Source organism: Lacerta agilis, chromosome 16 (genome assembly GCF_009819535.1).
Source record: "Lacerta agilis isolate rLacAgi1 chromosome 16, rLacAgi1.pri, whole genome shotgun sequence".
Classification (NCBI taxonomy): domain Eukaryota; kingdom Metazoa; phylum Chordata; class Lepidosauria; order Squamata; family Lacertidae; genus Lacerta; species Lacerta agilis.
The window spans coordinates 30112062-30254651 of NC_046327.1; the positions used below are offsets into that span (position 1 = coordinate 30112062).

At 45.0% G+C, this 142590-nt stretch overlaps 5 protein-coding genes across 14 annotated transcripts in view; 3 read left to right on the plus strand and 2 right to left on the minus strand.

Annotated features, from left to right (window-relative positions):
* Window positions 1–5855: 5855 nt before the first annotated feature.
* On the minus strand, window positions 5856–29831 carry ILF3 (interleukin enhancer binding factor 3). Of its 6 annotated transcripts, none has more exons than XM_033173086.1 (20): window positions 29694–29831; window positions 26673–26755; window positions 26366–26592; window positions 21581–21761; window positions 19576–19723; window positions 18075–18166; window positions 17607–17702; window positions 15149–15260; window positions 14612–14709; window positions 14194–14305; window positions 13984–14112; window positions 13558–13757; window positions 12444–12602; window positions 11734–11871; window positions 11453–11626; window positions 11067–11220; window positions 10557–10610; window positions 7617–7958; window positions 6937–7065; window positions 5856–6496 (listed from the first exon to the last, which is right to left on the minus strand). In XM_033173086.1, the coding sequence occupies exons 2-20, from the start codon at window positions 26673–26675 to the stop codon at window positions 6366–6368; spliced, it is 2679 nt and encodes an 892-aa protein (XP_033028977.1). In that variant the 5' UTR covers window positions 26676–26755; window positions 29694–29831; the 3' UTR covers window positions 5856–6365. The 6 variants fall into 6 exon arrangements, with proteins under 6 accessions (XP_033028977.1, XP_033028976.1, XP_033028975.1 ...); XM_033173085.1 differs by having other exon boundaries at window positions 14002–14112; window positions 21581–21782; XM_033173084.1 differs by having other exon boundaries at window positions 21581–21782.
* A 7113-nt stretch (window positions 29832–36944) lies between these two features.
* SLC44A2 (solute carrier family 44 member 2) lies at window positions 36945–90627 on the minus strand. Of its 4 annotated transcripts, none has more exons than XM_033172690.1 (22): window positions 90539–90627; window positions 70135–70183; window positions 67139–67212; window positions 65707–65791; window positions 64441–64525; window positions 60797–60922; window positions 60588–60654; window positions 58633–58756; window positions 56463–56546; window positions 55575–55687; window positions 54142–54273; window positions 53650–53749; window positions 52833–52925; window positions 52581–52665; window positions 50339–50601; window positions 49264–49358; window positions 48134–48237; window positions 45950–46023; window positions 43942–44012; window positions 43486–43574; window positions 42965–43049; window positions 36945–37251 (listed from the first exon to the last, which is right to left on the minus strand). In XM_033172690.1, the coding sequence occupies exons 1-22, from the start codon at window positions 90588–90590 to the stop codon at window positions 37145–37147; spliced, it is 2157 nt and encodes a 718-aa protein (XP_033028581.1). In that variant the 5' UTR covers window positions 90591–90627; the 3' UTR covers window positions 36945–37144. The 4 variants fall into 4 exon arrangements, with proteins under 4 accessions (XP_033028581.1, XP_033028582.1, XP_033028579.1 ...); XM_033172691.1 differs by lacking the exon at window positions 90539–90627 and adding an exon at window positions 76112–76233; XM_033172688.1 differs by lacking the exon at window positions 36945–37251 and adding an exon at window positions 38958–40861.
* A 14627-nt stretch (window positions 90628–105254) lies between these two features.
* Window positions 105255–121753, plus strand: AP1M2 (adaptor related protein complex 1 subunit mu 2). The gene is made up of 12 exons (XM_033173639.1): window positions 105255–105387; window positions 107738–107894; window positions 108613–108680; window positions 109831–109961; window positions 110747–110894; window positions 112477–112603; window positions 113601–113743; window positions 114616–114687; window positions 116254–116412; window positions 117725–117850; window positions 120286–120361; window positions 120979–121753. The coding sequence occupies exons 1-12, from the start codon at window positions 105346–105348 to the stop codon at window positions 120999–121001; spliced, it is 1272 nt and encodes a 423-aa protein (XP_033029530.1). The 5' UTR covers window positions 105255–105345; the 3' UTR covers window positions 121002–121753.
* Window positions 121754–126205: 4452 nt separating this feature from the next.
* On the plus strand, window positions 126206–128955 carry CDKN2D (cyclin dependent kinase inhibitor 2D). 2 transcript variants are annotated; one of them, XM_033173580.1, is made up of 3 exons: window positions 126206–126347; window positions 126948–127096; window positions 127756–128955. In XM_033173580.1, the coding sequence occupies exons 1-3, from the start codon at window positions 126221–126223 to the stop codon at window positions 128113–128115; spliced, it is 636 nt and encodes a 211-aa protein (XP_033029471.1). In that variant the 5' UTR covers window positions 126206–126220; the 3' UTR covers window positions 128116–128955. The 2 variants fall into 2 exon arrangements, with proteins under 2 accessions (XP_033029471.1, XP_033029472.1); XM_033173581.1 differs by lacking the exon at window positions 126206–126347 and adding an exon at window positions 126374–126685.
* A 3852-nt stretch (window positions 128956–132807) lies between these two features.
* Window positions 132808–142590, plus strand: part of KRI1 (KRI1 homolog) — a 25766-nt gene continuing 15983 nt past the window's right edge. The window contains exons 1-8 of the mRNA XM_033173459.1: window positions 132808–132952; window positions 133557–133630; window positions 135247–135352; window positions 135525–135627; window positions 138391–138442; window positions 138617–138651; window positions 139989–140085; window positions 141491–141568. Coding sequence (XP_033029350.1) covers window positions 132868–132952; window positions 133557–133630; window positions 135247–135352; window positions 135525–135627; window positions 138391–138442; window positions 138617–138651; window positions 139989–140085; window positions 141491–141568 — 630 coding nt within the window. The 5' untranslated portion in view covers window positions 132808–132867. The remainder of the gene's footprint in view (window positions 132953–133556; window positions 133631–135246; window positions 135353–135524; window positions 135628–138390; window positions 138443–138616; window positions 138652–139988; window positions 140086–141490; window positions 141569–142590) is intronic.

Here is a 142590-nt window from a genome sequence, read left to right on the forward strand (position 1 = left end):
TTATTATTTTCTTACCTGCACTGATGATAGTCATTGTTTGAATGGGGGGATTTTATCCATTTCCGCAGTCACACAATCAATCAATCAGTAGCTGAACTGGGATCCACACAGCCACAAAAAATTAACTGAAAATAGTAGTAGTAGTAGTAGTAGTAGTAGTAATAATAGTAATAATAATTTATATCCCACCCATCTGGCTGAGTTTCCCCAGCCACTCTGGGCGGCTTCCAACGGAATGTTAAAATAAAATAATCTATTAAACATTAAAATCCTCCCTAAACAGGGCTGCTTTCAGATGTCTCCTAAAAGTCTGGTAGTTGGTTTTCTCTTTGACATCTGGTGGGAGGGTGTTCGACAGGGCGGGTGCCACCACCGAGAAGGCCCTCTGCCTGGTTCCCTGTAGCTTTGCTTTTTGCAGTGAGGGAACCGCCAGAAGGCCCTCGGCACTGGACCTCAGTGTCTGGGCTGAACGATGGGGGTTTAGACGCTCCTTCAGGCATACTAGACAGAGGCCGTTTAGGGCTTTAAAGGTCAGGACCAACATTTTTAATTGTGCTCGGAAACGTACTGGGAGCCAATGTAGGTCTTTCAAGACTGGTGTTATGTGGTCTCGGCGGCCATTCCCAGTCACCAGTCTAGCTGCCGCATTCTGGATTAGTTGTAGTTTCCGGGTCACCTTCAAAGGTAGCCCCATGTAGAGCGCATGGCAGTAGTCCAGGCGAGAGATAACTAGAGCATGTACCACTCTGGGGAGACAGTCTGTGGGCAGGTAGGGTCTCAGCCTGCACACCAGATGGAGCTGGTAGACAGCTGCCCTGGACACAGAATTGACCTGCGCCTCCATGGACAACTGTGAGTCCAAAATGACTCCCAGGCTGCGCACCTGGTCCTTCAGGGACACAGTTACCCCATTCAGGACTAGGGAGTCCTCCACACCTCTACACCAACGTTCATTGGTGCAGAGGGGGCAAAGGCTAAAAAATGTAGGCATCCAAGACAAACTGAAGTGAGTTGATGGAGGGCATTTTCCTAAAGGGGAGAAAAGGCGATAAGAGCTCTCCAGCTTCTGATGCCATAGCAACACCTAGTGGCAAAATCAGGCATTTTGAGTACCTTGACATTTTTGCCTTTTCTGTTACTGGAAAAAGGGAAGGGGTAACGCTGACTAGAGCTGGTGCAAAGGCAAGCTAAGAGATTTAGTTAAAGTTAAACCAAAAAAACTGCTTTTTTGGCAGTATGCCATTCAAAATGGCTGAAAATATAGTAAATATAGTTTTGGTTTTTAAAAATACATTGCACACAGCTCAACAGCCATTTGACTTCCGGGGCGCGTTCGAAAACGAAAGCATTTACTTCTGCGTTTTCGGCGTTCGAAAACCGAAACGTTCTGCTTCCAATACGCTCGAAAACCGAGGTACCACTGTAACTGACAACCTTTAGAAGACATCTGAAGGCAGCCCAGTATAGGGAAGTTTTTTTTTTTTTTAAAAATGTAACATTTTATTAATTTTTAAAAATAACAACAATAAACAGATTTTTAAACATAATTTTGCTTGACTTCCCTCAAGCAAAGGGAAGAACTGTTTATTCAAAAATTCCCTGACCCTATCTGTCTGCAACTGCACAATAGGAGCAGCAAAGAGTTTTTCAGCTTGGGCAACCCATTCTCTAAATATGGAGAAACACTCTGATTTATGCTTTAATAAAAATAACCAACTAAAACATGATCTATCATCTACTACCAGAAAAGCATATATGGTGCCCCCCTTCGGTCTTTTGTGGAAAGGGGTCTATTATGTCATGCAGGCTTTACCAATTCATGGTGGAATGCTGACTCACACTGACCAGCCCTACTGAAGAGGCTCCTCATGAAGACGGAGGGATATCGCCTGGCTATTGTTTTATTGTTTTAATATGCTGTAAACCGCTTTGAGATGTTTATTAAAAATATAAAGCGGTATAGAAATTTGATAGACAGAGAGAGAGAGAGACAGACAGACAGACAGACACACACACACACACACACAGAGAGAGAGAGAGAGTTTGTTTTCAAAGAGCTTCTCCCAACACAGAGCACAGCATTATTTATACATGAATCACCATAAAGACGTTAACACAACCATCCCCTGTTCTTTGAAGGATGAGATAAGGTTGAAAAGGTGAATCCTAAACCAGGGGATAGCAGTCAGAAAAAGTAACTAAAGTATCATTATACAAGTCCTAAATTTTGTCATGCTCCAGCAAAGTGGGATTCACTGAACCCCTTCACAGAAGAAAAACTGGGAATGCCCAGAACCTCCCCCCAACCCTAAAACACCTACACCCCACAAAACAAATGAAAAAACATTAGAAAGCAGGCAGCATGTATCAGCCAACCCTCCCCTTAGCCAAAAGAGCCTAGTTCATCATTAAAAATTGGTAGGGGCAGGGGGGTCCTGGTGACCTTGTAGCGCCCATGGAGCTATGTTGGGAATCCCAAGAACAGACTTGATTTTTTTTTTACTGAATGCCCTTTTCACTTGTCTTATAATTTTGGCCGGAGACTTAAATGCCTGTGTTCCCTAATTCATATGATCTATGTCTTTTGTTTTATTAAACTGATTTATTTATATATCCATATCTTGGTTTTTTGTTTTTGTTTTGTTTGTTTCTATATTGTAAGTTGCTTTGCGAGCCGCTAAGTGGAAGAAAAGTGGTGTCTAAAATAATGCCATGACTACGATGAGACAATCTGAAGCGTTTTACTAGCTCTTAATATACAGTGGTACCTTGGTTTTCAAACTTAATCTGTTCCAGAAGCCCGTTCCAAAACCAAAGCGTTCTAAAACCAAGGCGTGCTTTCCCATAGAAAGTAATAGAGAATGGATTAATCTGTTCCAGACTTTAAAAAACCCCTAAACAGCAATTTAACATGAATTTTACTATCTAACGAGACCTTTGATCCACAAAATGAAAGCAATAGACCAGGCTGCAATCTACTTGTTGTTGTTCAGTCGTGTCCAACTCTTCGTGACCCCCATGGACCAGAGCATGCCAGGCACCCCTATCCTCCACTGGCTCCCACAGTTTGGCCAAACTCATGCTAGTTGCTTCGAGAACACTATCCAACCATCTCATCCTCTGTCCTTCCGTTCTCCTTGTGCCCTCCATCTTTCCCAACATAAGGGTCTTTTCCAGGGAGTCTTCTCTTCTCATGAGGTAGCCAAAGTACTGGAGCCTCAACTTCAGGATCTGTCCTTCCAGTGAGCACTCAGGGCTGATTTCTTTAAGGATGGATAAGTTTGATCTTTTTGCAGTCCATGGGACTCTCAAGAGTCTCCTCCAGCACCATAATTCAAAAGCATCAATGCTTCGGCGATCAGTCTTCTTTATGGTCCAACTCTCACCTCCATACATTACTACTGGGAAAACCAGTAAGAGTGGTGCAATCTACTACCCAGTATAAAAAACTGGCAGTGATCTACCCATTACCATTGGAGGGATTAGTGTGCAGGGTGAGAAGGGGGGAGTTCAAGTGGAGGGGAAGAGAAGCAAAAGTTCTCCGAGGAGCCGGTCGGCTTCTCTCCGCCCCACCCCAGGCCAGCTTTACTGGACCCCCACCCCACCAGCACCCCTTCCTCACCTTCTTCAGGGCTGGCACAAGCAGCCCCCGCCACTTGGGATGCGTTCTCTCCTCGCTGAAGAACTCTTACTGCAGTGTTGGTGCCAGCATCCTGTCCGCACTGTCCCGTGCCCTGCGAGGGGATGGAGCGGCAGTCCCTTCTAGGGTGGCAGAGGGACCAAGTGGCGCAGGGCGGCAGTGACATTGCTTGCCTGCTCAGCACGAACGCCCCCAACTTAGTGCTGGCCACAGCAGCAAAATCCACAAGCTGAGAAGGGGGTCTTTGATGCGGCACTGCGCAACTCCCCCCCCCCATTGCAGCTGCAGGAGGTACGCGCTCTAGGGAGCGTTTCCTGCAGCGGCTGGCAGTGAGTTAAGGAAAGTTGTGCCGAATAGCCAAATGATGTCATTGCCGCCCTGCCATGTCCCTCTGCCGCCACTGTTGCTACAGCATCAACGACCCTCTTCTCGGCTTCTGGATTTTGCTGCCGCAGCTGGCGCCAAGTGAGAAGCGGCCGTGCTGAGCAGGCAAGTGATGTCGCTGCTGCGCTGCGTGTTCCCTCTGCTGCCGCATCAGCCACCCACTCCTCCAGTACCGGGTGTCACCAGTAGCTGGCGCTGAGTAAGGGGAGCCCAGGTCCGGAGGCAAGTGATCAGGGAATAGAAGTGTGGCACTCAAAATGGAAGTGTACCAGCCACCCCTGGAGTATGTTCGGGTTCCAAAACCAAGGTACCACTGTACTGTTGAAATTACCCAGCTTCCAACTGGGTTTAACCTTGAAGGAAATGTAAATGAAATCTAGTAATTGCACAGGGTCCCTTTCCAATGACAATTGTATGATTCTATGAATCTGTACCTCAGTATCATCAAAAGAGCTCTGATAGGGAGGGTGTGTGTTAGGAAATGGTACAAATACTATTTTTGGCTTGTATTTACAGCTATTTGTTAGTAAGCTTATTTTCAATTTACCAGAATGCCATATATATATATATATATATATAGAGAGAGAGAGAGAGAGAGAGAGAGAGAGCGCGCAACATCTTCAACAAGACTTACAACACAATTCTGTGAATTTTCCTGGAAGCAAGTCCCACTGAGTTCAGTAGGGCTCACTACTCCCACATAAGAGCACACAGCTTTGCAGCTTTATACTGTCCATATTCTGTCGGCATTATATTTAGGCACAACCGTGTCCAATTGTACAAATTAAAAGGGACTATTCTTCTGAAAATCTGCTGCGGGAAAAACGAAGATACTCACAACACCTTGAAAGATTAAACCATTTCATTACGGCATAAACTTTCGTGGGCTAGAGTACGCTTCATCAGTATCACATGCAAATTGTACCTTGTTGCTTCAGCTTTGATGTGCCCTTTCTTTTTAGTCTTGCTACTAGGCAGTTTTAAACATATTTCAACTTGGCTTTGAGGCCTGCTTCTACGTATCAACATACACAAGTTTTTCTGTGACCATTTAGCTTTGATTGATTCATTTGTCCCAGCAGGAAGCTGCAATATTGCCATACAGGTGAAACTCAAAAAATTAGAATATCGTGGAAAAGTTCATTTCTTTCAGTAATTCAACTTAAAAGGTGAAACTAATATATGAGATAGACTCATGACATGCAAAGCGAGATATGTCAATCCTTTATAATTGTGATGATTATGGCATACAGCTGATGAGAACCCCAAATTAACAATTTCAACTTTGGGGTTTTCATCACCTGTATGCCATAATCAAAATTATAACAAAGGCTTGACATCTCGCTTTGCATGTCATGAGTCTATCTCATATATTAAAGTCCAGCAACTTATGAAAAAAATTGCTTACATAAATGGACTTTTCCACGATATTCTAATTTTTCAAGTTTCACCTGTATTCTTTAGAAACAGCCATATATCCGGCACAGGGCAGAATCCTGTTACTATAGCTTTTAGGGGCAGATATTACAGATATGGAATAAACAGTTAATGAGTGAAGATTCAAAATACAATTGGACAAAATCACTAGTGTTTCTTGTTCCTTACCCCATTACTGTTTCATTGTTACCCAAGCTGCCTCTCATTCTTCATCACTTCATTAGAATCTGTAATTCACATGTTTTCTTGTGAAAGACTTTAAAAGGCCATTAGAGATGTTAATACAACTGCCATAAATTATTAGGATATAACAACCTAACGGCTTGCTTTGAAAGTTGAGAGGCAGTTGGTAGCAATCAGGTTATGGGATTCAGGCAGAATAAGAATCTAAACAGACACATGAAGAGTTTGTGTTTATTTGTCTACATTCAGCATAATCCAGATGTGCTGTCTGAATGACCCAGACATACAAAACCCACTCTTTCCCACAAGTTTTAAAATAAAATCCTCACTTATAAAACTGAAAAACACTAAAGCATTAAAATACAGAAAGCTTGTTTAAACTCACTTCACAAAAGCATTAGCAGAAGATATCCCTTATCTATTTAAAGCCATACTGTGTTAACACATGAATGTCATTTAAACAGAAAAAGGATACTGAACTCAAATTCTATTTAGACAGAAAATTGAAATGGCAAACAAACCATTAAATACACCATTAAATGTCCAAAATACAGCTAAGTATGGAATTACAAAGTACTCAACCATTAGTGACTGATATCACAAAGAGCACTGCAACATGGAAACAGGGTTTACATGTTTACTGTGATGCAATAAAACTCAATATTCAAAGGGTATGCAAGTTTAGAAGGTAACAAAGCTTCACACCCGAGAACAGACTGGTTTATCTATACTGATAGTTCATGCTGTGGTCATTTCTGCCATAACCAGCTTGGGAGACTTGGTAGGAATTGGGAGGTCCACTGTAATTCTGGTTTGAACCTGGAGAGTTGTAGTTTGGCTGAGAATATCCTCCTAGAGTGAAAAGGGAGAGGGGTCACTTTAATATGCCATTATAAATCACTACTTTGCTTATATAGTCTAAACTATCACATACACAAATAGCAGGCAACACACCAGAACAGAATGAACATTGCCTCCCCAAAGTTCAGTAACTGAAGAGCACTTGGGGTACAATAATCTTTCCCTGCTGCACCCTGCACTGCTAATCTTTCTCTAAACTAAAGCCTAGTCAAGTGAGTGACACTCTTCCGCCTTTGTTCACTGCATGTTCCAGAGGACATACATACCGACATACATACATACATACATACATGGGAGCAATGGCAGTGATCACATATAGTGGCTGGCTGATTAGCAAAGTCAATATTTGTGGAATACAAAACAAAAAAACTTATTCCACTCAACATGCAAACACTTCAGGGTTGCTGTTATTCTATACGGACATTGCTTACCTTGGTAAGATGACCCTCCTCCCCCAGCTCCGCCCCCATAGCCACCATGGGAACCAGCATTGTAGGCGGCTCCTCCTGAGCCATAATTGTTCGCGCCACTACCGCCACGTCCACCACCACCGCCGTAACCTGGAATTAAGAACGTATATTGAGGAAAGTCTCATATCAGGCTACTTTGGAAACATTCAAAATCAAATGTAAATATATGAAAGCTGACTTCAGATAATATCACAAAGCAGTTTTCTATTACACAGGGAGATTATCAGCTCTTATCATAAATGTCTCCCTTAGTTTCTTGCAACACAGCAGCAGTGAAGAGGCTATACCGAAACTAGCTGCAGGATGAGTTTCCCAACACCCCTGCTCAAAATCATTAGATGTCTTCATTTATCACTGCAGCTCAACTCCACTGCCTTTTAAAAGATTCTCATCTGATCTGCATATCAACCCATTTTATTGGAATATCTGCTATCCACAAGCATCTTTAAAATACATCTACTTTACTTAAGCATACTAAGTAACACAGAATCACACCAGTGCTTAAACTATCTTGTTTCCTTTATATTTCCTATCCTTGCACTCTGGAATTACATGATAATAGTACGAGACACATGCTTATGCTAAAAGTGTATTAAGGGCTTCACAACCCCCACCACCCACCAGCAACACATTGAATTTACTTTCATAATTGTAGTCTGATCCTCCTCCACCACCGCCAGGAGAGTTGTAGGAATTCGAGTATGAAGCGTAGTTGCCTTGGTTATATCCCTTCTGCTTGCCTTGCGGTGGCCCATAGTTGCTATACTGGTTCTGGTTATAAGATTGCTGTTGTTGGCCTTGATGGGCTTGATAGCCAGAACCATAGGCGGGCTTTTGCTGTCCTCCATGCTGCTGCTTCTTCCCGGCGTGTTTAGGAGGGGCAGGAGAGCTGTAGTCGCCACCTTGGTAGTAGGAACCATACCCTGCAGATCCACCACCCCCTCCTGCATTGCCGGAATGGCCACCATTACTGTAGAACTGACCTAAGGACAGGACAGAAAGCAGTCACTACACTTGTTCCAAGTTATTTGAAACTGCTACATGCTCAGGAAGATATGGGCCTAAAATGTGACTGTGTAGCATGGTGTCAAGCTTCCCCTGCATTCTAGCAGAAATCCCAGAGCAAACTGAAACGTTACGCCATATGTCTTCCCTTCCTTAAAGGGATACAGTGGCACCTCTACTTACGAGCACCTCGGGTTACATATCCTTTGGGGTACGCACGTGGCAAACCCAGAAGTATTTTCCGGGTTTTGCCGCACGCGCATGCACAGAACAGGCACCTCCGGTTGCGAAAATCTCGGGATCTGACCGGAGCTCCGGAACTGATCCTGTCCGCAACCAGAGGTACCACTGTACTTAGGTTTGACTGGAGCATTATACCTCTCTCTGGAAGGGCTATGCACTCCCCAAAATATTTGACATGATAGTAACCCTTTTTTGTAGCAGTGACAATTCAAAATTTGGAATTCTATAGACTTGAATATAGGCTTATTACATCAGCCATCACAGGCAGATGCATTTAGCTGGAAGTGAACATCCAACAAAGCCGTCTGGTATGATATCAGTTCCCCATGTACCAGACTGCAAAATATCCCCTGGTGTGTAAAAGGAAGTGATGATCACAGCTGGAAACAATAGCAGAAGACACAGAGTTACTCAGGTACATCTAAAAACAGCTTGCCCAGAAAGTATATTCATTTTGTATATAACTACACAAGTCTGTAAAGATCCTGTTTTGAAATACAATTTGAGCACACAAGATTTGATTTAAATTATGCTTTAGCAAGGAAGGCACCAGCTTTCAGACCCATAACAGATGTTATGAGCCTATGGTTAAAACTGCACAAGAATGGCTATTGTCTAGTAAGGTGACATATGCAGCCAATCTGCACAGCATGGTATACTGGAAGGAACACCACTAGTTTTAAATAAAAATTATTTCTTGAAATACGTCTTGGCTTCTCAAACAATCTTCACACTAACACCCACAACACAGTGGGTGTTAAATTGAGTTTTCACTCAGTTCAGAACTAGGCAAAACACAGTTTCTCTTTTAAAAAAGGACATTTAACAACAAAATTCATTGGGAAGAACAATTCCCTCACCACAGCCACTTGTAGTTACCATGTTAACTATTTTGTAAACTGCTTATTTAGTAGTGATTTTATTTAGTATTCATTAACAAATATGTGTCTGCATGGGGGTATTGCCTTTGTTTGTTACAATGTTATGCAATTTTGTGTTTTTATATTGTAAACCACCCCGTGATCCTTGGATGAAAGGTGGTATAGAAATTTTAAAAAGTTACTCCTAGGACAGGGATCAAGGTACACACATTTAAATCAACTACTGAAGCAAAGAAGACCAAACAGTATGTTTATTAAAAACCTCAACAACTAGTTTATTCCCTGTGCCTTTTCAGTGTTTAGTAGCTTTCATTTTCTGGACATTACACACACCTGCTTTTGGGGACATGCACTGCAAAAAAGATAAGTAGCCATACCCTACAAGAATTTGAACCAACTTGCAAAGTGCTTTAGGCCTTTTATCTTTAGTTGCAAAAAATGCCCACTGCAACTAATGAAACCATTCAATTTAGAGGAATCGCAACCCAACCATTGTAGCTGAGGCTGTAGGTCCTGGATGTTATACCAATACAAGAAGCACAAAGGATGCAGATATTAAAATTAGCACATACTATTTCACATACAAGTCAATATCATGCATGCTTAAAACACTAAGTTGTTGTAGATTCTGAATTGTTCAAATGTCTCTCCCCTTATTATTAGAGGCATCTACCCACTTCGGAGAACCAAAAAGGTTAAGTTTTGTACAAAATCTGTTGTAAATTAAAACAAGTAGTTAACACATTATTATGTTCCTTAAAAATAAAGCGATGCTTTCCATAAAAAGCAAACGGGGGCCTTTTGCTTGTAAGCAGAACAGAGTTGGCTCTTTTTGTGCACAATGCACAAACACATTCCTTGAAAGTTAGCTCCCCCATATTGTACATCAATATGACCAAAGGCAAGTCACAATAAAAACTGCCACTGTTTGTAGGCTAACAGTTTCAGACAAGCTGCGGTGAAAAGCCACTGTTGAGAAACCCAGTGAAGCACAGGGACACAGCACGAACACTTTGGGTTTTGGAGTTCGAGAAAATTGGAGTAAAAAGCTGTTTTATGTGCAATACTTTTAGATGATCTAGGAAGACCCAAAATCATGATAGCCGTAGCAGTCTGTGAAAAAGTCACCTACAAAAGGGGGAGACAGAGCAGAGGAAAAAAAATTAGAATTTTTGGAAGATGGCAAAATGTGCCACATTTTTAAAATTTATTTTTATTTCTCTGCTCCCGTCATCCCCCCGCTCCCGAAACAAACCAAGCTGTGTATTTTAAAATTTTATTTTTTAGGGAAAATGCTTTTCAGAATGGTGATTTGCTTCACTGGCAAAAAGCAGAGAAATGTTTAGTTCATTTTAAAAGCAAGTGAGATTTTCCTCATTTCGCTACGTAAAATAGAACTGAGCTTCACTACCCCCAGGGTGTTGTGTTTCATTTTTTTCCATGAACACTTACTATAGCCTGCTGTTGCAGAATTGCCACCATAGCCATAGCTTCCATATCCAGCTCCTGGAACAAAATGAAGGATATATTAGTCACCTGACAATATTTCAAAAAAGGAGCGACTTAAGTAGACCATTTGGTATGTTTGTACCATGGATTTACAGATGCTCAGATTCAAACACATATATAAAAAGTGGACTCCACAGAACCACTGAGTTCAGCAACCATTAAGGCTTTCACCTGTATTTATCTTCCAGCCTTAGTCTCAACCCCCCTCCCAACAGACACTATAAGCAATGTTGTAATGCCGAGGTGGTGAGCCTGTGCCCCTCTAAATGTTGTTGATCTCTCAATGGGCATCTGCTCCAACCAACATGACCAATGATGGGAACCAGAATCTAACCAAACCTGTTGGGGTACAGGACTCCCACCCTTGCTATGAAGTGGATAAAGCAGCATGTGCAAGATGATTAATGCTAGCTTTCACACTTCAAAGTATGGAACAGAAAGGAAGTAACTCACCAGCATTCATATATCCTCCATGATTAGCACCACCAAATCCACCTCTTCCTCTACCGCGGCCTCGGATATTTCCTCCTCTACCACGACCCCGCATGTTTGGAGGGGGTGGCACTTCAGTATGCATAGGGCCTCCCATACCATAGCCTGGATTATGCTGTTGAAATTAGTAAAAGTCCAACAAACAGAAAGTCAACTAACTTATTTTTGATTCTTGCTATGTTAAGTATTTTGTATAATTCATTGCTAAGCAGCTCCTAGAACTGTAGCCATAAGCTATGCTTTTCAAATCAACCACCAAATAGTCTGTTAAGAGTACAGTCTCTCTAGGGGATTGAGTTAGTATTATTAATCTACCTGAAAGCACAAGTTATAGGGTTAAAATTTACCTTTACGGGAAATTTGGGTCCACCTCTCGCTGGCATAGGGGCCCTTTTCTTCTTTTGCTCCATTGGAAGGGGGGCATCTGGAAAAAGCTTTTCTAACGCAGCCAGTGCAGCATAAGCTTTCGCCACTTTTTTGTTTGAACCAGCTCCTTGGAATTTCTGACCATCAACCTCAACCTTTGAAGTAAGGAAAAGTGTCAGGGAGAGAACTGCACGTCCCCATGTTGTAACTGCATTAACTAATAGTAATTCTGAATGCAGCTTTGTATATCAGATCATCTCACCTCCATCACAAACCGCTTATCATGACTGCCGCCAGTTTCTGAAATCAGCTCATATTTTAAGCCACGTCGTTTCTCATTTAGCTCCATAACTGGGTTTTTCCCATGCTTTGTCAGTATTGGTCCCTGCTGCTTCACATTCTATGAAATTAAAATACCACTGCATTGGTGCCATTTCCACTTTTTAAAAATGTAGATCAATAATTGGGGGGACGGGTTTGTGTGTGCTAAACCAGTACAGAAAAGCCAAAAGCCAAAAAATTATCTAGGTTAGCATCCCACCTTCCTAGTTAGCACAGTAGGGCAAAGCAAGATGCTGAGCACAGAGAAGCAAACCATGTGGTCTTCGCCCACTAGAACAAGGCACTGGCTTTGTGAATGTGTAGTAGTAGAGGAAAAAGTAGGCTTTCAAAAGAGACACCTGGGTGCTGGTGAGAAGTGTACCAGAAACTATAATATAATGACTTTGTCTTCATCGACTGCAGACAATTGATTATTAGAGTACACTTAGAACTATAATGTCAGATTTAGTTAAGATATATGTGAGAGATAATGTATCATTTGATTCACCTCCATGACCATTTTTGTGGTTATTGATTGCACAAGGGTTTCTAAAACGAATTAGGCACTTGGCATTGATCTGGAGTGACAGGGATTCTAGCCTGAAGAGCAATGACCAGAGCCTAAAAGAGGCACAAGTAATGTACACCTACCTCTGTTTGCTCTGAAGGAGAAGCAGCACTGGGTGTACAAATAGTCTCCACTACAGGCGGAGCAGTAATAGCTACTGGTTTCTGATCCGTTTCCTCTGCTGATTCATCACCCCTCTCTCTTCCTTCTACACCCGTAGGCAATCCCATATCTTGTAACACCTAAGAAAAAAATTTATCCTGATCAATTTAGACGCTTCTGTACAACTTCAGACTACTGTTAACATCCATTAAGCCGGGGGGGGGGCAGTTCCCAAGAGACTGCGATCTACTTACAGAGTTAAAGACTGGCAGTGATCTACCCACTTTTTCGGGGTTCAGGTCAAAGTTGGTGGACTTTTTTAGGGAGGGGGAAAGCCCCGTTTTTGGGGGGTGCAGGACAAAAAATTGAGCTTTTTTAAGGGGAGCCAAAGTTGTTGAGCTTCTTTGGGGGGAGCCAGTGATCTACCACAGACGTCCAGTGATCTACTGGTACATCAGGATCTGCCTGTTGGACATGCCTGCATTAAGCCATTCAGCAACCACACCTAACTAGAGTTTCACTAACTATAGCTTGAGCTTCCAAACACAGGACGTAACATGATTTAGAGCTTGCTTATCCAGGCCCATGCAGAGCTTGTCTGATGCCTGGGTTGGAAGTCTTGTTAAAACAAATTTATAAATTAAAAAAAGAAAAGGGAAAAGGGAGCTGGTTTCTAGAGAGGCCCCCCAGACAGCTTTGCCCTCTGAGGCATGGTGCAAGTATACCTGGCTGCCAGCTCCCTTTGCATGGGCGCCTGTGCTTATCCCTCCCAGCTTCTAGGTAAAGCACCCACATAGTAAACTGATACTATGGCAAATCATAAAGTACAAACTACATTGAATACATGTCTGTGCCAAATCATAGTTCTCCAATTGTTGGTCAACTGCAAACTATGTGTATGTCAATACAAACAGAAGACTAAATCATAGTTTAAGCTTCCTTAACCATGGTTTGTAATGAATGACACTGGTGTATTCTAAGAAAGGCACAAGATCCCCTTCCAGACAAAAGAAATACAAGTTACGTTTAAAGTGAAACTGTGTATGTACTGATTTACAAGTAATAGTTAAGCACATATTCATAACCACTTCCTACCTTTACAGCTACATGCAGCTTGGCTGTTTTTTTGGAAGGTCCTGAAGCTTCATATGTGATGCCATCTACTTCCACAGACATAGTAAATATAGGAGCATGAACTGGACCTGTCTGAGACACTAGTTTATACTGAAGTCCAGGTTTCAGTTGGTTGAGTTTCATCAGTGCATTCATAGCTTGCGGCGGTTCTGATTTCTCCTCTGAACAAAAGAAGGTTTTTGTCAAATATTAATGTATTGACTGAAGACCCCACATTAATGTCTTTTGTGCTCTACGAAATGCACAGTGTTAAGCTATCAAGCAAAACAGCCAAAGCAGAAGAACTCAACATTTGTTTCTACTTCCTACCATTCACTGACATTTAGACATCAACATGAATCCGAAACGTCTGGATTAGCAAGCACTTTGAAAACTATGTATACCTACCTCTTGCCAACTCAATACCTTTTTTCTGAATCTTCTTTTTCTTTTTGCTTGGAGATTTCTCCTCTCCATCTTCTTCCATAGGACGTTTCAACGGAGCAATGGCATATGTGGTGCTAGGGGGAATCTGGACTGTAGACAGATTTTAGATTGTCAATAAAAACACCAACATATTTTCTGTCAGAAATAAAATTCCAAACTGCTAAAACCTACCAGTGTAATCAACTGGGTTTTCATTTTTTGGTTTCTTGGGCATCTTTGATGGCAACGGATCCATCCCCAAAACTTTATGAAGTTGGCCAAAAGCAGCAAGCCTTAACGCATGCTAGAGAGATAGAATGTGTATTACTGAGGTGTCCAAACTGCTCCTAGCTTTTCCCACATTCATAACAAAACCCATTCCCAGTATTTCAAGCCAGAAACTTCTGAAGACCAAAGTCAGCAAGCACTCTGGAACTTACTGTTAAGTTTTAAAAACCTGACATCTTATTTTTGGCAAATCAGCAAAAACCTCCTGCATTACTTAATGGGACCCTTTTTTCTGTTTCAGATTAAAGCCAGCCTCATTGGGAAAACTAGCTATCATTAAGAACTCATTGCGGTTTTGTAACATCTGTAATCAAAACTATACCTGAGCACTCTGTGTGATATCTTCCCTTTGTTGTCTGTCTAGATGCCCAATAGCATCAGTGGCTTCTTTTTCACAAGGATCATAAATACCAGAACCATCTGAAGGCAGGAAACAAGGAAGATATGCAGAGAATTATCCTAGGGTCTCTACGTAGACTCCAATATTCCCTCAGCATCACCTAAGACTCAGAAATGTAAGTAGCTCAATTGAAGTTCTTGATCCAATGGGCAGTAATTTGATCTAGTGTGCAATACAGATCATTAAGCCCAGCACTGTGTGGCAAGATTGCCAAAGTCTTCAAGCACTCCAAAAGCAACCTGCACATTCTGTCACATCCCCATTAAGGGAGTTGGAATAATGGGTCCATAATTTTAAGAGCATTTGTTCAAGGTAATGTCATGCCCTATACATCAAGCCTTAAGTGAAAGAAACAGATAAAATATGGTCATGCCTAACATGGTGGAAACACAAAACCTTGACTAGATCCAATTTCAGTCACTTCTATTGAAATTTCTCAAGAGTCGAGAACTATCTAACCTGGCATGACTATTCCTGATGCAAGGCATTCAAGAACTCTTCTCAGGGCCTCACCAGCTCCCATTGGTCGATTGGCTGTTCCAATTGATTTCTCACACAGCAGTTCTAGAGGCTGAAAAGACATTTCAAAAATTTGTAAGGAAAATAGTAAACAGTTATCAGTACCCATAGTACAGATGCTGGCCTACCTTAACCATTAATCTATTAAATAACTCAGTTAAAGAGACACATGCATGACTAGAAAATTTGGTGTTGGATCTAGGAGACCTTGGTACAAGCTTGCCCATCACTGACTCAATGGGAAAGTTGACATGCGGATGTTAGTGCCCTTTCTGTAAAATGGGAATCAGTGAATGGAATAAAGTTTTTATACTTATTAAGTGTAACATAAATAGTAGAAATAACAAGCTCTCTATAGCTTTAACATATAGAATGCTCATAGCTCACATATTAATTGCTTCTGCTTCAAAGTGGCTTCTCTGTTGTAGCTTGGGGGGGGGAGACTGTAGTTTCCTAACCTCACCAGCAATGTGAATTGAAGCATGCACCTCATAATATTTTAAGTGTTTGAAGTCAATGGTAATTGTTCAAAAAAAGGGGTTTGCAGTGTTTATCTTGGTGAAAACAAGAATGATCTTCACGTTAAATGATACAGACACTTGAAATGTACTTGCCCTGCGTTCATATTCCACTCAAGCTGAATCCGATGAAGCTTGGCCAAGTTTGGTTGTAGGGAGTTGCTGTAAGGCATAGGCATAGGCAAACTCGGGTCCTCCAGATGTTTGGGACTACCATTCCTATCATCCCTGACCGCTGGTCCTGTTAGCTAGGGATGGGAATGGTAGTCCCAAACATCTGGAGGACCAGAGTTTCCCTATGCCTGCTGGAAGGTGTGTGGTCATCTAACCTGGACTAGAATCACTTTTAGCTGTTGCCTGGGCATAAGTTTAACTGAAGGTCTGAAATGTGTGTGAGGGGCTGTCTAATAATGCCTGTTAAGTATTAGAATGGTAATCTGCACTGAAGACTGAATAACCTCACCACATTCTCAAATATTCACTGGCTGCATAGACACATAAGCTAGACTTTGTGTGTGCATGTAGTCTGATCACTCCTCCTCTGGTACAAATGGGATAAACAAACCAGGAGGCCTTGGCTTCCTTTTGCATTTTAACAAGCCACAATAAGCAAGCCAACAAAACATGGTTTAAGATGGGCAGTGACTATGTTTTGTTGTCACAATCAAACTAACAACTTCCTGGTAGACATATCCTGCTCACACCAGGAGAGGACTAAAGTAGAAGCAAGCAGGCAGCATGCACCAGCTCACTGCTCGTTTACAGTTTACCATAATAAACTAGAAACTCTGGCTTATGACAATGTTTGTGCAAACACAACCATTATATCTGAAAACCATGGAAACTTCCTACAATGGCATATATTCATTGCACATTCAAATTATTTATATGCCACTAAATGGGTATTATTCCCAAGCAGTGATTTCAAAATTATTCCCTTCCCCAGGCCACCTGAAATTTGCTAAGGCTCTTGGTGGACTACTCAATGATTTTTCTGCCTCTTGTAGCAACTGTGTTAAAATACTGTAAGATTTCTAATTGTCTTTTCATTACAGTGGTACCTCGACTTACGAAGTTGATCCGTTCCAAAGGCGCGCTCCTAAGTCGAAATGGCCGCCATCTCGGAACAGAAAAAAACTTCACAAGTCGAAAAAACCGCATTGAAAACCTCGTAAGTTGAGGTATTGTGCCGCTGCTTTCACTTTGGAAGTCGAAAATTTCGGAAGCAGCGGCCATTTTGCGCTTCCGGAGGTCATTCAGAAGTCGAAAAATGCGGAAGTCGAGTCGCTCGTAAGTCGAGGTACCACTGTATTTAATTCCTTAAATATTTTATTGTATTATAATTTGAATTCCATAGAACTCAATTGCATTACAAAATACAACATAATAAGCAATAAAATACAAATATTCAATATATTGCTTAATGGGATGGATATGCTGCTTAATGGGATGGATATGCTGGCGCTTGTTTTCAACCACAATCCAGAGATCTGCCCTGGACCATCCAAATGTAGCTTGCAGACTACCACTCCTATTCTAAAAGCACAGGACAAGTCAATTTTGAGCCTCAACGACCTGATGAACCTATGCCATGAGGATACTCTAGCTATAAACCAAAGCAAATTTTTGGCAAGTATTTTAGAACTGTCAGGCTTCCACAATCCCTAAAAGCCCACCTTACACTAGAACCTTTGGTCACATAAAATCAGTCTTATTTAATAACGTAGGCAGTCTTACAAAGATTACGCTTTTCTTAAATATTATCCAAATTTTTCACATTTTCATAGTAAAATGAGAACTGCCTCTCCATAGGATATAAAAAACACCTGCTTTTTCTCACATACATTTGCATATTAAAAAAGAATAACTTGAAAGATTACCCATCCTCTAAGTGGAGCCCAAGTAGGCACACGGGTACACAGATCTCTCAGCACTCTGATGACTATGACACATGATTTCAAGCCATTTGCCCTGGCCTAGAATAAAGTAATAAGCAACACAGGTTCAGTAATATACTGCATACCAGGACCAAATTGAGACAAAATATAAATTTCTTGTAGTGCTACTTTGTCAAGGGTAAACTATGTATACATCTCCATAGCTTTATTTCTTTAGTTTAATTACTGTGTATGAAAACTTACTCTTAACACAAAGCAGCAGCAATGAAATCTACTCCATTCCTTCTCTGAAAAACTAAATTCATTCAAGTGCTTCTTTAGCAACTGTGCATTTAACAGATGCTAAGTTCTGCACATCTACAGCCCAGATTTAAAACATTTTAATGAAGTTAGACAATTACAACTTACAAGTTTTCTACTTAAAGACAAATATAAGAACAAAATGCAAACCTGGAACCACTTGGCGTGTCGGAGTGACGCCAAGGCAGCAAGGCATTTCTGCCTGTCCAGAACGTCCGGTGAGTCGTTGACTGATAGCGTTTCTATTCGTGGGTGGAATAAGAAGACAAGGTACAGTTTGACCAAGGGGGTTCTGTCGGGTGGAGAGGGGATGAGGCAGTTTCCTAAAGGGCAGCTGAGGCTCCCAGAACTCTGATCTACAGCCCTGTACCTGAAAGTATAGCCTCAATACACTTTACTTTGTCACCCTTATGAACTAACAACTACATAAGGAGAACAATGTGAGGCACTAACTCACTCTTACAAAAGGAAAGGAAACCCTACAGGGAAGGACAGAAATCCTAAACTATTTTAACCAGGTTACAAAAAGGTATAGAACTATGCTAACCAACAGAAGGGAAAGTTAAAATTATATCCCCACTCAATATCCATATAAGTACATAACTAAAAGCTTTTCTAGATGGGAACCCCCTCCGCCCACAAGGCTCGACTGCCCTGGCCCCAGCCCATGACAGAGTGCGTCCTGTTGGTCAAAGGTCCAGCGTCCCTAAAATCGACAAACTAGAAGGCTTGGTAGATGTGGTCAGATATCAGAACCATAAAACAATCAGTAGCGAATAAAATTACTATCCAGTCTGTGCTGCAGCAAAACTGAAGATAGGAAGAAGCCAGGGTTTTAGATAAGGCTAGTTCAGTCATTTGAAATGTGAGACCCTTTAAGCATTGTGTTCACCTGGCTACTGAAAAAACCACTCTAGATTTATTCAAATGTGAAGATTGCTTTTAATATTAAGGGTGAATTCACACATCCAATCTCATCTCTGTACGATCAAGTGATGTGCATGTATGAAGACAGCTATCATATTTGATATCACCTCAAATACTTTGTGTGGACTGCCTCCTTTAAACTCAGCTGCAAATAATCAAGCTGAGTTATTATATACATGCTTGTCACTAAGACCCATAGATGTATAAATAAGATGAAGGATGGAGTAACTTTATCCAAAACTCTGCATTATATTCTTGAATTCAGCTGAACAGGCTGAAACCCCAAAACGATCAAAAATACAAAAAGCAACTATCATTTTTGCTGCAACACAAACTGCTTTTATGTAACATATCCAATTTCATGAACATGCAGAAGTCATTTAAACTAAGACTTCATCTTAAGAGGTTTTAGTTTACATTTATAATGTCTGTATCCATCATTAAGGTCTGATGAAAAAAGTTATACCAGTGAGTTAATGTACCTGTACAAGGCCATACAAAAAGGCCCAAACATTTTTAAAAGTGATTTAATTTGGAAGGTGCTACTCAGATTCTAGAAGCCTATAATCCAGTTGTTCATAACCATGACACTGTGTAGCATTGTGACACAAAGTTGATTTGCATGAAATTGCTCTGCCTAATCAAAAACAGAACACCACAGTGAACAATGAAGTCAGTCTGGAAACTTATTCTGCGGCTGCTAGCAGTTTTCAGTCCTCCATACCTCCAGCTAACATTTTTTCCATTTCTTCTCTGACAACAGGAGATGTCAAGTGGATGGTAAGTGTCAGTGGAGGTTCTTTTGTATTCTTAATGATAATTGCAGCATCACTGATAGATTGGATAATTTCATATTTATCTTCAGTAATAGTCTGAAACACAAAGAAATGCGTTAGAGTTTTATCAGAGTCTCTACCTTTCTGCAGTGCCAACATCCAAGTTAGAGCTTTGGGGCAACTATGTTTGATTTTGGCGTAGTTGGTATAGCCAAGAGCAACATATGGAAATTCACTTCACGGGCCCAAATGCTCCATGGGCAAGCTGCCCAAGATATGGAATCCACCACATATCCCTGCCCTTCACATATATCTCCCCACCCGCAACTTGCACAATGACTGGAAAGGTTCTTCAGGCAGAAAACCCCTTTCAACACTGGGACATTTCCTCTTATAAAGGTTCAACTAAAGCTTCCCATTTTGTCTGAGCAATGCGTTTATCTAACCCATTCAAATATCACACTAGTTTCAAAAAAGGAAATATTGATAATGAAATCATACTATGGTATCTAAATAGTTTCTCAAATAAGCCAGTGGTAGCAAATGAAGATGAGGAATGTTCTCCAGCTTAATTTGTAACGTTCTGGAAGTTCTGAAGGGACAGACCCACAGGGCTAGTTACAAGAGGTGCCAGCAACTGCATACAGAAAACTGGCAAGTGGTAGGCAAAGAACTTGGTAGAGCTAATTACAGTGGGCCCACCACTTATGCAAAGGTTCAGTTCCGGAGCACCGTGCACAAAGTGCAAAGTATGGAACACCTGGAACAGGGCTACCTGCAAGGTGGATGGCTGCTTACTGGACTCTGGGAAGGCCACAGGGCCACTGTGGGAGGTCCCAGCCCCCTCCTGCAACCTTCCCAGAGTCCAGTAAGCAAGGCACTGGGCTTTGGGAAGGAAGCACAAGGGCCTGGCAGCTTCCCAGAGTCCTGACAGCTCCTTCCCAAAGCTGAGAGGGCTTTGCGAAGGAGGCACAAGGGAGAGCCATGGGAGCTCCTTGCCAAACCTTGCTCAACTTTGGGAAGGAGAAGCAAGGGCTCGGGCAGCTCCTTCCCAAAGCAGAGCTGCAAGAGAAACCCACTACAGAAATAAATAAATGGAGAGTGGGGAACGGTGGGTTTTCCCTGCTCTCCATTTATTTATTTATTCCCCCACTCCTGCATAAGTTTGCGTTTCCAAGTGATTGCAGTCTCAATGTACTACATAAAATATTCACTCCGGAATTATCCCACATCAGCAATGCTTTGATTACAAGGGAACTTAAAATGCTACAAGTATATGATACCAAAATGCATGATTTTAGATGTTATAATTATCTATTCAATTTCTATACAGTACTGCCCTTCATGAAAGGAGCACAGGGCAGTTTACAATATAAAACCACAAAAATACATTACATAGTAACAAACAAAAACTATAACACCCCCAACAGTTTTAAAAGCCACACATTGTTTAATTCAGTGTTTTTCAACCTTTTTTGGGCAAGGGCACACTTGTTTTATGAAAAAAATCACGAGGCACACCACCATTAGAAAATGTTAAAAAATTTAACTCTGTGCCTATATTGACTATATATAAAGTAATTCTCTTGAATAGGAATCAAATAAACACAATTTTCCCACGGCACACCAGGCAACATCTCGCGGCACACTAGTGTGCCGCGGAACAGTGGTTGAAAAACACTGGTTTAATTAGCCAAAGGCCTTGGAGAAGAGGAATGTTTTTGCCCGGCGCCTAAAAGTATGTAAATAGGTGCTGGTTACTCAGATTGAGTTACTTTATCCAAAACTGCATTACATTAGAGTATTCAAGTTGGCAGAACAGCAAAAATTATGTGCACTTTGGCATGAAACCCATAGCCCAACACTGTATTTGTTGCACGAACAAGTAAAAAATAAACAAGATAAGCAGTAGCAATTATAAACTTTTAAAAAATGCATATTTTTCATACTCACAGCAAGTTGGGTTCCAAGATTATCTGCCACTTTTTCCAAAAGACCAGTAGTAGGCTTCTCCTTGCACAACAGAACCAACTCAAGATCCAAGTCTCCCTTAAGCAAGAGCCCCTTCGCTACAAGACCAACACGCATCACTCCACGAAGTGTCCGAGTCAAGTGCTCTGTGGTCTTCGGGTCACTAAGAAATGATGAAAAGAAGCTTTACAGAAAATGATGAAATGACAAACTGCTCTTTTATTATGCTAAGTATTTGTTCAAATCAAACTTTACGCACACAATGGAAACACTGGGCTGTTTCAAAATAGCCACCAAACTGTTTGGCACTACATGGAGGGACCCAAATATTTTTAAAAGTTGATTCAAGTAGAACAAACACCATGACCTGGTATTACATCTCTATCAGCCCATTGTTTCTTACAGTTTATCATTGTGTACAGGTCTTTTAATCCCCAAAGCATTCAATCTACCTGCCAGGGCTAAAATACAGTATTAGTAAAATTTTAATTTCAAGGAAAAAATACAAATAGAATATGGCCTCTTCTTCAGCAATTTTTTTTGAAAGGGTACTTCCCTGCCATGGAATACAGAGTCTTAGAAAAGTCAGGAAGCAGTGAGGCATAACAGCCAGTGTGGCGTTGAAGTAAGTGTCAGACTAGGATCTGGGAGACCAGAGTTCAAATCTCCACTCAGCCATAAAGCTACTGCCTCTCAGCCTAACCTACCTTGCAGTGTTGCTATTGAGATTAAATGAGCTCCTTGGGGGAAAGGGTAGGATGTAAACGCAATAAATAACTGCTTCCAGAGCCTCTGAGGCTCAGCATGAAGCCTAGGAGATTCCCCACCATCCCAAACAGGGCAAAGGTGTGGGCGGAGAAGAGATGTGCATTGCTGCTGTCTGAGCCTTTTAAACATTCATTAGAGCAGTGTTTTTCAACCTTTTTTGGGCAAGGGCACACTTGTTTTATGAAAAAAATCACGAGGCACACCACCATTAGAAAATGTTGAAAAATTTAACTCTGTGCCTATATTGACGATATATAAAGTAATTCTCTTGAATAGGAATCAAATAAACACAATTTTCCCCACGGCACACCAGGCAACATCTCGCGGCACACTAGTGTGCCGCGGAACAGTGGTTGAAAAACACTGCATTAGAGTGAAGCATGCTACACCCTTCAGCTTGGTGTGTCGGCAAGTGAAAAGTTGCACTGGGCTCTTGAAACACTCAAAAGTGTTTCTGAAGTTCAGCAAGATGCCATTGGGAAGACTTCATTCCTTTCCTCTCAGGGTTGCAACGGGGCTGGTAGCAATCATAAATTTTAGGTGACTATGAAGGCTTCATGTGCTTATAGGCCCCTGAAAATGGATGATCTGGACTACAGGTAAGAGAAGATGATGGGAACTCAAGTATAGCTAGTGGCAGAATGACTGGTCAAGAAAGGCACTGGAAGATACCTCCTAATCCAGCCCAGAGCTTTTCCCCCCAGGTTGGGGGGTTGAAATAGGTTTTGTATTTTAATTGGAACTGTGATTTTTGGAGATATTATTACCCTCTCTTTGAGGAAATGTTGGATGGCTGCTTCGCAGCGAAGAAATACATCTGGACTGCATAAGCTTTTTAGACTTTAAGTATGCCTAAAAGGAAATGGTCGCAGGAATTTCAAATAAAGGTTTTGGAACTTTTGTACAATTTAACAGTGGAAGTTAATCAGTTAAATCAGCTAACTGGGACGGTGGTACCTCTGGACTTGGCTTTGCAGGAAAGTGGATCATTGACTTTTTGTGAAAGTTATGAGGATATAACTACAGAAGAGGAGAAAATCCAGGATAAAATTCATGGACTCAACCCACGAAAAGAAAAGAGAAATGTGAGAAGGAACAAAACAAAAAGAAGCAAAAATGGGAAAGCTGCAGCAAAGAAGAGAGTGCAACGGGAAGAGCTTGGACAATGTTGAAAAAGTTTCAAGGACATATAAGATAAGAAAGGAGCAGAAGCCAGTTTCCCAGGACTGTGGGGTTTTGGAATTTGAGAGGGTGGGGTGGGTTGAAAAAATGAATGCTTCTATGGATATTCTCTTTGTGTTATGGTGTAGATATATGGTCTGGCAATGGAGAACAGTTAATGGATAGAATTTAATTTTGGGGAGTGTAGGAAGGAAGGGGGGAGAAGAGTTAAAATGAAATTAATTAAATTAGGTTGTTTTATTGAAGTTTTGAATTAGGCAATGGAGGTTCAGAAATATTGTAAAAGCAGAGGATATGTTAAATTCATAAGCAAGATATGTAAGATGAATAATTAAATTGCAAAAGAGTCTAAAAAGGAAAATGTCAGAAGAAAAAAGTAATATGGGGATTAATTGGCAATAACTGTGAATTAGGGTTAACCTGGAAATCAACGGGGGGGGGGGGGATCGGGGAAGTCTGTAAAGATGTTATGTGCAAAGTGGTTAAATTGGGAAAGAAATGTTGGTTGCCCCAGTGGTAGGGGGGCTTGTTTTGTTTGCTCCCCTTGGTGAGAGAAAGGGGAGTATGGAAAATTTAACCATGTATTGTAATTTGGTTTTAATTGGAAAATCTTAATAAATATTATTTAAAAAAATAAAGTGTTTCCCTCCTAGACGATAGCATGGAGAGCGCACCAGTGTCCTGGAGTCTAGACCACTGGGTACCAATGAACTGTGTATCCTTAGTTTAGAGTGAACAGACAGAAGTGCAGCCTGTGTAATGGTTATAAGTGCAGAACTATTAAACAGAGAACATTTAACTGAATATTTTAGTTTGCAATTAATCTAATCCTGTGATGTGTTCCTCAAATGTTTCTTTCACCTTTGCATTAAAATGCAGAGGTCTACATACTGTTACCAAGCAACAATGATAATCTTCCTTTTATTTTCTTCAATGCTCTTAAGTTGAAACTTTTTCCCCAACTGGAAAAAGCAATAATTAAGACACCTTTGGATGCTGTTCCATTCCAGATACATGGAATATCTGTTAAGTACTGTTTGGCTAAAGAGTATTTGGAGGCTGAGAGAGAATGACTTCTGAAAGCTACTTAGTGAGTTCACGGCAAAGGCAAGATTTAACCCAGCAATGTTCTGATCTGTAATTCAGTTTCTTATCCACTATGGTGCAGCAACTTCCAAGAATGCCTTCTCCCAGCCCTACTCATTACCCACCAGGAAATCAGCACTGAGGTTGTGATGTAGGGAGGAAAATGCTATAAACATTCTACAGCTCTATTTTTTCATGGAATTTTCAGTTTAAAAATAAAAATACAATGCCATTTTAAACTAAACCACTCTGCACATGGAATGACTTCTGTGAGAACAATGGAAATTGTACTCCTCCCGCATTCACCTGTCTACCCCAGAGGAACGCCCACATCAAGGCGGAGGGGGTGGGCTGCACAGCACAGCACGAGAAGCTCCATTGTGCCCGAGTAAGTCATCCCACACACAATAATTTAGTTGGATGCAACATTGTTTCAATAGGTTGCATCTAAATAAATACACTAAACACTTAAGTATTTAATTACTAAATACACTAAATGGATATTATTAATTACTATCATTATTATTACTTTGCTTGGTTCAACTAGTATATATTATCCATTTAGTACTTTACTAATTGAAGCAACTAAAACACTGCACATGCGAAATGACATTTTCTGGGGAAACTTACCTGAACCTTTTTTTTGTGTGACTAACCCTAGTATGTCTGTGTGCATATATTATATAAATACATAGCTCTTTAGTGTGCAAAAATTAGCATATCAAGTTTTCAACACCTTTATTTCCTTTTAGAATTTAAACACTATAAGGAGGCATATGTGGTTGTGTTGCCACATCCCTAAACATATTTACAACGCATTAAGCATGATTTTTTTAAAATTTCCTTTCCTTGTCAAAGTATTTCATTTCAAATATTTCTGGCTATTTGAAAATTCTTTGATGGTTATACAACAGATAAAATTAGCATAGCAGACTTCCAGATTCAAAGATGCAAAATGAGATCCCAATCTACATAAGGCATCAGAAATTTTCAGGAAAAAATCCACTTTTCTGATGTTTAAATTTATGCTGTACTAGTATACACCCCAAGAAATGCAAAGGGGTATCATATCCAGACAATGTTTTCTCCTTGACAACACATACCCACCCTATACTGTATTTATAGGGAAATCCAGTGAAAAAACCTGGCACTTTTTAGTTCCAGGAAGACTTCAACACAATTACCCAAGATTCAAGAAAATACCACTCACACTTATGTATGTGGTAATGTAGTTGGGCTGCAATCTTACACTCTTAGCTGGGAGCAATCCCAACTGAACTAAATGACACTTATTTCTGAGTAGATGTGTATAGCACTGCACAGTAAGAGATTGTGTGGTAGTGGCAAATCCTCCAGCAGCAATTAACTGAGTTGATGAAAAGTTCTAAAATGTTTGTGACTGTTCTATCAGCTTAATCAGGGATGGAGAGCCTGTAGTCCTCCAGATAGTGTTGGACCTGAATTTACAACAGTCTCAGGAAGCATGGCCAATAGTTAGGAGTGATAGGAGCTGGAATCCAACAATATATGGATGACTACAAGTTCTCCTCTCTCTATGGTAAATGAAACAACCAAAACTGTGGACAACAGGAACAAAACCATGCTTACTGTTTCAACTACCGTGGCAACTGGAGATTTGCCTTTAGATGTAGAGATGGCTACTTGCAATTGTGCCCTTTGATTTCTACTTAAGTATTTAGCAGTTGACTGATGAGCAGAAATGTTACTTACCTTCCTTCTTTGTTCTCTTCTTCAGCTACAGTCTCCATGGTCTCAGGTTCTGGCTGCTCTCCGCTACCTTTCTCTTGTTCATTAATCCAGTCAGATACAGCCTTGAGAGCACGTTCAGTGTGAGAGACCATGTTCTGTACTGCTGTCAGCTCCTCTTGTGTTGGATAAACTGCCGAGTGTTTTGCCATAACATGGCGGTCATCATTCACAAAAATACGCATTGGCCGCTGAAAATAAAAACACAAATACCTGTAGTAAGCTACCAGTGTATGCTATTGGCTTTCACCTCTGAATGGCAGTCTCTTACCATTTTTGCTTTTGAACTTTGGCTGAATTTTTCAAGAAATATTTGCTTCTTCCAATTTGTACTCCTCCAGTGTATTCAGTACTCTGAGGAAATGAAAAGGATAAACAATATCAGAAATCAATCAATCTTTATTGCGGTCATAGACTAGACAGAAAATTTAACAACAGAAACATACACTTCATCTTCATCCAATAATATCAGAAAACAAACTGGTGGACTTGTCACAACATGGTACAATTATGAATTTATATTATAACATAATATACCCTGCTACATTTTATGTTAATCTATGATTTATGATGTTCACAGAGGTCTCACTCTGATCTCCCCATCAACAAACCATGTTGCAAACCATGTGAGCAACAAGCTCATGCCCCCTGGTTTAGCATTATGTCTGAGCTGGTGATCACCGTTTGTTTCATTCCAATCAAACCACAATGCAAAACCAATATTTGCCCTTGGCTTTCTGATCATAATTTGAGTGAAATGCTAAACCAGAAATTGTGGTTTGTTGTTCCTGATAAGGGAGGGGCAAAGCCAGAGCCATTTCTGTATTCATGATAAACCAGCAACTATGGTGTACAGTGGTACCTTGGGTTACAAACACTTTGGGTTACAGAATCCGCTAATCAGGAAGTTGTACCTCGGGTTAAGAACTTTACCTCAGGATGGGAACAGAAATCGTGTGCCGGCGGTGTGGCGACAGCAGGAGGCCCCATTAGCTAAAGTGGTACTTCAGGTTAAGAACGGCTTCAGGTTAAGAACGGACCTCCGGAACAAATGAAGTTTGTAACCAGAGGTACCATTGTACTGCAGGGACAGGAAATCAGCGGTCCTCCAGATCCTGGACTCCAAGCTCCCTTAGAAAGCATGGCCAATGGCCGAAGAGAACTGTGATCCAGTAGGAACTGGAGTGTCACCCATGGCTTGTTGGGTTGTGAGAATGGGGCAATGTGTTATGTGTTGCCATGGGAACAAATTGCTTTATTGTAGCAAGAACTTTGAGAAGTGCAGGACAGACACATTTGAAATACATAAAAAGACCTAAAAATAGAGCTTGCTGGTCACAGGAATGATTTAAGTTCGTAATTTGTGAAGTTAAGCATACTGGGGCCTGGCAGAAGACGTTCACCTTGTGCTATGCGGTCCTTTGAGCACAGCAGGATAAATAAATATCTTTGGGACCAAAGATAAAAATTTATCTCTGTTTTTTAACAATAACAAACCATTTAGCACAACCCCCACTCCACCTAGACTGTTCTGTTAAAAAATGTTAAACCAAAGTGACCCTACCTGCTAAAGATGGGGAGAGGGCGATCAATAACAATATTTTACACTGCAAAATGAAGTTGATGAGGCAAGAAGCAGTGTCTTGGACAAATGTTCAGATCACAGACAATGATGTTACACTAGACTAATACTACTAGCACAACTTTTCATACAGTAAGAGTATAATTGATGTTGTAAACATTAAATAAAAACTAGTCTCAATCTAACTTAGCTAAAACAGGTGCTTAATTTGTAGTTTAAAAGCTAAGTTTGTGAAGCTGCACAAATTCAGTTGTATCCATCAGTCTCAAATGCTCTGTAAACCTATTTCAGAGCTGGTTTCTTTTAGAAAACGAGCTGCAAAGTTCAGGGAAGAACAACATTTTATTTTCATTGTTGTTGGGGGGAGAGGAAGAAAGCACAGAGACACTGGCCTAGTCTGTACAACACTATTCAGCACATCCTATTGCCTTTAAACCTTCACCCAATTTGTGCACTACATCTAATCCCGGATTCAGCTTGCATTAAATTGTTTCAAATTACGGTTTAGTGGGGCTATGATTTCTTGACCCAACAATCCTGAGTAGCTGGTACACCCACCCCTATTTCTCTTTCCATGGGCTCAGGTGTTAACCCACTACTTTGAAATCGTAATTCCTAGCCAAACTTAATAGTAGCGCTACTTTTGTAAACAGAAAGCCAAGGCTCCTTGGGAAACGCCATCACCTTTTGCTAGTTAACGGACAAAACAAAAGGCTGATAGTTGCCTAGAAGTCGCAGACTCTGAAAAGAGCTGCTTATCACAAACTTAAGCTTTACCATCATTAGATCCCCACTCGATCAAAACGTGGCTCCCCCCCCCCAAAAAAAATCCACGCAGGGTCTCGGCCATTTAAACCTCACATCTGCCAGGAGATGAAAGACCAGCTTCGAACCTACGGCCGTAAAGACACGCGCGCGAGAAACCCGGCGCGGCCCAGGTCCCTTTTTCCCGTAACCCGAAGAAGGGGACCCGGCCCTTGCCGCATTTTTAACCACGTGGAGGGAGCGCGTGCCGACCTGGGCAAGGTTAGCCAGCAGGCGAAAGCTATTACGGTATGTGCCGGGGTGTCGGGGAGAAAATAGATAGGGCGGCGCTTCATTTGGGGAAGGGGGTCGGCACAAAACGCGAGTCCGGCGGAGGGGAGGCAAAGGGCGCCAAGCGAAGGGGGCCGACGGCGGCAGCTGCGAAGGTGCCACCCGGGGCTGAGGCGAAGGTCCCCTTCCCCTCCGCCTTCAAGGGGAACTCGAGGGCGGGATCGGCACTTAATAGGAAGGAGGGAGGCAGAGGCGGCGGCGGCAGCAGCAGCACACGTGAGAGGAGGCATCGGGGGCCGAGAAAGAGCACACCTACGCCCCCGGGGCCACTGGCTCCCCTTCCGTCGAGCCGCCCCGCGCGCCATGCCGCTTCTCTCCCTCCGATTCCCCCCCTCCCTCCCGGCCCAGACGACGCTGCCGCCGCCGCCGCCATTTTGTTCGCTCGACACAATGGAGCGCGCGCGCAAAGACAGAGACACAAACGGGAGAGAGGATCCTCTTCGGAACGCAGGGAAACGTTATTTCCCCTCCCACCTCACCCCACCCCCCGCCGCACGTTCCCTCAGAAACGAGCCAAGCTCCCGCTGCCGCCTCAGGAGAACCCCGTGTTGTGGGAGGCGGGCCTGAGGCTCGGGCTTCTCCCTCATTCCCTCCCCTCGAAGCCCCTTCACTCACCGAGCGGGCTGGGCCCGTCGACAGCCGCGGCCTCTACCAACGGCCGTCCCGCTCCCCTCTCCGCCACAGAAAGCGGGCGGTTGCCGGTATCGGGCTCGCGGCTTCCCGCGCAGAAGGCGGTGGGGGCTACGGCGGCGACGCTGACGGCGGCTTCTCCTCCTCCTCCTCTTCCGTCAGCCTCTAACTGCAGCGCGGTAGCGGCGGCGGCGGTGGCGCGCGGGAGGGGGGAGGGGAGGGGCGGGGCTGCGTGGAGGAGAAAGGCAGGTCGCCGGACCACGTGGTTTGCGCCCCTCTCCTCCAATCGCGGCCGAGCGAGGAGGCGCGCGCCTTGCCTGCGGGGTGGAGGAGCGCGGCGTTCTGTTCCTTACGCCCCGCCTCCTTCCCCGCCGCCATCTTGTCTCCTCACACGCGCGCCGTGCGTAGCTGGCGGCCTGAGATGAGCAGGGCTCTTGACCCCGCGCGTCTCCACACGCGAAACGGGACGGTTGCTTCCAAGTATTCGAGGAAAAGGGGGTTGTGGAGGCGGATGGAGGACGCAACTACCTTTACATATACAGTATATCTTTTTTATTTATTGAACTGGTCGGTCTCTCTATCTTGTACAGGCAGGGCAACCTTACCCAAAGCGTCGTAAAAGCCATCGGCCAGCCCACCTCTTCCACGGAGCGAAGTGTGCCAAATAAAGCTGCGATCCTAAACACCCATAGCTTCGACGTCAGGAAGCTGTTCCATCACACCACTGGGGGTCCATCTACCTCAGTATTGTCTACACTGACTGGCAGCAGCTTCCCAGGATTCCTGGCAGGAGCCTCTCCCAACTGATCTGGGGGTATCGGGGATCGAACCCGGCACCTTCCGCTTGTAAGGCGGTCGCTTTGCCACTGAACTATGGTTGCTCGGAGTGATACAGTGCCTACGGTGTTCATCAAATAAAAATAAAATACACACGTTTAGGCACGCCCTTAATCCTCTTGTAGTCAGACAGCTTGTTAATAATCCGCCTGTAGCATTTATAAATTGCACCCGTTAGACGAAGCAGCCAGGCCAATGATAGCAAACTTCCGCTCAACGGACCTGCTTGCTTTACTTGGAAACAAGTCCTATTGAGATTAGTGGGATTTGCAGTGCGATTCTAACCATATCTACACCCAAGCAAGTCATGTTGAATTTAGTGGGATTTGCTACCAGGTAAATGGGGATAGGATGCCTTTGCCCTGTTATGTCTTGTTTAGCCACTGGTGGTTCTCAGGTCTGATACTACAGGAAATGCTTATGGTGGTTGCCACATGGCTGTAGTAGCCACATTGCAACTTAGAAGGGATCTAGGGGAATGTCCAGACTGAACTGGTGATACTAGGTATTGTTTTACTGCTTGTATTTTCACATACAATGTTGAATTTTAGCGGGATGTAAATTAAAAATGGGAGTAAGCATGGAAATGAGAACATAAAACAAGCTGCACACTACAGAGCTAAAATCCAGTAAAAATCTAGGGAACAAGCCCCACTGAACTCAGTAAGACTTATTTTTGTGTAAATAAATATGCTTAAGATTGGGATGAAGAATGAAATATTAGAATAAGAATTGTGGGGTTGGAAGGAACCCCTAGCTTCATCTAGTCCAACCCCCTGCAAAGCAGGAATCACAGCTAAATCATCCATGACAGATTACCAACCAACTTCTTCAAAACCTCCAAGAAAGGACAATCCACAACCTCCCAAGGGAGTCCATCCCACTGAACAGCTCTGTCAGAAAGTACTTCCTGATGTTTAGTCAGAATCTCCTTCCTTGTAAATTGAATCCATTGGATTGAGTCTTATCCTCCAGGAGAAAACAAGCCTGCTCCATCTTCCATGTGACAGTCCTTTTGATATTTGAATATGACTATCATATAGTCTCTCAGTTACAGGTAGGTAGCAGAGTTGGTCTGCCATAGTCAAAACAAAATAAAAAATAAAAATATTCCTTCCAGTAGCCCCTTAGAGACCAACTAAGTTTGTTCTTGGTATGAGCTTTCGTGTGCATGCACACTTCTTCAGATACACTGAAACAGAAGTCTTCAGACCCTTGTATACCAAGAACAAACTTAGTTGGTCTCTTAAGGTGCTACTGGAATGATTTTTTTATATTTTGTTTTGAATATAGTCTTTCAGTCTCTTTTCCAGGCTAAACAACCACTCCCTCAACCATTCCTCATGAGGCTTGATTTCCATTCCCTTGATCATCTTGTTTACTCTCCTTGGCACACATTCCAGCTTGGCAATATCTTCCTTAAATTGTGGCACCCAGAACTGGACACTATTCCAGGTGGGGTTTGACCAAGGCAGAATAGAGTGATACTATTACATCCCTTGTTCTGGATACTATACTGGTTGATAGCATTAGCTTTTTTTTACTGCTGCATCCCATTGTTGACTCATTAGCTAAATTTTTTTGGTGTCATCTGCAAATTTGATGAGCATCCCTTCAATTCCTTCATTCAAGTCGTTTATAAAGACATTGGACAACAGTGGGCCCAAGACAGAACCATCAGGCACGCCACTTGTCACTCTTTTCCAGGATGATAAGGAACCATTAATGAGCACTTTGGGGGTTTGGTCAGTCAACCAGCTACAAATTCCCAACAGTTACCTAATCCAGCCCACGTTACTAGCTGCTCTGCAAGAATATCATGCAGATCTTTGTCAAAAGCCTTAGTGAAATCAAGGTACACTACATTTACAGCATCCCCCTGATCTACCAAGCTTGTTACTTTATAAAAAGAAGAAATGAGATTCGTCTGGCATGACTTGTTTTTTAGAAACCCATGCTGGGTCTTAGTAATCATAGCATCCTTTTTCTAACTGCTCAGTTTATAGTTAATAGGAACTCCCATAGAACTCACGTCTGCCTTACCCTTTGAGTCATTCAGCCTTTGAGCATTATGTTCCAAGCAATGTTATAAAGTTGTTCAAGTTTCTGCACATCCTGGCTTTGCAGAATGACTGCTCTGAAAATTGGATTTAAGGGGCCAGTTTTTCCAAACTACAGATCACTGGTGCCAGCTTACATGGGAGCAAAAACCAGAATTATTTGTATGGCCCACTTCTCTGTAACTTTATGTGATGGGGTGAAGAGAACCCCTTTTGTGATCTTGCTGCAGTATCCCACAATAATATGGGGGTCCATTATTATTTTACAGTTATCATGTCATTCCTCCCAAAGGATCCAAAAGCAGCCATATAACATCATAGTTAAAACATCATGATTACAACAATTATAAAAAAAAAAGTTGAATTATTTGTGTTTTTGGGGTTGATTCCTCACCCAAGCAAGAAGAAATGTTGGGATTTTAGTTAATTTAATCTGGTTGTGTTGACCTGTTAATTGTTTTAAGAGAGGGATTTCTTGAAGCTCATATTTCAAAAAACAAATCTAGTGAAGAAAATATAGAAGTTAAGCTTATATTTCCAATTTTGTTCTGGTTTCACAAATCATTTTTGAGGGAGAATAATACAGTGCAAAGTAAGAGCTCCTGTTTAATACTCTGAGCCAACGTTTCAAATGCAATATGCAGGGGGCACTTACATCAATTGCATTTTGGTCACTACTTGGGAATGCCAAGTACTGCAGTGCTGATTCCTTTCCAACCAACATTCCCTCTCACAGATATGTAGCACTTAAAAGATTAATCCTTTGTTATCAGATTTTTGCTCAAACAGATCTTGAAAGAAATAATAAATTGGGGAGAAGGGATGCCCACAGAAGATTGAAAAGGCACCCTAATGCTTTATTAGAGAGTTTACTTATTTCCTCTTGAGAGGTTTCTAAATTACTTTTTATTTGCACCTTTCATTTCTTCTCTGAAAATTCGTCTCCAGTCTCTGATGCTTCTTTTGTAACAGTGCTCACCGCCTCCAAAATTATAGGGACCAAATACTTGGCCTGGTCTGTATTGACCATGAGGCAATGGGAGGCAGAGGCAGGCTCGACTAGGCACCTAATTCCAAGTTAGGCATATATTATAACCCTGGCAAGGCGCTTGAGAGCAGAGAAACAGCAAAGGGTACAGGGCTCTTTTCTCACTTGTTTACAAATTCCAAATCCCCTTTAACTGTGGTTTCATATTTCAAGGTTTTGTTCTTGGCTGCAGCTCAGGGTTAGAGATGAAAGAGCTTTCGGATAACTGCTCTCTAAATCCTGCACAGTTGCATGGTCCTGGTAAGTCATAGTTTTGCTTGCCTTGTGTGAAGAGTGGCGGCACTAGAACAAAATGTCAGTGGGGAACATAGATGGGGAAACATGTATTTCTAGGTGGGCGAGTTGTGTTCCACATGTTCAAGCTTTCCGAAAGAAAAATATAGGAATCCAGCAATGGTGGCAAGCTCCTTGTGTGTGAACCAGGCCACACAATGGCCTTGTTGATTTATGGACTAAGAGGCTGACTTTAACCACTGGTTGGGGCCCAAGTTTGCTCGTGCACCCCAGGAAGGTCACTTCAGTGCCATTTGATTCACACCAGGAGGCGCACTCCATTGTCTCTCGAGATAGGTGAATGTCAACAACTATGAGACCATTGAGTGGACTCCTATCACTTCACCCTGTAGATGGTGCTGCCTTAATTCTTCTCACTCATGAAGTATCGCCTGCAAATAAAAGCCTATTACGTCAGAGAGGAGGATTCTAGCTCACCCACTTACTGCTATGACAGTTTGCTACTGGCAGGAGTTATCAGCAAAACAGTAACAGCAGTTAGCTTTATTATTAGTACATAGGGGGATATTCAGAAACACGATCCCTGCCCCCAATCTGCTGATAAATGAGGTGCAAAGCCATCCTACCACCTCATTCCTATTTTGTGCTGTGGCATGCATAGGCGAGATTAGTTTCTCCCAGGTGTTTTCCAACACCTTTCCCCCTCTGGGATTTGGACATTCGTGTTGCCTACCATTCTATCCACTGCTATGTCTAGATTCCCTCATTTCTGATGGAGGCATGCTGTAGTCTTTTTATAACATTCTGCCTTTCCCTACTTCTACTGCCTTCTGGGACTTTTGGTCTATATTGGGTCCCCTTGAAGTTCCTTTAAGGGGAAATGTTGCAGCAACACAAGTAGAGTCTCCTATTCAAGATAACCCCACAATTAATTGGTAGTTCTTGCAGCAATGAGCTCATATATATTCATTTGCTTTGATATAAGCTAATTGGCTAGCTCTGAAGTTATCCTTATGTGTCGGCTTGGGGTGCTGTACTCCGAGCCCAAAAAGGGGAACTATCTGTAAGATTTGGTTGTTTGCCACCTATGCTCTCATCTGGTCAGGTAAAGTGATGGGCAGTAGTGGCCAAAGTGACTTACGCTGCTTTGTGTATAAAGAATGTGTGCATGTTTGCTTGGGTGCAGACAAGCCATCTCCTTGCTGCGGTATCCATCCTGAGTCTAAAGGCTGGGAGACCTGGCAGGCTGATCTGCTCTAAGTCTACACTTTTCTTGAATAAAGCATTAGAACTGATCCCTCTGGTGTTTTTGACATCCTTCTTTGGTATCACTTCACCCAACCACTCCCATGAGCCCTCCTTTGGGGCAGTGGATCAGAACACCCACACACCCTTTTTCTGTTTCTTTTTTGCAGACACTGGCCCCACGATTTCTCCTATGTGCATCTGATACCTGCTAAATGCAGGCTTCTATTCTCATTTTCCTGTCAGCTGACGGGGAAACATTTTGCCAGCACTAGAGCTTGGGACTTCCCAGGCACTTGGGAACCCCACATAAGGGATTTTGACAGGTGGGGTGAGACAACCCCCTTGTCAACTGTGATGTCCTATTGAAAACATGTACTCAACAGGTGGGTTGTTTTCAGTGCCTGAGATCACAGAATTAACCGTTTTGGATGGTATCTTCTTTGAAATGAATGTCTCCTTAAGATATGCCAAGATATATTTATTTACATCTGATATTATCTCCAGTTAAAGTGTTGATTTCCAACCTGATTACAGAATCGGCTTACTCAGGTTCCTAAAAGAAAGAGGGCTGTGCCAAACACATAATTTCCCCTTTCTATTAATCTGATTTTTGGACTAGAGTTCAGTTAAATAAAGAATATAATAGGTTTTCTTTTAATATATATTTGAAGTCCCCCAACAGTTTAAATGTAGAACATCTTCCATGCAGTGGATTAATTTTGGGGTGGGGGAGAAAGACACCATTAATTACTAAAAATACAAATTGCATTAGACTTCATAAGTTTTGTTGGAATTACTGACTGAGTGAAAAGAAAACCACACTAAACAGATGTACAAAACAAAATGTTTAATGTTTCAGTTATAAAATACTTTTGAAAGATACAGGGATGTATAGGAGAGTAGAAAAGGACTATAAAAAGCAAACACAAAATTAACAGCCCAGATTTAAAAACTGATTGATGGTATTATCATTACCTTTGTGGAAAGTTACCAATTCCTGTAGCCACAATTTGGAACTCTTTCCAACTAATCCTCCTACTTCCTTGCATTTTAGTGATACATTTTTGCATATATTTAGCTTCTGCCTCATATTTAGTTATTCCATAGTTCATACTTACTTTGTTTACTCCCCCCCCCAACAAACACACAGCTCTTTTCTTGCAAGTAATATTTTGAAGACCTTTCCCTATTTTGCAAGTCAAAGCTGTTACAACCATTTTGCCCCATCCTCATTCAAGAAACAACAGCGCTATTACTCAAGCTTTCTTTCACCGGCAACCCCAACAACAGTTGCCTATAAGCTTTTCTTCACAGCATTTGTATGAAAGGTTGCTAGTCATTTGGAGGTTATAAATTATCCACGAAGTCAACGTGCCATGCTTAAAGGCAGCTCGCTCCTTTAAAGGTGTCTATCCCAAGTGGCAAGGGATGTATATAATGAAGTAAATGCCACGACAAGGAGAAAGGACACTTAGTAATTACAAATGGTTAAAAAATGTGTTATTGGAATGATCCAACTGCTCCAAGATTGTTTTAAGATTAAGCCAGAATGCTTGGATTGAGGCCAATTTGGGGTCTACTGAAAGAAGTTAACGGAATCAAATCGGCTCAGCTGGCTAGTGGGTCACGGGCTCCGTGAACTGCTGGCAACTGAAATCTACCGCTTATGCAAACTGCTTCTGCACTGGCAAGCAAGAAACCCACCCGCTCCAGGCTGATCGTGAGTACGGAGGCTTTGATTAACTAATAGCAGATGCAGATACCTCTACACTCAAGACTTAAGATGGAGCTATTGTGACACAAGTTCCTCATTTTTCAGTGGGGGGCGGGAGAGAAGAGTGTTTCCAAATCAAGGGAAGCTACTGTTGTTCTGGCACAGCAAGTGGAAGTGGGACCCCACAGATTGCTGCTCTTCAAATAAAAGGCTCGACAAAAGCTCAGACTGGTTAATTTCAGTGCGTCTGCTGCATGCTACCAACGGAAGCAACAGGAATGAACGGGAGGGCCAGCTATGCATCTGCTTGCTGTTTGTTGGTCTTCTTCAAGAGCTTTCTCAGATTAGATGACATGAAGTAAGGCTTTTCGGTAGAGCCATCATTACGTTCCAGATCTTCCACTGCAAAGAGACACAAATTCCCCCAGCAAAAGGGATGTGAAAAAGTCTGTCTGCCAAGTACCAAACGGCAGGTATCTGGGATCAAGTAAGGCCAATACAAAGGGAAAGTGTTAGCAATCTGAACCCATGAAAAAAACAGGGAAACCTGACACTACTGGAGGCTGGGACTCACCCCAAGCAAGCAATGTCCCAAACGGAGCAGGATTTCGAATTGACAGGTCAATCCTTCACTTTTCCTCAAGGAAAGTTGAACACTTCCTCACGGTGGAGGATATGGTCAGGATGGGTTTCCTCAACCATGACTCAGTGCGATGGAATGGATCACCCCATTCTCAAGGCTATGGCAGTGTCCTAATGATTCCACAGATGTCTAGATCTAGATGAAATCTCATATTTGAGGCAACATTTGCATTAAAAAAAATTAAGTGGGAAGCTCATAGCTTCCCTCCTCTCTACGTGTAACGAGCATTTAACTTACGAACGAAGCAGTCAGTTGAACTTTTCAATGCACAACAAGCAGGTAGATATAAACTCTGAACTGCACAGCTTCTTTTGAGGATAGAATTTAATTCAACAGCCTTTTAAATTTAGCAAGATTCCAGGCAAGAAGAATAGGAGAAGATGAGGAGTTCTATTTGCACATTTAAAATGCAGAGTCAAGTTTTTACACCTGCATTCTTTTTCCAAGGGGTGGCAATGAAGAGGATCTTTTTTCCTCCACGGGGAAACAGGAAGAGAAGCTGAAGAATACTGAGTCTGGCCATGGCAGCAACAGTGGTAGTGCTAAGTTATATGAAGTTTTGCTCTGCTTGTCTTTTTCTTTGGAAATTCTTTATCTTTTTTATTAGCATCAAACTGATCAATTAAGCTTTGTAAGGAGTACCATTCCCCTACTCACATACTGAGAAATATTATGCCTCTTTATGTGATATAAGATATAATATATGTGAACAGCATACTGGCACATTTGCCAGACGCCTATCAAACCTGCATCTGGCCTTCTCTTCACAAAGCTCTGTCTTTGCAGTCTTTTGTCAACTTCCCCTGCAGATATATATTTTTTTCAAACTGGTGCAGCACAAGAAAGAGGCCTATTCCTGATACAGGTATGAGTGATCTGCTCAAAACTAAAATTGGCTGCGCCAAAAAAAGTCCACCAGAAACAGTGAAGTCTTCAAAAACTTTGTAGAGTTTTGACCTGCCAGCTCAGGTCATCAACAGGCGGCAGCAGGACCATAGATGTTTGGATTTCATACCAGTATTGCCTCTGGAAAATGATTTTCACCTTTTATTTTGCTTCCAGAACCTGTTTAGCCAGAGACAACCCTGGGGCAGAAAAAATGTGTGCACATCATGGGAAGCAAAACCTTTCTCAAAGCACTTCCAACTTCTTTTAGCTCCTTTGGGGGGGGGGAACTCACTGCCACTAGACACAGGAGTTTCCAGGCTGGCCACTGTCTCATGAAACACTTGCAAGAATTTATAATGCTGCATTTGCTATCCTTTTGGTCTCCAATTTCATCTTTAAAAAGCAAGTTTCCATCTCATTGTGATGAAGGTCACTAGTGAGTCTTTGTCAACATTCATTTAATTTCATTTTGAATTGACCCTATGCTATCTTTTGCATGTTTACAGAATATCTATGCGCCAAAAGCAACTCTCGGGGATAACAAAGAAGCCAGGGACAAAAAAATATATTTAAAAAGCTTATCATAATTATATTTAATCAAAGGTAATTCCAGACCACAAACTTGAAGTGGATAATGTTCCACATGACACCTGGAGAGCTTTCATAAAGGAAGTATCTCTTAATAAGGCACTGAGTTTTCCGAGATGGAATCTGGAAGTTGGATGCCATGTGGAGCAAGATGCAGAATGTATTAAGTGTTCTCAAGCAAACCTCCCAATACAGTGTTCTGTCTACCCCACTTTCCTTTTTGTCTGCCTAGCCTCTGTCAAACCCACATTATTCCTTTTCATCCTTTCCTAAGCAAATTCACAGTTGTTTGCTAGCTTACCTTACCTCCCCATTCCCACCAAAAAACAACAAAACAAAACAAAACCTTTAGTTTTAGAATGATTGGAGCCAGATTTATGTTTTTTCTGGCACAGGGAATAATCCTGACATATACTACAGGTATGTTCAGCTAATCAACTTTTGTAAAGCAGAGAAAAATAAACTTCAGCTTTCTGGAATACTGAAAAACCAAGGGAGGGTTATATTTGGAGGAAGGAAATCTAATACTTTATCTGCCATAGGAAGGAGATATCAGTCACAGATTTTTCAAGATCATTATTAGCTTAATTAAGGACTTTGCAAAGATGTACATTGGGAATTTCAAGGCTACATTTTGACTATAGTTCAGTATGGTATGCTAAAACTTAGGTATTTCAATGGGCTTAGGAATACATAGCTGTGTGGGATATTGGGACCATAGCCTAGGAAGAGAGCCATTAGGGAAATTAGTAGTCATTACTTTCCACATCAAGACAAGCTGTAGATAAGTTACAAACAAGCAAATGTTGTATATTTGATAAGATTACTCTGCAAGCTACTGTAATCTCAATGGCATGCTAGAGTGTCAGAACAGTTCAGTAAAAGGGATCATCCAGCAGGATAGCAAGCTTGCAGGTTGCACAGAATACTGCTTTACAACAAAGTAAGTAAAGGAACTGAAAATGAAGGAAACTCAAAGCTACTGGGAGAAATGGCCAGTAAGTCTATGCGGAAAGAGCCCCACAAAGTTGCAGCAGGAACTTCAAAACAAAGAAAAACTCTTCGACAAGACATCATTACACCTGGATGCATCTGCATACCTGCTTTTCTGCTCTGCTAGAATCCCTATCCTCCTCTACTTACTTCTGCCTGGAAGGAGGTCCTAAGCAATTTGAAGTTTCCCGTCTAAGTACTGTAGACTCAACTCCAACCCAGCCCAACCATCCGAAAATATCCTTAGCATCTCAACAATTTTGGTTCTTTTGTCCCTTTGGACAAAAGCATCTGCTCTCAAAAATTCACTGATAACCAAAGAAATGGCTCTGTTCTAGACCTGCCTAGTCAAGGAAGGGGAAAGTCCAAGAAATTATCCAATACATAATGTAAATATCTGCAGCACCCACTTTGTACTGAATTGTATGCATTCTGCTTATTTATGCAACCAGTTAAATAGCCAGACTTGCTATAGCAATGGCATTTTGGGGAGAGCAGAAAGCGGCACCACATGGTGCAAACAACGGAGATGCGGTGAGTTTTCCTGACAATTAAGCACATTCAGCCTTGAACTTCAGCTTCCACTCCTCTGGCGCCAGAATGTTTGCCTCCCACTTGCAAGAGGAAGCACTGTTTCCCAGAACAGCAAAACTAGAAGGTTTGCACCAGCTCTCAGGGCAGCCACGAAGGAACAGCACTTGCACACGGATCAGGCAGGTGTGTACAAGGCTCACAGTGGGGAACCTGCGTGTGCCTTTCCTACACCGTGCACCAGTCCCTATTCCTGGCTCTCAGCACTTTTGGAAGATTCTAGGCTTCCCTTCAGCAGGATTTCACTCAGTTCGGGGGACATGTAATAAGGCCGCTCAGGAGATCCATCATTCCTTTCCAGATCTTCACCTTTTGGAATCCCACGGAATACAGAGAAAGCAGCCGCAGAAGGATGGACAAGAGAGAAGCAAAGCAAAACAAATAAAGACAAAAGCAAAGAATACAAAACAAAACAAAAGGGGAGAGAGAGAGAGAGAAAGGGAAGATTTGGAGTTAGTTGCAAATAGATTCCTCCACCCAGAAAAAGAGTAAGGCAGCTTAGGCAGTCAACTGCTTTTATGCTATGGAATATGCTTGCTACTATAGCGGAAGCGGAGGAGTTGCTAACTGAGCTGATGATGGAGACGTGAAGGAGAAATCAGAAGTTAATAGTTTCACAATCGCAAGAGGAGTCAGCTCTTACCACCCTGCTACCACGGGGCTAAAACCTACATTACAGTGGAAACAAGACATTTCCAGAACCAGAGAGCTGGTATGGTGTAGTGCTTCCAAGTGTTGTCCTAAGATCTAGGAGACCAGGGTTCAAATCCTCATGCAGCCACAAAGCTCACTGCATGACCCTGAGGCTGTCAATTATTCCCACACTGCATCCCCTCCCAAACCACTAGATGCCACAAACCAAGCATAAACACAACAGATGTCCCAAGTTCTCTCTCTCCTGCATCAGGTAGCCAATAGGTATTCTAGCTGTGAAGCTGGGAGGTTCTGGCTCACTGTTCTGACAAATAGTGACTTCTCTGGATGCTTTTTAAAGTCTGCTGAATCAATGGCCATGGCCATATCTTAGAACAGTGAGTTCCATAAACCAACTGTGTGAGAAAAATCCTTCCTTTGATCAATCCTAAACCCTAGTCCCCCCCCTCTTTTGTGCCTCACAGTGTGTCAGGCAGAAGCAAATAAAGACTTGAGATAGGAAGGCACATTCTGTCTGTCCTTGACTGCTATCTAATAGGGAAGACTGGGATGGCTACAGCTAGCCTCTCAGCTAAATAAAACTGCAACAACTCAGCCAAGCAGGCAGTCCTTTCTGCCATTGCTGAAGATCTCTCTCACATGCACCTACAATTTGAGAAGCACTGAGGTGGTAAATGCAGTACCTAATGGGGGAAAGTCGCAGCCAGATAGAGGGTTTCTAATTCAGAGAAAGAAAAGGAATCGGGGGAAAAAGGCAGGAGACAAGAAGAGCTGAATATGACCAAGGGAATGGGAAGGAAATTCTGCCTTGGGAACGGAATCGACTGGCTGCCTCAAACACATTTTAAGTCAATATGCAATTTTGCTGCAATGCAAATGCAACAAAAAGACGGGCACATATAGGGGCACTCTAGGAATTAAATGATCAAAAAGGGCAACTACTTAAATCAGAATAAATGTGCAAGTTACCTAAGCCTCAGAGGTGCCCTTTTCAGATATTATAGGAAGGAAGCATAGTGTAGTACGGCAGTGGGAGCAAACCCCAATACAGCAAGTGGGCATCTTTCTGAATAAGCATGAATAGGAGCGGGCTGTACATTTTCAATTACTACTCTTCATTTTTTTTAGCATTCCCCACGACAAGAAGATACTAAAATGCAAAGCAGGCTCAAAATCAAAACTCTCAGCCTTCCCGGTTAGAAATTGCCCTCTTCAGCTAATCAGCTTCATCTGATTAAATCTCCCAATTAAACTTCGCAATCCAATTGATTAGCAAACGAGTGCTGGAAAATGCAGAGGCAAAAGGGCAGATGGGCTGAGGGTTCTTTTGTAGCCTGCAGCTTCTATGACTAGTATTCAAAAGTCAGGTTATCCGAATGTGTCCCCCAGAAGAGAAGTCAATGATAGATGACATGACATAGATCACAATGAATCTGTTAGCCTTCATTGCACAACAGCAATGACATGGCTGTTATCTGGAATGGAATATAACTAGAGCCCAATCTTTTGGCAAAAGCAAGGCCCATGCAGGACCATTTTTTTCTGGCCTGCATCATGTCTTCTGAGGGTCCTCTTGCACTATGGCCCAAGGAATCAGGAATTTGTGGTTCTTTTATGGGTAGGTGAGCCATAGGAGAAACTGCCTGCAGGGCATTTTCAGCAGCCGCTGGTTTAATACCACAGTGACTGGAGCATTTATTTTAGTGCTTGGGCAAACGTGCTTGTTTCACTAGAACGGCACCAGAGCTGGATACTTACAGAAACACAGGAAGAGTGTGTCCACACACATGGCATACACACTGAAGAATCCGTGTGCAATTAGATAGGAGCCTACAACCACCGTCTGCAAGAAAAAGCAGAGAATCATCTCCGTTAGAGCTGCATCTCAGCTAGCCAGCGGCTGCAAACTAGGAATGGCAGTGAAGCTGCACCTTTTGCAAGAAGTCAGAGTTGAAACCTGGGTTCAGATGATGACCTTGGGCCAAACCTCACAGGGTTGTTGTGAGAATAAAATAGGTGGCAGGGAGAACCACATTCACCACCTTGAACTCGTTGCAGGTGAAATAAATGTTGGAAAGAGAGTCCAATATAGATATTACTGCACATTAATAGTGGTTTTCTCCTCCCTTCCCCTGCGTCCTCAAAAAGCAACACAACTAACAAGGACTAACTCAAACTATCGTAGCTGAAAGACAGAGAATATGCAAAAGAAACTTTAGCTGCCAAGATATGTAGCAGGGCGGTTAAGAACTGAAGAAGTCCTTAGCTTAGACACCAACCAGAATGGGGACCCAGTAGTAGTTGAGGGGTGGTGCTGTGTCTTGAATCACTTTTATCCTGTGGGTGAAAAAGAAGAAGGCAAGTATACCTAAAAGAGGAAAGAAAAACAAAATCATTTCATCTCAGAATTTTCTGTCAAACCTTTGAATCCATTTCTCCCCTCCTCCACCTCAGGAGCTATTCCCTCTGTGCCCCATGCATCTTTCAACAAGGTCTCAGGACAAATAAACATCCCCTTCTCTGCCAAATTAGCACTTGGACCTTGCGTTTTCTATCTGTGTGTAGTGGGAACAAGCTGAGCAAAAAGGAAGTAAGAAGCAAAACAATGCTGGGAATGAGGGGGCAGAGGGCCTCTGCAACTGGAAGGCATTTCATTCCCGAGGAGAAGCTGAATAAATCAGTACAGAAGATGAAGGGTTTTTGAGAGGAGGCCTGAAATATCCCCAAGAACTTACCAACACTTCCCACAATCAGGAGTTTGCCAAGGAAAAGCAGGAAGTCTGTGACTTTATCCAGAACAGCAACCCTGAAAGCAGACAGAAGGAGAAACAATAATTTTCTAAGCCTCCTCACCGTTGTGGAATTATGTTAGAGAAATTTCTAGAAATGCCTAGAAGCAGTGGTGGAGTGAGGGCAGTTCGCCCCGGGTTCCAGCCTGGGGAGGGTGACACTCTGCGTCACCACCCCCTGCAAGTGCGACTCCCAAGCCACCGCCCGGCAGCCCTTCCACATGAGCAGCTGCTGCACAGAAGGGGTGCCGGGCGGCGGCTTGGGAGTCCGGGCCAACTGTGCATGTCCGCAGCAGCCCGCAGGACTGTGCATGTGCGGACATGCGCAGCCCATGCGGGCTGCGCTCCGTAGCGCATGCGTCATGTTATGATGCATATGCTACGGAGAGAGACCCCGCCCCCGGGGGATGCCGCTTGGCTTGCCGCCCCCGGCAGCCAAGCGGCTCAATACGCCTCTGCCTAGAAGAGACTCCCGAGCAGTGTTTCTGTAGGCAGCCTTTCCCAACCTGGTGCCCTCTAGACCACAACTCCCAGAACAGCAGGCATGTGGAGGGCACCAGGTTATAGGTAAATGAACTGCCATGCATTTCCCCTTGCTGGACTGGGCACAACCTACAGATCATGGGTTGCAGACCCCCGCAGTACAGATGCCATTTTTGTGGCTCAGGATTTATATTGCTACCCCATTCACACCGCTAAAACTGGACTTCACCATGCATCTCCTCCCTCCACATTTCTCCTTCGTGCAGGGAAATTCTCATGTCTGTGCATTCTCTCAAATAGCTAGTTCAAACAGAGCACATGAATCGAGCTGGTTTGCATCAAAATCACCAAGTTTGCAAGAAAATGATCCATTCCCAATTTTGAATTTAGGACTGAAGCTTTCTTTGCACAGGAAATATAGAGCCCTGACCACATCCCCCAACCTTGCCTATAAGCCAGCACAATGTTAGTAATAATAGGGTAAAGGTAAAAGGACCCCTGACCATCAGGTCCAGTTGTGGACGACTCTGGGGTTGCGGCGCTCATCTCGCTTTATTGGCCGAGAGAGCTGGCATACAGCTTCCGGGTCATGTGGCCAGCATGACCAAGCTGCTTCTGGCGAACCAGAGCAGTGCACAGAAACGCTGTTTACCTTCCCGCTGGAGCGGTACCTATTTATCTACTTGCACTTTAACGTGCTTCCGAACTGCTAGGTTAGCAGGAGCTGGGACTGAGCAATGGGAGCTCACCCCATCGCGGGGATTCAAACCGCCAACCTTCTGATCGGCAAGCTCTAGGCTCTGTGGTTTAACCCACAGCACCACCTGGTAATAATAATAATAATAATAATAATAATAATAATAATAATAATAATAATTTTATTATTAATATGCCACCCATCTGACTGGGTTGGCCCAGCCACTCTGGGCAGCTTCCAGCAAAATAATAAAACCACAATAAAATATTAAAAATTTCCTGCTTTCAGATGTCTTCTAAAAGTTGTATAGTTAATCTCCTTGACATCTAGTGTGTATGTGGGGGGGGGGGGGAATTTCACAGGGCAGATGCCACTACCGAGAAGGCCCTCTGCACCAGCCAACTGACATCTATCCCCTATTGCCCATATGGGTCCTGGCAGCGGTGCTTGGGGTCCTTCCCAGTTGTAAAGATATGGGATACGGCACCATGTTGTTTTACATTTTGTGCCACTTGGCAGAAGCTGTGCACCCTCTATTGCAACTTTGAGAGGATTCTTCAGCATGGGGCCGGGGCGGGTGGGCAGGCTGTCTCTGAACAAAGTGCTTAAAAAGAGTGGAGAGGGAAAAGAGAGGGAACCTTAAAGCTAGGAGAATGTCATCCCCAGTGAGCTTAGCCAAGGAGGATGCTCCCCCACCAGTCCAAAGAAGGTTGGCTATCCCTGTTCAAAGCCCTGAAGCAGTAATAACCAGGCAATTCATTGGCAGGCCCTCACCTGACGATATTCCTCATGAGCAGGAAAAAGGCATTTCTCGCAGATGTGCAGAAGTTAGTGCCATAAATGGCAATCTGTGGGGGGGAAATCACCAAAGAGAATATGAACATTATGCCAAGTTGCCCAGGGTACTTTAATCAGGAGCTTTTGACCTCGTGCCCCAGACCAGATGGATGATTTACATTGATCATGACTATGTGACATTTGCTCAGCATCATTGCTGCTCCGTTTCCAGAATGCAAAGAGGACTTGCAGGCGGAGAGAGCATATTGGGAGCTTCTGTGCTTTCCTTTTATGGTGTCTCTCTGTGCTGGTTCTTGTCAACTGTGGCCAAAGGTGGGATGACACCAAATTCAAGAATATAGATACAGATCAACAGTTAACAAAGGATGGTTTATTGGCTTGGCCCAAAATGTTTCAAGTCTGTTGAACAACCAATACAGCTTCTTTTTTTAAAGTTAGTCATATCATCTTCCATACCATATCAAAACAAAATCGAAAATTCTTTCTAGTAGCACCTTAGAGACCAACTGAGTTTGTTCCTGGTATGAGCTTTCGTGTGCATGCACACGAAAGCTCATACCAGGAACAAACTCAGTTGGTCTCTAAGGTGCTACTAGAAAGAATTTTCGATTTTGTTTTGACTATGGCAGACCAACACGGCTACCCACCTGTAACATACCATATCAGAATATCTTTCGATAGAGCTCCAACCATAATGTCAACAGATTCAAAACACCTTTGAGTCAATAGAACACCCTCTCTGCATCTTTGAGGTCTCCTTTTCATGCCCTTGTCATAAGAAGAACCAGCACAGGTTGAAAGAACAGGGATGTCTTGAGTACAAGATCTGGTAGCAGTACCAAACATGCCATGTTTGAGCATTCCCCAAATCACAGTTATCACCAGAGCTTTCCAAACTGTGTGCCGCAACATGTTAGTGTGTCAGCTACAGTGTGTAGGTGTGTTACACAAATGCAAATGCTCCTCACACTCCTCCCAGGGCTGGAGAGGGGTTAGTTTAACTTCCGGCTTGCTAGGTAAAACTGAATTACTGCGTCGCAAAATGATGCATGTCAAAAAGGTGTGTCACCAGCATGAAAAGTTTGGAAAGATCTGACCTAGACACATTCCAAGCCTCAGCACACCTGAAAACAGAGGGCAGATCAACACTCGTGGTTTTTAATGCTAAAAAAAGAGTTAAGGAACGATTCTGATAACCATATAGCCATATGACCTTCTTTTTTAACGTTCATAATGTGTTATTAAAACGTGACACCAGAGGGTGCTGCAGAGCAACCAGCTGCTGGAAACCTGGAAGATGGTGTGGAAAGGAAGCAAAGGAGAAACCAAAAGCGGACCTTTCCTGTCATGACGTTTTAGAACGATTATTTCTAATACTGTATAACTAATAATGCTTAAAAGGTGAGTGTCGATTTGGCCAGAGGCTTCGTCAAGGTCTAAAGCAGGGACAGATCTACTATGAAACTAATGAAGGTTAAGCTTCAGGGCCCCTAATCCTGGAGGGGCCCCAGAAGCAATTTAAGTCCACATTGCTTTTTTTAAAAAAATGGGTCTAGTAGGCACAATTTGAGTCGCACAACTTAAATTGATTACTTTTTTTGTTGTACAGTCAAAACTTGATTCCCGAATGCCTCCGTTTTGGAACGTTCCGGCTCCTGAATGCCAAAAACCCGGAAGTAACAGCTCTGGTTTTTGAACAATTTTTGGAAACAATTTTCGGCTTCCGAGCCCCGTTTTTCATTTTTTCCCATTGACTTTGCCGCCAGCCTATTGATCCTTTGTTTTCGAACTTTTTCGGAAGCCAAATGGTCTTCCGGAATGGATTAAGTTTAAAAACTGAGGTCCCACTGTATACATTTCAACAATCCCAAAGTTTGAGATTCAGTAGCACAGATCTTGTAAAGGTTGTTGTAAATGACTCCACTGAAGAAGCCAACAGTGGTTACCTAGACCTTATTGCTGGTTGCAAAAGGGGCCCCCATAACAGTTCAGGCTTCAGGGCCCCCCAAATGTAGGTCCACCCCTAGTCCAAAGTATGACTAAGGCATCTAATAGGCTCTCCTGCTAATGGCTCGGCTAACTGGTTTGGAAGTCTTCCCCATGATCATCTGAGCATCTACAACTCTGCATGAATTCCCTGAGAACGATCAGATTCCTCACCATAATGTAGGCATTCCTGTTCAAGAACTTGATGAATTTCTCGAGGCACCAGAAGCAGCATTTGAGACAGGTCAAGAAGAACTTGGCACACTTGTTGTCGGCAGCTTATGCAAGGATAGCAACAAGGGAGAGGAGGAGAAAAAATTATCTATCTGTCAGGCTGGGCAGGAACCCATGTGCACAGTTGTTCACAAGCACAGAATTTGGAATTATCATTAACACTTGAAGGATCCTAGCCTTTGTTATTAAGAAGGACAGCTTTTTAAAAAGTATAACTTCAAGAGTTATGCTCTTGGTCCAGAGGGTAGTAGAAAGCATCATTCAAGACAATGAGGAAATCTTAGCATGCCAGTGATCTGTGTGTGCACCAGATCTGCTGGAGCAAAGCTTCTGTCTCTGTGAGTGGGGTGGGGTGGGGAGCTGCAGTGCTCAGGGGCCAGGGCTGCCTTGGCTTGTGGAGCTATTTGTAGTTCCCTCTTCCCCACCCTGCAATATACAGTCGTACCTCGGAAGTCGAACAGAATCTGTTCTGGAAGTCCATTTGACTTCCAAAACATTCGGAAACCAAAGCGCAGCTTCTGATTGGCTGCAGAAAGCTTCCAAAAATAGTTTGCAAACCAAAACACTCACTTCCAGGTTTGCGGTGTTCGGGAGCAAAAACGTTCGAGAACTAAGCTGTTTGAAAACCAAGGTACAACTGTACTGGGATATTCTGCTGCCTGGTAAAAATTCCCCAAATCTGCAAGAATTAAAACTGCAGAAAGACATCTGCAGAAATTACACATTATTTCCATAGCTTGTTTTCTTGGCACAATTTTTACTTTGCTTATTGGGAGTTGTAACTCATAAGCTTAACTGTATTCTCGGGCCAGGCACATCCTTCAACAGTACCCAGGAGCATAAAAATATCCCTTTAAGAATACAAAAGGAGAGACTCAAGAATCCAAAGACAGCCCCAAGATGTCTAGGTAGGTGGCAGAGAAAGAGAGGGAAAGGGAGAAGATCTCCCAATCTAAACATGGAAAAATTATTTCATGCCAACTGAGCTTACTGATACGTGGCCAAAGGAAAGAGGCAGACTCTCATTCCTAGCACACTTCCTGTACTAAATCCTTCCCCCTGTTCATTACCTTTTAGCCTGTGATCCAAATATTCCAGCATGACTCGAATGACCTGGACAATAGCAAGAATGAGGGAGCCGAAGGCTAGTGAGCCAGTGTGATACCTGTTGGGGGGAGCAGAAAATTTGTGTTTGCCGTGGCTTCAGAGCATTTGTCAACTCTGACAAAGGACGCTGTATCAGCCTGTACAGTGGGATAGGAGAGCCTGCTTGTGTAGCCACTAGGTACACTGGCCTGAGGTCCTCAAGTTCCGTTTTGAACCCCAATTTCCATATTGGGCTTTGCAGCATATCCTGATGGGCTGCAACTGGCTTTAAGCTCCCTCTGCCCTGAGCCTGGAAAGAAATCACCAAAGCCCCCTTCAGTCATGGAACCATGCTAAGCACCTTCCTGAGCTTGCTTTGATATTAAATGCTTCCCATTCTGCCCTGGGACACCCCCACAGATCATGCAAATCAATTATCCTGATTCAGATAAAGATGGCAACCAAAGATAAGGCTGTTGTTGGACTCCAAATCCCATCAGCCCCAGCCAGCATGGCAAATACCCAGAAATGATTGGAGTTGTAGCCTGGCAGCATCTGAAGGGCCACAGGTTGCCCAGCCCTGATGTTAAGTGGTAAACAAGGCTCTGTTCTCTGTATGCAACTGGAAATAACAAGCCTTTGCTGTGTGCCAGCTCCTAGGATATCAAAGCTCTTTTCTGTACCACAATGACTTGAACGCTCTGCCATTTTCCAGTCTAGATACCCTATCTAGCCCAGAGTGCAGGTAGTCCGATGCTGAGCTGAAATCACTGTGCATAAACCTGCCGTGTCTATCTAGGATCCTGTTCAGCCAACAAACCCTGCATCCTTCCCTGGTCCTGCAGAGTGCAGGGCAGTGTTTCTCAAACTCAGGTCTCCAGCTGTTGTTGGACTACAATTCCTATCATCCCTAGCCAGCAGGACCAATGGCCAGGGAATGATGGGAGTTGTAGTCCCAACAACAGCCGGAGACCCAAGCATGAGAAAACACTGATGCAGGGAATTCCGACGGCCAATAATTGCATGCTGCAACAATCCCGCCCACCCCGGTCTTTGTACCTGAGTGCTCTGCCGAAGGAAGAAAACAGGGGGAAGGCTGGCATGTCGTCTGGTTTCTTAAAAGCCCAATAGTACGAGGCAAAGGCTCCGGCCAGTGTGACTTGCCCCAAGGCAATGACAAAGTTTGCCAGCCAGAAGAACATAAAGACATTGTAGATCTGGAAGATGATGAGGTACTTGTGGTAGGTGCTCTCGCCACCGTAGAAGGCAAAGAGGCAGCGAGCACTTGGGCACTCTTTGGTGACATTGGAAGTGTTGAAGGTCTAAAAAAGAAGGAAGGAAATGATGCTACTCTCATCGCTATGGGAGCCAGACAGGCAGCTTCAGAATTCCACTTGTATATATATTTTTATTAAGGATTTCTTACGTTTAAATAAATGCATGCATTGTCTCTTTTTTCAAGTTGTGTTTTCTACAGATCAGTTTCATTTCTTGTGAGACATTAGTGTTACATACAGTGTTAGGTTGGGAAGAAGAGAGTCGGAAAGAGGGGGAGGAGGGAATGGTGAGTGGGGTCGGGTGACAATGCTGCTATTCTTCTGCTTAGTGTATGTGTGGTTTTTGTATCAGCGTTGCTTGTATGGGTTCTCTTACTATTTGCTTGTTCCAGTTACAGGTGGGTAGCCGTGTTGGTCTGCCATAGTCGAAACAAAATAGAAAATTCTTTCTAGTAGCACCTTAGAGACCAACTGAGTTTGTTCTTGGTATGAGCTTTCGTGTGCATGCACACGAAAGCTCATACCAAGAACAAACTCAGTTGGTCTCTAAGGTGCTACTGGAAAGAATTTTCTATTTGCTTGTTGTATTTCCTTGGTGGTGTGCAAGGTTGGGGGTGGCTTATGGTGCGGTTGGCTGTCTTTGGTTGGCTGTAGTGAGATTTGTTTTTGTGTATTAGTGGTGTGTGTGTGTGTTTGGATCAGGTTAGCCAGACTGATTTGTATGCTGTCAGCGGATTCTTGTTGTTGTCTTGTTGGGCTGTGTATGTGATAAAGGGGAACCATACCAGGGTGAAGGCGCCCACTTGAGAATGAGGGTGTGCGGCAGTTCTGTTTGCATCATGTTCTATTTTAGAAATGGATACGAGTACTTAGATCTGGGCAGGTTGAAGGGAGGAAGCTGCAGCTTGTGACGTTAACATTTTGAAATCTCTCCCCAAATTGTGGGTCAGTATTTTAGAGTTGAGACCCTGCCAGAAAAAAATGAAGTTGGGTCATTCTTGCAAACGTGTCATGTGGGGCTTCCCTTTTCAGTTCTCCACGGGGTGGGGCAGGCAGGGGGAACTGAAATATTGGGTCAAGCCTTATTTCCCACCTCCTCAAAGGGATGGGCAAATCCGCAGCAGAGAGGAGACTCTTACTGCATAGCTTTCATGGCAGGATGAGCTTGGAAACAGGGAAGCAAAACCACAATGTGAAGGGGGAGTGGGAATATGTAGCATGTACAACTGATCAGAAAGTTGGGGGCAGGCAGCAGCTGATTCCATATACAAACACAGTCAATGGACTCATCCTTTTGAGAAGTAGTTCCCTCATGTGGTCTTGTCCACACAAGATAACCTGACTCTATGAAACTTTAATCACAGAGCAAATTGGGCTTTCCACCTCCACGCAGCAGGTGACCATCAGACCACACAGGTTGTCTGAATCCACCCAGAATCAGGATGCAAGGGAGATCCCACACCCTCCGTGGGCCACTCAGAATTTAAGCTTTCTACAACAGAAGTTCCTGACCTGTGGTCTGCAAGCTTTATTCAGGTAACCCGCAGTGTGCCTGTGGATTTGTGAGTGAATGGTCGTATCCATTTTTAATGGCATTTTTACTGCTTCTTTTATTTCCACACTGTATGTTACTGTATTACAATCTGAATTCATTATCGAGTTTATGAGATTTCTTAATTTGTAATAAATAAAAGCAGCAATGCAAATACAATTAAAGATCACACGGCACATAGCACACTGCATTACAATTGCTACAATAGGCAGAAAAATAATTAAGACCCTCTGCAGATTTTTGAGTGGTCCAGCAGGGGCAGAGGAAGCATTTGGGAATGAATGCCTGTTCCAGAGTATTTGGGCCAAGTCTGCAATGTGACTCCAGGAGCACTGCCTCAGAATATTCTGCACCCAGCTGTACCTTCAAGAGAAGCCCCATGGAGAAAGCAAGACAATAATTCTGGCCACATCCTTTTTTACCCATTATGCAATGAAGACAACTCCATTAGTGACTGTTTCAGATTTCTTACCTCTGGGTTGCAGGTCGTTCTGGCGTAAATGCACTCCGTCTCATTGAACACCTTGTAGACAGCTTCATTGGAGGTAGACAAGAAACTGGGAGCAGTCAAGGAGCTTTGCAGAAATTTACACCCCATTCTTGCCTGTTTGAAAGCAGACTTGGAACACTGGGCAGTTTCCTGGAATCCCTCCCACCCAACCATACCCCACAATCCATTATCCCATGAGAGCAGGGGAGGCGGGGGGAAACTGAGGAAGGATACACAGCTGTGCTGGCCCAATAAGCAATACAGAGACACACCAGGAAGAAAGTGCAGAGAGGGAACAGCAGGGATGTCATGATGTGACCAATTGCTCTGTCAGAGGGGACAGGAGAAAGAAAAGGTAAACGAGTCAGTTTCGAGGCCCCAACTCTGTCTAGGCAGGGCAAGGACCTCTGTTACATTTCCCTTTAGCTTCACTGTGGACTGGCTTCCTGTCCCACCAAGAAGAGTTATCAGATCCCACTCTAGGAGTGATGATTCACTGCAGCTACTCTCCTCTCACACTTCTACTTGAAACACTTCTACTAGAAACAATTATCCAAAAATCCCCTGGGAGTGGTGGGTCAGGCTGTGTCTGAGATGGACATTCGCACTAACTACAGTCATACTTTGGAAGTCGAACAGAATCCATTCTGAAAGTCCATTCGACTTCCAAAATGTTTGAAAACCAAATCGGGGCTACAGAAGCCGTGGAAGCCCCATCGGACATTCGGGTTCCAAAAGAACGTTCGCAAACCAGAACAATCACTTCCGGGTTTGCAGCATTCAGGAGCCAAAACGGATGAGTTCCAGGGCGTTCAGGATCCAAGGTACGACTGTACGGTATTTCTAGTTAGAAGGTAGTTGCCCTGAACCCTGGAACTGTCTGTTTTTGCCTCTTTGATGTTGGCTAGTCCCACTAGATTTCCCAGCAGCAGAATCAGACAGAACAGCAAACTGCTCTGGATATCTGCAAACACATGGGATGGGGGGCAGGGGGGGGGATAAAAGCACCCTTGCAAGGCGATCTATTGGGCACATGCCACATCAGGCTCACCTGCTGGCTTCCTTGATCAATGCAATGGCAATGAGAATCCTCTTGCGCAAGAAGATGAGCAGTAAAATGATGACAACCTCCACAATGCATAGGATGATCACTGGGCAAGGAAATAGAGAGAGGTGAAGTGGGTGAGAGACAAGAGAGAGGAACCTGAGCCCTTCTGTGGTCTGATTCCACAAAGCAGGGTAAAACACCAAACAAGTGACTCTGGATGGTTCTTGGAGCAAGTCACTTTTAGGGATCATCTGGCTCTTTTGACGTTGTTGGACTCCAGCTTGCATCAGCCTCAACCAGCATGGCCAATAGTCAGGGATGATGCAAAATTGAGCTCAACAATTCCTCAAGGGCTACAGACGTCCCATCCCTGGGTCTGCACAGAGGCCTGAGGAAGTCCTTCTCCTTCTCCTGGTCTTTCGTCAACACATAGGAGGGCATGGCTAACAAAGAGACACACTCATTGTGAAGCGCTCAGCTGAGCAGAAGACTTACTGAAGGCCAGCCAGGTTTGCTTCAGATGGAGGTAGACACGGAGATCTGTCTGGAACCCAAGTTCTTTCAGGGAAACATCAGAACCAGCCTGTCCTTTCAGCTGGGCATATTCCATGTAGCAATGAAAGATTCCTGCAAGATGAAAAGCAGCAGTGAACACGGTTGCCGACTGCCTTGGCTTAATACCTCCAACATACCAAATGATTGAAAGTTGTCCCACTGTTAAAAGTGTACCAAGTTCAGAAGTGCCTATCATATATCAAAAGTGTAGGGAAGGAGCCATCCAGGCTTGTCCTCAATGCTTTACCTGACTTCCTGTGTTCAATTCTGTTGCAACAGTTCACGAGAATTATTCACAGTTTGAAAAGGATTTGGATCAGTTCAGTTCAAGGTGCCAGGTTGCGGGTAGAGGGGGAGTTGAATGAAAAGGTGGAAGGGGATCTTATTAATAATCATCATTTATGAACTGCTTAATGACATCATGTCCACACACACTCTGTGAAAACCAGATGCTACTCACATGCAGAGAGGGAAAATATGTCAACGGTCTGAATATAATGGTCTTCCAAAGTGATATTCTAACACAGAATTAGAAGGACCAATTAACTTGCAACAGGGACAGGTTTATCATGTATTCAGAAATTACAGACTCTGTTGCAATCTTCTCCAACTACAACTAAGTTGTTCACCTGGGCAACTTTCCCTTCCTCTTCCTCAAGGCACGAGTTACTTCCAAGTGCAACAATTTTAAAAAAACTATTTAATGGGGACAGGAAGGATAACTGAAGAGGCTACTGTAGAAGTGACCGGTGCTACATCAGACTTCCTAACTTCTGCTTGATCCTCGGCTCACCTTCCCTGGATTCACAGAGGAAACAATTTTATAATTTGCACAGCAAGATCTATAGAGGTCATTCATCCCCTAAACTGAAGAGATGTCTAGCAAGGCTCACCTGAGTGACAGTAAGCAAGCTGTGCCACTTGCCACAAGTGGAAAGGAAGCCGTTTCACCACCAAAGGTGGGTGGAAGGAAGCATATGGTGCTGAGATAGACCATTAGTGAGAATGTATACCTGAAGGAGTGTCTCCACTCCCATCATTCAGCCCAGACACTGAGGTCCAGCTCTGAGGGTCTTGTGACAGTTCCTTCAGTGTGAGAAGTGAAGTTACAGGGAACCTGGCAGAGGGCCTTCTCAGTAGTGGCACCCATGTCAAGAAAATAAACAATTATATAAAGGCAATCCTATATAGAGAAGCTTTTTTATGTTTGATGTTTTACTGTGTTTGATGTTTTAATTTCTTGGAAGCCGCCCAGACTGGGCAACCCAGTCAGAGAATTATTATTATTATTATTATTATTATTATTATTATTATTATTCATTCCAGTAGGCATCCAGCCCACCTGCCAGATCCCCGGGCTTAACCAAACTCACCATATCCAAGCACCAGGATCACCAGCACAATCATCACCCAGACCATGATCCCTGCTAGGAACCGGAGCAGGACAATAAAGATGAGACTGACCACCATGGAAATCACCAGACCTCTGCAGATAGAAGACAACAAGGGATTTCTCACGAAGTTCTTGAACTACCAAGCAACTCACAAGCTACTGGGGGAAGATGCTGCGTTGCACAAACATTTTAACTACTTGGGGTAAATGAATCAGTAGCAGAATGAAGGCGAGCAGTGCAAATTATATCAAGGAAATTTAAGTTCATTATGGGTCATTAAAAAGCTGACAAAAGGGGCTATGAAACATTAGCAAAAAGGTAGTTGACAGGCAAAGAACTGGAGAGACCAGGGAACCAAAGAGATAAGCATGGGCAAAAAAGGGGTAGGATTCCCAGAAAATGGTCTGAGGGCCTTTGATACGCCATATACCGGGTAAGCAGCTCTGAGACTGTTCCCCTTAATCCATTGGAAGAGTGATGTGATATATTATACACACAAATACAGAGAAGGGGTGTGTGGGGGGCTGAATATGATACAGTGATTTGAACCAATCATGAAAAAACCCTGTAGTTGCAAGCCTCAGTTCAGTATATCAATCTTTAATAATGGAGAAAAGTGCCAGGTGGCCCTTAAGGACTCTTGTGGTGTTAACTTTTCACTACTTTCAAGGGGGAAATACAGCAGAAGACACAGGTCTTCACAATGGTGAAATGCTCAGCTGGACATCCAGAACTTGAAAAACTTCTAAGATGGCCTGTAAGTCCGAAAGGTCCTTTGCCTTTGGAACAGAGCCAGAGCTTCCTTTTTGCTACTCCCATTAGACTTCTCATTCCACCCTTAGCTGAACTATTCCATTCTCTGCTCACATTATTATCCAGTACCAGGAAACAGTGTAATCTTCAAAGATCTTCATAGCCACTTGTCTCGCCTCTAGAACCACATTCGCTTTTCTGGAATTCAAAGCAGGAAGAAGTGAGAAGCACAGGAAAGGTGAAGCAGCCACCAAACTCAGGGATTTTCAGAGTGGGACAGTAGCCTATAATTCACAGTGGAGATCCAAGTAACCTTTCTGGAGAAGGCCTTGTTCTTCACAGGTGTTTGGCTTGCTTAGGCCCTCCAGCCCTCCCATTTCTGTTTATCCAGGTCCTTTTTAACAGTCATGGTTGTCATCGTCTAGAGCTCACCCACCTACCTTCAGTGTACAGAGTGCTTTACATGGTCCTTAGTTTGTTTTATGCTGGCCTAGCTCTGGATCTAGGATGAGAGCAATAGTAGTGGCTCAGTTATCCATCTGGATTCTGTTTAGTTGTGAAGATTCCTATCCCTGGACCTTGCTAGAGATGTCTGTCACTTGCTATAAACTCAAATCTAGGCACCTGAGGATTCTCTTATTTCATTGTGTTTTTAGAGACATGTTTATAGCCCTCAGGATTTTGAAGGTAAAGCATTGATAATAAATGAAATAATAATTATAATAATAATACCACCACACCCATCTGGCTGGGTTTCCCCAGCCACTCTGGGCAGCTCCCAACAGAATATTATTGTTATTGGTATTGTTATGGTTATTGCTATGATGATGATGATGATGATGATAAAACATCAAACATTAAAAACTTCCCTAAACAGGGCTACCTTCAGATGCTTTCTAAAAGTTGTGTAGTCCTTTATCTCCTTGACATCTGATGGGAGGGCATTCCACAGGGAGGGTGCCACTACCAAGAAGGCCCTCTGCCTGGTTCCCTGTAACTTCACTTCTTGCAGCAGGAGAACCATCAGAAGGCCCTTGGAGCTGGACCACAGTGTCCAGGCTGAACAATGGGGGTGGAGACCAGGGCCAGATTTAGGTTTGATGAAGCCTTAAGCTACTTACGGTAATGGGGCCCTTTATATGTCCAGCTGTTCTTTGTCAACAATAATTTGTCATTGTCTTTTGTGTTGCATATATGCTATATGGTAATTTATGGACCTAATAGGTATCTAAAGCCATTTGCACATAACAAAATATGTATTCTATCTAATTGTTGAACTGAAAGACAATTAAGAAGAAGTATATTAATAGTGAAATGACTATTAAGCTCTAACTGTATGCAGGTTTTATTAGTTTTTTTATCTTATATTTTGGAAATGTACATCCAATTTTTTTCCTTTAAATTTTTTTGGGGCCCCCAAGAGAGTGTGGCCCTAAGCAATAGCTTGTTTAGCTTATATGTAAATCCGGCAATGGTGGAGACGCTCCTTCAGGTACACTGGGCCAAGGCCGTTTACGGCTTTAAAGTTCAGCACCAACACTTTAAATTGTGCTCAGAAACGTACTGGGAGCTTTATTTGAGATAAGAAAGCTACAGAGTCTGGTGTAAGGTAGAGCACTAACTGCTCACTTGCACTGCAGGAACTTCACTTCTTCTGGGTTAGGGCTACTGAGAGTCTCAATAATTGTGAGGACAGGATTTCCCTTTGCATGGGGAGAAGGGTGGTTGACAAGCAGAGGGCAGTTCCATATATGCAGCACATTTAAGGTTCTATATCTCAAAGCCTCAGAAGCATTTTCATCATGCTGTCCAGAAGGACTTTGGCAGCATCCCAGAAAAGGAGTTGGAAAATCCTTGCAACTGCCAGAGAACACAGAATATAGCAAGTCTCCTAGAAGTGCAACTTTTTTTTTTTTTTTTTTTTGGCCAGGGTAAGGTGGAAGATGGCATGTGATTTCCCCTAACGGATTAGAAGAGTGGTCAGATGGAGGTCTTCTCAGCACATGCTCCACCTTTTCCTCTACAACCCCCGCCAGCCCCATCTGTTGTCTCAACACAGCCCTTGTCTTTCTCATGTCCCAGTTTCTGCCACCTGTGATGAAAAGAACTAGAACAAGGAAATGACAAATTACTGGGGACCAACTCCCCAGGCCGAGCAACTGGAATAACGAAAGTAAATTGAGCAAAGTCGGCAAAAAAGTATTTGTTGGCCAAATTTGGAATAACTAGATCTACAAAGCCCCATTCTGCTCATCGCCACCCAACACACATCCTTAAGACTCACTTGGCCCCTTCCAGAAGTTCCGTCACATTCCTCTCATGTCCTTTTCCGTCGTTAAAGGTGGTCTTGTTCCCAACCGTGATGACCCCTTTATTCGAGCTGATTGCAGGTAGACACCTGCGAGCCACTGAGGATCACAACATATAAGAGAGATCTAAGCATCAGGAAGACTAGTATGCACCCCCTCCCCTTGTTCTCTGCTTAAAAGACCCTCTATAATCAGCTGGCCAAGAGGAAAACTGCAACACACACACACACACACACACACACACACACCAAGCTGCTTTCAAGCAGGGAAGAGCGAGATTTGGCAACTGAAGAGGCAAAGTGGGGGTTGTGAATTGGCTAAATCCTTATGCTAAATCCACTCTGATGCTTGGAGTGACCTCCCGCAACCTACTACAGGAACCAGGGCTCCACTCAGCATGTACTGAGTTGGTGTCAGGATACTTAGGGTAGAACAAGACCTCTTTATAGATCATTGCATCTCCATCCCTTGCCCCCAACACCTAAGAGTTAACTGATAATTCACCGAGTAATCAGCACCCCAAGGCCTCTCCCATCCGGGTGTTTGTAATGCACATGACTAGCCAGAAGACTTGTTTCAAACTTTGTTGTGATTTAATAGATGCTTTATTCGCCACAGACATTCAAAACGAGTCAGAGGGACAGGTGTAATCAGACTACAGTACTTCCTTTTCTCCTTGTGCAGCTGTAGCTGTCCTTCATGTTCAAATCCTCTTGCATGGCCCACAGTTCTCCCTCATCCCCACAAAGGGTGCAGCTCACAAGCCAAGCCCTGGGGGTGGGGTGGGGGGAGCCAGCAAGGAATTCCTGACCTAGTATTCCCAGACGTTACTGGGGGAAATACATAGCCTTTCTACCCAACTCAAATACATATTTCTGCTTTCTTATGATCCTTCAGAATTAAGCCGATTCTCTTACGAGAGGAAGTTGATATTCAAAATTCACACCGAGCCAAACTCCTCGGGTGTGGGTTCAGGGATCACGTTTGGCTGCCAACTTTTAGTAACAACTATTTTAGTGTACTAAAGGTGAAAATGATGCTTAAAGGTAAAGGTACCCCTGACAGTTAAGTCCAGTCACAGTTGACTCTGGGGTTGCGGCGCTCATCTCGCTCTATAGGCCGAGGGAGCTGGCGTTTGTCCGCAGACAGCTTCCGGGTCATGTAGCCAGCATGACCAAGCCGCTTCTGGCGAAACCAGAGCAGCACACAGAAATGCCGTTTACCTTCCCGCCAGAGCGGTACCTATTTATCTACTTGCACTTTGACGTGCTTTCAAACTGCTAGGTGGGCAGGAGCTGGGACAGAGCAACAGGAGCTCACCCCGTCGCGGGGATTCGAACCACCGGCCTTCTGATCAGCAAGCCCAAGGCTCAGTGGTTTATGCTTACTTCCATTCAAATAGTTATAGAAACTGAATAGCTTTGTTAGAAAAAAAAGCTGACAGCCATCCCAAATTTTTGGCATTCTATCCAAAAAAAACAACCTCTGGCAACTGGCTCAGAGGTTAAAATGAAACTAAAAACAGCCAGGCCATTTTTCCTCCTTGGAGGGTTGGCAAGGTCCATGAGAATTATGGCCTCCATGCCAACAATAGAAATAACAACTGTTCAGCGCATGAAGTAGGGGATAATATATGCTGGGTCTGAGGCTCTGCTCTAGCCCAGAACAAGTGGGCTGGTTCCTCAGAAGCTTATTGTTTTCAAATTTCAGATTCCCATACTCCCAGATAAGAAGTCTCGACGGAGCCACCATTCTGGTAGTTTTTGTGTGGAAAGACTAAGGTGAGGCTCTTTCTGGCAATGGAAGTGGCTGGGAGTCACAGCCACTGAAAGCTCGAGCTGCATTCAGATTGACTACTGAGCCGTTCAAGAAACTATTAATAAAATCCCTAGGCTTTCCCCCACTAGTTTACTCCCTTGGACAGACTTACAGGGTTTGCTTGGAGTGAGCATGGCTGGGCACAGGTCATCTTTCAAAACTTCAGGTGCACTCAGGGCCTGAGAGAGGGGGGAAAGGGATAGGTCATTCCTGCCCAAAGAATGAGAACCTCCCAGGAAAACAAAGGCAAAAGCAGAACGAAAGATCACCCTTAAGTCTGAAGTAGTTCCCAGCCATTGTGCATCCATAAAGCTCACTCACCGTCTTCCGGTTTTTAAATTCCGGGACACAAAACTGCTCGTAGTATTTGAAATCCTTGCTGGCTGCGCCGCCTGTTGAGGCCTGCAGGTAGGTGAGGTACTGATCTGGGCACTTTTCAACACAGATCTGAAACAGTCACAAGAAGCCACAGCAATTTAGTGTCTCAATTCAGACACCACTTACCTAGTAGGGTTCAGATTCCCAGCAGCAGTGACAAATCATTACAGTGGTACCTTGTTTCTCAAACTTAATCGGTTCCAGAAGACTGTTCCAAAACCAAAGCATTCCAAAACCAAGGCGCACTTTCCCATAGAAAGTAATGCAAAACAGGTGGTGCAGGGGCTCTGATGGGGAGGTGGGGGCTCCTTTTAAATTCTCCCTTGAGGGGAGCACAGCCGCAAACCCCTCAATGGAAAGTGTGACGGAGCCTGCACCTCCCCAGCTCAGCAGCCCCGATCCAGCTCCTGTTCCTGTGCAAGCAGTACACTGCCTAGCAGAGCAGCCCAATCCCACTCCTACTTGCCTGCAAGCAGGAACAGGCTGGGGGGGGGGCGATATCCCTTCCCTGCTCGCTTGCCGCCCAGCCCACCTTCCCTAACTCGGAAAGCGGAAGTGTGGCACTCAAAACAGAAGTTACTGGTATACTCAGAACAATTAGTTTGAGAACTAAGCTGTTCGAAAACCGAGGTACCACTGTATTTGGCGATTTTGTTCACAGAGGGCATTTTTGTTTTTGTTTTTTCACCCATTATGATAACTTCCTAATGCTTTCATTTTGACTCCATCCCAATGTTACCTTTCCCCCTTTTTCCTCTGTTTTGCCTCTAATGTGCAGTTGTCCCGGACAATCCCACATTCCTATGTTTTTCTTTCATCTAGCATCATAACCTTGGCCCCACTATTGGGGAAAATTATTTGTGTTTTCTCTCAAGAACCCTTATTATGATGGATTCCTTAAGGCAGTGTTCCTCAACTTTGGGTCCCCAGATGTTTTTGGCCTACAACTCCCATCATCCATAGCTAGCAGGACCAGTGGTCATGGATGATGGGAGTTGTAGGCCAAAAACATCTGGGGACCCAAGGTTGAGGAACACTGCCTTAAGGGACAACTACAAACAATATAATTTATTCAAACTAGGACTGCAGTGCTAAATGAATGAATTGGTTAGATCAACTTTTAATTGACTAAAAAGGTATCTCAGCAGTTATAACTGGGTTTTTTATCTAGAATTGTATAATAAATTGTGTACCATACATAAAATAACAGAATCATCAATAGTCCCAAGTCTGGGTAAAAGGCAGGATATAAATAATAATATAACATTGTTTCAAGACTGTAAACATTTTACATTTTCTGAAAATGAGTACTGAACAAATGGATTTCAATTTAACACAAAACTTCTTAGGTCAGCCAGCCTTTCTTGTCCTTCTTGAAATGAGCTGATGCAAGAGTTTTACCATTTATGTGCTACAGATCTTATTCAACCAATCTTTCGATTGTGGACCTTGTGGTATAGTTCTATTCTGGCCATAATAGTTACGATTTAGCTATCAAATGTTCAATGTACCCAAATGATAATATTCATGGTGTTAATTACTATGTGAGTAATTCAACTGAAAACACCTCTTTCCAAATTGTTGACCACTTCCAGATGCCTACCACTGGTAAAAGGCATTGGCTCCTAGACTAATATATCTCCAGCAACAGAGAAGATTACTAACATATGCTTATGCAAACTTACAGTGGTGCTTGGCATCTGTAAATAAAGTTTCTCACTGCCTCCTCACTCATTATCCAGAAACTAACATCTAAATTATACACCAGGTGGTATTTACTGCCAACAAAGCTATATCACAAGTCCTCACCATACTCTAAACGTGTCAAGAAAACTGACAGAGTGAGGACTTAATTCCATACGCGGACTTGCCGTAAAATATAAAGAATTACTGGGTACAAACATCAGATCACATAAATAAAACTACAGGATATTCTATCGCTCCAGAACCCATAACAGCATTGCTAAACCATCCCCCCAGTATAAATCATTTTGATTATATTACCCATAACAGTTGCCACATTTTAAAATAGCCTTATGCTGGAAAAACAAAAAGCAACCTAAAAAAATTGAGAATCATTGCAGTGCGGTAGACCTCATTCAGTTGAAAACCATGTCAAACCCTGAACATCCTGACCATTTCATAAATACTGTAAATGCCTCCCACCCCTAACATGCATTTGGTCTTTTGAAGACTTTTTGCAAACGGCGTCTTGAAACATAACGACACACTTCTGTAACAAAGTATTATTCACCAAACAAGCCTTGGCGATCTCTCTTTTAATACAGGACTTTTAAAGCAGTTTTCCACATTCAAATTAAAGTCTAGCCCAGGGTGTATCTGACTTAATAGTTTGATAGCAAGGGAGAACCAAAGAAGATTACGGCAATGGTAAAACCAAGTGAATAATAGATTACTGCAACACATCCATGGGGCTGCCCCTGAAACTTCATCTGGTGCAGAATTCAGTGGCCAGGTAGCTCACTGGGACAAGACAGTTCGAGCATATTATACTGACCCTGGCCCAACTCCACTGGCTGCCAATCAGTTTCTGGGCCCAATTCAAAGTGCTGGTTTTGACCTATAAAGCCTTAAATGGCTCAAGAGCCCGCAATACCTAAAGGACTGCCTTTCTCCATATGGACCTACCTGGACCCTGAGATCATCTTCTAAGGCCCTTCTTCAAGTTCCTCCTCCGCAAAAGTCCAGAGGCCAGCAACACGAGAACAGGCCTTTTCGGCAACGGCTCCGCACTTTTGGAATGCTCTCCCCAGGAAGGCTCGCCTAGCACCTTCATTACATTATCTTTAGGCGCAAGGCTAAAATGTTTCTCTATAACCAGGCCTTTAGCTCATTAACAATTCTGTGCCCTTTTAAATGTGTTTGTGGGAGGCCGGGTCATTGGTTTATTTCTGTTTTTGTCTTATTAGGTATTTTGCGTTCTCATTTTGCATTTTAATCTTGTGAGCCGCTCTGTGATCTTTGGATGAAGGGAGATATACAGATTTCATAATAGTAACATTTGTTATTCTGACCTAGACACACACACACTAAATATATATATTCATATTCATGCATCCCTGCATCACATTAAACTGAGGCAGTTTCAACATGGAGAGCACAACTTCTGTGTCAGATTTACAACTTCTTGCTGCCAGATTTACATCCTTTTAATTCTACTGATTCCATGTCCACTTGTGGTGGGGTTCTAGTGAGAAGCTGAAGTCTCTCAGAGGGAAGCAGCCAACAGCTTCAGGGACTTCAAACATCACCCATTCAACCAGGATAGACAGAGCGTTCAAAGCTGCTTTCTTTCTTTGGGCAGCTGCTCTCTGAACTGCTTGCCCTCCCTTCTCATTTCCCCAAATGTGACCAAGAGACGACATAGGCATCCTTGCTCTGACTCTCTCCCAATTAACTTCAATGGGCAACATTACACAACAGTGTGTCTATATCCAGATATCATTGAGCAAAAACAATCCACCTTCCTTTTTGTCCATGAAGTTTTGTCCTATGCAGACGAGTGCAAAGCGTTTGCAATTCTGACCTCCCTGGGACAAAGGTATCGACAAGGAAAGAAACCTTACCTGTGTGGTAGGACACTGAAACTCCAACAGCACCAAAGGGCTGGCACATTTCACGATGTTGAAGTAGAACAAGAAAGGTTTGTTCCTGGAAACAGAGAAAGGATCATAAGAACATCCAAGCCAGCATATGTTTCTATCAGCAGATGGGTCCCAAAAGTTTAGCAGGTCATCTGACGTACTGTGGAGAACTAGAAGATGAAGGAGATCGCTCATGCCAGCAGACTCTCCTGAACTACTTCTGAACAGGTTAGAATTCTCTACGCAGACCAGCCAGCACTGCTTGGAGATCACAGACAAAGTGATGTGCCAGGGATTACCAGCTTTACCCATCACCAATTCTTAAAATGGAAGTTGCCACAGCTCAGGCCTATCTGGAAGCGATGCCACCTAACCCATTCTGCATGAAGACTCAATGTGGTTGCCTACCGGGAGGAGAATGCAGTCTGCAAATGCTGAAATACACCCCCGTCTTATGTAATTGCCCCTGAAATTTCACACACAACTGGTGGGGGAGGAGCCACTTTTCCTTATTCTATCCTCTCACACTGTTCCGGCTTCCTCTCCCTCACTGAATTCAATGCCACCTCATTGGAGAGGGTGACAAGGAGAGTCAGAGGAAAGGCCCACCAGATTACCTGTACAGCAGGGGTGAGGAATGCCTTTGGGCCAGAAGGCTGGAATCAAATGTGGCCGATCCTCCATGGGTCACTTTGATGGGCAAGTGGGGTTGCCCATCTGCTAATCACCTCAGGAGTGTTATATGACATCAAGTGTTTCAAGCCGTGACTGCAAAGGAGCTTGCTCTTGAATGGGCCCATATGTGATGTCAGGTGTGGCTCACCCAAAATGCTCTTGTGGATCAAAGCAAGAGAGCGGTTGAGCCTAATTAGGCCCGTGGGTCAGAATGATCCCACCACTGCTGTAGAGGCATAGATTTTCATTCCAGGTTTTGCTTGGCCCAGAATACCACTAGCTGGGGTTTCCTGACATCCACCTGGCATGTGACACAACTGGCCCCAACTGACTGTGGCAACTCAGGAGAACATTCCAGAATTCCACATTAAGGGGGGGAAATGAGTTGCCTCATGGGTAAGCCAAGCAGGGGTAGGCTTGCAAGAAATGAAGCTGTCCCTTTTCTACCCAGAAGAAATGACATGGAAAGGCAATCTGGAAAGGGAAGATGCATGTGCAAAATCCTCTCTTAATACAAAGTGCCTCATTGGCTATACTCATGCAGATAATAAAGGATTTTTCTAAGACACCTACTCATTGGGGGTTCCCGCCTGGCCACAGAACTGCCCACGGCTATCTGTGGGGTAGATCACCTTCCGGGGGTCTCCTTGTGTCCATGCTGAAAAGACAGAAATCCAGAGCTTGACAACATGCTCCCCTCCACATTGTGCAACATCACCCAGTTTCCCCAGCAACTGCTCTGGACTATGATTATATCTCTGTTATTCACATGTGCATTTCATCCTTCAACTTATGAGCTATGTTAACCTACGAAAGAAGGTATTTTTGCTCAAGACTGTGCAGTGACTCGGTATTTGAATCCAAGCCCAAGTCTCTATCCACTGTGTTAAACTGCCTCTCTGTCAAGAGTTTCCCAAATCTGCATGCAGCCACTCACAATATTAAAGGGGTTCCACATATCACCCCATGCGACTCTGCCCTGGGTGAGAAATGGCAACATATGGCCAACTAAGACACCACTCAGCACAGGCACCATCACCACATTATTGTACATGAGCAACCCTCCAAAAAGAGACTGAGGGAGGAGGCAATGAGATATTATCAGGGCAATTTCATGGCCTACCATCCTTTCACATTCAGTCCCACAGCTCATGTGGATTCCTAAGAACCATGGTTTGTTGTTGTCATTTTCTTTGTTTAAAAAAAGAGAATGTTTCACCGACAGTTCAGTCGATAGAGCACAAGACTCTTAATCTCAGGGACATGGGTTTGAGCCCCACACTGGGCAAAATATTTAATCTGTGATATTTTAAATGTATTTTAATATTTGATGGAAGCCGCCCAGAGTGGCTGGGAGACCCAGCCAGATGGGCAGGGTACAAATAATAAATTATTATTTTATTATTATTCCTGCATTACAGGAGGTTGGACCAGGAACGTCCAAAGTCCGTTTCAGGGGGCCTAATTCGGCCCACTGGTCGATTTAATCCGGCCCCTATGGCAGTATATGGCCTGGGGTAAAATCCTAAAAAAAAAAGCTCAGCAACTTTGAGGTAAAATTGTAAAAAAATTCAACAACTTTGGTTGGCCCTCACGCATGTTCTCTTCATCAAATCTGGTCCTCTTTGGAAAAAGTTTGGGCACCCCTGGACTAGATGATCCTCATGTTCCCTTCCACCTCTTCAATTCTATGATTCATGGCTGTGAAGATGTGCATTCCACACACTTTTTTAAAAAGAGTTTGCTTAAATCCCATTTTCATAATGGTGCACCTTCTTGCCATATGTCCTCTTTTTCTAGGACACACCTACTTTTTCATGGGTATGTAAAATGAGAGTCATCATAGTTAATCCATAGTTAAACGAAGAAGTTGGCAAATGTGTGCTCTTTTTTCTTTGGCTCTTCAAAATATGGCAACCCTACGTCTACATGCCCAATCACCAGCAACACTCAGCTGTTGCCTAAAGCCAGAGAAAGGGAGATGGGAGAGGTCCAGAACACGTACCCACAACTCCCACAGCGATGTAGCCCACAATGGCAACCAGAAGCAAGATGCAGCAGATGATATCGGTGCAACCCCTGAAGGAGAAAGCAAAAGGATTGAGAGCAATACAGCCATCAAGTTCTGCTTGTGGTCTGTTCCCCGTAGTCTGGTAGCTTTGATGCCTTGATCCCCCCTCCCCACAGCAGATTTTCAGTATTTTATTTCTATTTTTATAAGCCCTGAATCGAACCAAACAAAAGCACAGTATAGACCAGCACTGCCTCCAGGTTTTGAAGGCCTCTCAGACAATATGGGCCCTTCCCTACGTGTGTGGGGCCCATCTTCCCCTTGCCACTGTCCCTGCTGCCCATTCACTTGCCCTCTTCCTCTGGGCCCAACCTGTGCAAACAAGCCGCCAAGAAGGAAAATGCAAGGCAATAAAAGGAAGAGGCTCCCTGTCATCAACTCTGGTCCTTCTTTGCATGTCTGGAGACTGGAAGTGGAAAAATGTATTTATTTATTGTAAGATTTGGGGCATGAGCAAGTGCCCAGTGATACTGACCCTCAACGCTAGCCCTGGTACGGTATATTATTTCAAATCAGAAAAATACACAAGCAGCATTTAAATAGTTTTAGAAAGCACACCTGAAGCATGGGGGATGGGCAAAAATGAAGTAACTCCATATCTGAAGTGGAAACAAGTAGTGCCTTTCAACTGCAGTACAAAGGCAGGAAGAGAAGCTCACTTTGGTGGGGGGGGGCAAGAGAGAAAGGTGCATGCTCCTGTTTTTAGCACTATCTGTATACACTTTTTGCTGCTACTTTCTGCTACGGGTTCTTAAAACAGGGTGTTTGGGTGTAAAAACTCAGTCCTCCTAGTCCTTTAAATCAAAAGAAACCAACACAGAAAAAGCAAACAAAGTAAATCCAGATAGGAGAACAAACAGCTTCACTGGGTTTAAGTCAGAGTCTATTTCTGAAGGCTATCTTGCAATCCCTTAGTTTCCATCAGGGCAGTTCTGCCACAAGAGAGAAAGGCTACTATATTATGACACAAAGCTGTGTTTCCCATTCCACCACTCTGGCATTTCTTTGCCTCTGGGTGAAAATGTGTGTTTGAAGCCTTTGCTCAAGTCACCTGCGACTCTCTCCTGACAAGCCTGCTGGGGCCTGGGTTGTGCTTGTGTGCAGTGGCGTAGGAAGGGTGGGGCACCCTGGGTTCCAGGGGAGGGGGGTGACACTCGGCGGCCCCTCCCCAAACCGAGCCCCGCTGTCTGGCACCTGTCCGTACTGCTTTATGGACGGCCGGGGCAGCGCCACGACCCACTGCTCGCTCGGCGGCTCGCCTGGTGGCCGTGGGAGCAGCAGCGCCGGCCCGAATGAACTGCACATGCCCAGATTTCCGACCTGCATGCGCAGTCCGTCCAGTGTCATGACTACACAACGTCCCCACCCCCAGGGGGGTGCCTCCTCGCTGCCACCCCAGGCAGCCCAAAGGCTTCCTCTGCTGCCGCTTGTGTGGCTTGATCTGAGGGAGGAGGTTGGAAGGCAGATGGTCCTGCCACTTGGGCAAAGGGACTAGACCTCTTGACCTTTGACAACTCTAGCACTTCGATTCCATAACTGATGAAAGGCTCCTCCATCATATTCCCAGGCAGAACAGAAATTCTTGTTTTTAAAACAACAACATCCATCATCATGAGGCAATAAAGCTGAATAGTGATTATAAGCTGAGCAACTTAAGGTGGCATATCACATGTAGGTCCATGAAAGTAAATTTAAAAAGGAAATATCTGATTAATTTATAAATACCATTTAACATTTTGGCAAAACATTAATTCGATGGGTGTTTTACTCAAGATAGACCTATTGAAATAAATGGGCCTAACTTAGTCACGTTCCTTAATTTCAGTGGGTCTACTCTGAGTAAAACTTAGTTCAATACCACCCCAAAATGTTTGAATCTCTTACAGTATGTGCCATGTGGCAGCCTATGCCGACACGACAATTATATATGCTATAAATATTGTATTATAGATCAGACAATAAAAAGAATACAAAATATATTTGTGAAACAATGAAGAGGCAATAAATAAGCTTTGACAGAAGGCAGAGGAGCGTATGTAGAGAAGAAGAGCCCCAGCTTAGAGACTCCATGGAAACTGAGTGGTCCAGGCAAGAAAACAACCCAGTCCCAGTGCAAACATCCTGAACTCCATGAAGCAAGGTCCAAGAAAGTACACAGGTAGAATGGCCTCCCTTTGCTGCCTGCACACACCAAGACACAAAAGCTTGCCAGATCCCGTGCAGCTGAAAAAATAAACCTATGCTGCCAATACTCGTGGTAAATCAGTATACAATAAGCAGCACAAAAACGGCGCACATAAAACTACCAAACCATTCCACGTATTGAATTCTGTATTGGAAGTCCATTTTGAAGAAGAAGACTAGATGTTCTAGTCTAGATGAGATATAACATGTAAATTTGTATGTATGTAATTTTTGTGCATCACATCTTCAATGTTCCATCTAATTGGACTTGCTTTCATCTATTAACATCTGTACGTATCATCTGACTGGACCTATTTTCATCAATATCTGCAGGAGCCTGGCTAAAGACATTTAAAGGCTGAAATTGTCCTGTTTTACTAACTTGAATGAGTTTTCTGTTTGTGGGTTCTTTGTTTGACTTCTTGCATTGCTCTCTTTTTGATTGGACTACCAATATAGAATTCAATACGTGGAATGGTTTGGTAGATTTATGTGCGCCGTTTTTGTGCTGCTTATTGTATAATAAGATTCCATGCAGCAGCTATGCACAGAATAATTTCATTTTGGTATTTTGAGTCTTAGGGTTGCAGGATTTGCACAGGCAGCAGCATGCCCCTCTTACTTTCCAAAATGGGGGTGGGGGTGGCAGCAATTTGGAACAAGAGACAGCTTCCCCTGGCAGTGTTACCTTCCACACACACTTTGCAAAACACCATCACACACCTTCACCAACAGGTTGCTCTTACCTGTCATATATGGGGCCTTTGAAAGTTGGGTCATATTTTTGGGGTGTCCCTAGGGGGGGAAAGAGAGAAAATATATGTACTAAGTTAAGCAGTTACAGAAGGCAGGAACAGGATAATTGGGAAATATATTGATTTTAAGTTCATCCATCTTCTGGGACCTTCTCAGGTGGAAGCTCCACTAATAGAAATAGGACCCAGCCTTCTAAGCAGTACTGTATGTGAGAGGGAGAGAGGTATTACATAATTGTTTCAGGAACCTGGACAGCATTGAGGTTTTGCAGACTTGATAACCATCTTTTCAGTGAGCAGGACCACTGCTTCCTCTCCTGGCCCCTTTTAACAGCTGTGCAAATTTAAAGGGACAAAAGAACTGGGTAAGAGAAGGTTTATCCAGTCAAGTCTTCTGCATTATTCTAGGACAGATAACCAGACGGTAAGGAACTTCTGAACCTGGAATATTTCTGTAGTAAGACATGGAAACTCTGGCAGGTGCAGATCATAATATCTTAGTACATCGGAGGTGAAAAAAGCTGCTGCCAACATTCCTCCTTCTGCAGAATAAAAATTTGTACACAGTCCACCAACCACAAATTTCCAAAGAATCACTGATGAGCTAAACTTCTCCCATCTGCTGTCCCTTGCCTCCAGGAACAACTTAGCCCCAGTCTCTCATCTGTGAAGTTTGCTCATCCACCACCTTCAGGGCTCATCCTTTGTCCAAAAGCATTGTTGTATATTTCTCCCCTTGATTTTATTGTTTTGTAAACCGCTTTGAGGTTTTTCACAACCAGGTAGCGTAATACATTTTATGAAATAAATCAGTAATAAACAAATAAGAGCCTTTCCATACAAGCCGCAGCCTGTGTCCATGTAATTAGATTTGTCAGTCTAAGCCATGGGTAGGCAAATTTAAGGCCCGGGGGCCAGATCTGGCCCAATCGCCTTCTAAATCTGGCTTGCAGATGGTCCGGGAATCAGTGTGTTCTTACATGAGTAGAATGTGTCCTTTTATTTAAAATGCATCTCTGGGCTATTTGTGGGGCCTGCCTGGTGTTCTTATATGAGTGGAATGTGTGCTTTTATTTAAAATGCGTCTCTGGATTATTTGTGGGGCATAGGAATTCGTTCATTTTTCCCCTTCAAAATATAGTCCAGTCCCCCACAAGGTCTGAGGGACAGTGGACTGGCCGCCTGCTGAAAAAGTCTGCTGACCCCTGGTCTAAGCTCTCTCATTTCTCTCCCCTACATTGCCTAGGCACCCTCAGCAGTTGTTATCTAGTCCAGTCCCAAGCAGCCTGAAGTCTAAGACATACACTGCACCCCGTGCCCAGCTAGTCTATTGCACTAAGTCACCCTATAAGTTCCTCTCCCACCCTCTTGGTTAACCTACAGGGAGGGTAAAAAGAGGGAGAGGAGTCGTTCCCATCCAAAAGCAAACCAGTAGCCATGGGGATTCCCTGTCACTGTGCACAAGAAGCAGGAAGGGAAATGGGGGGAAACCTCCTCCTACACAGAAGGTGCAAAATTCTTTGCAAATTTGAATGGAGAGGAGTAAGCCACTCAGGATATGCCCCTGCACAGATAGACAAAGGAGTAGGTGAAGCAGGGAGTCTGTGTTTCTAACCTAAGCAAGTGAATAATCCGAGGACTAGCTGTAGAACAGGTTCTCTGCTGGTGCTTCCAGGCTGTTGCTGGAAATTTTCAGTGAGAGAAACACACACAAATATATCTCAACGAGGAATTCTCATCAGAACTACATCTTAATCTGTGTTTACCCAGGAACTGGTCTTCAACGGCTATCCCCCCCAGAACGCATTTTTATTCATTTCTTGTATAACCTGCCCTATTGTATGGGTTTGGGGGCAAGTGATGTGGAAGAGAATGCCTCTCCTCATGTGCAGAGTTCCTCTTCCACACTGGGTTAATGGCAAGCCCGTCTTCTAGTTATGCCTTCTGGCGCAGACTGGATCACCTCTCGTTTTAGAAACTGGAGTGATCCCCACCTCCTTCACCCCAACTGAACTTTCCCAACCCAGGAAACAGTCACTCCTTTCATCCGCAGGCTGCAATGCCTCTCATTCACCAAATAAGCATTCCCTGGTTAGACACCAGCCAATGAAGCAAACTACTTTTCTCTATACCAGCATAGACTCCCCGGCCGAAAAGCCCTGGAATCGTTGCAAAACTCAGATAGTATTATCTGCTATAAAGTGTGTCTGCACGACAGCCCTGAGGTTCCAGGAGAAACAGACAGGCAACATCTTTTTTTTTTTACTTTGCCCCACCTCCCAGCTGTATTTTCAGTAGGTACAGGCCTTCTCTGTCATCACTGCTATTGCCTCCCCTTTGCAAAGGCCCTGCTGCAAATAGAGATGGGAGTCTTGCCAGCCTAATTTTACACCCTCTAAAATGGCATCATGTCCCCCCATCCACCCTGACTCAAAAGGGGGAAATTACGAGTAAGCTGAAGTTCATTGTTCAAGATTCTTAAATCAGGTATTACTTTAGAATGCAAAAAAATGCAGCATGCTATCTGTTTTTCACAGCTACACACATCTTTACGATTCTTTTCAAGTGGGTTTATTTTTTTAAATATTCCTCAGATTTCAATTAAAAGCAACGCCTATAGACAACTGATATCATTTCTTACAGCAACCTTAACTCGCCATTTTAGCTGGGCAACTGTGAATACTGCTCTTTGTTAGAATGAGAGCCAGTGTGGTGTAGTGGTTAAGAGTGGTAGACTCGTAATCTGGGGAACCGGGTTCACGTCTCCACTCCTCCACATGCAGCTGCTGGGTGACTTTGGGCTAGTCACACTTCTCTGAAGTCTCTCAGCTCCACTCACCTCACAGAGTGTTTGTTGTGGGGGAGGAAGGGGAAGGAGAATGTTAGCCGCTTTGAGACTCCTTCGGGTAGTGATAAAGCGGGATATCAAATCCAAACTCCTCCTCCTCCTCCTCCTTATATGTAATATTGGGCAAAATACAATACTAGCACCCCAGGAAAATGACTGGGGGCTCCAGGGCTAGAGGTAAGGTCAGATATTCAACTGTTCTATTGATTTCTTTCAACAACTCTCTTGTTTCATTCTGCCAGAGTATTCACTGTCAATGCAGTTCCAGCAAATGCATCCTCTCTATGCTTGAGGAAATTTTTGGTTCGGTTCCCATTATATGTGGCTTGGCATATACACCTCCTCCTGTCCTGGGTGGAAAACTCCCCAGTCCCACAGGTCTCCAAGAAAACAGGAGGTTTCAGGGAGAGGTAGACAGGGACACACAGTTCTCCACTTCAGCTTTGCATTCTATTTCAGGGGAGTTTTGGAGACGTTGCAGAAAGGAAGTAGGGCACATCACTGAGAACTATAGCCACTAGTCATTCCTTCCACCCCGATTCAAGGTTTCATACGGAATATAAGTGTGACACAAAATTAGCCTGTGGCTGATCTTGGCACGAGCCACAAAGAAATTATGGACTGGCAGCACTCTCAGCCAGTGAAGGGAAGACTGGAAGATATCCAATTCTCCCTGTTAGGAGAGGCGGGTTGGGGACTGATGAGCGATCTACTCATTTAATTTCTGGTGGGATAATTGCCGAGGGTAATCAAATAAGACTTGAGTTCCGAAGTATGTCCAGAAGAAAAAGCCGCTTCCACTTCAGCATCTTTGCTCCCACATTGTAGCCATAACATGGTAAAAGAAGTCCTGGAAGTCTTACTTGAAGTCTCCCTGGCCAAAATTTATTTTATTTTATTTTTTTATTTTATTTATTTTACAAAATTTATTTGCCGCAGAAAAACGGTTGACAAAAAATAAAGTTTAAAAATTGATTTTTTAAAAAAGAAGTACCGGTAATCAAAACGTAATTCAAATCAAAAGTTAAAATGAATTATATTCACTTGCAACAATGTAATCTGGATGAGCAAATGAATTATGTCAATTCAGCATAAGGGCTAGTATAGAAGTAATCCCGCTGAAAATAACTTTATACTAAGGTTTTGGGGGGTAAGATAAGGCTAAGATAAAGCACAACATCCTCATCTATGTTTTAGAGAAGAGAGTACAAAATATATTACACATTTGGGGTGGGCAGGAGGTTATTCTGATTGACATCTAACACTATCAGCCAGGCTTAAAGACTGTGCTTTATCTTGGGGGACAGATGCTCAAGAAAATGGTTCAGTGTTGGAGAGGAAACGCCCTTCAGTATTTCTGAAGCAGAACACTTTGTTTTCAGATGAGGCATGCATTTGCCACAGAGGTATCAGAAGAGGGATTTCTCCTGTGTGTGAGAAAAGGCAGAATCTGCCTCTTTCAAGATACGGACAAGTCATCTGCCAATTTTATGAGCACAGATATACCGGTATATTTAAACCTGCTGGTCAGTTCATCTGGGGCACTTTTTAAAGTTGTTTTAAATGTTTCAAATAATTAATCTGGCCAATTAATTGATTGCTGAGGTCCCAATTATCTCCTTGGGAGAAAAGGTGTTATATATAAAAATAAACAATAAACAAACAAACAAACAAACGACAGCACCACTGTCACTGTTTCTCCAAGTTTCTCCATGGGCAATTCCCAGAGAACATGTGAAGTGGGAGACTTTATTGCTACTATCAGGATACTTTGTTCCAGGAGCCTATCCAAAAATGGTTGCCATTTAAGTGCTGAATTTCCTCCCCATTACAGTATTATTATTATTATTATTATTATTATTAGCCAGGAGTACACCAGCCAACAGAGGGAGTTGGGATAAGCAAAGGGGCCTGGTGACTGTGTGTGTGTGTGTGTATATATATATACATATATATATATATATATATATATATATATATATATACACACACACACACACACACACACACACACCAGGATGTTCCTGCAAGGCTAAGGAGCTACAAACTGTAGGCCATGTACTGTATACATATGTGTGTGTGTGTGTGTATATATATATACATATATATATATATATATATATATACACACACACACACACACACACACACACACACACACATGTATACAGTACATGGCCTACAGTTTGTAGCTCCTTAGCCTTGCAGGAACATCCTGGTTCCCTTCCCCATAGCTAACCTCTTCTGCTGGGGGGTGCACACAGAGAGAGAACAGCGGCGCATAGTTTTGGAAACATTCTTTCCGGAACTCGCAAGTTTCTCTGCTTAGACAGGGCGCATGTTTTGGGCAAGGGAGGCGGCCGCTCGCCGGCATTCCTCCCCGGCTACTGCGCTCCCCCCGAACTCCCAGAAGGCGCCTGCGTTCCAGAGCAGCTTCGCAGCCCTGCTGGGGATAGCAGTCCGGTTTAAGGTTACGCGGAACGGAGCACCCGGTGGTGCGTCCCGGCGCCGTGAGAGGCGCGCACCCGCGGCCGGGAGGACCCATGGATCAGCGGGAGTAGTATTTTTAGTAAGCCCGTTTCCTAACCTCCACTCCACAGACAGAAACTGCATCAGCAAGGACTTAAAATTACCTGGAGGCGCACTGTGGGCGTCCCTAGCCCAGGAAGAGAGGAAGGGGCTCTTCCCTTCACGCCCTCCCCACACCCACTGGTATTATTATTATTATTATTATTATTAATTTACTCGGCAGCTGAACTAGTTCCCCTCCCCCCTGCCCCATTGATTGAAGCGACGCGTTTGGCGCCAGCTGCTTCTTTCTGCCCAGAATTTGAACTTGCTCGGTGGCCGGTCTTAGACGGGAGGGACGGCGGTGCTCACTACAACCCGGGTTGCACACACGGCATGGGGCGCAGCTCGCGCTTTGGGGCACCTCGGGAAGACGCCGCCAAGGCCGAGCTGTCTTGTGTCCCAAGGCCCAGCCCCGCCTCGAGGGTTTGCAGCTTCCCGGTGGTGGACGCCGACGCCCCCTTAGCGGGGCTGCGCGTGGCCACCTGCTGCCCGCACTCCCTCCCTCCTCGCTGGGCTCAGGGGTGGGGGGTGGCAGCCTGGCGGCCTTACCATGTTTGCCATAGTAACTCTCCTCTTCCCTCGCCATCCCAGCCGAGTTCCCCTCCTGCTCGCTGGCTTGCTTTCCTTCTTTCTCTCCTTCTCTCTCTCTCTCTCCTCCCTCCTTCCCCAGTCAGCTGCTGATCCACCGCCCAATGAGGCGCCTCGGGGGCCGAACTGGCCAAACCTGTAAAATACATTTGGAGGAAAGCAAAAAAAAAAAAAAAGGCGGCACGCCCTTGCCTTGCAAAGAGCCGGCTCCACTTGCAAATAAAGTATTCGGAGGCGCCTTTCCACCCACCCCAATCCAGGACCTGTTACAAAAAATCAGCAGAAGCGGCCGACCGGAGAGAAGCTGCCTCCAGGAGACCCTCTCTGGATCAAAAACGCCCTGCCCCAAGCCTTTTTGGAGAAGGGTGGCGTTGCACGTGCGACTGGCTTCTCCATAACCAACAGGGTTGCTCCCTTGGTATCTGAAGAAGTGTGCATGCACACGAAAGCTCATACCAAGAACAAACTTAGTTGGTCTCTAAGGAGCTACTGGAAGGAATTTTTTTTTATTTTGTTTCAACTATGCACGGCTACCTACCTGTAACTAGGGTTGCTCCCTGTTCACTGAGCAACTCAGAAAGAACGCCTTAAGTTCAAGACAAGAAAAAGAAAGCCAATCCCGGCAAGGTGGGTTTTGAAATTGGAGTGGGGGCAGCGGCACTGGGCTTAAATATTTTTCCAGCAATCAAGCTCACTGTGTGACCTTGGAGTAGCTAAACTTTCTCAACCAAGTAATTGCCCTGAGCAATCTGGAACAAATAATTATGTCAGGCTAGCAGTCTAAAGAATGCAAGGCTCCCTCTGTTGGGCACCTGATCTTCCCTTCTGCCTCTCTCTTTCCACTTGCAAGCCACACACACACACACACACACACTTTGCCCCAGGCCTGGTTCCCACTACTTCTACCTAACCAGTGGGCCAGGATGCACTAGTATGGCACTGAGCAGGTGCATTGAGTTTATCACAGTTGCAATGTGTGTAAGGGTATGTGTAAAGGACCCCTGACAGTTAAGTCCAGTCACAGATGACTCTGTTTTTCCGGGTCATGTGGCTAGCATGACTAAGCCACTTCTGGAAAGCAGAGCAGCGCACGGAAATGCTGGTTACCTTCCCGCCAGAGCGGTGCCTATTTATCTACTTGCACTTTTTGGCATGCTTTCAAACTGCTAGGTTGGCAGGAGCTGGGACCGAGCAACGGGAGCTCACCCCGTTGCGAGGATTGAAACCACCGACCTTCTGATTGGCAAGCCCAAGAGGCTCAATGGTTTAGACCACAGTGCCACCTGCGTCCTCCAAAGGCTGTGTGTATACCAGTGTATTATTTCTCAGACTTGTGTCTCTAGCTGTTGCCGGACTACAGCTCCCATCATCCCTAGCTAGCAGGATGTCAGGGATGATGGGAGTTGTAGTCCGACAACAGCTGGAGGACCAAGTTTGAGAAACGTTGCTGTACATCTGTGTGTGGGCTGCAACCCATGGGTTGGAGACATGCAGCAAGATGAAGGAACGAGCCCAACATGGGCTGCCAGCAATGGGTAGGTCTGTGTTTCCAGCCACTCTCTCTTTCATCCTTTACTATCCACACTGCATATACCACTTGCTAGAAACCACTGTAGTGCTCAGATCCCACTTGTAGGCTTCTCCTGGGCATCTGGCTGGCCACTGTGATTGCTTGAGGAGATGGGCCGCTGGCTTGATCCAGCAAAACTCTTCTTATGTTCTTAGGGCAGTTTCCATGATTTGGCTTAAGTTGTAAAACTACCATAAACATACCAGATGAACAGTGCTAGGATGCCTTTTCATGAAATGAACCAAAACCAACAATTAGGACTGGAAAAATCCCATGAACTCAGCATGCTCAGACACTTAGAAATTTGCACTGACACCTAAAAACATCACCCAGGAATCTGAAACACTTTCCAGCCCTGCACCTAATAATACTCTCCCACATTTGTTACACATGCAACTTCTGAGCATGGTAAATGCTTCTCACACGTTATGTGTAACTCTTACAACCACACTGTGTGTAATGGCCAGCATTGCTATCCTTGTTTTGCAGATAGTGGGGACTGGCAGCTGGGAGATAGTGGATGGCTTGAAGCAAGCTGTTGAGTTTCTGGTAGAAGTGAAAGTTGCCCCAGGCACTTCCAGAACTGTAGCCGTGTGTGTGTGTGTGTGTGTGTGTGTGTGTGGTCCTCGTTTACTAAAAAACATCACTGTCTCTTTCTTCAGGTTGCGTGTTCTACAGATCAATTACACTCAAGGTCTTTAAAAAAAGGTAAAGGTAAAGGACCCCTGGGTGGTTAAGTTCAGTCAAAGGTGACTATGGGGTGCGGCGCTCATCTCGCTTTCAGGCCAAGGGAGCTGGTGTTTGTTGGCAGGAGCTGGGACAGAGCAAACTGCCAATCATTGGCAAGCCCAAGAGGCTCGGTGGTTTAGACCACAGCGCCGCCCACGTCCCATAAGGTCTCAAGGTCTCCACACCACTGTGAATAGGTGTTATCCTCAAACTGTATGTCAAGGCAATAGCCATGTACTGCACGAGGGGTTGATGTGGGCTTTGGGGATAAAAACGAAGTGGCCACACATCCCATGCCTCTTGGGTTAGTTTGAGTCCACCCTCTCTCTTACTGCATGGACAATGGCAGCAGCAGGGGGGTGGGCTAGAAGTTTCTCCTCTAGTGGAGAAAGTGAATTCCCTTCCCCTCTACAGAGAACGTACTTAGTGTTATCTAATTTTAGATAACCTGTGCCTCTGGTATGAAAACAGCAAGGAAACATCCATCTTAGGAGGCCTTGGTTCCTGGGGCAGCAATCAAAGCAGCCCACAATAGTCAGCTGCAATGATGGGATGGCATATGCTACCATGCTGGGAATGTGTTAGCAGTTGTCTGATCATTTATTTATGAAACGTATGTATCTCTCTGGGGGCAGAACTGTATGGCAGGAAATTGCCAGCACTCCTGCCCAGATGCTTTCACCAGCTCTGCTCCCGATTCTGATTTTGGGGCTGGGGGAGTGCTTTGGGGATGGGCTGCTCTTGATCCAACGGCTAGGCAACCTGAACCTTGTCTGTAACTTTAAGAACTGTCACTTGGACTTGCTTCCTCCCTGCTATTCCTTTCTCCTGATGTGTCATGCCTTTCTGGATTGTGAGCCTGAGGGCAGGCACAGAAATATTTCACTGCAGAAAGAGCTGCTACTTCGTGCCCTGAACTCGAGTAAAGTCCTGCTCTCTAACCAAAGGGGGCAGGGCAGAATCTTAAGAGAGGACAGCCAGGTAGAACCTTGCGGTACCCACCAAAACCAGACAACTTCCCTCAATCCTTATAAAGAAGGGTTTCCCGTTTAGCTTGAACAACCAGCTGCAGCTGCAATGTGCCTCCTTCTTCTTAATGCAAATACCAAGTGCAGGAAAGAAGAGTCAGGACGGGTCAATCTGCAGCACAATTTTCAGCCACTGAAAAAGGAAGTTATTCTGCTATGAAAAAGTTCTATTGTCAGAAGACCCAGAGGGCTCAGCTTCATAGGAAGCGCCCACTAGCCCAAAGCAAACATTGCTGGGAACTGCTCCCAGTTTCCATTCATCTTGTTTCATAGCCACTTACAGATGAGCCTTTGGATACATTTTCCCAGTCTTTTTCTGAATGTTATCCCAGACATTTGGTTCTGCTGGCTGCAAGCCAATGGGAACTGTAGCCCAAAGCATCTGGAGGGCAATAGATTGCTCGTTATTATCAATACAGACTGACAAGAGGCTCTCCAGGGTTTCAGGCAAAAGTGTTTTCCTGTCCCACCCGGAGACACCAAGGATTGAGCCTGACACCTTTTGCATGCAGAGCATAAACTCTACCACTGAGCCACAGCCTTTCCCCTCAAAGAGCAATCAGGCCAAGCACTAAGCTATGGCACTTCCCCATATGAATTTTGTGGGCTACAGTTCACATCTTCTGAATATTTTAAAGGATTTACACATTCAAATCTGCCTTTTTGGCCCCACAAAGCAACTCAAAACATGTATAAAATACAAATCAAGATACAAGACAAAATCCGTTTGCAACATCCATCTCCCAGTATAAAATATCACGCTATCTACTTTGCAACCTTATGGGTTCATCTGCGCTTCCGTTTGCCCTGCGCTTACTAGTCATAGGTCCAAGAGGGTTTTCTCTTGTCCCATCCATCTTGAACCGTCAATCTGCAGAAAACCCAATTGACATTTGCTCCGATCCAGCAATCAGCAGTGGGTTTTCCCAGGGAAAGTGATGGAACAAGAAGTCACAGACCAAAACAGAAGTGTGGATGAGCCCTGTGAAACCAGCACAAAAATAAAACAACAATAAAACCCAGCCAAACCTGGAATAACAGCCCCACTTTATATCAAACCATGTGTATTAACAACAGCTTGAACTGCAGACATTATCTCCTGCTAATGTTTATATTCACGCTGTGAATAGCTTCTTCTGTTGATTTTTGCTGTTAAAGGCCCAAGAGCAAGCCAGGGCTTTAGTTGATATCCTCTGCCTATCTTTTGATGCCTGTCTTTTGGGAATGAGAACATATATGTTTGGGTCTCTACACTCCTGCTGACTTCTCCTTTACTGGACCAGGTGTGGCAGAAACACTTCCTCAAAGAGCCACAACAACAAGAGCCTCAACCTCACTATCTATTTTTAGGAGGAACAGTTGGTTGCCCATCTCTTCCCCCCCCCCAGACTACCCAGGAAGTCAACTGACTTGTGTTGGGGATGATAGCAACATCCATGATGTCAACAGATTCATGCATCTTTTATTGTTTGTAAAACGCTACTTGTTAGGTGTCATTTATGTAGATTGCTTGAACATCAACAATGCAGAACATGCGCTGAAACTCCCGAGATGGCCAATGGCACCTACGATCCCAACGAAGAAGACGGGGTCTTCCTCCAGCTGCAGCTCTGGATCAGATCGTGAAACTACTTGATCGGGACTTCACAAATCTTGTTCTACGCTTTCCCCCTCTTTCCCCCACCCTCCGCCTCAGAAAAAAAGGCTTCCCAAGCTATATAAAAGCAAATAACTTACATGCCAGCATCAACACTCTGTGGCACTAAATGATCATACACATTTAATTGTAATTGTTATTGGCCATCTCTGAAGTGCTTTTTTGCCATACAAAGTGCTTCACAGACTTCTCTCATTTACCCAGTTAGACAAGTCACTATCAGTCCCACTGATGATGGTGGTTTTACCTTTACCTATCAGCCCCACTGTACAAATTGGAGAACTGTGGCCAAGAGGCAGTGGATTACCCAGGGACACTCCTCTACCTCACAGTTAAGCCATATTTGTAACTGATGTAACCCATGCACAGCACAGCATCAAGCAAGCACAATCATTTGCTGTTAACTAAGCTCATGCAGAAGGTGGCAGTGTATCTCTAAATTGCAGTTTCTGGAAATGAGGAGGGTGTGCTCAGGTCCTGCTCCATTTCTGTAACAGCAGGATGCTGCACCACTTAGGCCTTTGACCTGATACATCAGGGATCTTTTTATGTGCTTAGATGGGGCCTGACTGAAGAAGAAGAAGAAGAAGAAGAAGAAGAAGAAGAAGAGTTTGGATTTGATACCCCGCTTTATCACTACCCGAAGGCAGGACTGCAGGACTGGTGCTAGGGCTTCTTGCGCCCATGGCGAACCACCTTCTGGCACCCCCCCCCCCCACAAAAGCCTGCTTTAGCGGGAGGTGGGGGGGTGGAGAGGCAAGCAGCAGTTTCTCCGCTGTAGCAGAGAAGCTGCTGCTCGCCCGTCCCGCCGCCTGCCCCCCGCCAAAGCCTGCTTTAGCGGGAGCTGGGGGGTGGTGTAGGGGGCAAGCAGCACCTCTCTGCTACAGCAGAGAAGCTGCTGCTAGCCCGTCCCGCCCAAGCCTGGCCAGCGCCCCCTCCATTTTGGCGCCCTAGGCAATTGCCTAGTTCGCCTAAATGGATGCACCGGCCCTGCCCGAAGGAGTCTCAAAGCAGCTAACATTCTCCTTTCCCTTCCTCCCCCACAACAAACACTCTGTGAGGTGAGTGGGACTGAGAGACTTCAGAGAAGTGTGACTAGCCCAACGTCACCCAGCAGCTGCATGTGGAGGAGCGGAGGCTCTTAACCACTACACCACACTGGCTCTCCAATCACCCACAGGGCTTACCGTATTTTTCGCTCCATAGGACGCACCGGACCATAGGGCGCACCTCATTTTTAGAGGAGGAAACAAGGAAAAAAAATATTTTTCTGGTTTTCCTCCTCTAAAAGCCCTGGTTTTGTTGTTGTTGGTTTTTTTGAGGATCAGCTAAAAGTTTTGCAGCTGTTTTTGCAAAGGCAAAAGGCCTTTTTTTAAGGATCAGCTAAAGGTTTTGCAGCTTTTTTGCAAAGGGGAAAGCCCTGTGGGTTTTTTGGGGTTTTTTTTTAGGATCAGCTAAAGGTTTTGCAGCTTTTTTGCAAAGGGAAAAGCCCTGGGTTGTTCTTTTTTTAGGATCAGCTAAAAGTTTTGCAGCTGTTTTTGCAAAGGCAAAAGGCCTTTTTTAGGATCAGCTAAAGGTTTTGCAGCTTTTTTGCAAAAGGGAAAGCCCTGTTTTGTTTTTGGTTTTTTTTTAGGATCAGCTAAAGGTTTTGCAGCTTTTTTGCAAAGGGGGGAAAGCAAAGCTCCTTTTGCAAAGGGGGAAAAGCAAAGAGGAAAAGCCCCATTTTTATGGGGTTTAACTCACATTTCTGAAAAAATCTTAAGGAAAGGGAGCCATTTCTACTGTTTGCAGACAGATAATCTAATCAGCCAGTCACATGTCCTGGGGAAACAAACAACCTCCCTCTGCAGCACATTCAACAAAGGAGGGAGGGGCTGAAAGGGAGCCGGGACTCTTATCTCTCTCCCGATCTCTTGCTGATCAGCTGCTGAGCTGGGTCCTTTCAACACTCCCTTTTCTCTTTGTAAAATAAAAAGCACAATCTGCTTTTGGCCCCTGGGCAATTCAGCTCCAGGGACCACCATTCGCTCCATAAGACGCACAGGTATTTCCCCTTACTTTTTAGGAGGAAAAAAGTGCATCTTATGGAGCGAAAAATACGGTAATTTGTTTTTAGAACCACTGTTCCTTGCTGGTTTTACACACTTAAGATACAAACCCTTTTCAAGCCATTCTGAGATATTGGCACAAGAAGTTCTTAAACCAAGAGTCCCCATTGAGACCACCAATAACCCAATCTCCTCCCAAAGTTCTTATTCTTTAAAAATGAGGTTTTGGCACTCTTGTGGGGGTTGTTGTTGTGGGGGAGCGGGTGGCGCTGTGGTCTAAACCACTGAGCCTCTTGGGCTTGCTAATCGGAAGGTTGCTGGTTCAAATCCGTGCAACAGAGTGAGCTCCCGTTGCTCTGTCCCAGCTCCTGCCAGCCTAGCAGTTCAAAAGCATGCCAGTGCAAGTAGATAAATAGGTACCGCTGCAGCAGGAAGGTAAACACTGTTTCCGTGTGCTCTGGCACTCGTCACAGTGTCCCATCACACCAGAAGCGGTTTAGTCATGCTGGCCACATGACCCGGAAAGCTGTCTGTGGACAAACACTTGCCAGTGTGGTGTAGTGGTTAAGAGCGGTAGACTCGTACTCACCTCACAGAGTGTTTGTTGTGGGGGAGGAAGGGAAAGGAGAATGTTAGCCGCTTTGAGACTCCTTCGGGTAGTGAAAAGCGGGATATCAAATCCAAACTCTTCTTCTTCCCTCAGCCTGAAAGTGAGATGAGCACCGCAACCCCATAGTCACCTTTGACTGGACTTAACCGTCCAGGGGTCCTTTACCTTTACCTTTTTACCTGTTGTTTAGCTGAGGGGGAGGCTGTTGGAGTCTTCTTTCAGTCTGTGTTTATTTGTTTTGTCTGAGCATCGCCTGCTTTTCTTCTGCAATGTAGTTATTTCTGATGCCTACAAGTTTATTAGAGTTCTACATACAGCACCAGATTTTTATTTTTATTTTATTTTAAAAAAGAAGTTTGGGAACCCTTGTCTTAAACTGTCAGAGACCATCTCATGTTCTTGTCTCAAGGCACAATTTGCAGGACTGGGAAGCAGATAGGATAAGCAATGCCAGAAAGCAGCTAGGGCATGGATGTGGCCCTCCGTAAGTCACTGGACTCCAACTCCCATCAAGCCCAGAGAATGGCCAATGGCTCTTGGAAACTGAGTGTGTCCACAGCCATCAATGGTAGAATAGTGTGAGGAAAGACTGAAAGCTGCCGCAGAATAACCCCCTGCATCTGACCATGCAGCTATGAGCCAGCCCATGACTCACACACACCACTGGCATCCACTAGTGAGAAAAGAATACCGGAAGTGAAGCAACAATGCCAGGAATTAGCAAACTCGGGGAGGAACCTATGAAGAGAGCATCTGAGGAAACCAGAGGTTGGTACCATGGAAGACTAGACACTACTTCCTGCCTCATGTCCTCATTACCCTGAGCCAGGATATCTGATGGGCCACATCTGCCTCTCTGGGTTTGGACATCCTGTTGCTGCTGCATGGTAACTTCTTTTAAACCAGCTGCAGCAGGTTAGTCCTAGCTGTCCTTCATCAAAATTCAACACACACTCCCTGCCTTTCAGCTTCTGTTCTACATCATTGTTGCGGCGCCCCCTGCAGCACCCTCTTGGCTTTACGCCCAGTCTGGGTGAACCAGCTGTGGTCACCTAAATCCACCTCCGTTCCCTAAAATCTCTACTTAGGCCAGGCTTCTTCAACCTCAGCCCTCCAGATGTTTTTGGCCTACAACTCCCATGATCCCTAGCTAGCAGGACCAGTGGTCAGGGATGATGGGAATTGTAGTCTCAAAACATCTGGACGGCTGAGGTTGAGAAAGCCTGGCTTAGGCCCTCCGACCAGAGTCCACTTGGACAGTTCCATCTCCCTTGGTCCTCTCTACCCTGCTCCAATGGGAACTTCAACAAGGCTAGAGAATCCAGTGTTTGACTCTAGGTTCTTGTATGCCAATATCACTTTATCTGTCTGAGTTATAATCCTTCTGGAAATCCACAAAATGGGCATCCAGACTCGGCCCAGAATCCTGCCTTGCCGCCCCTCTTGGCACTGCATGTTCTCACCATGTGGGTCAAGTTGCGCAACAAAGGGAAGGAGAAGGCAACAGGTGAGTAGAGGAGAAAATCAAGGACCACTCCAAGAGGCATTAGCAGCCATGGTAGCTGGAGGCAAGGAAGGATGGAGGGGCAAGCTAAATGTGATGGTAGAACCCAGAACCCATGGTGCATCCCTACAAAGCAGAGAGGGACAAACAAGAAGGCCCATGGCAGGGGAAGCCATATCCCTCCTCCACTCCATAAATCATAGCTGTCAACTTTTCCCTTTTCTTGCGAGGAATCCTATTCGGAATAAGGGAATTTCCCTTTAAAAAAGGGAAAAGTTGACAGCTATGCCATAAATGCTTTTAAGCCTAGCAGAGGATACATCCAGTAATGGTGTCTCACCAACGAAACATAGCCTGGGGGCGGATATCAGTTTCAATGGGGAAAGTATGAGTCAGGGGAAATATTGAGCTCCTCCATTCTTTCTCGCCAATGCTCTGCCTCAAAGTTCTACCCGCTTTTCTAGCCCAGCTTTGTTGGGAATCAGCAGCAGCCCAACACTGACACACGGGGTGTCTTTTTGGCCCCAAACTGCATGCAGATTCTGTGGCTACAAACAATGCAGCTCCTTGTCTATATGGCCGGAGCGAGTGTTGCTCTGTGACATGAAAGATCCCCTTTTTTTAAAAAGTCCTTGTACTTAGGAGAAACATGCACCACGAGAGCAACTTCAACCAGTCACAAATGATACAAGTGTAAAATAAAAGGCTTTCAGGAAAACCCAGTAGGCACCAGGTGGACATGAACACTCTGCAAATTTCTATTTTGCTGCTTGAAAACAGAATGCAAATTCCACATGTGCAAATGTCAAAGTTTCAGCTGCTTTCAACATTCCCAAACTCTCCAACCCATCTGGAGGCAGCAGCTTCCTCAGTTTTTATGGGCGGGAGGGTGAAGAGCTGTCCCACACACTTGTCATGAGGCTGACAAAACAGATGAGGAACTAAATGGAAAATGGCTTAGCTAATTAAAAGGAGCAAATGTGCTTCTAGACAGCTTTTAAGGCTTTTATCGGCTGCTCAGCCAGGATCAAAAGACCCACCAATTGCTTGATGGAGGCCTTTGCTGGTTCTAACAACTACTCCAGATCTTCTTGGCATACTCCTTGTGCCAAATCACAGGAAGAAAGCTCTGTAGTCTCACTGAAGGTGTAAGGAAAGAGAAGCAGAGGGTGCAATTCTTGCAGTTGTATGTCAGAGACCTGCAACTAGACCACCTAGATCAGGGGTCAGCAAACCTTTTGAGCAGGGGGCCGGCCCACTGTCCCTCAGGCCTTGTGGGGGGGCCAACTATATTTTGAAAAAAGAGTATGAACAAATTCCTATGCCCCACAAATAACCCAGAGATGCATTGTAAATAAAAGCACACATTCTACTCATGTAAAAACACCAGGCAGGCCCCGCAAATAACCCAGAGATGCATTTTAAATAAAAGGACACATTCTACTCATGTAAAAACATTCCTGGGCCGTCCACAGGCCTCATTTAGAAGGGGATTGGGCCACATCCGGCCCCCGGGTCTTAGTTTGGGGACCCCTGACCTAGATTATTTTTCAGAGCTGAAAAGCAATCAATGGGGTGCAGAGCGGGGAGCAGACTAAATTGGATCCATTTCCCTCACCAAAATCCTCCCCTCCTAACCACTCAAGAACTTGCTGTTAGCTTATCTTGAGAGAAAAGATAATGAATAGCAACTCAAACCTCTTAACCTAGCTCCAGGTTGTCATCTGAGCTAGCCAGATGTTTGACTGAGAACCAATCACAGTCAGTCCATCCTTTGAAAAATAAGTCTTTAGAGCTGTCTTACCCAAAAATGGCAACTAGATGTTATAATAATAATAATAATAATAATAATAATAATAATAATAATAATAATTTATATAAAATAATTAATAATAATAATTTATTTGTCCCCAGCCACTCTGGGCAGCTTCCAACCAAATATTAAAATACAATAATTCATCAAATATTAAAAGCTTCCCTAAACATTCTGTTTTGGTGACTGTAACCTTGGTTTTGAGGAGCTGTTCGGTGCCTAGCTTTATATATGAGTTTCTAACACTGCATGGCTGTCGCAGCTTGTGCTCCTTAGCTGGTGATGCATGATCCAGTCACTGCCCAAGCTTTTGTCTTAAGAAAAAGAAAGTGAAGTCATGAGTGAGGACAGAGTGATTAGAAGCAAGAATGGTTTTAGGGCGGATGTGGGTGGAAGAAAGGCAGCACAGCCTTGTGTGTGTGTGTGAGAGAGAGAGAGAAACCCAGAGCAAGCACAATTCAGAGGGAAAGCAGCTCACTAGAACAGAGGCGGAAGGCCTTAAAGGAGCCTGCCCAGACCAGCGTCATGTCTACATCTTCAGCACATGATGTAAGCACAACAACACTTCCTTCAAGGAAAGGGGAACTCCCAATGCCCACTGCTGCAGCTCGAGTCAGGGCATCACCTGCTTGTTGTTGTTCAGTCGTTCAGTCGTGTCCGACTCTTCGTGACCCCACGGACCAGAGCACACCAGGCACGCCTATCCTTCACTGCCTCTCGCAGTTTGGCCAAACTCATGCCAGTAGCTTCGAGAACACTGTACAACCATCTCATCCTCTGTCGTCCCCTTCTCCTTGTGCCCTCCATCTTTCCCAGCATCAGGGTCTTTTCTAGGGAGTCTTCTCATGAGGTGGCCAAAGTACTGGAGCTTCAACTTCAGGATCTGTCCTTCTAGTGAGCACTCTGGGCTGATTTCTTTAAGAATGGATAGGTTTGATCATCTTGCAGTCCATGGGACTCTCAAGAGTCTCCTCCTGCTAGCAAGTGCCAATACTGGGGGCCTTCAGTGGAGAATTTGAGAAGTTGAGCAAGGGAAATTGGGCCAGCCTTCCAAAGTGCCGTGCTAAGCAGGTTCTGCGGCCACAACAAACCCCTTTCCTTTCTGGTTGGCGCTGGTGGAAGGGCAGGCTGCCCCCTCATGCACCATATTTGGGCACAGGACCTCCTGGTACAGACCCCCTAATGTAGTAGCTTACAATCAACCAATTCAGCCTCACTCTCCTCTGCACATGAAAGCTCATACCAAGAACAAACTTAGTTGTTCTCTAAGGTGCTACTAGAAGGGTTTTTTATTTTTTATTTTTTATTGTTTTGTTTTGACTATGGCAGACCAACACGGCTACCTACCTGTAACTCTCCTCTATCACTTCCTTAATACCCTTCAGGCGGTTAATTTAGAAAAGGCCTTTTGGTGGAGCCTAGATAAAAGAGCTGGCTGCTGCTTTAGTTCAGAGGTTCTCAAACTTTTTTCCCTGGGCCACACTTTCAGAATAAAAATTTATTCGTGCCACACTGAACTTTATCTTGATATGAAATACCTTGCAAAAACAAAAAGAAACAAATCCTAGCAGTGCTTGATTTATAACATCAAACACAACTGCTTTTTAATATGATCATGGGACATCTGGGGAGTATAAAACAATGCAGCTACATAATAACATGAATCATTCCCAAAAGGTAATGATTAAATGAACCTCTTACATGTGCACCTTAAGTATGTATACAAACTCAATGAGAGGTGTGAGCTTGCTTTTGCCAGGTAATCTCATTTCTATGAGTCCAATTTGAGACAAACCCTCATGTCCTCATCACCACAAAAAAGCCCTTTCATATTTATCAGAGTTGAAAATCCCTGTTCACAACAATATGCCATGAAGAACTGTAGAAGAATGACAGGCATGGATACTGTTTCTGGTTGTACACCCACACTACTCAGAAATGTTTAAATGTTTCTTTGATTTCTCTAGAATCTTCCCCGTCACACTTGCCATCCTCTCCTGCCACACCCTTGGAGAACCACTGCTTTGCAGTAGCTTAAATCGGAGGAGAACTCCTTCAAGCTGGTGGGCAGGGATAGATGCCCTCCTCCCCCAGCGTTTGAAAAAACCCTGCCTGTTAAGACAGCTTCGTCACCCACAAGCACTGCCTGTTTTCACAGCTTCTGTCTGCTTCCTGTTTATATAGAGGTTTATATATACAGCCCCCTTTGTTGTGAGAAAGGCAACAAAGACTCTTATGGCACCTGGATGCCGATTGTGGCATAAGTTGCAGTCCATAAAGTCGGTGGTCCTCAAGAAACTCGTGCCATAATCAATTTGCTCATCTTCTAATGGGTCACAGGACTAACTGGGGAGACCAGTAGACATTCCTGGGCCAATGGAGAATCAGTAGCTGCCTGAGGCAAGAGGGAGGGAGCTGGTGGTCACGTGGAGATGAGAAAGCCCCCCCATAGGAGTCAACTCCTAGGGGCTGAGGTCCCTTTGCCACCCCCAGTAAAACATTTGAGGGGACCGCTCCCCCCAAAAGTTGATGGGCATTGCCATTCAAATGGTGAGCATGTGCCACATCTTGTGTTTGATTATGTGGGGCGGGGCTTACCTGGGTCCCCCCCCATAGTTTATTCAAGGAAGTCAAGTTTTGAAATGTTAAAATGATTGTAAAATTAGTGAAATGTATAAACCTGAAAAGCATAAATAAAATATCAAGTTGGTACCCCCGCTCCCTAACCTGCCCCAGGTACATGGTACTTCAAACCCAAAACAGGTTGCTACCTATAGACCCATTGTTCCCAGTGTGGGGCACAGGGGGGGGGCGCAATTTGATTTTTTTAAGGGGGGGCAATTTGAGAATGAGTTATTAACCGTGAATGGCCTTTTAGGCTTCCTCCACATGAATAGGACTTAGCTTTTTGAATAATAAGAATTCTATGTCACAGGGGTTGGGGTGGGATCAGGATTTTAGAGAAGCTTAGGTGGGGCATGGCCAAAAAAAGGTTGGGAACCACTGCTATAGAAGGAAGCTGCAAACAAAGCAATATATCCTGCCCCCCCACCCACCTCAAAAAAAGAAGAAACCAGCAGCCGCCCTTCCCTTCCTCGTCGGGCCACACCTGTTACCTGGGAGAGGGGCTACGACCCATCCACCTGCCCTGGATTTCAGGTAGCGGGCACCTGCCTATTTGCTGGAGCCTGGAAGCAGCGCCGAAGGGAGAAGCTGGAGGCTGCTCGAGCCCGAGGTCTGAGGAGCCACCCCGCCTTAGGCCGACGCCCTAGCCGGGCAGAGCCAACACCGGCAAAGCCCCTCGCAAGGGGCGGGCGCCATTGTCGCAGCGGCTGGCGGGAGGGGAGGGAGGAAGGAAGGTCCCCGGTGCGAGCCCCGGCCCTGCCTGCGGGCCGAGGGATCCTTCCCATCCCGCGCATCCTTCTTTACCGTAAGCTTGGTCGGCGTCGTCGAACTCCTTGCCGCTCGGCTCGCCGTCCATCGCTGCCGAAATCCGCCGCCGCCGGCGGGACGGAGAGCGCTGCTGCTGCTATTGCAGGCGCCGCCGGGGGACTGCGAGGAGGCGGAGAGAGTCAGGGTTGCCTGGGCTGTGGGGCGAAGTCAGGCCCACCCGACGGCCCTCCGCCCCTTTCCTGCCTCGGCGCTGCCGCCTTCCTGCGCTTAGCGGTCCCGGCGGGGCGGGCGCGGCGTCAGAAGAAGCGGATCCGTTTGTGTTGCGCGCCCGCAGCGAGGAGGCGGCCGAGCCACGCTGCGCGATGCATTTAAAAACCCGCTTCCTCACGGGGAAATGGCTCCGGGAGAAGAAGTGTGGGAAGGAGAGGGCCTTTGTTGGTTGCTGAGCCCAGCGAGGTTTAAGCACGCCAGGACTTAGACAATCAATATCTTCTTCTCTGGCGATCACTGGTAGCCGAGTCAGATTGTCTTCCATTAACACGCTTTTTTTTTTACAGTGAGAACAAGAAATATACGCAATACTCAAAGCTGTATGCAGGTCACTGAAGGATCGGCTTCTGCGTCAGAGAAAGCCCCAGCATGGCCTCGGGGAAACTGAACCCCCAAAACTGGGGCGCCAGAGGACATGTCATAACTTAGGATCTCCACTTAGTAGACTTTGCAAGGGGGTACACATACACACCTATTCCCAAAATCCCAAACCAGTTATACTGAACTGCTTTTGGAAATGTCAGGGAACTCTTGCACCTAGCTGAGCGGAGCTTTTCCTTCTTCTTATTTTCCAAACAGCCTTTCAGAAAGCAACCCCCTTCTTTCAACCACACTGTAAGCATAGGAGGCAACTTCTAGGAGTGGAGGGGTCTTCAGCCCCACCCATAAAATATTTTAGGGTGCTGCCACCCAAGTTTTTATGACCATTGCCATTCAAATGATGTGTGTGCATCATGTGATCGATTATGTGGGGCTCCCCCCCCAAAAAAATATTCAAGTTGGCACCCCTGACTGTGAGAGTTGGTTACTTAGCAGGCATCCTCCCTCAAAGTCTGCTTGCCTGGGGCGACTCTCCTCAGTTGATGCCATTGCCTGTTTGGTCTAGGTGACTTATAGGGCCCCCTTTAACTATTTAGAATATGTGAGGCTCCACTAGCTGCCAGGTCTACAACCAGGGGTTGGCCATGCTATTAGGTACATTGAGGCTATGTCCTCAAGCCACAAATGCCAAGGGGAGCCCACCCCTCCAGGCAGAAAGGAACAGAGGAACTTGGGGATCTGCTGCCTCACGTGCCAAAATACCTTAACCAGCCTTGGGTATATGACATACTTTGACCTGGGGCAGGTGGGGAGGGGGAAGGGGAGAGAGAGAATTTAAAGCTCTGTCTCAGGCAGCAGCATATTTTGGGATAGCTCTGCTGGCAGCCAGCGCAGTTGTTGTGGCAAGATTGGCCAATTGTACCTGTACTTCCTCCTCACGATATCTGTATGGCAGCAGGTTCCCTTGCCCCCAAAGAAAAGCTCTTGTTGATATCAATGACTGGGGATCATGCAGCCCATTGGAATTAGAGGAAAGAGAGTGACATTTTAAAAAGTATCTAATTTTCAGAACACAAGATGTAACAGCTCCACAACATAGAAACTGAGAGCTGATTTAAAATCTCTTGGATGTTTGTCTTGCACTCCAAGGCTGTTAAGGACAAGGAAACTCAACCACAGCACCCTATTACTACAGACAAGCAACCTATAATTTCCTCCTCCAGATCCAGGAATGACTCTCAGAGGCTGGCAACAGGCCCTTTCCTCCCTGACAATTTAAATGGGTGTTGACTCTGCTGCGGTGTGAGCTTTTGCCTTCCATAGAATGTGCTGAGACCATTTAGGAATGTGCTCTCCCAAGGATCAAAATACCGGTATTTAACAGACAGAAATATTCCCTCTTCCTTTGAAGGCAGCCCTGTTTAGGGAAGCTTTTAATGTTTGACGAAACCCAGCCAGATGGGTGGAGTATAAATTATTATTATTATTATTATTATTATTATTATTATTATTTGTTTCTTCTGAGCTTAACATTCTGAAAACAGCTGTATATGAGAGCAAAGTATTCACAGCCCTCAACTCATATGAAGAACGCAGGTTTCTTAATGTGAAAAAGTTCTTTCTTTCTAGAACAGGTAGGGAGATATACATTTTGAAGTTAAGGCTTCCATAAATGTTTAAGTTGAACATGCCAGCCCCCACAGCCCACAAAAGCAGCTTGCTCATGCTGCTCACCTACCCCTCAAATTTATGTCTGATCTATGACACAGGAAGACAGGTACTCATGTATGCTGAGACCATTAAGTAATCCAAGGACAGGCATGTAGCAGTGAATACACACAAGTTCTTTTTCCACAGTAATGCAAGCAAACAGGGATGTATTTTACAGTTTAAACCTCAGTTGCTGAAACAATTAAAGCAAAAGCTGAGATCATTCTGGCCTATACCCTCTCGGGATTATTGTAGAAACTCATGTGCTCTGTCATCCAAAAGAAATCGCACCCAGCAGCAATGGACTTGTAATTGCTCAGGGAAATTCAGCGCATGGCCACTTGAGTCCCGAAGGAAAGAAATTTCGGTTCAGCAACTTGGCCATCTTTTTTTGGTTGCCTGTGACTGGGAGCGGCCGCCGAGACCACATAACACAGGTCTTGAAAGATCTACATTGGCTCCCAGTACGTTTCCGAGCACAATTCAAAGTGTTGGTACTGACCTTTAAAGGCCTAAACGGCCTCGGTCCAGTATACCTGAAGGAGCATCTCCACCCCCATCATTCTGCCCAGAAACTGAGGCCCAGTGCCAAGGGCCTTCTGGCAGTTCCCTCGCTGCGAGAAGCCAAGTTACAGGGAACCAGGCAGAGGGCCTTCCCGGTAGTGGCACCCGCCCTGTGGAACGCCCTCCCACCAGATGTCAAAGAGAAAAAGAACTACCAGACTTTTAGAAGCTTTTGAAGTTTCACAGACCATTGTATTTTAATATTTTGTTGGAAGCCGCCCAGAGTGGCTGGGGAAACCCAGCCAGATGGGTGGGGTATAAATAAATTATTGTTATTGTTATTGTTATTATACAGACTGAGGCAAGAAAAGAAAAGAAAGTCTGTGAGTTAGTTGTTTGTTTTGGGTTTGTTCTTTGCTTTCAGGCTAGCTACCAGAAAAGCAAGATTCCTCCACCCCCCATTCCCCAGCAAATTTTAAAAGATGTGTCCTCTGATTATACATCTTTTGCTGCTTGGCTCTGCCTCCAGAAACTGCAAGAATGAGGACCTGCCTCCCCTCAAATGCCAGTTGGGTTCCACTTCCCAACTCAAAGTCAGCTCTGCCAAAAGACCTAGGGGGCATTGCCCCAGAACCCACCCAGGTGTAATTCAATAATTGGCGACCCTACTCCTGCCCACCAACTGAATAACAACTTTGCAATCAAATTAGAGTTTCTGGCTGGGAAACCTCTGGGTGCATAGCTTCTTTTGTGGTGAACAGCAGACTGTACAACATTACCAAGCAAAGGAAGGCAGGAGGATAGAATACTTACTGTACTTGGGCCCCTGTACTGAAAAGGAGGAGGGCAATACCAATGTACTTTCTGACAATCATATTTTCTACACGCTTTGCTTAGACGAAAGTGTCATAGGCAGTGGCGATTGTGTGTCTGGGAAACCCACAGCAGCAGGAGATTTAGTCTGTGTGGTGGAAAGGAGGAGGTTTGACCCCTGCCCCTGCTATGTTCATTTCTCCTCCATCCCCTCCAAATTTCCCCCAGCAGGAATCCCTTATACTGTTGCTTAACAGAAAAGATTGCAGCAGCCCTGCTCCTTCCCCCTCAGCTTCGTCTCTGCAGACTGCACGCACCTGGCTTTTTAAAAACAGAGACCACAACGAACATGTAGTTCTATCCTCATGTTGCTTCCACATCAGAGCCCTTTAACACTGTGGTAGAATTGATTTTCTGCAAGAAATCAGAAGCAAAATTATCACTGAGGTGACACACTAGCAACGTCCTTCTCCACAGCTAAGATTCTCTTACAATGTGAATTCACAAATCAATCCCATCCAGGAAAGGCCATTTCCAATGCTAATAAAAAGTTTTCCCCTTGTAAGTTCACAAAGCCTGTTATATTGCTTCCCAATAAGCATGGGATGCAGGTGGCGCTGTGGTCGAAACCACAGAGCCTAGGGCTTGGCGGGGTGAGTTCCCATTGCTCAGTCCCTGCTCCCTGCAGTTCGAAAGCATGTTAAAGTGCAAGTAGATAAATAGGTATCATGTTTCCATCGCCAATAAAACTAGATGAGCGCCACAACCCCAGAGTCATCCGTGACTGGACCTAAAGGTCAGGGGTCCCTTTACCTTTAATAAGCATGGGGGCAGGGGAATGAGTGATCAATAGTTTTATTAACTGCATCTCTTAATTGTCCCAGTCAAGTTTCTGATCCAAGGGGAGCCTTTTTTGTTTTCTTTAGAAAAAATAGCACTATTTTGCTAGGGAAAATGGAAAGAAAATGTAATGATGAGAGGAAATGAATAAGTCTCCCTGCACACACGTAGCAACCAAAACTAACTTTCAGTAACTAGAGGCTGTGATGTCCCTGGGTTAAGAAACTGGATGGCTCTTAACTGGATTGTTGTTCACACCATGTCTGCTTTCACCCACACTGATCTCCTTCCTGAACTATTTAATATTATTTACAGTCCAAGCAATATTATTCATTCATTCATTCATTCATTCATTCATTCATTCACCGCCCATTTGGCTGGGTTTCCCCAGCCACTGTGGGCTGCTCCCAACATTATATTAAAAACACAATAAAACATCAAACATACAAAACTTCCTGATATGGGGCTGCCTTCAGGTGTCTTCTAAAAGTCAGATAGTAGTTTATTTCCTTGACATCTGATGGGAGGGCGTTCCACAGGGCGGGTGCCACTACCGAGAAGGCCCTCTGCCTGGTTCCCTGTAACCTCACTTCTCTCACTGAGGGAACCGCCAGAAGGCCCTCGGAGCTGGACCTCAGTGTCCAGACAGAACGATGGGAGCGGAGACGCTCCAGGAAGGATCTCAGCATTCCATGATTCATTATCCAGATGCTGAGTTATTTAAAGTTGTTGAGAGCAAATTAATTCATCCCTCTGCACTTGCTCAGAGGCACTGGTTACTACTTCCTAAGACCCCTGGCAGAGCACTGCCATTGAAAGAAGATTCTGGTCCTGGATCAAACTGATATAGATAGATAGATAGATAGATAGATATGCTTATGATAATATATATAATGTTGCACCCTACTGTTATTCCTTCTGTAATCTGTTATCCCAACGTGAAGACAGCTCTTCCTACCAAAATAGTGTCTGCCCATCCTTTTATTAAAAAGAAACCTATGTAATAGCTTCTAAACCTATGCTATAAAAAATAAACAATGTACAATATGCATCAGTGTTAATGAGAAGCAATCCATTTCTAATTTGAATGTACTTTCTAGCCATTGCAAATCCATTAGAGATGCAGGAAATCCAAAACATCATGTTAATGTAATACATGTATGGAGAAATGCCCAGTCAGTTGAACAGATGTTTAAAGCATTGTGCAACCCTCTGCTGGTTAATGCAGTATACGACATGTGCCTCAAATGTTAATAATATTTGTGTCTTGAGACACATGGAACACACGGAGTAAGCAGAATTTGATCTTCTTTTAATCCACATAATAATGCAATTAAAATGAGAAAAGCAAGCTTTTAAATCTCACATGCTTAATCATGTTCAGAGCAAAATATATATACTTAAGCTGCAGTCTTAGAAACACGTACTGGGAGAAAACCAGTGGAACTTACTTTCAAGTAGACATGGAAAAATTTGCACTTCAAAATAGGATTGATGTTCCTTTTCTGCTCCACTGTTGATTTCTGGAGACCAGAAAGTTCAACCAAGTAACCAAGACCCAGTGGCTACAGCAGACTGTGCATTTGAGTGATCACATATGTTTTGTTTTTGCTCACCGGATGACTCAGGACATGGTAATCCACCAGAGACAAAGGATTACCGGTGTGTGTGTGTGCGCGCACGGACATTAAAACTATAGGAGTAAAATATGTCTTTCCAGTCTGCCTTCAGAAGGAGTCCTGTGCAATCTAATAGTTCACATATTTTAAACAGACACATGCTGGTTGTTATAAGATGTTCCTTTATACCGTTTTGCAGCTCTTCTTTTCAATGATCAGCATGGCAACAATTGTTTGAACCACCCAGACAACTAATTCCTTTTTTAAAAAATAAATAAATCTATTTGTAGTTCTCTTCTGACAATTCACTTCTGGAACTTGGTGGTTGTAAGCTAGAGCAATTCCAGACAGAAGTGTGTTTTGGAACAAAGGTGAATAAATAATAGCTATACTGCCTTTCCACCCCAGGGACCCAGGCCTGGTATGTGCAGTATTGTGCATCCTGGCAGAAGTTGGGGGTGGGAAGCAAGATTGAATATGGTGTCCCATTCTTGAACATTTAAAGTTAAACTGGAAAACAACAACAACAGAGGATTTGCTGCAAGTATATTCTTCAATATCACTAAGGTAGTATGGTAGGCATAGGAAAATAAGCATTTTTTTTAAAAGGATCTGTGCTTTTGACATGTATACATAATGTATAGGAATAGGAGGAATCCCCAATCATTCTTCAGGGCCTAAGGGTACAATAGGAAATCCAAGAAACAACGACAGGAGCAAGAATTTTGTTGGCCCAAGTTTGGAGACAGCAACGGACTCCTACTATAGAGGAATGGCGTCAAAATATGGTTGAATATATGGAAATAGCAAAATTAACACCAAAGATTCGGCAAAACAAGGTTGTGAAACTTTTGGAAAAGAATGGGAAAAATTTATGACATATTTGAATAAGTTGTACGGAATATGAAAAAACAAAAACAAAACGCAAAACTCATAGTTAATTAAAAAGTTCTTTATTGGAAGATCAAAGAGAATACAAAATAATATTAAGGAGGCAAAGTTATAAATGGAACAAAATTACATCATTTAGCATTTCAATATATATAAGTAAGATCTATAAAAATATAAAGCAAAGTGAACAGGAATAAATGGAAGGAGGGGTCTCACAGATGGGACTAGAATAATAACATGGGACAGATGACAAATACAATAAAGAAGTGCAAAACCGTGGAACCAATTAAGGATGTCAAAATAAAACAGAAGAAGAATGGGGGGAAGCAGAAGGGGGGGAAATGTTTTTGGGGGGGGAGTGTATGTACTTTCTGTGGGTCTTTTTGTTTCCGTTCTTAACAAAAGTGAAATTAAAGAAGATTAGAAAATTTATGTATATAAAAGGAGATTCAAGTGTTATGTATAAGTTGTGTATAAGCTATATATATGTATAAGTTATAATTTTGTATATTTCTGTCTAAGTTATAATTATGGAAAAACTCAATAAAAATTATGGGGGGGGGGGAAGGAAATATAAGAAACAGTTCTAAACACCATAAAATACCCATTTCACAGAAGACAGACCAATGATGCCCAGATACACACAATAACAGGCAAAAAAAACTGCACGCACACTCCAGAACAATATCTAGATTGATTTTCATTCTGGGAGTCTGGAGCATGGTTTAACCCACAAGCTGTAACAAGACGGTGGCAAGGGCTTTTGGAGAAACCATTAGAAGGCCAAAAGCACGCAGTTCCGTCATTCCATTTGGCAACACTGTTAAGGAGAACTAGATGTTCCCTTCTTATATGGACCCGTCTCTGGTCTGCAACGTATGGCTAGGAAACTGTGCGCTATCTTTGAAATATGATTAGTTCCCTGCTTCTGTAAGCTTTCAAAACTGAATTAGGAAAATTGTATTTAAAAAAGAAAATACATCTTGTGTTCTGCTTATCAAGGGGAAGGAATTGAGAACAGCTTCTTCTGCCCCCCCCCCCCACTTGCTAGCTTGGCTCCCAAATATGGAGAAAACATTAGAGCAAATCGTAGCTTGATACTGAGTCACAGTGGGGACTTGTGCTTAGTTCTTCAAGCAGCGCATAGTTAAAACTATGGAACTCTCTCCCACAAGAGGCAGTCATGGCCACCAGCTAGGTAAAGGTAAAGGGACCCCTGACCATTAGGTCCAGTCGCGGACGACTCTGGGGTTGTGGCAGTCATCTCGCTTTATTAATTGCAAACATGCCACAGAGCAAGTGTTGAAGTTACATACAGCTTGTCTGAGACCAGAGTAGCGAATGCAAAGATACTTGATTGAAAAAGGCTTGCTGTTTCCACTGAGCACAGGGGCAGCTAACCTGTGTCTCTCTCTCTCTCTCACACACACACACACGCACAATGTTTATTAGGTTTTATGTTTTACAATGTAGAATATTCATTTAAAGGTAAAGGTAAAAGGGACTCCTGACCATTAGGTCCAGTCGCAGACGTCTCTGGGGTTGCGGCGCTCATCTCGCTTTATTGGCCGAGGGAGCTGGCGTACAGCTTCCGGGTCATGTGGCCAGCATGACTAAGCCGCTTCTGGCAAACCAGAGCAGCGCATGGAAACGCCGTTTACCTTCCCACTGGAGTGGTACCTATTTCTCTACTTGCACTTTGACGTGCTTTCGAATTGCTAGGTTGGCAGGTGCAGGAACCGAGCAACAGGAGCTCACCCCGTCATGGGGATTTGAACCACCAACCTTCTGATCAGCAAGCCCTAGGCTCTGTGGTTTAACCCACAGCGCCACCTGCATCCCTGGCCACCAGCTAAAAAAGGAGAGGGCTATTGATGGCTATGCTCTGGAGGCAGCAAAGCTAACTGACTACCAGTTGCTGGAAATCACATGTGGCGAGCATGTTGTTCTTGTGCTCAGATCCTGCTCCCTGGTTTCCCACAGGCATCTGGTCAGCCACAGTGAGAACAGGGTGCTGGACTAGATGGGCCACTGGCCTGACCCAGCAGACTCTTCTTATGTTCTTATATACTTAATTGAGCCTCTGGCTGTTAGGGCTGCATAGAAAAGAGCCCTGCTAGAGCAAACCAAGGTCTGCTTCCAACTGCAGCCTTCCAGATGCTTCGAAGAAGCAGCCCCTAAGCAGGGCATGAAGGGGGGGGGAACCCTCCTTCACTGTCTGCATGCCAGCAGCTGGTATTCAAAGGTCTATTGCCTTTGGACCAGGAGGTTCCATTTAGCTCTCTCTTTTTGGAAAATTAAAATATTTATAAGTGGCTTTTCAAACATCCAAACCAGCATTCGTTTTTTCAGCACAATAAGACAAAATTATAAAACAAAGCTGAGAGATAGCTCAGTTGGAAGAGCTGGAGACTCTTTAATATCAGGGTTGTGGGTTTGAGCCCCACACTGGGCAAAAGATCCCTGCATTGTAGGGGAACCTCAGGGTCCCTTCCAACTCTATAAGTCTGTGATTCTGAAAGCAGAAGACAATGACCCCAGCCCCAAACTCCTAAATCAACCAAACAACAGCTATTTTAAGAAGACTTTAACTGTCAGCATTTTAACAAGCCCCTGCTGTGCAAAGTTTGATCTATAGATTTCTGCATGTCAAGCTGGCAACCCTACACGAGAGGCTCAAAGCAATTTCTGGGTCTTCCTGTTGATATTTTACCCCTGGCAGGGCCATTTGTAGCAGCTTCAGCCTGCAGTAACCAGCTACCATGGACTTGCTCCCAGTATGTGTGGTTTTCATTATTCTACCAGTCAGTCCAAATCTTGATTCTGGTTATACCTAGAGTCTTGCCTGTAGCAACAAAAACAGATTTCTTCTCTTCTGCGACTGTGCCTGCAAACTGGTAGCCAGCCACTGGATCTTACTCATACTGTGTAATCTAAGGTGACTAGGTTCGGTGGGAGGACAGGGCTCTTTCTGAATCTTTAACAGGTGTACAGAAGTGGGTACCTGGGGCATATAGTTGTTGCTTGTCAATCAATGGGGATGGGGGGAGACAAATGTGCTGGACAGCAGCTTTTCTGCAGAAGTTAATACACGAAGCTTTTTCATAGCGTGGGCAAGGAGCATTCGCCAACATCTGGCAAGCAAGCTGTTGTTAAAAGGCACAGGAGCCAGCTGGTGGGGACTGGTTTTAAAGGTTGGCAAGCTGATCTGGCCATGTAAGGGTTAAAAACACAAACACACACACACACACACACACACACACACACACACACACACACAACCTGATCTTCCATAATAGGCTTACCAGGTGCAAACTGCCCTGCCACTTTAGCAATGTGTGATAGAGAACAAAGGAAGGAAGGAAGGAAGGAAGGAAGGAAGGGCTCAGAAGTACCTCAAGGACCGCCTCTTTCCATATGAAGCTACCCATACCCTGAGATCATCTTCTGAGGCTCTTCTTCATGTGCCTCCTCCTTGAAAGGTGTGGAGGGTGGCAACATGAGAACAGGCCTTCTCTGCAGTGGCTCCCTGTCTGTGGAATGCTCTCCCCAGGGAAGTTCACCTGGTGCCATCATTATTCACCTTTAAAGGTAAAGGTAAAGGGACCCCTGACCATTAGGTCCAGTCATGTCTGACTCTGGGGTTGCGGTGCTCATATCACGTTACTGGCTGAGGGAGTTGGCGTACAGCTTCCGGGTCATGTGGCCACCAGAACAGCGCACGGAAACGCCGTTTACCTTCCTGCTGGAGCGGTACCTATTTATCTACTTGCACCTTGATGTGCTTTTGAACTGCTAGGTGGGCAGGAGCTGGGACCGAGCAATGGGAGATCACCTAGTCGCGGGGATTCGAACCGCCGACCTTCTGATTTACATCCTATGCCCTTTTAAAATGTGGGTTTTTTTGGGAGGGGGGCTATTGGGTTGTTATTGTTGTTGTTGTTGTTGTTGTTGTTGTTGTGTATTTTGTGGTTTTATATCTTGATTTTATTCTGCAAACCACCCTGAGACCCCCGGGTATAAATACAACAAACAAATAAATAAAACAATAAATAAAGCTGCGTTTCCCCCAATCTACTCTTCACCAGATCCCCTTGCTCACCCCCCACCCAGGCTCCAGAGAAGTACAAGAATCCTGTCTGCTCCAGAAGGTGGGAGGAATTGAAAAGGGCTGTGGGAAGGAGAAAGCACAGGTTTAGTAACATAAGAAAAGCCTGCTGGATCAGGCCAAGGGCCCATCTAGTCCTGCATCCTGTCCTCCCAGTGGCTGACTAGATGCCTGTGAGAAACCAGTGAGCAGAGCATGAACACAAGAGCCATCTCCCCTCCCATGTTTTCCAGCATCTGGTACTTTGAAGCATTGCTGTTTCCAGCTGTGCAGGTAGAACATAACCATCATAGTACAATGATGGCACATAAAGTACCACGATCCAGAGAGAGAACACAGCATCTTTGGTTGTGTGACATTCATTCATTCATTCATATCCAACCTGAAAGCATGCAAGGAGCTTTTTATTTTTTTTTATTTTTTTTATAAAGATTTTTTATTATTTTGCAATAAAACAAAGAAAGAAGAAAAACATTACATAAACATAAACACAATAAAAACACAATACATAATAAACAATAATCAAAATAGACATAATAACAATAACAACAAACAAAAAAGAACATATACAAACCTTAACAAACATCTATCTTTGTACTTTTCTTGTTTCTGACTTATCTGTTAGGGGACTTCCCCTGTTCCCTCCACTGCCTTTAAAATCATATATACTCTTTAGGTAGCTTTATATCTTTTTCCAATACCATTTACCAAATCTCTTAATACTCTTTAAAATTACTTAATCTAATATACATCATCACTTATAGTCAATATCTTAAAGTGTTCTTGCACCATTAAATTATTCACATCATAAATTTCTTCTGAACAATTTTCCTAATATTAACCTGTTAAAGCCGATTCTTCTAATTGATTCTGCTCAAATATTCAATTTTACACACTTAAGTAAATAGTCCTTAAATTTCTTCCAATCCTGCGACACCTTCTCCTCCCTCTGGTCTCGGATTCTAGCGGTCAGTTCAGTGAGTTCCATATAGTCCATTAACTTCATCTGCCATTCTTCCACTGTTGGAATCTCTTCACCCTTCCAGGTTCTTGCCAATAAAATTCTAGCAGCTGTTGTGGCATACATGAAAAATACTCTATCCTGACTGGGAATCTCTTCATTGGTCATGCTCAAAAGGAATGCCTCTGGTTTCTTACTAAAGGTAATTTTCATTACCTTCTTTAACTCGTTATAAATCTTATCCCAGAAAGCATTTACCCCAGGACATGACCACCACATATGAAAAAAGGTACCTTTCTTAGATTTACATTTCCAACACACATCCGACATTTTAGAATTCATCTTGGCTATCTTAACTGGTGTCAGATACCATCTATACAACATTTTCATTATATTTTCTCTTAGACTATTACAAGCAGTAAATTTGATACCTTTCTGCCACAATCTCTCCCAGTCATCCATCATAATATTATGACCCACATCTTTCGCCCAATCTATCATTGTCGATTTAACCAATTCGTCTTTTGTATGCCACTCTAGCAATAGATTATACATCTTGGAAAGGTTTTTAGAGTTCGATTCAATCAGTTCTGTTTCCAGTTTTGATTTTTCCATTTGAAAACCAATTTTTAAAAAGCAAGGAGCTTTTTAAAACAGTATTCCTCCCTCAAGGCTTCAGAGGTCCTTTGTCCAGCTTTCCTGGCCTTCTACACGGTCTTCTTGTGGCTCACGCTCAGCATTACTGGCATTGCCTGCAGTGGAGGAGTTGTGCGCATTCCAGCTGGGATTAATCCGAAGTCTAGCGCACACACATACACACACAGTTCTCCCGGCCTCATAAAGCCTGGCATTGTGTGAAGAGCATCGCTGCGTCCACCGAAATATCACTCCCATGCAGTCATCGCTGTCACCAAAGCACAACGGAAGGCCCGCCATGCGCTGCCTCGTCAGCTGTAGAATTCCAGGCGGCCGGCTGCTTCTCCCACGTTCACCCACCCAAGTCACAGCAGCTTCTCTGGGCATTGCCACCAGCAACACACAGAATCCAGCTCGCAGCTAAGGGGTGGGGAGAACATTAGCACTATGATTAGCATTTATGATATTATTATCTTTTTTAAATACCTAAAGGTATCCCAAGCAATTTGTTCAATCATAAAACTATTTATTTATTTTTTAAAAAAATGTTTTTCCTGGACTGAAGCACTCCTGGGTACAAATACATTGAGAAGTGAAAAGGAAGAGGAGTCAGAGATACTTCCCAATGGATTTGTATTGTTGGGGAACACCGTTTTTATGTGGATCCGTCTTCTTCTCCTCCTCCTCCTCCTCCTCCTCCTCCTCCTTTATTAAATTTGTACACTACCCTTCATCCGGAGAACACAGGGTGATTCACAACAGAAAAATACAAAATGAGAATACTAAGTGCATAATAAAACAAAAACCAATAACCCCCCCCCAAAAAAAAACACATTTAAAAATGCTACTACAGTCATACCTTGGTTTTCGAACAGCTTAGTTCTCAAACGTTTTGGCTCCTGAAAGCTGCAAACCTGGAAGTGACTGTTCCGGTTTGCGAACTATTTTTGGAAGCCGAACGTCCGACAGGGCTTCCGCAGCTTCCGACTGGCCGCAGGAGCTTCCTGCAGCCAACCAGAAGCTGCACTTTGGTTTCTGAACGTTTTGGAAGTCGAACAGAGTTCCAGAATGAATTCCGTTTGACTTCCAAAGTACGACTGTACTGTACTGTGGCCCATGTTTTGTTAGCCCAAAAATTGAAAACGAGCGAGGTCCCAACCAAAGAAGAAGAACAACTTAAGTTGACAGAATATGCACAACTCGCAGACTTAACATATAGAATAAGAGAACATACATTTAGAGAAGATTGGAAAACATTTATTAAATATATGGGAAATAACTGTGTACAGCTGAAAACGCTGGCAGCAGCATTAAGATCAATTCAACAGTGTAAATAAGTTTTGATGGATGTACAGTAATAATGGAATACTAAATGGTATAGTTTCTGTAAAATATGCAGGGATTTATGATATGTAAAATGAACCATGGAAAGAGAAGTCATTGATATCTTAAAGATGTAAAAACGAGTACTTTAAATTGTAAAACAGAATTGTTAATAAAAATTATATAAAAAATAAAATAAAAGGCCATAGAATGTTAATCAGCCTGGTTGAAGAGAAACGTTTTCGCCTGGTCTCTAAAGATACATGTTGAAGGCACCAAGTGAGCCTTTCATCAACATCATCCATGGGCATAACCAGGATTTATGTTGGGGGGGGGGGAGGGGCAGAACCTCAGTTAATTAAGTATTTTTATTGATTTACTTGATTTAGGGGAGCGTCCCTCTTTGGCTACATCCATGCCATCTTCATCATTATGGTTACTGTTTAGTATTTATTAAATTGGTTACTCGCTTTATCTTGCCCAGGGCAACCCAAAGAGAACTTACGACCCAACCAAACTAAAGCCAACTCATCATCCGGATTCTATGGGGAAACCGAGTGGAGAATTAAGAACGGGGCGTTTCTCTGCTTTCCAGCCTCTCTTCACACGGGATCGGGGTCCCGGCTGGGATCCTATGGGGCGACTCGCTTGCGCGCGTCTGTCCTCCCACTTCCTTTCTGTCGGAGGACTTCTATCCCACACCTTCCTCCTCCTGCTGCTGCCGCCTCCGCCTCCTCTCCTTTAAGGCAGCCCAGCTCACCTGTAGGCGCAGCGCCCTCACCTAGCCCAGGTGGCTGCCGAGAGCGAGCGAAGAAGAAGAGGAGGAGGAAGTGGGCGCAGCAACAGCATGTCCGCCTCGGCAGTTTTTATCCTTGACCTGAAAGGCAAGGTGAGTGTGACCCCCCCCCCAGATCTTCCTCTCAGGTGGGGCAGAGCACCTGAAGAGCAGCCTCCACCCTTCAGGATAAGTTTCCCAAATAACTCCCCCTTCTCTCTGCGCCCTCCAGTATTTCCGCTCTGCAGATCCATGTTTCTGGGTGTTACCTGGTGTAGACTTCCATTCATACTGTGTACCCTTATCCCCCCTCTTCACTTTTCAGCCTGGAGAAGGGGAAGTTAAAGCCTCTTGAGACCAGCTGGGGAGATGAGTAGCACCCAGGTGGCCTGGCGGTGTCTTCTAACTGCTAGGCCACCTTTGCCTCTGGGCACAAGGAGAGCAATGGGTGCTCCTGGCCCTAAGTGCCAAGGTTTCTTCCTGCGGCTCCAACCTTCCAGGAGATGGGGCCCACCTGTGCTGCGTCTGGCTGGCATCCCCTGTCCCAGAGTTGGGGCTTGTTGGGGCTCCATCGCAGGCTCTTTCTGTTGCAGGGGGCGTGGAGGAGTTTCCTTTTGGCCCTCCTTTTCTAGGTTGAGGAGAGGTCTGAAAATTGTGGCCGCTAAGTGAACGGAGGCAGCTTGGGAATGTTGTTCCCGGGGAGCGTGTGGACCTGCTTGCTGCCATCCTGCTTACTCCGGTTGCATCAGGGAGCCTGTTCGACCAGCTTGGTTGCTTCAGATGTGTTAAAGAGCAGAGCCAGAGCTGCAGCAGCAAAGCAGAAGGAGTCTTGAGCCCATCACTTTAAGGAACAGAAACTGGAAACATTTGCTTTCTCTGATAAGCTGTGCACACTGGAACTGCCTGCTGCTGCAACCCGTTCAAAAAAAAAAAAAACAGTTGATGGCAGGGTTCAGAACAGTAGCAGGCCAATTTGTGGAAGAGTGGAATAGCATCGGAGCTAGCACAAGGTAGCAGTTAAGAATGTGAGTGGAAAAGTCAACATCTGAACACAAGATCGAGGGAGGAGATTGGTGACAAACAGATTGATTTGCTAGAATGCTCGGTTTGTTCCATACTAGAATGAGAAGCATGCTAATACTGTTCAGCCATTTACTCCTCCCCCCACATTCTTATAGAATCCCCCCCACACACACACACAAAGCAATTTTATTAACAATTACAATTACTGTGTAATAATGCAAGTTTCGGCGCAGCTATAGCTTTACTTCATGTTGTTAGGTAAACCACAGTATGTATCACCGGCCTCCTCCCCTTCTGTAACAGGATGGTAATAAATATACTGACTATCCTAAGGGGCTGTTATACTCTGATTAAGCGTTTTTAAACAATCCAAAAATTCATCTATGCATGTTATTAATAACAACCATTAAGGCTGCATTCCTAGACCTACCTTCATGGAAGTAAGCCCAACTGAACTCATTGGGACTTAGTTTTGGAGTAGTTAGCTTATAGGACTTTGCTGTAAGTGAAGTACTTAGGGAACCTTCTGATGATGGGTGCCCCCTATCTTACACAAAGCTGAGTTTACGCACTGCATTTTGAATAGAATCTTGTGCGGGCAGGATCATGGAGGTACAGTATCGCATTTTTGAAAATAAGTGTGGCATGAAAGTGAAGCCTGGTCCGTGGCAGAGATAGCTCTGGAGGTGGGGAATATTATGGTACAGCTGCACTTTCCTTTTCCTCCTACCGCATCTTTAAAGTAACAACTTCATCGAAGGATGAAAAAGACCGGGGCTGGAACAAGACAATTTGCTGCCTGAAGCAAAGGACGATATTGCATCCCTCCCTGTTCCATGTAGAGAAGCCAGCCAGATTGGCAGTTGAATCTTACTTCTTCTGTGCCAGGGGGACGGTTTCCTCCATCGCACCTGACAGCACCTGGCAAGTTTAGAGGGTGCATGAGAGCCTTGTGGTGCACATCTCTGTTCTCCCACAGAGGCAAGTGGTTAGATGTGGGGCTGTGGCAGCTGTCACCTGAGGCAATTGCTTCTTCTACCTAATGGCAGAGCCGGCTCTGAAAAGCACAAAGGAGAGAACCTAAAGGCCCGTTAGGTAGAGAAGAGCTATTGTTTATTTGACCTGGGTGTGCTATGACTCAGGTACGTGGCCAGGAAATACAGGGTGAGAATGCAACCTTGAAGACTTGCGTCTAACAGCAGAATTCAAGAGTGTCTACTCACATGTCTGTCCTATTAAGTTCCATGGGGCTTACTCCCAGGTAAGTGGGTAAAGTGCCCCAGTCTAAACATCCTCCCTGGAAAATGGTGTGTGGGTGAACGACGTACATGGTGCTACTTAGAGGAAGCATCAGTGATAGCATGAGCAACGCACGATGGGTGTCTCGGTGTCAGCCACAATGCAAGGCTAGCGTGACTTAAGTGTCTTTCCCACCCTCTAGCCACTCATCAGCCGCAACTACAAAGGAGATGTGAGCATGTCAGAGATTGACTACTTCATGCCGCTCTTGATGCAGAAGGAGGAAGAAAGTGCCCTGACGCCACTCCTGTCCCGCGGAAAAGTGCATTTCCTTTGGATCAAGCACAGCAACATTTACTGTATCCTTTCAGAGCCTGAGCTAATTCCGGGGAGGGGGGGTGGGATGCTGCAGCCCCTGTGAGGGGCAAAACCCAGGTCCAACCGGATTCAGAAGCACTACTGCCTCCAACTGTGCAGCGTAGCCAGCAGGGCTGGTAATTTTTGATAGCCTTTTCCTCCACGAATTTGTCTTCTAAAGCCATCCAATTTTGGGGTCCATTACTGGCTTCTCTGGGAGGGAGCGCCACCGTCTATGTGCTGCGTGAATGGCCCAAATGCAGTTGCACCGTAGATTTGTATAACAGCAACATGATGTTGGCGGTTTATTTTCAGTTAGCCTTGCCCTGTGCTCTTAAGTTTCAGCGAAGTGGAGATTGCAGGCCCAGAACTTCTTTGGAATGATAGAGAAAGGGCAAGAATGAGGCATGTGCAGAATCCTTTTGGCTAAAGACGGTAGCCTCATGTTAGGAGCTGAGTTGTGAGATGAGAGCTGAAAGGCAGGTCCCAAAAGGGGGAAACTGCAAACTGGTGCAAGATCCAGTCCAAGGAAACTTAACCTTTGAAGAATCCACACGAGGTTTCTGTGCATCCCAATGTTCATCTACTGCCTGGCATTGGTGGCTGTGTCCTCTATTTAGGCTAGAGTCCCCCCAAAGCCAATACTCCTTCCCTACCATTCCCATGTCTCTAGTCCAGCAGTTCAGAAATCTCTTTCTTTACCCTTAACCTTTCATGCAGTGGTGGCCTTAACCATGAAGAATGCCAATGCCTCACTGGTGTATTCTTTTCTCTATAAAGTGGTAGAGGTAAGTCAAGGAGTCAAGGAGCCATTTTTAGACGTACAAAGAAGAACAGGGCACCAAGATAGGAAAGGCTGTTTCCTGCTGTGTTCTTCTGTTGGCTTGGAGTAGCATGCAGACAACACATGCCCTACCCCATAGGAGCCAACTCTTAGGGGCTGAGGTCCCTTCCCCACCCATAAAATATTTGATGGGGCCTGGGGCCCCAAAGCTGTTGGGCATTGCCATTCAAATGCTGTGTGTCCACTGCGTCATGTGATCGATTGTGCGGGGCAGGGCGTACCTGGGGTCCCCCAATATTTTTGTCAGGTTGGCACCCCTGACCTCCCAGCAAATGATATTGAGGCTTTTGGTTTCCTCTTGGCACTACAAACCCCGATAGTATCCTTTTGGGGTCAAGGATGAAGGGCCAGTCTGCCCTTTGTAGCGTAAAATCTGGCTTCTTCTACCCCATTGATTCCAGCCTTTGAAAACTGAACTTGTATGCTGTCTTCTAGTGTATTCACTCCCAAGTTTTGTTAGAAGGTAATAATAACTTCAAGGCACAGTTTTATAATATTTACAGCAGGGGTGAGGAATTTGTGCCGTCCAGAAGCTCCCACCAGCCTGAGCCAGCATGGCAAACAGACAAGGATGATGGAAGTTGCAGCTTGGAGAGTCATGGGTTCCCCATTTCTGATTTACAACAATTAAAATAAATTTTTTAAAAAATTGTTTTAGCACCAACAGAAACCAGTTTAAAATAAGACTCTTACAATTAAGAACTTTAAATGTAAATCCAATTTACTTTGAATTTGCCTCCCATTTTAATTCAGAATAAAAGTGTGCCGCTTATCAGATGTTTGGGGAAAACTGAAGTAGAAGTCACTATCTGGCAAGGCTTGAATGGGTATATAGCAACCCATAGGAAAGCAACTCTCTGCCCCTTATGCATACCAGAAGGGCCCACCTGTCTTCCTTTCCCAATAACGAATGCATCCCACACTGGGAATTCTGCAAGAAAGATGCACTTGAGCCAAATGTAGATGGATTGAAGTTCCGGAATTTGGGTTTTGGGGCTGCGGAATTCTAGGATCTTCACCCCTCAGTTGGGGGGGGGGTCACCTCTTCTGTATAAAATCCAGTAGGGTGAAACTTTTCATTCTCTCATTGTCAGGTCTTTTCTGAATATTTCAAAGAGCTGGAAGAAGAGAGCATCCGTGACAATTTTGTCATTGTGTATGAACTGCTGGATGAGCTTATGGATTTTGGGTTTCCCCAGACAACCGATAGTAAAATTTTGCAGGAGTGAGTCACTTGGTCTGCTCCCCTTCTCCTAACCTCTCCCCCCCTCCTTTCCTGTTACCTCTTTCTGGCATTGTGCAAATAAATGACCTATCAGGATTTGAAAACTATATGTGCTGAGGATGGGTATATAGGAGTTCAAGTGGAACAAAACGTTTTCCATGTATAAAATCTCAAGTGTTGAATTCAGAGGTTAATCATTCTGCTTGGGCCAAACTTTATTTCTTTTTTTTAATTTTTATTATAAATATTTTTATTAATCAAAATACAAACTTACATATACATACACATATACATACACATAGAACAAATACACATTAAACACACCTACAAATCTAATTCCATATACATTTTCATCCATATATTTTTATTACAGAAACTCTTTAAAAATATAGGTTCATTCCAGCCTCCTGTTCGCTTCAGTAAGGCTGAATTTGTACATAATCTCTTCCTTGGGCCAAACTTTATTTCTAAGGGTGCCTCAGTTTGGGGGAAATGAGGTCTGGAGAGATACTTAAATTTCAGTGTTGGGAGGGCTCAGAAGCAAATGTCAAAATCCGAACTATCAATGCTTCAAACATGCATTTTATTCTGAATTGGCATTTCAGATCAGGCAATGTGAAGTTTTGCTGATATTCCGATTCTGCCTTAGATAGCAGAAGGTGCTCTTTACAGTCCCCCGCTATACTTTGAAAAGGTGTGCTTGTTGGGAGGTGGGATGACTGCATCTTATGAGGGCAGTTCTGGATCTTGATATCGTCGTTCCCCCCCCCCCCACCCTGTTGTAGGTACATCACTCAGCAGGGCAACAAGCTGGACACAGGCAAATCCCGCGTTCCACCCACCGTCACCAATGCAGTCTCCTGGAGGTCGGAGGGCATCAAATATAAAAAGAACGAAGTCTTCATTGACGTCATTGAATCTGTCAATCTGCTGGTGAGTTAATGCAGGAATGTGGGTCCGTCTGGCTCACCTGGGTACGTAGGGATCCGGGTAACATTGCGAGGAGCCTGAAAAGTTGGCATGGCCTTTCGTGCTGCAGCACCTGCCCCCATTGGAATCCCCTTCCGTTAAATATTACATGGGCATCAGCTCTGGTGACATGAAGTTGCTTAGTTGTTTGGCCTTTCTCAGCGGAGGGCAGGAGGAAAGCTGTGTCGCTGGGAGCTGCTTGGAGGAGGGCATGAGTGCCTCCCTTGAGAGGAATGCTGGTTTCCAATGGTGATGGTGGTGCTCCCGCAGGGATGGCGGCGACCTGCCCTGAACCAGTGTTTTCTCCTCTTAGAGCATCAGCTTTGACAGCAAACGAGCTCGGAAGAGATGATGATAAGATGAGAAAAGGAGAGTGGACGAAAGGTAGCTCGGGATCTACTGGAGATCCCTGGGCGATTTCTGGGTTTCTCAATAGCAACAGAAGCTGCTCCACACCCCTTTCTGCTGAAATGAAGGGCAGGAATAGATTTCTCTCTCTCTCTTTATGATTAAAGGTAAAGGGTAAAGGAGGGAAGCGGGTGGCACTGTGGGTTAAACCACAAAGCCTAGGGCTTGCCGATCAGAAGGTCGGCAGTTCGAATCCCCGTGATGACAGGGTGAGCTCCCGTTGCTCGGTCCCTGCTCCTGCAGACCTAGCAGTTCGAAAGCACGAAGTGCAAGTAGATAAATAGGTACTGCTACGGTGGGAAGGTAAACAGTGTTTCTGTGCGCTGCTCTGGTTTGCCAGAAGCGGCTGAGTCATGCTGGCCACATGACCTGGAAGCTGTACATCGGCTCCCTCGGCCAATAAAGCGAGATGAGCACCACAACCCCAGAGTCGTCCACAACTGGACCTAATGGTCGGGGGTCCCTTTACCTTTTAAAGGTAAAGGCTTTTTAAAGGCTCTCTTGCCGAGAGAGCCGGCATTTGTCTGCTTCCGCAGACAGTTTTTCTGGGTCATGTGGCCGGCATGACTAAGCCACTTCTGGCGAAACCAGAGCAGCACACGGAAACACTGTTTACGTTCCCACTGGAGCGATACCTATTTATCTACTTGCACTGTGTGCTTTTGAACTGCTAAGTTGGCAGGAACTGGGACCAAACAACAGGAGCTCACCCCGTTGCAGGGATTCAAACCGCAGACCTTTTGATCAGCAACCCCAAGCGGCACAGCACCACCCACGTCCCTTCTCTTTCCCTCAGAAATTTCCCTCAGAAATACACTATTTCCAAATGGTTTCCACAATTTTATAATATAATAATTTTTATTATTATGTATACCCCGCCCATCTGGCTGGGTTTCCCCAGCCACTCTGGGCAGCATCCAACAGAACACTAAAAGCACTAGTATAAGACATTGTTAATACATTTTTAAACTAATTCAGCAAACTGCGTTAAACTGAAGTAGCTCATTCCAAGACTGGTGCTGCAATTTCAGCCTGGCTGTTATCAGGGACAGGAGGGAGAAGCCACCCTTCTTCCAGGCAAAGAGAAGATGGGATAGGAGTTGTGACCCCGAGACTCAGACTCTGCTCTGTCTTCCAGGTTAATGCCAATGGGAGTGTCCTGCTGAGTGAGATTGTGGGCTCCATCAAGCTGAAGGTCTTCCTCTCCGGCATGCCAGAGCTGCGTTTGGGCCTCAACGACAGGGTGCTCTTTGAGATCACAGGACGTAAGTCACCCAGTGCCCTGAAAACAGGAGCACCAGCAGCTGGGTGGGCTAGGCAGAGAGAGCCTCCAGCAGCAGGAGATGTTGGGCTGAATGACACTAGATTTGGCTGGGGAACACAGCAGAGATTTTGCTTATTGTTGTGGTTTTTCATTTTATGTGTGGACGCAGGTGGCGCTGTGGGTTAAACCACAGAGCCTAGGGCTTGCCGATCAGAAGGTCGGCGGTTCGAATCCCTGCAACGTGGTGAGCTCCCGTTGCTCGGTCCCAGCTCCTGACAACCTAGCAGTTCGAAAGCACGTCAAAGTGCAAGTAGATAGATAGGTACCAATGCGGTGGGAAGGTAAACGGCATTTCCGTGTTCTGCTCTGGTTTCGCCAGAAGCAGCTTAGTCATGCTGGCCACATGACCCGGAAGCTGTCTGTGGACAAACGCCAGCTCCCTCGGCCAATAAAGCGAGATGAGCGCCTCAACCCCAGAGTCGTCCGTGACTGGACCTAATGGTCAGGGGTCCCTTTACCTTTACCTAAATAAGGTGTAATTTCAGCCCAGGAGCTTATTTTTTTAAGTAGCATTCAGAAAGGTGCATTTTTTGGGGGGGGGGGCATCTCTCTGTCTGCACTGAAACACCAGAGCAGCACCCACACATCTGGGTGTGTCTATGAAAAATGCATTTTCTCTTGTTCGTCATTAACTTTCTGGTAACTTTTAATGTGGACCTCGCGTTTTGGGAATGGACAGCCTCTGTTCTTTTCCGCCAAATACTCACATATTTCTGCAACTTCCAGTCTTTGGGTGTTTGTGTTTTAAAGCTGAGGGCTTTAATAATAACTTAAAAAACAAACAAAACTCCTTTGCAAGCACCTTCGCCACTGAACACTTGGAGTTCTGAGAGGCAAAGAATCAACAAGGACAGGCAGCTATTTCTCTCTGGCTAGAGCGCAGTCTCTCCCCTGCTGTCCCCTGGGCAATTGTGACAGCCACACTTCTGACTTCTCAGGTGGAAAAAATAAGTCTGTGGAGCTGGAGGATGTCAAGTTCCATCAGTGTGTGCGGCTGTCACGTTTTGACAATGACCGGACCATCTCCTTTATCCCACCTGACGGAGATTTTGAGCTCATGTCCTATCGGCTGAACACACAGGTTAGTCTGGGATTCAGATCCTGGGAAAAAGTGATGCCGTGATGATTCTCATCTTCACTGGGTACAGAGGCAACTCCTTTGTGCATGGTTGCACTGAGGCAGTAGCGGCCTAATTTTCCCAGATTAGCTTTTTTCTTAATGATTCATGCCCAGCTAAGTCATTTGCCTACTTATCTACAGGCTGGCAAGAATTACGCCCAGTTGACGAACTGGTTCCTTTTTGAGGAAGCCATGTGCGTTATCTTCAGATCTTGAGCCACTGGCGGTTGCAGCTGGCGGACCTTGTGGTTGTGCAGATTCTGTATATATTGAGACATCTATTATCTGCCTCTATAAAACACGTGGAACAGCAATCCTATATAGGCACTATTGCACTGTTGGATAAATCACACTAGAGATAACCCCATCATTTCGTACATTCCCACAGTACTTCAAAAGGCATTGCTCTCTTTCCCCCAAACATGACAGTTAATAGAACCCATTGTTGTTAAATGTTAAAGCTCAGGGGAAGGCCAGGGATGGTCGCTCCAAAAACTCTCTCCTCCTATCAGATGTGTCCTATTGCCCTGGCACTTGTTAAAGCAATAGGAAAATAACTATTTGTAGTATTTATCTTGCAATCACCAAATGATAACAGTTATTTGGTAAATGCAAGATAAATACGACCTGGTTCTTAGGGTCTTTCGCCTGGCTGCTCCAAGGTGGCACAAGATTTCTCAAGTATACAGGACTGATTAAGCCGAGATGACCAGATTTGTAGGTGTTCTGAGCTTTCATCATGCCTGACACACATCCCATTAACCTTTTGCTCTAACCTGCTGGAGGCTCTAGACCCCCCATGAATGAGATTCTCTCTCTCTCTTTGCTTGAAGGTGAAGCCCCTCATCTGGATAGAGTCTGTCATTGAGAAGTTCTCTCACAGCCGAGTGGAGATCATGGTGAAGGTGAGTCTCTTGCAGGGATACTGCCACCCTTAGCCAAGGCTTCCATAATAAGAGCGATTGGAGGAAAACACATAATAAAGAGTACACAGTATATTTGGGTATTTATTGCTATAGATTTTGTTCACGCTTAACAGCTGCTCCAAATCATCCAAAAGCAAGATTTGTATTCGCTTTGGAGAAATGAGATTCCTTCCCAGTGGCATAGCAAGGGCGGGGCGCTCTGGTTTCCAGGGGAGGGGGTGACACTTGGCAGCCCCCTCACGCCACTCCCCGCCGCCCGTGCTGCTCCACGGACGGCCAGGGCAGCCCCACAAGCCGCCGCTCGCCTGGCGGCTACCCCGGTCGCTGCGGGAGCAGCAGCGCCGGGTGGGATGCACTGCACATGCCCGGAAATTCCGTAAAGCAGCACAGACAGGCAGCCCACAAGCCGCTACCCACCCGGTCGCTGTGGTAGCAGCAGCGCCGGGCCGGATGCACTGCCCATGCCCAGAAATTCCGGGCGTGCACAGTGCATCCAAGTCGGCGCCACTGCTCCCGCAGCAACCGAGCGACTCACTGAGCGAGCGGTGGCCTGCGGTAACGGGGCAGCCCCACACCCCGCCGCCTGCTCGGCAGATCGCCCGGTCACTGTGGGAGCAGCGGTGCCGGACCAGGATGGACTGCGCATGTGCAGCATTTCCACGCATGCACAGCCAGTCCCAACGTGCGTCGTGACGTTGCGGCACCCTGCCCCCTCCTCCGCCACTGTTCCTTCCCAGTCTTCCATGGAGCACTAAAGCAGTGATGAGCTCTGCCCTCCTGGCTCAAAGCTTGCTTTGGCTCGCCTTCTCTCTCTCTCTCTCTCTCTCTCTATATATATTATATATATATATATATATTGTTTTTTAGACAAAAATCATATACATTTAAATCATTTTCAATTGTACACATCTGAGATTACTTAAATCCCCAGACTTCCCCCCACCCCCCCTGTTTCCAATTTTTTCTATTCCTTCTATTGCATCCAATTACATTTTTCAAATTCATTTTGTTTCCCCCATTTTTAAACTTAAGTCATATTACATTATAAGTGTTATAACAATCCTGCTAACGTTTTTAGATATCTGCAGTGGTCTTTAAGATACTCTATAAATTTTTTTCCATTCTTGACTAAATTTTTTTATCATCTTGGTGTCTGATCTTCACGGTCATCTTCGCCAATTCAGCATAGTCCATCATCTTGGTTATCTACTTTTCTTTGGTTGGGACTTCCTCTTCCTTCTGCTTCTGGGCAAAAAGCATTCGTGTGGCTATTGTAGCATACATAAACAATCTTTTTAAGTCCTTAGGTATTTCATCTCCTATTAGTCCCAATAGAAAGGTTTCTGGTTTTTTGATAAAAGTTATCTTAAACATTTTTTTCAATTCATTATATATCATTTCCCAGAATTCTTTTACTATTTTACATGTCCACCACATGTGGTAGAATGTACCTTGGCTCACCTCTTTTGGCAGAGACTTAGTCCGGAGGGGGGGGGGGACGCACACTGTTGTGACCATCTCTCTGTCTTTCTCCCTCTCGGAAAGGCAAAGGGCCAGTTCAAGAAGCAATCAGTGGCCAATGGAGTAGAGATATGTGTCCCGGTCCCTAGTGATGCTGACTCTCCCAAGTTCAAAACCAGCATCGGCAGTGCAAAATACCAGCCTGAGAAGAATGTTGTCGTCTGGAGCATCAAGTCGTTCCCGGTGAGAGAGAAATGTCCCTTTCACCACACATCTCCTCCCCGAATTCTGTCCCTTGAATTTTGCAGAGGACTTCAAAGATGCAGGTTTAACCCCCAGGACATCTCTCCATTGCATTTGTGAAGGGAAAGGGGGGGCAATTCTGTTACATGGCCCAGTGCTCCTGCAAGTTTGTTGAGTGATGATGGAAGTGCAGTTGGTATTGGTCAAGAGCTTCCACTATTAAGTGTGCTGTAGCTGCTCATGAGTCCCTGCCCATTAGGTGCCAGCAAACCTTGAGAAAACATGAATGCACCTGATCCAAAAATCCACATACACACACCCTCCACTCACACACAAAAACAAATCTCACTACAGCCAACCAAAGTCAACCAACCACACCCTTGGCCAGCCCAACCTCTCTCACCACCAAGGAAATACAACAAGTGAATAGTAAGAGAACCCATACAAGTGACGCCGACACAAAACCCCACACATACACTAATTAAAAGAATTGAAGTATACCCGAAGGAACGTCTTCACCCCCATAATTAAGCCCAGACACTGAGGTTTAGTGCTGAGGGCCTTCTGGCAGTTCCCTCACTGCAAGAAGTGAGGTTACAGGGAACCAGGCAGAGGGCCTTCTCAGTAGTGGCACCCATCCTGATCAGATGTCAAGGGCATAAACAACTATCTGACTTTTAGAAGACATCTGAAGGCAGCCCTGTTTAGGGAAGTTTTTAATGTTTGATGTTTTATCGTGTTTTTAATATTCTGTTGGGAGCTGCCCAGAGTGGCTAGGGAAACCCAGCCAGATGGGCGGGGTATAAATAAATTATTATTGTTATTATTATTTATTATATTTGCATTACCACCCCACCCCACTCACCATTCTCCCCCCTCCCCCCTTTTCTTCCCAACCTAATACTGCATATGATACCAATGTCTCACAACAAATAAAACTGATCCTTAGAAAAGGCAACTTGAAAAAAGAGACAATGCATGTATTTTTGTAAACTAAGAAATATTTAATAAAAATACATTTTAAAAAACCACACACACACACACAATCATGGATGCGATCCACAAGGACTTCCAGAAATGCCAGTGGTGGGTTTTCCTGCCCCTTTCCGATGACCATTGATGAACTCCATTTACACTTCTTGGTTAACCTGGGGAGACCCAGCCAGATGGGCGGGGTACAAATAAATTATTATTATTATTATTATTATTATTATTATTATTATTATTAGGGTCAGGCTGTTGCATTGGCTGGCTTGCATAACCATTGACTTAAAGAAGAAGACCTTACCTTCTCTTGCATTTGCCTCTGCAGGGTGGCAAGGAGTACTTGATGAGAGCTCACTTTGGGCTGCCCAGTGTTGAGAATGAGGAGCTGGAGGGACGTCCGCCCATCTCAGTCCGTTTTGAGATCCCCTACTTCACAGTCTCTGGGATACAGGTGAGCTGGAGTTGATTGGGAGATAGAGAAGTGATACTCTGTACACTTGTGAGAGCTGGCTTTCTGTGGCAGTGGTGTGATTGAAAGGCAAGCTGAGTTGTCTGCAGGCTCCAAGCTGTGATTTAGCACAAGCAGCGTGTGGTTGGCTACCATCTGCTGATATAAAATGGCTCTTGGAATTATTCAAACTCTCTTCCCAAAGCTGCATACGAAAGGAGGCATCTCGATTACACTGTAGTTGAGGATTTAAACTCTCTGGAAGTCCAATATTTGAACTTGTTTCAATGGCTCCTGCTGGTGATGGGAGAGAACACACTGCAAACAGACGAGGAGTGAGTGGAAGTATTTAGGGGAATATTTACAACAACAAAAAAATTGACCTCAAATATAAATTACAGGTAGGGGATACCTTGTGACCAACAGTGGACAACATATAAAGGTTATGAGAATGTGGGAAATGAGGTGAAGGAATGAATGTATATGCAGCTAAGTAAGATTTATAAAGAACTGTCATGGAACGCTGGGTGGGACGTCTAAAAGAACTACTGTAAAAGAATGGAAAATGCTGTAATTTTAAAATTGAAAACTAATAATAATAATAATAATAATAATAAGGAATACACTGAATCCTAGCTCCCTGCCTAGCTCTCCTAGGTAGGATAGGGACTATGCAACCCAGAATCCTAGCCTTACCCGCAACCCTCTTTAAAAACAAAAACAATGACAACAACAAGTGTGTGTGTGTGTGTGTGTGTGTGCATGCTGCAGTCTTTCTGCTCAACCCTCAACCCTGAAAGTTCTCCTCCAGCAATGATAGCAGGATCACCTGCGGGTTTGGCACACAATAAATCTCTACTGGGAACGTTGACTATAAGAGGTGCGTATCAAGAGACTTCCTGGATGTTCCCATTCAATTTGTGCTGCTGTAAACAAGGACTCGGTCCTTTCGAGCTCATTGTAGGGGGGGGGAGGTGTTGTTTCCTTCTGTTCCTTAGCTTATAGAAACAGGAATGTCTGGAGTACAGGTGGAACGGCTTGTGTTCCTTCTCCACTCTCCTACGTGTCCCCAATTAAGCACACTTCCCAAGCCTGAACAAAGCAAATACGCAGATACGAAAGCTGACCATTTCTCTCTCTTCCCCCTCCCCTCATGTAAACCATACTTGGCTCACTGATCAGGTTATTGTTCCTTTAGGAACATAGGGAGGTGCCTTTTGCCAAACAGACCACTGCATTGGTCCATAGAGCAGCACAGCATTGTCTATGCTGAGAGTTCTGGGTTTCACAGAGGAGTTTTTCCTAGCCCTACCTGGGATTGAATCAGGAACCTTCTGTTTGCAAAGGATCTGTTCCACCACGGAGCTACAGCCCTTCCTTTGCTTTGAGACCAATTAAAAATGTTCATTGAAAAATAATGATCCAAGCGTTCCTTTCCCACGAACTTGAGATTGGCACAAACAAACACCCTGGAGTCTTCATTACATACATATATTTAGGCACCAGGTGGATATGTTTCTCTTCAACCAGGCGTTTGGCTGATTAACATCCTATGGTCTTTTAAATGTGTCTGTGGGAAGGGGGTTATCAGAGGCATAGCAAGGTAAATTGGTACCCGGGGGCAAAAAAAAATTTGTCAACCCCCCCCCACCCAGGCATGGGAAGGTCAGGTGGTAACCGGTGCGGAAAATTTCTTGTCAACCCCCCATTGATTCCCCCCCCCGCAAAAAAATGGTTTTACATTATTTCATATTTTCTTACAAAGAAATAATAACAAGTAATAATAATAAAAAACTTTTATTTATATCCCGCCCTCCCCAGCCAAAGTCGGGCTCAGGGTGGCTAACATCAGATACATAACATTGGTATAAAATCAAACAATAATTAAATTACCTCCTAAAAACCTCTCAAAGTCTAATTAGATGGCTTTCCACAGGGTTAGGGTTGGGAACAGTAAAGTGTTCTCTGAACTGAAATTTCAGCCTTTATGACATAGGAAAACAGCCAAGTGAACAGCTATTTTGGTGGAGGAGGGTCAAGATATTAACCGATATGCATGAAATTTCATATATAGCTATATAATTCCTAGTATAGTAAGATAAGACCTTCGGAGCAGGCATTTAAAAAAAATAAAATTCAAAAACATTTTCCCTTCATAATTTGTCACCCCCTCCATTATGGAACCCGGGGCGACCTGTGATCTTTGGATAAAGGGCAGAAAGGAAGGAAGGAAGGAAGGAAGGAAGGAAGGAAGGAAGGAAGGAAGGAAGAAAGAAGCCAATATTTCTTTGGGAGAAGGTGGGGCAGGGAGGGGCAAGTTGCCAAGATGCTGCATAGACTTGAGTTGCCTTTCATTGTGACCAGCTATGGTTTAGAGCAGGTTGACGGATGCCCTCCTTTGATATTGTCCTCTCCTCTGCTACCCTTCTCTAACCCAGGTGCGGTACATGAAGATAATTGAGAAGAGTGGGTACCAGGCTCTGCCTTGGGTCCGCTACATCACCCAGAGTGGGGGTAAGTTGTCAAGGAAGCTGAGCTAAATACAGGTTGTGTATAGACATTGGCTTCCCCTGGCTGAGCACTTTCTGTACCGCCCACCTAGACTCCTGAAATGCCCACTAGTGGGTGGTAGGGACCAGGTTGACAACCCCTGGCTTCGAGTGTCAGACCATGACCATGTCTAACAATTTCCCCTAAAAGACTTGTCCCAAGATTCCGTGTGCAGAAGCTATGCTGATTCCCTTTCAGCAAGGCTTGTTCTTCTTCTATATGTTTCGCAGTTCTAGCTGTGAATCTACCCAAGAGAGAAGCAATACAGGTTTGTAATTATTTGGATTTCTCAATCTCCTTTTTTCTTTTTTAAATTGATGCAATATTGGCCACTTTCCACCATCCTATTAGCCCTGCGGGGGAGTTTGTCAGTGTTCCCATTTCACAGATGAGAAACTTTTGAGACCTGGAGAGAGCACGTTCCTGAAGCTTCCTCTCTCCTTGCAGGTTTGTTCCTGCCTGTCCTGATCGCTCAGCATCTCCTGCAGGGCATAACAGCTGCTCCCGGAAGAGGCAGAACTTTTAAGAACCTTTCTGGCCCGACACAGGCCTAACATAGTCTCTACCTTTTTTTGTTCTAGATTACCAGCTCCGGACACATTAGTCGTGATCATTGCAGAGCTGGACACCATCAAGAATGAAGAAGCCTGAATGGCCCAAGAATCCTTTTACTCTGTTGGCACTCTCTGAAGCAAATTGTGTGTGTGTGTGTGTGTGTCTCCGTCTCCTCCTTCTCTCAAAATGCCACCCTGCTCCTCTACCCAACCACAGCTCGATTTGGCAGCACTTCTTCGGCTGGTTTGCCCAGTGCCTGCAGGGGGAAGTGATGGCTCTGTGGTTGTTGCCTGAGATGGCACCTGCATTGCTTCCCTACCTGAGTGGCAGTGGACTTACCTCTGGCGAAACGCCGACCGGCTGTGCTTTGCCAGGACTCCTGGATGGAGGGACTCTTCCAGGTGCCTTCCCTTCTTTCAGTACCTCTCTCCTTTAGAAGGTTCCACAGAACCAGTGGTGTCGCTTTGCTCCAAAGGTTTGGCTTGGCGTTCTCATCAGGGGGAGATGCGTTCGGCTTCACCTGCAGGTAGCATTCACCTGAGTGTAGCATTTGGCTCAGCCTGGAAGGTAAGCTGAGCTCTCCACAAGCACCTCGTTGCTCTGCAGGTTAGACTGGTGAAGAGAGAGGCAGGGAGAGCATTGCCTGCCATTGTGTAGAAGCTGGAACTAGAAGCTTCTGGGCACAAACCCACTGGGTGGCTGCAAGCAAGCCCCTTCCCCCCCCTCAGTCTGTTCCCTAATTGTATGATGAGAATAGTGGCTACCTCATTTTTAAGATTTGTGACCCAAAACTACTTCCCCTTGTCCAGTGTGGTGTAGTGGTTAAGAGCGGTAGACTCGTAATCTGGTGAACCGGGTTCACGTCTCCCCTCCTCCACATGCAGCTGCTGGGTGACCTTGGGCTAGTCACACTTCTCTGAAGTCTCTCAGCCCCACTCACCTCACAGAGTGTTTGTTGTGGGGGAGGAAGGGAAAGGAGAATGTTAACCGCTTTGAGATTCCTTCGGGTAGTGAAAAGCGGGATATCAAATCCAAACTCCTTCTTCTTCTTCTTCTTCTTCTTCTTCTTCTTTAGACCACAATGAGCTATAAATAGAAGTTGAAATGAAATCAGCTCATTTCGACAGGGTGACCATGACGCTGTTGTGTGTCATTAGTCCTCATTTCCTTCGGTTTTCTGTTCCACCTTCTTCCTTCATTCTAAGCATCCTCACTACAGCCAACAAATGGAGCTGCTTGCAATCATACTGGCCAGTTCTTACAACAGTGGGCCTTATCGTTCTGGTCACCTGACAGCGAAAATATAACATATTATTTGGAGAGGGATGCTGAAGCTCAGGCCTACTTGTGCTCTTCATAGCTCCTTTTGCCTCTCAGTCAGTTTATTTGAAAAACCGGATACTCCACATGCAATTTCCCCTAATTAAATCTCTCTTCGGTTTCATCTCTAAGGTCAGGAAAAGAGAATGTCCATCTGATTGAGCAATTAATCCACTTGATATTTATTGATACTAGTCTATGCACATTTATGCTGCAGTGAGCCCCATTTAATGCAGTGACGTCACGTTTGAGTAACAACACACAGAATTAGGACGCAAGATTATGATAACCTATCTACCCATCTTCCTTTGATTTGCTGTTGTCTCAGTGATGTGGTTGCTAAGGAAATAGTCTGAAGCTTCTGTTGATTTGTATAGGAACCTGAACCTCAGTTGGACCCTTTGAGAAAAGGGAATTCTAGTTTCCCAACTTTCCCTTTTTAAGCCACTAAAAGCAAGCGGATAAAATAAATGTGGTGATACTGTGAAAAAATACCTCAACACAGTGCTTTTTTTTTCTGGCGGTACGCATACTCCTAAACATTTTGTGAATCTAAGTTTGGCCTCATTGAGGGGCAGTATTTCAATATGTGTAGGAAAATGAGAGTACCTCTAAACATATTTTTTTTTAAGAAAAAAAGCACTGCCTCAGCATATAAGTGGATCCAGGTACAGATCTATTTAATTAGTAGTGAAGCTGCCTCAAAGCGAACGCTGTCTGTGTAAGTACGGTACAGTGAGAAAAATCCCAGAAAACGATTTGTTGGTCCGCAGCGACAAGATGGCAGAAAGTAATTGTATTATAAAGGCCTCCAATTTAAGCCTGTCCCAGAATCTCCCACCTGTTAGGATTTTGGCACTCCCTAATATAATGCAGTTCATGCCTGATTCAGTTCCCCTGCAGATCCAGCAGTACCAACTGCATCTCAAACGTGAACTTGCAAGCCTCCCAAACCAATTCCTGCAAAGTGGTCGGTGGCAGAGCACATGCAAAGAACGCCCCGGCACCTGGGTTCAAGCCAGTGTGGTGTAGTGGTTAAGAGTGGTAGACTCGTAATCTGGGGAACCGGGTTCGTGTCTCCGCTCCTCCACATGCAGCTGCTGGGTGACCTTGGGCTAGTCACACTTCTTTGAAGTCTCTCAGCCCCACTCACCTCACAGAGTGTTTGTTGTGGGGGGGAGGAAGGGAAAGGAGAATGTTAGCCGCTTTGAGACTCCTTCGGGTAGTGAAAAGCGGGATATCAAATCCAAACTCTTCTCCTCCTCCTCCTCCTCCTCCTCTGTGTGAGTCCCCACTCACCCGCTCATCAAACAAACAAAATAGCAAACCCCCACCTTAGATCTTGCATAAAGGAATGTGTGCAAATCAGAGAAATTAGTCTTGGGGCTGCTGTGTGATTTGTTCCAAGTCTGTACAGTTGTACCTCAGAAGTTGAATGGAATCCGTTCCGGAAGTCCTTTTGACTTCCAAAACGTTCAGAAACCAAGGCGCGGCTTCCGTTTGGCTGCAGGAAGCTCCTGCAGCCAATCGGAAGCCCTGTCGAACGTTCAGGTTCCAAAGAACGTTCCCAAACCGGAACACTGACTTCCGGGTTTGCGGCATTTGGGAGCCAAAACGTTCGAGTCGACTTCCGAGGTATGACTGTATTAGCTCCCTATCTATGTTCAAAGAGAAACCTGCTAAAAACAGCAAGCAGGGGAGCCAAAACCCTCACCAGCAGATTTTGGCAGGTGCCCACTTCATGCAGGTATATAGGATTGCATGCTGCTCCAAGCCCTATGAGAGCAGTGGTTCCTCAAAGGGTGTGGCAGGGGAGGATGGAAAGCATGGCAGGAAGATTCCAGGAAAATCAATATTCTATTTTGGGAAAGATTCATGTTCTTATGTAGCTGCATTGTTTTACACTTTCTGGATGTCCTACGATCATAATATAAAATAGTTGTGTACTATGTTATAAATCAAGCACTGCTAGGAGTTGTTTCTTTTTGTTTCCCAGTGTATTTCTTATCAATAAAAAAATTTTGTGTGGCAGAAGCAAATTTTTATTCTGAAAGTGTGGCCCAAAGAAAAAAGCTTGAGAACCACTGCTGGGTAGAACATGAGACTCTTACTTTGTGGGTTTGAGCCCCACGTTGAGCAAAAGATTCCTGCATTGCAGGGGGTTGAGCTAGATGACCCTCGGGGTCCCTTCCAACTCTACAATTCTATGATTCTAATGACTCCCGAGTAAACATAACTTGGATGAAGGAATTGTAGGTATGCTCATCAAATTTGCAGGTGACACCAAACTGGGAGGGCTAGCTAATGCTGCAGAAGACAGAATTGGGATTCAAGATGACCTTAGCAAATTGGAGAACTGGGTCCAAACTAACAAAATGAATTTCAGTAGGGACAAATGAAAGGTTCTACACTTAGGCAGGAAGAACCAGCTGCACAAATATAAAATAGAGGAAACCTAACTTGACGGTAGTGCATGTGAAAAGGAGCTAGGGGGTCTTAGCAGACCACAAGCTTAACGTGAGTCAACAGTGTGATGCAGCAGCAAAAAAGGCTCATGCTATTCCGGACTGAATCCACATAAGTATAGTGTCCAGTACAAGAGAAATAATAGTACCACTCTAGGTTAAAGGTAAGGTAAATGATCTCAGGACAGTTGAGTCCAGTCAAAGGAAACTACAGTATGGGGTGCGGCACTCATCTTGCTTTCAGGCCAAGGGAGGCGGCGTTTGTCCACAGACAGCTTTCTGGGTCATGTGGCCAGCATGTCTAAACCGCTTCTGGTGCAAGAGGACACCGTGACGGAAGCCAGAGCGCACGGAAACGCTGTTTACCTTCCCACTGCAGCGGTACCTATTTATCTACTTGCACTGGGATGCTTTAGAACTGCAAGGTTGGCAGGAGCTGGGACAGAGCAATGGGAACTCACCCGTCACGGGGATTCAAACTGCCAACCCTCCGATCAGCAAGCCCTGGTCAGACTCCACCTGGAGTCCTGTCTCTAGTTCTGGGCACCACAATTTAAGTTGACAAGTTGGAACATGTGCAAATGGGTGCCCAGGTAAGCCCTACCCCACTTAATCACAAGATGTGGTGCACGAAGACCATTTGAATGGCAATGCCCATCTACTTGGGAGGGGGTGGCCCCCTCAAATATTTAATGGGGGGGGGCTGAAGGGACCTTGGCCCCTAGAAGTTGGCTACTATGTGTGCTGATGAGGACGACTGATGAGATGATCCAGGGTCTGGAGACTGGAAACCAAGACTTATGAGGTACTGTTGGGAGAGTTGGGTTATGTTTAGCCTGGAAAATTGAGATTGAGAGGAGACATAATAGCCATCTTCAAATATATTAAGGACTGTCACACAGAAGATGGAGCGAGCTTGTTTTCTCCTGCTCCGGAGGGTAGGACCCGAACCCATGGCTTGTTGCAAGAGAGGAGATTCTAACTAAATGACAGGAAGGACTTCCTTACAGTAAGAACTGTTCGATGGACTCCAATGAGAGGTGGACTCTCCTTCCCTTTTTATTTAAGCAAAGGTTGAGTGGCCACCTGCCAGGGATTATCTAGTTGAGATTCCTGCATTGCAGGGTTCCCTTGGGGTCCCGTCTAACTCTACAATTCTACGATCTAAGCGAGCATGTGCAGAGTGCAGGGCTGGCGCGCAGCCCTGGGAGCCTCCGCCTCCCTCCTCCCGCCCCGCTTCCCGGGGGTCGCGACCTCTGTCTCTCGCCTGGACCGGGCGAGGGCGCGATCGGAGCCGAGGAGCCTCTTCCCGCCCGAACCGCGCGTTTGAATCGCGGAGGCCCGCCCAGCGTCCCGCCCCAGGGCGGCCAATCAGGAGGCGGTAGACGCCTTCTCCTGCCCGGAGCTGGCTTCTGATTGGCCGGCGGCAGAAAAGGGAATGCTCCTCAAAGGTTACAATTGTATCCGAAGCAGAGAGCGCAGAATGAAATCGGGGCGGGGCGAAAGAAACAACAAGGCACGTGGGGGCGGAGCCGGAGGAGGAGGAGGAGGAGGAGGAGGGGCGGCGGCGGATTGCGGCTCCTGTCCGGGCCAGGCTAGGCTACAGCTCGGTAGGTGGGGCGGGGTGGGGTTAGCAGGCTGTGCCGGCTTCACCCTTTGCACCGACGGGGCGGCCCCCCTCCAGGCTTCCCGCAACAGCAGCAGCAGCCGCGGCCCCGACTAGCCAGCCGAGCCCCCCGACGGCTCCGCCCAGGGCTCGGCATTCCAGCGCCGCCTCGCCCTCGACGGCTGCCCTGCCGGCCTCGGGGTCGGAGGCGAGTTGCGCGAGCGAGAGGGCGATCCTGCGCCTGGAGGAGGAGCGGACCGCGGCGGAGACTGCGAGCGGCAGGGTCGGCCGACCGGCCGGCTGCTGTCCGCCGGGACCGGGTTCCGTGCGGTGTGAGCAGAGGTAGGCGGCGGCGGCGGCGGCGGGGGTGGGATGGGTTGGGCAAAGCCTCCGGGCGGCTCGTTGGCAAGCGCCGAAGGGCGCGGGGGTGCGTCTAAGCTTTTGCAGAATGCTTCTCCCCGCTCCGCTCCCCCTCTTTCGCGCGGAGGTGCACCTGAGCAAATTGGATTTGCTGCGGATCTTGTCGTCGCTGGGTGCAGGGCGGCCGGGCGACCTCCTGGCCCTTCTCACGCCCGGGGCCTCCCGGCTCTCTTCCCCTGTCCAGGCGTCGTCGTGGGCATGCAGCCGGGGAGCGCCGGGGACCGGCTCAGCGGGGCTGCCGCCCGGGGAGACACGAGCGAAGTGCGGCGCCTCCTCTTCGAAGAGCTGGTGCAGCCGGACGCGCGCAACCGCTTTGGCAAGACCGCGCTACAGGTAGGCGAAGCAGACTCCCTTCCCTGGTTTTTGTTCCTGGAGATGATTTGGGAGCTCGTCTTCCTTCTCGCTTCTCTTTAGAAATTAGCCCCAGTCCTTGTTTGACTGAAACTCACCCTTCCTTTGTCTCCCGGTGTCATCTTCCTCTTTGATTTGGACCACAGGACCCAAAATTATACCCTCCTCCATCCCATCTTTCTGCCAGTCTTGGGAAGTTCCTCCACAGCATAGATACAAACAACTGTTGTTCTGTCAACAAGATGCAGGCATAGATTCAACAGGCGGCCCTCCTTTCTGCTGGGTCTCAGCTCAGCAGGGTCACTGGAGGGGCACAGAGCAACTGCTTTCAACCAACATGTGGGGGGGGGGGGGAAGCAGGCAGGTCCTGCCTTGGCTGAGTAATGGATGCCAGGTGGTGTCTGAGCTGAAGTATTTAAAGTCCCTTCTTGGTTGCGTGACAATTGTCTCCATAGCAATTTCCACAATAGATTAAATCAAAATTCCAAAATCAAAGAAGCATGGAGTTTGTGCTGCTCTGGCCGCAATCCATAAATATGATTATCTCCATCAGAATGTGCCTTGTCAGAAAACAGCCTGGCCAGTTCGACAGTGGGCCCACCCCTCTCTGATGCCTTCGCCTTCCCCTTCCCCCCCCCTAGGTGATGATGTTCGGGAACGTTTTCGTGGCGCAGGAGCTGCTGAAGCAAGGGGCCAACCCTAACGTCCGCGACGAGTCGGGCACGGCGCCCGCTCACGACGCTGCCCGCACGGGCTTCCTCGACACCTTGAAAATCCTGGTGGAATACGGCGCGGATGTCAACGTAGCGGATGCTTCCGGCTCGCTGCCCCTCCACGTTGCTGTCCGGGAAGGCCACGCGGACGTGGTCCTCTTCCTGGCACCGCAGTCCAAGTTGCAGCACCGAGACTCTGACGGGCGGACGCCGCTGGAACTCGCGCAACACCTGGGGCTTTCGCACATCCAGGGCATCCTTGAGCAGCTCCTCTCTGCCCCAGCTTAACCCGAGGAGGGGCCACCTTGCCTGGGCAGAGAGAGCTGGATCAGCACTGAGCCAACTCCTCTCCCTTGTGTTTTTAGGCCCCCCTTCCCCAAAAGACTCTCCCTTTCCTCCCAGGGCCCTGGAACAAAGGCAGCTTCACCTGCCCTACCTCAAGAGTGTGTGTTTGATTCTATTTGCTGTTGTTGCTATTTATATGTATTTTATGAGCTCTCTTATCCGCTTGTGATTTCTCCCCGGGAGCCAGATGGCCCTTGTACCACCCTGCACTCAGCTTTGGCCAGCGTGCCTTAACTCTAACTACCATTTTCTGCTTCTTGTCTTGGGGAGGCCCTAGCCGCTTGTATACGCATCTCCTTGCAGTATTCAGGTGGGATGGGGAGGTTCTGATGCAGAGAGCATCCCTGAAGGCATTGGGGGGAGCTCTGGGTGCGCTTTCTGAGAGCTATTCCTTCCTCCACGTTTGGCTCCTCTTCCCCTGCAGAGTCCAGAACTCCGCAGCATCTAACTGCACAGGATTCTGTTCCCAAAGAGATCTTTATCCACCCTGCAATTTCTCCCTAATTTCTGTATGGTCTTCTCTGGGGGGGGCCTTGTGCTCCCTTTAGCCATTAACAACTGTTTCCATCTCAGCCTTGTAGTAGTTCTCTTCTGTTATCTTTGACTAAAAAAAAAAATGTTTAAGCCTTGTTTTTGGCAGCTTGTTCCCTGTAATGAATTTGTGGATCTGAGCTGTGTATATAGTAGATTTTAAAAGGAGGGCAGATTTATTCTATTTATTGTGATTTGCAAGAGTTTGTTTTATGGGATGATTAATTTAATGATTAAAAAATATTAAATCCATTTGCGACTTAGTGACTAGTGATCCTGGGAAAACTTTTCCGGAGAGGAAGGCGTCAAGAAAGGCCTTCCCCGTTGCTCTGTTTCCTTCAGAAAATGTGGATGAGAGTACGAGGCTCTTGCTGAGCACCTGAACGCCAGAAAGCACATAGGGTAACATCGCTGGAACATTAGAACTCACCCTATGTAAGATTGATGGGAACACTTATTTAGCTGCTTCCAGGATTATAATTCCTTGTAATGGGTTGTATTCCTGTGTTCATAGGGAAGTTGCTTTGCTCCTGAAAAATGCTTAGTGACTATGGGTCCTGGCAGCAGGCAACAGAGGACCCTTAGTTTTTTCCTCTTCACATTCATATTCCCCCAAGACAGCATTTACACCCTCTTTTCCCTCTTAACAACCCTGTTAGGAAGTTAGGCTGAAAGTGAGCCCGCCAAAGCAGCTTTTCAGCTAAGGAGCGATCTAGAGGGTGTGAACTGCCATGTAGCAATTGATCTTGCAGCGCCTTTTTTCAACAGTGTAGTTAACAAACAAAAAAATTCGGGTCGAAACAAGCCAATGGAATGGGCCTGGCCTTGCCTTCTGCCCACTGCAGGCTGGCTGTAAGAAACGGAGGTCGGCTGCAGCTTCTCGTTCTTTCTTCTAGGAACCCTGGAAACACTTGACAGAAGGAAGGAGATGGAAGTGTGAGCTGGGATGGGGAGCCATTTCCAGCCGCACCAAATTTAGAGCAATGGTTCTTAACCTTTTTGGGGTCATAGGTGAAAGCTGAGAACAACCTATTAACACATATACGAAATATTTTGCATGCACTTTTATTGCATTGTGGAAAACTTTTTTTTGTGTACCTGATTCATGGACCCCTTAGGGACTCCTGATTACCTCTGGAGCAGAACCTCAGCGAACAAGTAATTTATGGGTTCGTCATCACTTCTGAAATTTGGCTATAATTTAAACAAGCCCCTCTCCGCATAAGTGACAAATTCCATGCTGCTTCATCTTCATTGTCTACTTAAGAGAAGCACGCTGCCCATTGCAAGCCTTTGAATGACCCCCTCCTGTTCACACATTGAGCCTTCCTGGTGCTGAAGAGGTTAGTTGAAGCTAGTTTCTGATCTTGCTTTTTCGGCCGATTCTCCCTTTGAATATGGAGACTGGACCGAGGCTGAAGACGTTTATGTTGGGAAACAACTTTAAATCAAAGTTGTTAAGTGTTTACGGTGTGGCGAAGTGGAGAAATAAACGACAAGGAAGGCTTTGGGTAAATCAGGCTGAGAGTTGCATTAGAGCATCTTGATTGCTATGCTCTTCAGATAGAGTATAACTGGCCTAGAAGCTCCATTCTCTCTAGGTTAGCCTCTTGAGCAAACCTGGAAGGGGCGAGAATTACAACCCACCTCACTGCTTCCTTCTCTGATACGTATATTGGTTGGTGCGGTTCGTGGAAGCCCTTGAAGCAATTTCCTGCTCCTCTCTGATGTTTGGGTGGGAGGCAGAGGTTTCGCCCTTTCAATCTGCGGTGGAATTCTACGGAGATCATGTGTCCCGATTCTGCAGCAGTGCTGAGACACCAGAAATAGTACAGCGAGGGGCGGCTTTTGTGCCGGGGAAGGCAGACAGGCAGCAGCAAAAACAACCTTCTGGGTTGAACTTTATCGCCCAGAATAATGTCCCAGCTGCTGGGTGTGGCACCCAGCGATATAGGGAAGGAAGGAAGCCAAGTGTTTTGTAACACCAGTTGTCTGCCTTCTTGCCAAGCGGGGTGGGTGTGCGTGTACGTGCAACCCCAGACGGAGATAGCAGACACTTTAAAAATGAAAGCACAAACAGCTGAGCCTGTTTTGCAACTTCACCAGGTTCGATTCCCTGCCAAGTACCCAGCATTTGCCAGGAAACCACTAACAGCTGAGAGTGGGGATTACCAGAAAAGCCACTGTTCCTTGTCTGTGAGATGGGTGATGTCCTGCCCTTGTGAGGGCTTTCAAATTTCTGGGTTTTATGTGTACCATGGTGTTTCTCCTCTCCGCACTCCTCCCAGCGGTCATTCCTTTTCCGGTCACACCTATGCGGTTTAGGACCCTCGTATTTAAGGGACCGCCTCTCCTGGTATGTCCCATGTAGGACCTTAAGGTCCTCAAATAATAATCTTTTGGAGGTCCCGAGCAACAAAGACGTTAGGTTGGCCTCAACTAGGGCCAGGGCCTTCTCAATATTGGCCCCGACTTGGTGGAACAGTCTATCACAAGAGACCAGGGCCCTGCGGGATTTGGCATCTTTCCGCAGGGCCTGCAAGACGGAGCTGTTCCACCTGGCCTTTGGGTTGGTTTCTGTTTAATATTTACGCTTCATCTTTTATTGGTGGGATATTTTGAGATTGAGACCTGCAGTTTTAATTGAATTTTTAAATTTGTATTTTAATCTGTTATTTTAAATTGATCGTTTTTATGTTTTCTTGCTGTGATTTTAATTGATGTTAGCCGCCCTGAGCTCGGTTTTCTGGCTGGGAAGGGCGGGGTATAAATAAAATTATTATTATTATTATTATTATTATTATTATTATGGATGCATGACCTGACTTATCAGTCTCCAAGCACTGTGGTCGTTTGTAAGGGATTCCCACGTGGCAGGGTTAACGTTGCCAGCCTTCATGTCATGTTTGCAGACATCTTTGTCACACAGAGTTGGTCTGCCAACGGGCCTGGTGCCGGAAGCTAGCTCCCCGTAGACCACGTCCTTGAGGAACCTGCCATCTTCCCTTTTGTGCACATGACCACCATGCCAGGGTAGAAAAGGTCCACCTGCATCAGCACATCTGCCTCAGCTGCAACAAAACATGGCTGTCCTGTATCAGTCTCTAACTCTCCAACGGTTTGACTTCACCCCCCCCAAAGGTGAACTCCATTGCCTCCCAGATGCCAGCCAACCATTGAAGTGCGAGGGGCAGGGCCTGCTGATGCCAGGAGGAAAAGGTAGACTTGACCACTGCTCAGCCCAGAGGCTCTCAGGTTTGCTCATATAATACAGATTAGTTAACCTTTCTAAATAGAATATTTTGCATTGTACTTGGCCCCACCGAGCACACAGTAGCTTCCCACCAAATAAATAAATAAATGCTAGCTAGCAGCCTCCTTGGTCCACAGAAACGAAGAATTAATAGTACAATGGTTTATATATTTTACTAGAATTAAAACTGCAGCTGCATACAGACTTAAATGGAAGCAATGTCCACCAAGCTTTCTCAGATTTACTTCTTAGTAAACACACTTGAAAATGACCTACAAGAACGGCAAAGCAGTGAACTAGCACACACACACACACAGGTATTTCAATCAGATCTACAGTCTGGAAAAAAGTAGTAATTCATCGTGTGTTTTCGTGAGGTTTTTTTAGAGCATCAGATTTGCAGGTGAATAAAGGAGAGACTGAAAAGTTTTAAGACTTTCATAGCTTTGCTTCGTTAGCCACTGCAAAACTATAGAATTACATGACAGTGTGACACACACGCACACACATACATAGTGGGATAAAATCATTATACAGTAATTTTATTTACTCCACAACATTTATACTTAAAACGAGAAAGCAAAGAAAAAAATCCGAAACCACACTTTTAAAACATACGAAGGTTAAAAATATTTCTGAATCGGCCAGTGTTTGCATGCGGCTTCTTCCACTCTCCAGATCCTCGGCGACGAACCGAATCCTGTTTTCCGGACTCCAGTCCACAATTCGAGACTTTTAAATCGGAATTAGCAGAAGCCGCCCGATCTGCAGAGTTCTTCTCCTCCTCCTGCTTTCCCTTTAAAGGGGTGGGCGGAGCAGAACGCGCGTTTCGCAGCCGCGCGCCCTCACGTGCCGCCTTGACCCGGAAGCGCACCGTGCCCACGTGCGGGAAGACACGGGGCGGAGGGAGCATGTCGGCGCAGCAGGAACTGAAGATCAACGCGGCGTTCGCGGCGCGCTACGGGCGCTACCGGCGGCGAGAGGAGCTGCAGCGGCGTGAGTGGCGGCGGGCGGGGAGGGAATCGGACCGAGCCAGAGCAGCTAGTGTTGCCTGCACTGGCCGGCAGCGGCTCCGCGGGATTTCAAGGCAGGGAGTCTCTCCCAGCGCTGCCTGGGCTCGAACCAGTGCCGCATTTACGTATAAGCTAAACAAGCTACAGCTTAGGGCCCCACTCTCTTGGGGGCCCCCCCCCCAAAATATTTAAAGGGGGGGGAACTGGATGTACATTTCCAAAATATAAGATAAAAAACAAATAAAATAAGACCTACATACAGCAACAGTGCTTTGTGTTGTGTAGGCTCCTGTTTGTTATGTGCACATGGCTTTAGATACCTATTAGGTACATAAATTACCATATAGCATGTATTCAACACAAAAAACAGCGACAATTTGTTGTTGACAAAGGACAGCTGGACATATAAAGGGCCCCATTACCTTCAGTAGCTTAGGGCCTCATCAAACCTAAATCCAGCCCCGCCCCCAGCCCTGCCTGGGCTCGAACCCAGAACCTTCAGGGGCTCAAGGGAGGGTTGCCCTTTGCTGCTCCTCTAACACCCTGCCCTGGCTCCTTCCCTCCTTCTCTCCCTTCCACCCCTGCAGTGCAGGACCGCTATGGGGATGCAGGCGAAGGCGAGGGGTCGAGTTCTGAGTCTGAGTCCAGTGCCGAAGATGAGGTGAGTCCTTCTGTTTTCAGCTGCGGAGAAGTTTCTGTTTTCTGTTTTCAGAAGTTCTGTTTTCTCTGCTGGGAAAACATTTGGGGTTGTTGTTGTTGTGTTTTTTTTTTTAAAAAAAAACCCAACAACAATTATTTGGTTTTTCAAATTAAAAATTTAAAGATTTTTTCCCCCAAACATAAATCATAAAAACAGACTCCAAAGGAATTTCCTAGACCAGGCATGTCCAACAGGTAGATCGTGATCTACCGATAGATCACTGGACATCTGTGGTAGATCACTGGTAGATCACTGGCTCCCCTGAAGAAGCTCAACAACTTTGGCTCCCCTAAAAAAACCCCTCATTTTTTGCCATGCACCCCAAAAGACCAGGGATATCCTTCTCTCTAAAAAAAGCTCAACAACAACTTTGACCTGAATGCCTACCTAAAAAAATGGGGTTTTCCGCCTCCCCCAAAAAGCTCAACAACTTTGACCTGAACCCCCCAAAGGGGTTAGATCACTGCCAGTTTTTAACTCTGCAAGTAGATCACAGTCTCTTGGGAGTTGGCCACCCATGTCCTAGACTTACATCCTCCCCTTTGTGGGTCCTATTATTAATCAAGAGGTCCGGAGGGTGGAAACATGAGAACAGGCCTTCTCTGCAGTGGCTCCCCGTTTATGGAATGCTCTCCCCAGGGAAGTTTGACTGGCGCCTTTATACCTTTAGGTGCCGGGCAAATAGGTTCCCTGTTAACTGGATTGACATCCAACACCCTTTTAGAATGTGGCTTTTTTGCGGGGGGTGTTATTGGGTTACTGCTTTTGGTTTGATTTTATATGTTGTGGTCTTCTTGTGAACCTCCTGGAGACCTCCAGCTATAGGCTGGTGTATAAGTTGATTAATAAAATAATAATAATAATTCCATCCTGCATCTTATTATGATAACCCAAATCTTTTGCATCTCCATTGTGTCCAGAATTCACCTTTAAACTACAAGTGATAATCCAATCCTACTAACAGTTTTAACTGTTTACAATGGGAGAAAATCAGAAGCGGATAAGAGAGCTCATAAAATACATACAATTTCCCCCGTTCCTTATTAAAATTTTGGTCTTCCTGATTTCTGACTCTTCCGGTCATTTTAGCCATTTCAGCATAGGGATGGACTAAGTTGATGGAAAACTTTTGGGTTTTGTTCTTATTAGAGAAGGCCAGGAAGGCAGGTCCTCCTGAATATCTTTTCCAGAATATATCCAGTCTTAATTGTGCTCTTAAGGGACGCGGGTGGCGCTGTAGGTTAAACCACAGAGCCTAGGGCTTGCCGATCAAAAGGTCAACGGTTCGAATCCCCATGACGGCGGTCCCTGCTCCTGCCAACCTAGCAGTTCGAAAGCACGTCAAAGTGCAAGTAGATAAATAGGTACCGCTCCAGCGGGAAGGTAATCGGCGTTTCCATGCGCTGCTCTGGTTCGCCAGAAGCGGCTTAGTCATGCTGGCCACATGACCCAGAAACTGTACGCCAGCTCCCTCGGTCAATAAAGCGAGATGAGCGCTGCAACCCCAGAGTCGTCCGCGACTGAACCTAATGGTCAGGGGTCCCTTTACCTTTAATTGTGCTCTTCTCCTGCGGCAGGAGCTGGACCCCAGATTGGATCGTGCTTTTTACAGCACTCTGGCATTGCTGAAAACCAAGGACCCCCGGATTTATCAGAAGGATGTCACGTTCTACCGCGAGGAAGGTAATTGCTGATCCAGGTTATGATTTCTTGCCTTGCGGGCAACTGTGGGATGTTCTGGCTTGGCACAGGGAGACTTTTCGGAGGGTTTTCCAGTCTAGGTTGGGTCCCGAGAGCAGCTTCCCCCCCCCCTGGAATTGTCTGTTGGATCATCTATGATTGCTTCTGCCAGCAGATTCTTCTTCGGGTAGCGAAGGTGAGAAGCCGCCCCCCAAGAAGAAAGAAAAGCCCATGTTTCTGAAGGACTATGAGAGGAAGGTCATTCTGGACAAGGCAGGGTAAGGCATGAAAATCAGGTTGCCTGCCATGTTAAACCCCTAACCTGGGGATCTTGAGTCTTGAACTGTTATTACACTGGTACCTTGGTACTCAAACAACTTGAAACCCAAACACTGCAAACCTGGTGTTCTGGTTTGCGAACTATTTTCGGAAGCTGAATGTGCTCCGTTTTGAGTGGCACACTTCCGTTTTGAGTGTTAAGGTGAGGTCTGTCTGTTTTTGCTATTTATTTTGTTTTTGCGGCTCTTTTTGTTTTGTTTTTGTGACTTGTGTGTGGAACCCAGTTCAGCTACTGATTGATTGATTGATTGATTGACTGCAGTGCATTGCTTTCATTTTATGGCTCAATGGTCTCGCTAGATAGTAAAAATCATGTTAAATTGCTGGTTTAGGGGTTGGTTTAAAAGTCTGGAACGGATTAATCCGCATTGCACTACTTTCTATGGGAAAGTGTGCCTTGGTTTTGGAACGCTTTGGTTTTGGAACAGACTTCCGGAACGGATTCAGTTTGAGAACCAAGGTACCACTGTACTTGGTCACATTACTTGGGGTGGGGAACAAATGTTAGGATGAAGCTGCCCACGTTGTTGGCCTTTGACAATGGCAATGCTTATCTCGTGGAACACATGAAGAAGTTGTTCTGTCTTATGCAATCACTGGGTTGCTACATAACTGCGGTCAAATGTGGGAATTGGTAGTTCAGATCAATATGTGAAATCCAGCCTTTGTGCCACCACACTCTTCTGGCCTCCCTGCTCCAACCCAGCCAGATGAGCTGGGTAGAATACTGTATATTCTGGTGTATAAGACTACTTTTTAATCCAGGAAAATCTTCTCAAAAGTCGGGGGTCGTCTTATACGCCGGGTGGAGAATCTGCGGTCGAGTATATCTCAAACTCTATATTTTAACTGGAAAACTTGGGGGTCGTCTTATACGCCCAGTCGTCTTATACGCCGGAAAATACGGTAGTAGTAGTAGTAGTAGTAGTAGTAATACTTCTTAGCCACAGTCCATACACAATACTAGTGTAAAGACGCCACTCAGGCTTGCAAAATCGTAAGAAACGGTACGAAACGATTTAAAAAGAGGGCAAAGATGTCAGCATTAGACCTACAGTCTTTCTTCCGAAAAGTTGCTACGTCAAGGAAACTGGGAGTTATCTTCCAAGATGCTTCATCAGCTGGAAGGCCAACAGCACTCTGAGAAGGGTAGCTCTATGCCAAAGTCCTTTCGGTAGCTCAAAATTTCCTTTATAAAGGGTGAAATATGTATCGTTTCCCCACCTAATTCGGAAAGCGTTGTTTCCGTGCGCTGAGATGCGCAGATAATATTTGATGTTACGGAACGTCTGTTTCGTTGGCAGGCTGTGTTTATGGAAAGCTGAACTTTCCATACAAAGAGGAAGGGAGTGTTCCAAGATACCTTCCCCTGTTGTGCAACTTGGGGGGTGGGGTGGGGCAGGGCAGCTAATACTTCCTAAAATTGCTACTATTGCCCTTGCCATTGCTTGTCATGGCAGTGGTCCTGATTCCCCAGAATCCATGTTGTTGTTCAGTCGTTCAGTCGTGTCCGACTCTTCGTGACCCCCATGGACCAGAGCACGCCAGGCACCCCTATCCTCCACTGCCTCCCGCAGTTTGGCCAAACTCATGCTAGTTGCTTCGAGAACACTGTCCAACCATCTCATCCTCTGTCGTCCCCTTCTCCTTGTGCCCTCCATCTTTCCCAACATCAGGGTCTTTTCTAGGGAGTCTTCTCTTCTCATGAGGTGGCCAAAGTACTGGAGCCTCAACTTCAGGATCTGCCCTTCCAGTGAGCACTCAGGGTTGATTTCTTTAAGGATGGATAGGTTTGATCTTCTTGCAGTCCATGGGACTCTCAAGAGTCTCCTCCAGCACCATAATTCAAAAGCATCAATTCTTCGGCGATCAGTCTTCTTTATGGTCCAGAATCCATAGCATACCTGAACTCTGACTTGCAGGTGGATAACTTGAAAGGCTTAGCAAAGTTACCTGACACAGAACCTGTTTCCCAAACTGAACATGAGTCCGTGTAATAAATAACAAGATGAAAGATGAAGAAATCGTTTTCAAGAATTCCAGTGGCACCTTAAAGACCAGCTAAATAAAAGCTTTCAAGGCATGAGCTTTTGTGTGTAATACACACTTTGTCAGATACTCTGAAGCAAAGGCTGCTTCAGCCTTATAACAGTTGATGACTGTTATGGCATTTGGTTCCACAGGGAAGGGCAAGGGATTTTTAAAAGGATAAATGGCCAAAATTAGCTTTAGCATGTATAACGGGACATGAATCCAATATTCAGACCAGGTCTCTCCATAGTTTTTAGTTTGGTAATGAGTTGTGTAACTCAGCAGCTTCTCTTTCAAGTGTATTTCTGAAATTCCTTTGTAATAAGACAGCTAAGTTTAAGATCTTGTCTAGAATGTCCTGGGATATTGAAGTGTTCTCCTATTCAGGAATCATAAAACAGAGAAACCAATAGGAGAACACCTCAGTCTCCCAGGACATTCTAGACAAGATCTTAATATCGAAGGTGAAGAAGATGATGATGCAAACATTTTCTGCGCTTCACTCAGTCACAGCAACAGCTAAGGTCCCGCCCCCTTTCCCTTTGCTTTGTAAATCTTACTGACTTTATAGCTGTAGTCTCAAAAATTAATAAAGATGTATTTAAAAAACACACGCTTCCCTGCATTGTACAGGACGGAACTATCAACTCACTATCCCTCTTTTCCTACAGCAAATATGAAGATGAAGAAAACGAGGAAGGAGAACCGGTTAAAAACAGAAAGGTGAGGAATCTGGAGGTCCCTGTATGAACTGGGGTTTGGTGCGGGCGTTGCTGTACAGTTCTTGGAGAATTGCTCTGTTTCTGGCCAAGGGAATTCCAGGCCCATCCTAGGAAAGGTGCACAGTTGTGGCACAGTGTATTAACCTTCTCTCTCCCCCCCCCCCACATTTTTCAGAGTTACGTAGAAGAACAGAACCAGCTTAAGGAGAGGTGAGCTGAGAACCGTTCTGGAGGGGAGAACCAGACTCGTCAACATAACAGGCTTGCGGACATTATCCCCCCCCCCCCCCTTTTGACATTTCTCTTTGAGTGTGCCATCTTTTTCCGGCGATGAGGTGCACGAGGGATCAGGCCCCATTCCCAAATGCCATATGTGGGGGGAGTACGCTGCCATTACTTAATGCGTAGAAAAAAAATCACTCTGCACATGCACAGCAGCCCCTTGTTGTTGTTGTTGTTGTTTTAACTTGGAATTTCACTGTGCCAAGCACTGAAAACAGATTCTGAGACTGAAGCACAAACCCTTCCCTTCTCCTGAGCTGGGGTTTTCCTAAGCACTCGTGGCTGCAGCGTCTCTGGGGCTATACCAGAGAAGTGTATGGTGGACTGGCAGGAAGGCTTATGTCACCATTGCCCTGGTTTCTCGTAGTCTTTGGGCCTTACTCTGTGGTGCTTTTAAACCAGGGTTCGGCAACCTGCGGCCCATGGGGGTCATTTAAACGGCCCACGAGCCACCCCCGAACTGAGCTGTCTGCTCGGTGAGTCCCCACACACTGCATTAAACAGGCTTCCACAGCACCGGAAATCGCATGCACAGACGCTGGAAATCGCAGACGCTGGAAATCGCATCTGCGCAGACGCCGATGCCGGAAACTGCGTCTGTGCAGACGCGATCCAGCCCACGGAGCGATCTCCGCGGGAGTGAACCGGCCCAGGCGAGGTAAACCTCGCCGACCCCTGTTTTAAACAGTGTTTGAAATTAGCCAGGCGCCAGGTGCATTTTCCGCTGCCTTTCAACAACCAAGTGAAGATGCCTGGGTGCCAGAATGGTGCCTGACATCTCCACCATCTGCGGATCATTGGATCTGGATTGTTCTCACACACAAATACCTCATCCTGTAGAATTCTATCAGTTATATTTAATCTGCACAATCAGAATGAACTTCTGGAACCAAATTGGTTTTTTTTTCCTGTGCAGCCTGAGCCGGGGTAGTCAGCATTAAGAAAAAATAGTTAGGAATAGGCCAATATCCATGTGGACTGTCCCTGGATCAAGTGACTTTTCTTCTTTTAAGTTCTCAAAGTTCTTAACCTAGCTCAAGGTTGTCGTCAAAACTAGCCAGATGTTTAACTGAGAACCAATCAGTCAGTCCATCATTTGAAGAATAAGACTCTAGAGCTGTGTTACCCAAAAATGGCAGCTAGATGTTCTGTTTTGGCGACTTTAACCTTGGTTTAAGGAGCTTTTTGGCCCCTAGCTTATATATCTGTGTTCCTAACACTCTTTCTAAACCTGACTTTGCCCCCACCCCCCACCCACTATGCAGTTTCCAAAAGTTTGTGGCCGACAGTGATGAAGATGATGGTGAAGGTGGAAGCTCGTCATCCTTGCTGCAGAAACGGCCCAAAAGTAAAGAGGAGAAGGTGTGTGTGTGTGTGTAAAAGGAAGTGTTGCATTTTCCTAAGTTATTTGGGCCTTCTCTCATCTAGAAAGGAAAGGGCTCTCAATTCCATCTCTTTGGGCAGGTGGAAGGGGAGGAAGTGTGAGAAACCCACCTTCCCTTCATGGCTCTCCAGATTACCAGGAGCCCAAGAGAGATCTTGCTTTGAACATGGCGTGTAGTGTAAATTCCTTCCTTCCTGATACATGCGTGGCAGGTGCCACTAAGCTTCGTAACAGTAAGGTTAGACTAATGCAGCATCCTTTACATGGGAAGCTTTCAGAGTTTCAACTTGTTCAGAGTACGGCGAGCGCTCCCTAACCACCCTGAGTGAGTGGGTAATGGGTACGAATTATGCTTAATTCGTACGAATCGCACTTAATTCAAACAACTGCATTAGCTCCCTGCTGCAATTCAGAGTGCTGGTTTTACTGTATAGCATAATGTTTTGTACTCTCCTTATCCCCGATAAAGTCCAGAAGGCTTAGAAACTGCCCTTTCTCTCCCTCCCCCTATAAGAAACAAGGCAATTTGAACTCAAACCTAAATCCTGTGGTTCTTACAGAATTTCAGAGTCAGTAGTCTTGCCAATAGAAAAAGAGAAGCTAGCTGCCTATATCACAGAGATAGCATTACTCTGAAGAGATGCCCCAAGTCGAAAGGCTAAGGGTGGCGACTCCTTCACCGTCCTATAGCAGTACAAGTTGCTTTCCTAGAGATGCTCCAAAATCCGAACTTGAGCATCAGCAGGCATGCTGTAAGGTGACTCTGGTGATACCTGGCTTTTGCTGGCCCTGGTGAAGACATCTTCTTAACGGGAGCAGGAGGTCAAGGGCTGAACGACGGGTATACATATTTTAATAGCCACTGAACTTTGAAATCTGTTTTAATCTTCAGATAAATGTAGCTGCCTTTAGTCAAGGTCAGGGTGCTGCATTTTTTGTTGTTGCTGTTGTTTAGATTTATATACTGCGCTCCGTCTTAAGTTCTCAGAATAAAATACAGGATGAAAACAAGCACATAATCTCGCGTTGCCACCCTCTGGACCTCACGTGGAGGAGATACACAAAGAAAGGTCTCAGGTGATAAACACAGAGTCTGGGATGGTTTATGTGGGGAGAGGCGGACCTATAGGTATTGGGGTCATGAGCTGTTTAAGGCTTTATAGGTCAGAACCAGCACTTTGAATTGGGCTCGGAAGCTTATTGGCAGCCATTGCAGTCAGGCCAGGATCGGTGTTATATGCCCAAGCCATTGAGCAACCTGGCCTCCAGGTTCTGTACTGGCCGAAGCTTCCGAACAGTGTTCAGAGGCAGCCCTGTGTATCATGCATTGCAGCAACCCATGACATCGTTGCCTCGGTTCTACCTTCTCTTCTGTTCTCTCAGGAGCACGAGGAGGCAGACTACATCAGTTGGTTAAAAGGTCAGGAGAAGCCACAAGCAGAGGAAGAACTCCGGGACCTGGTACGTATTATTATTTATTTATTTATTTACTTACTTACTTACTTACTTACTTACTTACTTACTTATATGCTGGCAAACAAACATAAAACAACACATAGGCATACAATATATTACAAACAAAATGCAAATAATATATAAATGTTTAAAAAAGAGCAATGGGGGGGGGGAGAACATATCTCAAAAATAAAGATATGTATTAACCAAAATTTGACTCCATTTTCATTGTTGACTTCCTTTGTCCTCTACACGGGTCTAATATCAATCATGGTAATCTGTTTAATCTTCTTAACTTACTTTCTATTTTGATTGTCTTTATTCTAACTGTACATCAGTTTACAGAAGTTAACTAAAACAAGTCCAAGAAGAATAAAATACAGATATACCCAGAGAATAAATTATTCTCTAGGTATATCTGTATCAGTTATTCCCAGCAATAAGGCTTCTGTCCCGTCCCCCCCAAATTATATCTAAAGATTTTCTTCATTTCTTCAAAGACCAAGTCCCAGAAGCCCTTAACTTTTTCACATTGCCACCACATGTGTATAAGCGTGCCCTCTGATCGGTTGCGCCTCCAGCATAAGTTGGATTTAGTTTTATACATTTCACAGATTTTTGTAGGTGTCAAATACCACCTGGTATGTAATGGGCTTGGGGACCCGTCACTTTGGATGACACTGAAAGATGGGCCACAGTGATGGGTAGCCGCATCTGGCTCTGTTTGACCACTGTCTGGTTCGTGGCTTCTTCCTAAATGAATTAAGGCACCGCTTCCCTCAGATTTAGACAAGATTTTGGCAACAGGCTTCAGGAATAGCTGCGACTCCCAGAAGCGCATGGGTGGGGCTGCGGTGCCCCTCCCAAGACACTCAGTGCGCTGGTCTTGAGAGTCTCAAGTTAAGCTAGGAGAAGGGACCTGGCCATTTGCTGTTTTGTTGGGCTGACCTAATTTCCAGCCGCCTCAATAAAGTAACGGAACGGAAACACGCATCTCGACGCAGAAAAGATCGGGCTCCGTTAATTTC

Coding starts and splice junctions, on each gene's coding strand:
- SLC44A2 (XM_033172688.1), bottom strand. CDS start 90,590: ATGGACGGCGAGCCGAGCGGCAAGGAGTTCGACGACGCCGACCAAGCT. Junction 43,575..43,941: donor CCTGATTGTGGGAAGTGTTG/GTAAGTTCTTGG, acceptor TTCCTCTTTTAG/GTATACTTGCCTTCTTCTTT. Junction 43,050..43,485: donor ACTACTGGGTCCCCATTCTG/GTTGGTGTCTAA, acceptor TTTTTCTTGCAG/ACGGTGGTTGTAGGCTCCTA.
- CDKN2D (XM_033173580.1), top strand. CDS start 126,221: ATGAAATCGGGGCGGGGCGAAAGAAACAACAAGGCACGTGGGGGCGGA. Junction 126,348..126,947: donor CCAGGCTAGGCTACAGCTCG/GTAGGTGGGGCG, acceptor TCCCCTGTCCAG/GCGTCGTCGTGGGCATGCAG. Junction 127,097..127,755: donor TTGGCAAGACCGCGCTACAG/GTAGGCGAAGCA, acceptor CCCCCCCCCTAG/GTGATGATGTTCGGGAACGT.
- AP1M2 (XM_033173639.1), top strand. CDS start 105,346: ATGTCCGCCTCGGCAGTTTTTATCCTTGACCTGAAAGGCAAG. Junction 105,388..107,737: donor TCCTTGACCTGAAAGGCAAG/GTGAGTGTGACC, acceptor CCCACCCTCTAG/CCACTCATCAGCCGCAACTA. Junction 107,895..108,612: donor CAAGCACAGCAACATTTACT/GTATCCTTTCAG, acceptor CCTTTCATGCAG/TGGTGGCCTTAACCATGAAG.
- ILF3 (XM_033173084.1), bottom strand. Junction 19,724..21,580: donor ATCTTGGAACCCAACTTGCT/GTGAGTATGAAA, acceptor TTTGTGTTTCAG/ACTATTACTGAAGATAAATA. Junction 14,113..14,193: donor AAACCCAGTTGATTACACTG/GTAGGTTTTAGC, acceptor ATCTGTCTACAG/TCCAGATTCCCCCTAGCACC.